Here is a 142,631-nt window from a genome sequence, read left to right on the forward strand (position 1 = left end):
TTTCACCTGGGCTGGCACTTCTCCCAGCTGCCTGGTGATGCTATACCTACCTTGGAAGAACGCTGGGAGAGATCACTGGGGTCCAGCTGTGAATGCTCCAGTGCGCCCCGCTGAACACGGTTCCAGGAACAATGCCCCCTTCCCACCAGACTGCACTGGCGGACCTCTTCTGCCTGGCTGACCTCCAAGCCCCTCTGGGGAATTTAAACCCCTAGCTCTGCTCTTGTGTTTCCTGTGCCACGCTCAGATAAGTGACTTGACGTGCTTTGTTCAGAGTCAGGGACGTGGCCCATTGTCCGGGAGGTGACAAGCCACGCAAGCATGCGTATCAGGATTCCATTAATGAAATACGAACTTCTTTTGTACACAGGATGTACATTCTACATTTTTGTTTTTTGTGTTGTTTTGTTTTACAAATCACTAGCGTTAGCCTCCAAGAGGAGCTGGACTGCAGGAAGGCTGACATTGGACTGTCCAGTTTTCTAAGTTGACAGCAGCCCCGTGGGAGAGCCCAAGCTCCCCACCCACAGAAACCGTGATCACCTGTGTCTTTCTTATGCCCCCCGGTGTGTCGTGATTTGTTACGCAGCAAACACTGGCTAAGTCGCTTCCCCACAGTCTTGTAGCATCCCTGATCAGGTTCACGTTTAAGGCAACAGATGTATCTGTTTTTAGTTCTAAGAGAAGTTTACCCCTTTATTACTTCACTATCATTAATACGCTTTTCAGCTCTCCTTCTCCCCAAAACTCACTACTACATCCCTTCAGGCACAAATGCACAGGAGTTCAAGGAAAATACCTCACTAATGCCCTCCGCCGACTGGTGGCACTGTTCTCGCCCCGAGCGGAAACAGCTGCCTGCCAAGACTGTGGGCTTCCGGAAACATCCCAGTCCCTTTCCCTCTGTTGGAGAAAATGTTCCAGTTCCTCCCATACCATGCATGACAATGGCTTTCCTAATGCTTTTGGGAAGCATTGCCCGCAATGGACATCATCACCAGAAACTATCATTCCCGCTGGCAAACAGGGGCATGAGATGGTCCCGTGGGAGTGGGATTCAGCAAAGCGTGGCTGTTCGTGGTGAATGAGGCTGCAGGGAACATGGCAGGGCCTGTGGGTACATTTTTAGGATGATGGTTTCTTTTCCTGTGGCTAAATGCCCAGAAGTGGAATTATTGGGTCACATGAGATTCCAAGTTTTCAATTTTTTGAGGAGCCTCCATACTGTTTTCCAGAGTGGCTGCACCAGTGTGCATCCCCAGCAACTGGGCACAAGGGGTCTCTTTCTTGGCCCCTTGTGGTGTTGATTTCAGCCATTTTGACAGATGTGAGGTGGTATCTCATGGTGGTCTGATTTGTATTTCCCTAGTGATGAGTGATGTGGAACATCTTCTCATGTGTCTGTTGGCCATCGGCATGTCTACTTTAGAGAAATACCTGTTCACATCTTCTGCCCATGGAAGAACCCATTGGATCATTTGGGTTTTCGCAGAGTTGTATGAATTCCTTGCATGCTTTGGATATTATCCCCTTACTGGATCTGTACTTTGCGAATACTTTGCCCCATTCCATCGGTGGCATTCAACATAAAATCAGCATTCCTTTGAACGTTACCTAGACTGGTAGGGGATTGGCTCAAAGCCAGCGTTGATTAACAGTGTGAATTAATACCTCTTTAAGAGACCCACGAGGACTTCTTTCAAACAACAAGCTGCTAAGTCTGTCAGGTCGTTTTGACACAACAACTTTTCAAGGAGCGTGTGGAGACCAAGACCTTATGATGGCAAGCCTGGGGCTTGGGATCCAGGGGCTTGCGATCAGGGGCTCGAGATCTGGGTGCTCGGGTGTCCACACCCCTGCCTAACTTGCCACGCCCTCTGGACAGGGAACAGCCGCGTCTGCCCACTGCTCTGCTCTTTCATGTTGAGGGTAAATATCAAGATGATTTCACTGACAACATTTTACAGTTTTGTCCTGAAAAAAAAAGGGGGGGGCGTTTTTACCTGGAAACCACTTCTTTTTCATTTCCATCATTAAGACACCACATTTTGCCAATGCTTTCTTTTAAGACCGAAATATAGAACAGGTGATGTGGGTGGGAAGGCAGGCACGGTGGGAGCATGCTCTGGGTGCTCCCAGCTCCCACGGGGGGCAGGACTGGAGGCCCTATGCCCAGGGCAGAGGCTGAGGAGGCGGCGGACGAGGAGGACGAGCTCTGGTGCCCATCCCAAGGCTCCTGCCCAGATCTTCTAGGGAGCGACATCTGTGTTCTGTCTCAGCAGGTTTCCGGGGTGAGCTCCTCCGAGGAAGACGAGGCCCCTTCTTCACCCAGGCGTCAGCAGTCCTTGAGAAAAGTCCTAAAGCACAGGACCCCGCAGGAAGCCTCCCCCAGCCCACGCAGGAGACCAGCAGGCCACGTCCCCTCCCACCCGAGAGAAGCCCCCGAGGCTGGGTCCCCACCGCCCACACCCCTCTCCTGGAAGCGCCTGGTCCCCCGAGCAGGGCTCAGCCCCACGGCTGCTCTCCAGACTCCGCGGCTTCCCAACATCTCAGCCTCTGGGGCGGCCGGCGGGCAACCAGGGCCCAACCCAGAGCCCCCGTCTCCTGAGGAAGATCCACCTGCACCAGCCATGGTCACCTGGCAGCAGCACCAGAGAGCAGAGTCCCACGGAGAAGGGAGCTGGCCTCAATCCTTGGGGTTGCCCGGGATCCCCAACATGGCTGGAAGGAGGAGACGGGACCTGAAGAAGCTGGAGGCTATGGTATGACTGTCTCCAACTTGACCCTGACTGTGTCCCTGACCCAGACCTGTCCCTGACCCAACTCTAACTCCAACCCTGTCCCTGGCTATGTCCCTGACCAATCCCTGACCCCATCCCCATCTGGGGGCTCAGGGTCCCATGGAGGTGGCTGGTGACCCCTGAGAGGAAGGGCAGCTTCCCTTCCCTCACTGCTCAGGCCTTTCTGATGTCCTGGTCCTGCCCCACCTGCTCTGAGGGGTCATGTGACACTTTGTGGAGCTCCTGTGCACTGCCACCTCCCCATTCCCATCTGCTCTCCAAGCTCCTGTGAACCCTCCTGGCCTTCTCAGGGGTGTGCTGGTGGGCCCAGAAAGCTGTTGGCTCTTTCCTTTCAGGGCAGACCCGGGCCTCCCTCCATGTTCCCCTGGCCCCCAGAGGCCCTTTCCTTCTCTGAGCTGTGCGTCCCGGCCCCTCAGCTCGTTCACCCTCTCACACTCTGTAGTTCTAGAAAGTTCTGAGAAGGGTACTGCTAGGGGATTTCCATCTTGCCTCTCACGTGGGGTCCCAGCTGACACCGGCTGTCCAGGTTTGCTCCCCAGAGGTGGAACGTGTGCGGTGGACCGCCTGGCCCGTGGGCTGGGCACCCGTGGGCCTGTCGGTTCCCTCCCTCTGTGGCCTCAGAGGCCCTGACTCGGCTCCACCTGCGGGGACTCCATGAAAGTCAGGTGTGGCACAGCCTGGATGGCTTCTTCCCGTCTCTTCTTTCTTCTCTCACCCCTTGTCTGCCCCTTGGAGGGGCCCTGGGTTGCACTTTCCAAGGTCACTGCAGGGTGTCTCGACTCTGCTGCTGGTTCCTTTTGAGGCTTCCCAAGGCTCTCTGCTCGGCCTCACTCACACTTCTGGGGCATTGCTGGCGGGCAGCTTTCCTGACGCCCCTCCCAGCCTGCCCTCTGTGGCTGTGCCCAGTCAGAGCTTCAAGCCAGGTCTCGCCGAGCTAACCGGCACTCTGCCTGCGTTCCTGGCTGGGGTCTCAGTGCAGGGCCGCCCCCAAGCCCCAGGTGCCTCCGTACTGCCGGGTCCCACGGGCTGATACTCCCACCTGCTGCCAGGAGAGGTGTGAGCGTGGCTGGAATATTCTGGAGCTGATGAAAGGAGGGGCCGGGGGTTCTCACAGTGTTTCAAAGACAGTCCCATAGGTGGGGCAACCCCTGCAGCCGTGGGGTCCCTCACACAGGCCCTGGGCTTCCAGCTGCTGTGCCGGCTCTGGGCTCTGGAAGGGGTTCACATGCTCGCTGGCGGCCCCTCCCCTGGCCCTGCTCTTCCAGCTTTCCCTGCTGCCCACACCCCTGCGGGCAACACCAGCTTCTCCTGGCCCTCGTTCACCTTCTCCCACTGGGGTTTGCTTCTATTCTTTACACTTTCAGGCTATTGGAGGATCTCGATGTGCAGGGGACCCGCCATGGAGCGGCTGAGGACCCTAGTCTTTCCACTGCCAACCCTGTCCTCTGCGATCCTGTCCCTGCACACGCCCCTTGTGGTCTGGTTCAGTCCCCCTGGCCCCCCAACCTCTGTTTCTGTGAGGTCAAGACCTCGTCTCCATCGGAAGCAGGGCTCATCCTGCTCTGTGTCCCCAACCCCGGCCTGGGCCCTTCTCGTGCCGCAGCCTGGGAAGACGGTTGTCTACTCTGCCCTGCGGGCACGTTCCCGGCACGCCCCCAGCTGGCCCTCCCCATCCCTGTCCCCAGCCGTCCCACCGCCACTCTGCCTTGTTAGACTCAGTTCCCTGGGTCCTTAGCCACCCCCTCCGGTGCCCACAGAGACGCAGCCCTCTGGGGCGTTGCCACTCTGTGGTGTAGTTGTGTGCCCGGCCTGCGGAGAGCCGAAGGGCAGGGGTGGGGAGGGGTGTGCAGCCTGGGGGGACCTCTGCTGTCCACGGGCAGCTGCGGCAAGTGTTTCTGCAACATGGGCCTTCTCGGAGATGCCTTTCCTCCCCCAGGTGGAGCGCGAGAGGCAGTGGGAAATCCGCCTACTTCAGGACATCGAGGAGGCCACCCAGCACGAGCTCACCGTGGAGGACGACTGCCCCTCGGTGCTGGGGCCAGGGGCTGAGGGGCTCTGGAGCGCCCACCTCAGCCTCACTGACTTGTCCGGCCCTCCATCCGTCCGGCCTTCTGCAAACCCCAGCCCTCCCCAGGGCTTGCTTAGGTCCCCGCACAGTTAACGAGGCTTTGGGCGGTGCCACCAGAGCGCGGGGCACACAGGGAGCAGGAGCTAGCAGGCGACGTGGATGCCTACCCTAGGGGTGCCCGCCACCCCACCAGCTTCCCCCGAGCGACCCAGGGAACAGGATGACATTTTGCATTAGAGACCAGAGAGCGTGGTGACCCAGCCGCCCACACAGGGCTGGGCTGCACACCCAGCAGGCTCAGGATACCATTCCAGGGGAGTCAGACCTGGGACTCCAAGTGGGAGGCAGTTCTGGCAGCTTCCAGGCGCTGGTTTCGGTGGGGGTGGGGTGAGGAATCCAGCGCCTGGTGCCTGTGCCGCTGGGGCCCCACCGCAAAGCTGGACACACTTCCACGCTGGGGCTGTGGCGGGTCACGGGGCGGTGGGGGAGTGGGCACTCCAGCTTGTGTAGAAAACCCGCAGCAGCCTCCCGGTGCAGATGGGCAGCTCGGGCACTGCATGGACACCGCACGATTATTGGCACAGAGATCAATTTTTGTCTTCCACATGTGTTCATCCCCCACTTTATTTAAAAATGTTTGGTGCTTTGTCTTTAGTCTTTTTTTTTTTTCCTTCTGAAACGAAAAGAGAGTGTTTGTTCCCAGCCCTACCCTGGGCCATCTCCGGGACTGAGCCTCCAGGCTTGGTAGCAGTGGCCTCACCCTCAGACATGAAGATCAAGCTTCCCATGAGACTGAATCAGAAGGCAGCCTGGATGCAGAGCACCCTGGACGCAGGGCACCCCAGACGCAGGGCACCCTGAAAGGAATCACAGGATGGACCCAGGAGGATGTGGTAGAGGCCCAGGATGGGCGAGCTCAAGAACCAGGCTCTCCCTGCGTTTGTATGGAGGTTTCCAGAAAGGAAGGAGGCCAGTCCTCACAGGGTTGGGGGGACAGGTGGGGGGGGGGGCAACGGGCTGCAGTCACGTGGTGAGTCACTTCGAACGCCATGTGCCGCTGTTGTGGATGTGCGGGAAGAGCAGGTTTACTGTCCAGTGGGCTTGCACGGTACTAAGCGTCCTGACCCGGTTCTTCCTTCATTATAACATTATCGGATTATGGAAATGATAAGTTTACTAGTTTTTCAAATACCACAAAGCAGAAAGTGTACCTGGAATTGTGCGCCGGGGGATACATCAGTGCAAACCCTTTGCACCTGTAGTACTGGAAGCAGGTTCACGGTTCTCCTGAGCATCTACATCTGATGCAAAGGGACTCAGATGTGTCATCACGTGGCTTCTCTCACTGTCTCACTAACAGCATTTGACGAATTCAGATGCAGAATGAGGCCAGGGAGGAGGAAGGCATGATGGAGGGACTTCAGGGAGGTTGTCTTTGAAAGCTTGGGAATTATAGGGGCTCAGAAGGAAATGGTTTGTTGGTAAGATACTTTCCTAGATGTTCATGTTGCGTGTTAGCAGAACAGATTCTTACATTTTTGCACATTCTTACATTTGTGCAAAGGAACATGTGCAAACGGGGCATAGGCCCTCTAGCTGGTGTTTGAAATGCAATCCTGCAGGACGTTTCACAAGTAAAACAGCATGGACCGTGAGCGTGTTCTGGCCATGCAAAGATGTGGCGGGGAAGCAGGCCAAGGAAGGAGCGACTCCACCATCTGAAGCCCAGAACGTGGTGCATGGGGAGGGTGTCCTGTCCACGCCGACCACCTCTGTGACCTCCGTGTCCCCAGGACCCGCGCTGTGCATGGGCAGGAGGGCAGCCTCAGACCAGCACTCAGGACGTGGGCACTGCCGGCTCAGGCTGCACAGACAGGGACCTCAAGGGGTCTCTGAGCAGGGGTCATCTTCAGGACCATGCCCGCACCGCAGCCAGTGACCCTGTAAGATGCCTCTCCTTGTGTAGTTTCTGTTTAACCTGAAATGAGAAGGGATCCCCTTCAAATCTAATCTCTATCTAAATGGTACATTTTCTTCCTAAAATAAGCTATTTACCCAGGGTGTCTGTATTTGATGTTCATGGCCCTTGTCACTGTGTCAGAGATCTGGTTTGAGGGGCTGCCGACGTCCGGGGCTCAGGTGGCCTCACTGCAGACATCTAGTTTATGCAACATTTTTCACTTAAGTCTTAGCACTTGGTGTTTTAATTTTCTGCTGCAAAACAAAGGCTGAAAACAACCTATGCTCACCTCCGACTGGGCTCTCTGAGCGGACACCAAGCAGATGCTTACCCTGTGCATCTGGGCAAGAAAGAAGAACCTGGGGCCCCGTTCCTTTGCCGGTTGCCGCTGGGCTACATGAGGGCCCTCGGCCCACCCATGTATGCGTGGCTGCCTTGGTGGGACCCCACCTGTCCATGCTGCGGATCCCCTGCTTGAGGGCTGGCTGGGCCCCAGTATGCCCAGTCACCTCACCGAGTTTACAAACAGAGTATGGCTGCACCCCACACACAGGGTTGGGGATGGCGGTGTGGGATCTTGGGATCCACTTGTGCAAGTCTGCATGAGAGCCCGCTCAACACAGAGCACTTTGTACAAATGTCTACCAATTTTGTTAGCCTCCTACAAGTCATTTTGTGGGTTCAAGGGTGTTGGTGCTGTGCAGTCCCCCAGCAAGGGGCGGAGGCCCATGAGCGGTGTCTGAGAGAGCCCTCAGATTTGCTAGTTTGATGATGGCTTTTAAAACATGTACCAAATCATAAAAAATAAACAGGTACCAACCAGGAAGGTGACACGGCTCCTCCATATTCTCACCGTGCATTGTCTCATGGATGGTTTTGTTGGACAAGCGCCCACCTGTTTCCTGTAGCCCTTTCTCAGAGGAGTCCGTGCATGCCCGGCTTCTCCAGTGATGTTATGCCTTTCTAGTAAGGGTTTTTTAAATTCCTTTACTCTGGATTGCTTTTATTTGAACCTAAAGATACAGGCTTCTGATTATTTATGTGTCAGCTTGGCTGGGCTGCTGTGCCCAGTTTGGTCAAACACCAGTCTGGCTGTCAGGGTGAAGTATGGTTTAGATGAAATCAACACTTCCAGCAGTGGACTTTGATTAAAAGCAGATTGCCCTCCATAATGTGGGTGGGCCTCATCTAATCAGTTGAAGGCCTTAAGAAAAAAACGCCTGAGGTCCTCCCAGGGTAGGAGGGGATTCTTCCTCCAGGTGGCCGTCAGACTCAGGATGCAACATCAGCTCCTCCCTGTCTCCAGCTGCCGCCCATCCTGCAGACTGGACTTGACAGCCCTGTGACTGGGGGAGCCATTCCTTGAAATTACGGTTGGTCTCTTTCAGACACACACCCCTCGGGGCGGTGCATTCCCTGTAATGCATCTGCCAGATCTCTAAGGGAAGATGCCCAGTGAGTAGGGGCTGGAAATTCGCCCTGGGGCTCAGGGTGTCCTCAGAAGAGGCAGAGCCCGGCAGCTCTTCCACCCCACTCCCCGCCAGCCCTCCCCTGCTGAGTCAGCCTGCCCCTGCTGATGGGGTCTTGGGCTCTACCGGATGTGCTGAGCCTGGGCCACATTATCATGTTCCCCAGAGTCTGGCCCAGTCCCTCCCCTCCCCACCACCTACAGGTCCCTGTGATCCCTGCACCAAACCTGCTTCTCTTGCCCCCTCTTGGGGGTAGGAGGGGACTTCTCTGGATGGTGGCATTAGGTGCATCCTGGTTGAGGTTGGCCCGTGGCAAACCCTCCCTGACATTCTGGTCTGGTGCCTCATGGCCTCTTCTCTGCTGGACCCCGAACTTCACCTGACCTTGGCCTGTGGAGCCCAGTTTTAGGAACCATCCTGGCTCAGCCTCCTGATGGCCTGCCCCCACCCTTGCTATCCACCCTCGGTCTGCTTTCAACAACAGTCCCTGACCAGTTAGTCCAAGACCAGTCTGAGAACCCCAAGGAGTACGAATCATATTCCACAGAGTCTCTGGCTGGGAGCAGAAGCCAAGCCCCCACACCCCCCACCCGCAGTCACAAGAAGAGCAGAGCCCAGCCCAGAGGACAGCACCGACTCTGGAGGACACCACAGTCTCCCCTGAGGAAGGCACGTCTTCACACAGGCCACACGACCCTGTGGTTTGCAAGTAAAACAGCCACAGGGTTTAGTCAAGCAATTTTTTTCCTTTATTTTTGTTAAATAAGGTTCCAGAAAGTATAGTGCAAACACTCAGTAGAAAAGTCGCAATTAAGAAATGTACATTCACGTTAACATTTCAGTCCATTCACTGGTTTGTTAATAAAAATAGGACCCATTATTCAGTGACTTGTCTCGGTCGAACAATCTTGGAAAAGACTGGAAGGTACAGTGTGGGCTGGCGTAAAAATAGACCCGTATTGATTATACAAATCTATCGACAGAAGCTACCTGGTGACCGTGAGCTGCCGTCGTTCTGACCCCGTCCCAGGGTTCTGGGTCTGCAGAACCATTCTCGAGCAAGCTCCGCAGGCGGTGAGCGTGTCCCCCTGCCCACCCCCTGCCCCTGCATTCCACCGAGTGGCGCGGCCATCCCCCAGCTGGACAGGAAGGGTGCAGGGGCGAATACAGCCTTTCTCGGCGAGGCAAGAAAATCAGAGGTGGGCCGTGGGTTGACCTTCGGTGAGAATCAAGCTACTTTAAGGTGTTTGTGATCGATATGTCACCTTCTTTGTGCAAGATGGTATGCAATTGTGCGGCCGGGGGAGGGGGGACGGGGGCGGGGGCCTCTGGGCTGGGAGACGCTGCGTGGCCAGTGCAGACACCACCACACGGGTTGGAGCCCCAGGCTGCGTTGGGTCGCGGGGACGCTCTGCGGCCAGCCGGCAGATGGCCCAAGGCGGGCCCGTCCCTCCGCGCATGCTGCGTGTTTCCGAGTTCAAAGTGGGTCTCACACACGTGGGGATCTCAGGGCATGCAATTCGGGGTGCACATGCGTGCGAGCCCAGTTTGTACAGGGGGAAGGCAAGCCCGCGTGCCCCTCTGGGATGGGCATTTGGGAGTGCGGGTGCTCCCATGTGTGCAAGAGGTGGTGGCAGACCTCCTCGGGATTCCCACAACGGGGGGCCAGTCCCCGGAGACGTGTGCTTCTGGGCCCAGGGGGCTTGGGGGTGCTGCTGGTGGGAGGCAAGAAACAGTTCTGGCTGCTGGTGGGCCCGTAGCCCGCGCCGTGGGGAGCGCGAGCCCACAGACATGGCGCTCTGCGTGGTTGTTCCTGCACACACCCCCACACACCCCCACACACGTTCAGGGAGCCCCGGAGTCGCCCAGCAATCTCGCGCGTTAGTCTAGGACAACCTCTCTGTTTAAACATCAGCTCTCAGGGCGGGATGCGAGCTGTTTGCAAATTGAGCTTCTGAACGGAGTCTGAGCTGCCCAGAGTTGAAGCAGTCGGGGCCGAGGAGCCCCCTTTCCTACTAGCCTCCGCGACCCCCGTCTTGCCTTCCACACATTCTCCAGGAAACCTGCCCATGGCCATCCGACCCGCAAGAAGGGGCGCTGACCAGCCACCTCGTGCCTGTGGCGTGAGACGCTGGATAGCTCGACCACCAGGGGAGACAGAGCAGAGACGGCCAGCTCGACCCACGGCCTCCCAGGGCTCAGGTGCTTGCAGACCAGCACTTGGGGGCCACCAGGCTTCATGCACATGGGTAGGCGTGTGTGGTTTGGGAGCTTCCGGGGCCCCCTTCCCCTGTTTGATGCCAGAGAGGCAATGCATAAAGACATGGGCAGCCATCCTTCCTGCTGAAGGAGGGTCTGTGTGTTCTCAGACAGGATAGGCTGTGGGCATGACACAGATTTAGGATTTAGGATAGAAAGCGACACAAGGTGGGACTTCTCAGGCTAGCTCTGAGTGTCCTTGGGGGGTCCACTGCTGAGGACAGCGTTCTGAGCACCCAGGACACACCTGGGGGCAAGCAGTGGGGCCAACACTCCAAACCGGCCTGCCAGGGTCCCCACCACAGTGGGCACTTTGGTGCAGACCAGCTGGGGGGTTCCATCAAACCCAGTACGGTGTCAGCAAAGAGCCACTGAGTAGGACGGAAAACCAAGGGCTTGGGACAGGCTGGCATGGGTCTCGGTCCTGTGACTAGTGCTGTGTGACTTTGCTCAAGTCAATAACCTCTCTGAGCCCCAGATTCCTCACGACACCATGGGGGCCGTAAGCGACCAATGGGTGACAGGTGGAGAAGGTGCTCAGGGGCTGCCAAGTAGATGTGGGTCTTGGTCATGGTGGTTCCCTTAGTTTGCGGCCACATGGAGAATTCCAGAAGAGAGAGATTTTCATTACACACGCCAATGACTACTGGCCTCTCCTGCGGCTTTAGCACGGAACCTACACAATCCGGTGTAGGAAGGAATGCATGGATTTCATAAAGGGATAAAGAGTTGTGTCTAGAACACCCTCCCCTGCCAGGTGTGGCATATACTCATGCATGCACACACCCACATGTGCACACACACACACGTGTGCACACATACACACATACACGCACTGTACAATCACACAAGCATGCGGGCACGCGTACACACATGTGCACACGCACACACATGCACATGTCCAGTCACATGCTCGTAAACATGTGTGCCCACGTGTGAACGTGGGCACACATGCACACAGATGTGATCGCAGCATGGCTCCAGCAGAAGAGTTACTGTTTCTCTCCATGAGCAGATCTGACAGGGAGGAGATAGATGACCATTTTCAGGGAAATTTAAGAAATGCAAATGTATGAGTCATTACCATGAGGTTGTTTAGGGAGGTCTAGTCCCGAAACGTGGCCTCTGAAATCAGGCTTACTTCGCTGAACTGGACACGGAGGTGACCCACGCGCCCCAGCATCCCAGGACCGGCTTCCAGTGCGCGCACACAGGAGCTGGTGTCTGGAGCCGGGGTGTCCCCGGGAGCGCCCTGAGGGTGTGGAGTCTGGCCCCGGGCACAGGGAGGAGCTAAGGGGCCCTGCCTCATGCTCCTAGCCACAGCAGGCCGTCCCTCCCACTCTGGCGCCCCTGCACACCCACCCCTGCACCCCTACATTCACAGTTGTGGGGCCCACACCGTCTCCGGGCGCCGGGACTGTCTTTGGCTCGTCGCCACCCACCACCCAGAATCAGGGACTCTGTCTCACGACCCGGGCGGCTGCCTGTCAGCACCAATCCCCCACCTCCTCAGTCCATCTTGACAAAATTCACAGCTGGAGTTTCTTCCTCAGGCTGAGCCAAACAGCCTTCCTGACCGTCTACCTCATCCCCACCCCGCCCTCCGGCGGGGGGGGGGTCCTCAGGCCACCCCTAGCAACCCAATCCCTGAACCAGACTTCAACCCAGCCCAGTCTAAGACTCACGGGCGGAAATGCAAACCCAGATACTGTGAGAAGAGGTCCCATCCCCACGTGGTCTCCGCATCCCCTCGGAGAGTGCTGGGGCTCCAATTCCCCACCAGGGCTCCAACTCCCCACCAGGCTTTCCAAGCACACTGCAGGGGTGGGGAGGACATGACGCGGTGCAGGGGCGCAGCTGTGCCCTCCGGCTTCCAGCCGGCCCCTCCCCGCCCCTTAGTCATCCCCCAAACCAAACATTTTGAAACCAACTTCCTGTAAGGAGGTTGATTTGTTGCTTTTTAAGTTTTGTTGTTTTTAAAACTGAAGTCGCTACAAAATCAGGTCAAGTTGGTTTCCAGGGGCAACTTTCTATGGACCCAACAGGCCCGTATGCTTCAGAATCACAAGTGTTGTCAGTGCTCTGGGACCCGCTGAGTCAGAGAGCTGCTTGGTGTGCAGCGGGGCACCCCCAACCCCCGAGACCCGACTCCCACGCTGCAGGGTGCCCCCCATCTTGGAGACCCGGCTCCCACATGGCTGGGCGCCTCCCTACCCCCCACGTCCGGCTCCCACGCAGTGGCAGGTACACACTTAGGGAGCCCCTGCCTCGTGGGCTGCACATGCATGTCATGGGTGGAGATGGCCACACAGGGAGGGGCCTGCAGGACCCCAGACTTGGGGAATCCCGGGAACACATGCTGAAATGAAGCTAGGTCCACCTGTCCAGGGCACACAAGCGTGAGGCCCACAGGACCCTTCCTTCTTCAAAAGCAGGACAAAGGAGGGGTTCACACTACTTCTGGGTACTGATGGGACGGGAGCAGGCATTCGTATCATCTGGATCCCGTTGGGGCCCAGACCCAACACACAGAGCAGGCTCATCAGGCAGGACAGGTGTCCCAGCCCGGAGGCTCCCTGCACCCAGTGCACGCGCTGAGATGGGTTAGAAGGGTCGCAGGTGGGCACAGACGTGCATTAGCCCCTAGGGTGACTTCACTGACAGGGCTGAGGCTGGCCCTCTGCTCCCTGTGCCTGGGACACCGACGACAAACCCCACAGAACTCAGGGCCTGAGCTGAGTCTGCAGGAGGGGTTGGGCGGCCACAGGGGTGTCGCCCCCCCGCCCCATGACGTGGTTGAATGTGGGCAAACTCGTGTGCATGGCTTGTGCTGGAATCACCATTGGCTTTGGACTGGCCTTGTCTCCACAGGTTAGTTATTGCCTCTGGAGACAGGAAGTGTCTGGAAGCGCTGTGGCTCTGGGGTCTGACTAACGTGCAGCCTGGGAGGGAGGGCCTGCTGTGGTGGTGGTGGGGGTGCTCCACGCTGTAGCTTACACGTACCGTGCAGCGGACCCCCCAGGCCCAGCGGTCCGTGGAAGTGCCTGGAAGTTTGGTGCTGCCTTCTGCACTACGGAGGTTGGGCCTAAGTGGTGCACGAGGGACACGCGGGTCCCCCCATAGTGCTGAGGCGCCCCCAAGCGGGGGCGTGGTGCCTTAGGGACGTCACACATCTGGATAAAGAGTGCCATGCGCACAGGAGTTGGGGGGGCTGTTCTCATTTTTGGTGGGAGTGAACAGGTGTCCCCTGAAACAGTGCACTATTTACAGAGCGTCTTAAATAATTTAGAGAGAACCCTACTCGAAAGGCTAACTTTGCCCATGAATACGGTACAAGATTAAAAATAAATAAGGCAAGATCATACAGTCTCATCACAAATAAAGAGGAAGACATCGTGCACCCGCCTCCGAGGATCGCTGCGGTGGCTCCCGCGCCCTCGGGAACGGTAGAGTCTGGACTGCTGATGACCGACGTGTCGCGTGCTCCTGGGAGCTGGGCCTTGGCGCCGTGGGTGGTCCCACGGCCTCCCGCCACGGCCACGCACAAGTCAGGGCTCCAGAGCTCCTGGTCCTGTGGACCCCCGGTCCGGGACCAGCAGGGCTGGGGGCCACGGAGACTCTCGCTGGCGTCCACCTGCCCCCGGGTCACTTGGGTGGACAAGGAGTCCACGGCATGTCTCTGCAGGGGCAGCCAGCTCCTCTCCCCGATGGCTGATGGTTGGGTCCCTGCATCTTTAAACAGCAACCTCATCCTTGGGCCATCCTGACCACCCTGCCTCTGAGTCCACTTCGAGGAGGCAGGCGGCCCACCCAGAGAGCTCAGGATCCTGCCCCTGGCCTAAGGCCCAACCTTCAGTTCTGTCTGTGAAGTCCCTTTGCCATGCAATCGAGCACGGGGTCAGGACCTCAGTGTGATCCGCTGCCCCCCAGACTGCCCTGATGGAAGCCTGGCAGCCACCGGCAGGCAGGCTCCAGGACCCTAGCCAGGTCCTCAGTCCCGCAGCCTGGCACAGACAGGCACACCACATGGGCCACATGCTCATGGGACTCCCAAGATGACTCGGTTTCCCCTGAAGGAATCATGCCACGTCTCTCTAAAGGCTGAACGGGGACGGCTGGGCCACAGAGTCCTTCTCAGTAGTGATGGTAGCAATGGCCTTCGGTGGCCCTGCGCAGAGCTGGTTCTCAGGAGGGAGGCCGTCCACCCACCCACCTCCGTCCTGAGTCCCACATCGCTGGCTATCCACGCACGGCCTGGCAGCCGACCATGCTGCCCCACGGCCGGGCAGGGCTGAGGCCTCACGAAGGACATCACGTCTCGCGGGTCCACCACAGGAACAGCCCGGGGACATGCACAGGGGCTCAGCCAGAGTAAGCCGAGCCCCTGCCCACCAGTGCCAAGCTGCCTTCCGCCTACGGTCGGAGCTGCCACCCAGCGCCCCTAGCAACACATCCCACGCGTCCTTGGTCCGCACCTGGGCGCGTGGGAGACCCCCAGGCCTCCCCAGAGTCCCCTGCAGCCCTCTCCCTGCAGGTGTCCCCCAAACTCACTCTGAAATCCCACATCCGGGGTACAGCTTTCTCCGCAGGGGGCTTTCTCTGTGTTGAGGTATGGTTCGCTTGTTTCAAAATCCATGCAGGTTTGTGCTGTTGTGAGGAGAGCGGGAGCCCCAGACGCGGGCGCAGCAAGGACCCAGCGGCCCCGATCTTGGTTCCTTCCCTGACGAGTGAGGCCAGGGTTTGTAGGGCCGAGGCCATCGGGGGGCTGAGGGACATCTCGGGACTCGCAGGCAGAGCAGGGATGATGCTGGTCGCAACACAGAGACGTGGCTCGGGGCCCCAAGAATTCCAGAAGACCCGCCTCTGGCCCTCGAGAAAGGGCTCCCAAAGGAAGCCAGCAGCCCCCCTCTGGGTGCGTGGCTTCTCCCCAAACCGCGCGCTGCAGGCCGGCCCCATCTGGGCTCGGGGGCCCAGACACACACGCATGAGGCCTGGCTCCCAGCCCGGACTGCTGCAGGCCTTCTCAGGGCATGCTCCCGCTCTGCCGTCCACAGCTCCACGGCTCCCGCTGAACCGAAGCCTGGGGCCATGGAGGATGTTCCCAAGTCCCGACGCTGGACGCTGAGCTGGCCAACCCCAGGCAGCCGCTCCTCGGCCACCGAGGAGAGGACCGAGGTGGGCAGCATCCAGGTGGCCAGGGCTCGCCCGGCCCGTCACTGCCCAGCTGCTTTGGGTCACGCCGGGACGGCACCCCTTCTGCAGCCCAACCTCTGGCTGCAGGCTCTGATCTGTGGGCCGGGCTGGTCCCTGCTGGAGCCCCCAGCAGCCAGCGTGGGCTCCACTAAGCCTCCTTCCCAGCTGCTCCGGGGGGCGGGTGCTGGCCATGAGGGCCCGGCGGGAGCCCCGAGCCCTGCAGAGCCCCCAGCCCAGCTCTGACTGGGGGACCGGCCATTGGGGCCATTGGGGGCGGGCCTGTGCCCAGTCTGGTCTGGAGGCCAGGTCGCCCGTAAGCACACATTTTCCGCTCTGCGTTCAGGGACCTGGCCTGGGAGCCATTTCTATTGGTCCGGCCTTCCAGGAAGTACGTTAGCATCTCACCCTTGCCCTTGACGCTGACCTTCCCACGGCACACGAAGCGGTAGGTGCCCTTTCGCAGCAGCCGGTGAACCTCCTCGGTCACCTGCAGCAGAGGAAAGCAGGTGAGCGTCACAGGGGGTCAGCAGGGGAGGATCCCGGGGGCAGGGCTGCCAGAGTGCTCCCTCCTCCACCCCTGTGACCTGTCCCCAACATCAGAGAGCGCCAGGGGACGCGAGAGGCCCAGCACCCCACTAGGCCTGGGCAGGCTCTGGAAAGCAGCGCTCTTGGCGGGGGGAGGGCCCAGGGTGTGCGGCAGGCTGGACAGGACACAGAGAAGCAGCACCTGAACGGGGTGTGAGCCCCAGGACACCCCAGGCACACGCCAGCGGCCCGGACACAGAGGAGCGGGACAAGCAAAGCTAGATGGGTAACATCGGCGTCCCGCGCGCCCTTCAAGGAAAGGACCAGAGGCAGAGGAAGGACTCCTAAAAGGAGCAGTGGTGTGGGGGCGTGCTCCTTGTCAACGCAGGAGGAGGCACGTGTACGGGGCCACTGGCGGGAGTGGTGCCTTGGGCAGAGAGGGTGTAGGCAGCACCTGTGGCCCGACGGACAGACCGCGTCCTCCCCGCACGGACAATGGTCCCACCGGGGCGCAGGCATCCGGGACACTGACACCGGGCCTGATGGAAAGGAGGGGTCCCGTCTGCACAGAGCTCCCCTATCACAGGGCCTCTGGGGCACGGGGCGTTAAAGGGGCAGCTGAGTGCTCTGTGCCTTGGGGAGTCCAGACACAGACACGCAGGGTGGCAGCAGGGGGGGGCGTGGGAAGACCACCCCAGCACGCAGGGTGGCAGCAGGGGGGGGTGTGGGAAGACCACCCCAGCACGCAGAGTGGCCACCCGGGGGGTCACAGGGCTTGTCGGACCCACGGGACCCCGTGTGGCAGGTGCCTGGGTCAGAACGGGGGCACGTGGGGTTGTGGTCATCCAAGGTACCCCCGGGGATCTGCCCTCACTCTTAATCCACAGGGGACCTGCGAGCAGGCAGGGGGCGGGGCGGTGTACGGGGCCACTGGCGGGAGTGGTGCCTTGGGCAGAGAGGGTGTAGGGGGTGCTCCGCGTGCAGCCGGGGACACAGACTGGAGAGGCACATGTCCGCAGCCAGGCAGCCAGGGGAGGCCAGGCCTTGAGCGGCAGCCACGTCACAGAGAATGGCCCTGGGGGCCCACCGGGGACAGGCCTGGTGCTACGCCCAGGAGGGGCTCACCACAGTGTGATTGTGGAAACTGCGAACTTGCATGTGAGCAGCTGGAGAGTGGATGGGGCTTTGGCAAGTCCCCCCCAGGGGTGACCTGGCCCAGGGAGGCCTGGTGTCCCGGGATGGGCTGTGGGACGGCAGCGTGACTTAGCACCTCCAAGCAGCACGCTCACGCATGGTGAACTTGGTAAAAACGTAGTGTGTGTTTCACAATAACACAAAAAACTCGAAGGAAGGACTACAGTGGGGGCCACTGTGAGCAGAGCCTCCTGACAGTTAAACTTTAACGAGACCCTAAGGGCCCACCAGGCACCCGACAGGGAGGCAGCGCCCTCCAGCGACCAGGCGGGGGACTGAACACACGGCCCTGGGAGAGCGGGCTGGCGCCTGGGTACACCCAGGTCTCGGAGGACCTCATCAGGGATCTGGCCAGAGGGAGAGGCCAGCACTGGACCCAGTGTTGCTCAGAGTGCCCAGCGGGAGCCCAGAGGCCAGCCGCTGCTACACTAGGAGACAGGCTCTGCCTCCCCTGAGGCCCCCCGGGGGTTGCTGTGCAGGCCCCGGCAGACCTGGGTTTGCACGGTTGGAAGGGGGATCCTGAGAGCCGCTCATACCTGTGCGTGCCTGGGAAGGGCAGGCACCGTCCTAGAACCTTTCGGGGGAGCGGAGGAGAGGGGGCTGCTACAGAATGTCAGAGCTGCCCACAGCCTCCCAGCCAGGCAGCCCCACAGCACCCACCCTCGAAACCCAAGGAAGCCCCTCCATGTAAGGCAGCTGGGCAGGTGGGCAGAGTCCTGGATGCTGGACGGGCCAGCACTCACCATGCCCCTGACTCAGCACGCGGCCACAAGGGAGCCGACCCCCAGGGCCACGAGACAAACCAAACCAAGACTACCCCGGGCTCGGGTCCTGCCTTGCAGGGCACAGACACAATGCACTAGGCAGCTTCGGCTTTGTGTCCCTACCCGGAAGAGGCAGGCGGGGGAGGGACACTGAGCTGCTCCCCCGCCACCACCTCCCTTCCCCGGCCTCTTGCACCTGCCTCACACCTGCAGGATGGCACCCACGCCCCGGGCAACTCTAGCGGACTGACCTGGATTCTGCCCTGGACACCGGTGCTGTCCATCCGACTGGCCACATTGACCGTGTTTCCCCAAATGTCATACTGTGGCCTTCGAGCCCCAATCACCCCGGCCACCACGGGGCCAACGTTGATGCCTGGAAGACAGCCACGGAGTGCCGTCAGCACCGGCAAGGCTTCGGGGGAAGGAGCTGCCCCTCTCAGAGCCATGGATTCCTGGGGTCACCTAGCCCAGGACCCCTTCCCAAAGTAAGGACCCACCTCATTGGGACGAGGTGGTCCCCAGTCCCAGTGTCTGCTTACACATGAGCCCCGGGGAGCGGAGAGAGTCCCATTTCCTGGACCAGCAACCCCGCTGCCAGGAGGCCTTTCAGACTGCAGAACAGCAGTTTCCCCCCGCAGTCCCCTTCCAGGAGGCACAGTGGCTCCTGACGGTTTCCTAGGCTGCCACCATGCAGGGCGTTCAGGGTGTGGGGCCCACCACTGTTCGGTCTTCCAGGATCCCTGAAGTAGGGAGCAGAGGCCCCCAACTTGCTGGAAGAACGCCAGTCACCCCTGCAGCCATCCCACAACAGGGCTTCCTGGCTCTGCTGACACCACATCACATGTCCCCTGTTCTGCATCCACGCACAGACTTTTCCAGGTTAGGCACAGGTGCTAATGATGTTGGGGCCCCTGGCCTCATCCGTGCCTCAGGCCCGGCAGTGGGATGGCCCTGGGGCTGAGCTGGGGACCCAACAGGGGCCTGAGCGGCTGCTCCCCCCACACCACCCCCCCACCCCGTGGCTGCAGGGGTGTGGGCCAGACAGAGCCCACCTGCTGGGCGGAAGGGCCTGGGCTCGCACCCCACCAGGTCCCCGGGGGCAGGAAGTGTCTGTTCCCGGCACATCGCTGCATGGATGGTGGAGCTCCGGCCTGAGAACAAAGCCAGAATGCGGCTTGCAGGCCAGGCGGGCACCCAGACGGGCACCAGGCCTCAGAGCTGTGCTTGGAGCCTCAGAATGTCTCCAGCTCTGGTAGCCACATTGCCGCCCTCACGTCATCCCGGCTCTTAGATATTTCTCTGGACACTAGATGTCTGAATTCTAGAACCACCTCTGGGGGCATTTTCCTCCAGCTGCATGTGGACGCAGAGGTGTTTCAAGAGCTGGACGGTGCCCCTTGGGGTAGAGGGTCCCTTTGTCCCCAGGCCTGCCCCGGGAGGCCCCACCCTTGCTCCTGGGGCCCTGACGTAGGTGAGGGCGGGCGTCCCCCAGCCCCGGGTGGGGTGGGTGCAGCGTGCTGGCCCGTGTGGCGGCCGCCCACAGCCACGTACCGACGCGGAGCACAAAGTCGTTGTAAGACTGGTAGTTGATCTCGTCCAGGACGTCAAACATCTCGATGGCGAAGTCGGCCAGCGTGCTGAGGTGTGAGGAGATGCACTTCTTTGCCTGTGCATGAGCAGACGGGGGTTACCACGTTTGGGGGAGCGAGGGCAAGGCTGACTGCTGGGGATGCTTGGGAGGGGCCCTGCCATCCCCGCAGGGGGTCAGGGACCGGATCACACAGGCACAACCGTGTCCACCGCGTGCAGGCTGGGTGCTGGCTTAAGGTCGGCCGCTCGACAGGCTGCACAGCCCTGCAGGCAGGGGCAGGGGCTGCCACGGCCCAAGGTGCACAGGGAAGCAGGGCGGTCTCCCCTCACGCAGAGCCCGTGGCTCCACTGCTTTGTGCTGCTACACAACCTCTCTCGTGCCAAATAATGACAACGGTCCATTGCCTTCCTTTGATAAGAGTCCTGTCGGCCACCTCCCTCACATGGTTCCCCTCCCGGTCACCTCCTGCATTAGGACCTTCCTTACCACCGAAGCACCCACAGTGACCCGCGACGGTTACTAACTACAGGTCACACTGGGCTTGGAGGTACGTGTGTACATCCTGTGGGTTTCCACAAATGCAGAATTTCGTGCACCCACAACAGTACCATAACACAGAGCAGCATCACTGTCCCCCACCCCGTCCCCCATGCCCGTGTGTTCATCCCCCTCCTCCAGCCCCCTGGCAACTCCCGATCTTCCCACCATCTCCACAGTTGTGCCTCTTCCAGAACGTTCCATAACTGGGATCCTCTAGCATCAGCATTTCCAGATTGGCTTCTTGCCTCCGGAAAATGCATCCAAGTTTCCTCCACGTGTTGCCATCGTGATGCGTCGTTCCTTTTCAGCGCTGAAGAGCAACTCCTTGTCTGGATGGACCGCGGTGCATTATCCCTTCACCCAATGAAGGACACTCGAGGCTTGCAAGCTTCGGCAGTCCCAAGTACAGCCACGGTGAGCACTCAGGTCACATATTGTGTGGACACACTCTGTCCACTCCTTCGGGTAAATGCCAAAGACTGTGATTGCTGGATCGCAGGGTTGAGAGTATGCTTCATTCTGTAAGAAACGGCCAGACTGTCTTCTAGACACACCGTGCCCCTCTTCATCCCCACCAGCCATGGGGGCGTGTTCCTGTCACTCTGGGTCCTTGCCAGCGCTGGGTGTCCCAGGGTTTGTATGTTGGCCGTTCTGATCCGTGTGTAGTGGGGCCTCGCTGTCTTGATTTACATTTCCTTGATGACACGTGACACAGAGCATCTCCCTACACTTACCTCTCATGGGTGCCTTCTTCGGGAAGAGATCTGTTCAGATCTTTTGACCACTCTTTAATCAGCTTGTTCATTTTCTTACTGCTGAGTTTTAAAAGTTCTTGGTATCTATTTTGGGGCCCAAAGCAGGCCTTGAAATCACAACCCTCAGATCAAAACCTGAGCGGAGATCAGGAGTAGGACACTTGACCGACTGAGCCACCCAGGTGCCCTGGGGGGTTCTTTGTATATTTTAGATCCAAGTCCTTTATCAGAGAGTGGTTTGCAAAGATTTTCCCTCGGTCTGTGGGTTGTCTTTTCATTATAGTATCTCCCACATGGAATTTTAAATTCTTAATTTACATCCAGCAGAATGATGCTTTCTTCTGCGGATCATGCTTTCAGTGTTGTATCTAAAAACTCATCACCAAACCCAAGGTCACCTAGATCTTCTCTTACTCTCTCTTCTCTCTCCGCCTTTTACACGGAGACCCAGGATCCATTATGAGTTAATTCAGCACATCTTGAGTTAACATCCGGCTACACAGACAGATGTGCCGGTGTCCCAGCACTGTGTGTTGCTGGCTACCTCGGCTCCGTCTGCCCTCTCGTCGGGGGTCTGTTGACTCTCCTGATGGGTCTGTCTGGCTCTATTCTGTCCCATCGATCTAGCTGTTTGTTCTCCCCCAGCATCACACTGTGTTGATCACGGCACCCTTTCTGGTTGACCTTGAAGTCAGGAGTGTCGGTCTTCCAACCCCGTTCTGTTCTACTGTACTGTGTTAACTTACTCTGGGGCTTTCACCTCTAGGTAAACTGCAAAGCAGTTGGTCAACATCACAGAACAACCTGTTGGACTTTGGAGTGAAACTGTGTAAATCCGTAAGATCGACGGCCACAACTGACCTCTAGACCATGGGACTTCCAACGCTCAGAGGAACATTACGTCTTCACTTACTTAGATCTTCTTTGATTTATTGCATCAAAGATTGTTTTCCTCCCAGAGATAGCATTGTAGCTACTTTGTTAAACATGACCTAGTATTTAATGGGGGGGGCGACAATCAATGGCACTGTGTTTTTAATTTCAAATTCTACCTGCTTATTGCTGATGTGTAGGGAACTGACTTATCTGATAATCTTTTTTCCTACTACCACCTTACGGTTACTTATCACAAACATTTTGTGGATTCTTTTTCATTTTCTACATAATCATGTCATCTGTGAAAAGTGTTTTATTTCTTCCTCCCCAGTCTACATACACTTATTTCCTCTTCTTGTCTTATTGCACTAGCTAAGACTTCCAATACCAAGGTCACATAGGTGTGATGACAAGGGGCATTCTTACCATGCTCCTGATCTGAGGGGGAAGCTTTGTTTCTCATCAGGTGTGTTGGAAAGCTACCGGGCTTTTGTGGATGTTCCTTGCCAAGTTGACAAGGTTCCTATTCGTAGAGTTTACTCACAGTTGTTTTTTAAAATCAGGAAGGGGAAAAAAAAAATAAAAAAAATAAAATCAGGAAGGGGTGCTGGATGTTGTCAAGTGACTGTTCTGCAGGAATTAAATGACATGGTCACCTGTGATGTCTCTTCTTTATCCAGTTGCTACAGTAAATTTCATGAACTCACTTTGAAACGTTGCTCCAGCTTTGGTATCTGGACATCCAATTCCAACTTCCTCGTGCTCTATGGTTTTTATACAATGTTGGATTCAACCTACTAATGTTTGTTGAGGACGCACACATCCCTACTCATGAGAAATACTGACCTGTGGTCTTCCTTCCTTGTAGTTTCTTTATCTGACTTTCTTATTATTGTAATACTGGACTCATAGAATGAGTTAGAAAGAAATGAGTTACAAGAGATTTTAGAGAACTGGTATAACTTCTTCCTTAAATGTTCAGTGAACCCATCTGGGTCTACCTCTCTTTTGGAAGGTTACTAATTATTGATTCAATTTCTTTAATAGACATGGATCTGTTAAAATTTTTAATTTCCCCTTGTTTGAGTTTTGGCTTTTAGGGAATTTTTAATTTCCCCTTGTTGAGATTTTGGCTTTTAGGGAATTGGTCCATTTGATCGAAATTATGACACTAGTGGACACAGAGTTGTTCATAACATACTTTCTCGTGTTTTGGTTCAGTACAAGTGGCCCATCTTTCATTTCTGATATTAGTAATTGTGTTCTCTTCCTTTATCGGCTAGCATGGCCAGAGGTTATCAACTTTTCATTTTTCAAAAGCCCAGGTTCTAGTTTCATTGATTTTCTTTTTAAAAAATATTTATTTATTTGTTTGTATGTTTTTAGCACGAGCAAGGGGAGGGGCAGAAGAGAAAGAGAGAATCTCAAGAAGACTTCATGCTGAGCAGGGAGCCCAATGCAGAGCTGGACCTCACAGCCCTGATGTCATGACCTGAGCCAAAATCAGGAGTTGGACGCTTCACCGATGGAGGTACCCAGGCGCCCCATCATTGATTTTCTTTAGTGCCTACCTGTTTTCAATTTCATTGATTTGTGCTCTTTTTTCCTCCCCATTCTTACTGGAGGTTTCTATTGTTCTTTCTCTAGTTTCCTACAGCGCGCGCACAGATGACTGGTTTTGGATGGCTCTTGTCTTCTAATATAGTACTTCAGTGACATAAATTTCTAAGGGCTGCTTTTGCTGCATCCCGCAGACCTCAATAAATTGCATTTTCCTTTTTATTTAGTTCAAAACATGTTTAAACCTCTACTGAGATTCCTTCTTTGGCTCGTGTCATTTGGACAAGTGTTGCTTAGCCTCCAAATATTTAGGAATTTTCCAAGTTATCTCCCCACCAATCGACTTCTAGTTCAATTCCATTCTGGTCTGAGAACACACTTTGTAGGATTTCAATGGTTTTACATTTGTTAAGGTGCGTTCTGCGGCCCAGGATGTGCTCTGTCTTGGCGAATGTCCCATCTGAGTTCGGAAAGAACGTGTGTTCTGCTGTTGTCACATGGAGTCGCCGGTAGGTGCGGATTTTATGCAGGTGCTTCGTGATGCTGTTCCCTTTAACCACCTTAAAGGTGCAAGCGGAGCGCAGCCCGCTGGATCTGCCCGTGACTGGGATGGGTGCTGATGTCTGCAACTGTGACAGCAGGTCCGTCTGTCGCTCCTCATGGTCCCATTTGTGCTTTGCCTTGTGTATTTTGATGTGTTGTTATTAGGCATGTACATGCTAAAGACCGTAACGTCCTCCTAGGGCACTGACTCCTTTACTATCTTGCAGTCTCCCTCTTTATCTGATCATTTTCCTTGATCTGAAGTTTGTTTTGTCTTAAGAGTGCCACCTACATTTTGTTTTATGAGTGCTAGAATGCGACCTCCCTCTACATCGTATATTCTTAAGGTATCTGTGTCTTTATATTTATAGTGTGTTTCTTGTAGCAAACCTAGTTGGGTCTTGTGTTTTCGGCCACTCTGTCAGTCTCTTTTTTTTTTTTTTTTTTTTAAGATTTTATTTATTTGACAGAGAGAGATCACAAGTACAGAGAGAGAGAGAGAGGAGGAGGAAGCAGGCTCCCCGCCTAGCAGAAAGCCCGTGCGGGACTCGATCCCAGGACCCTGAGATCATGACCTGAGCTGAAGGCAGAGGCTTAACCCACTGAGCCACCCAGGCAGCCCTCTGTCAGTCTCTTTTAATTGGCATATTTCCTTTCACATTTAAAGTGATCATTGATAGAGCTGAATTAGTATCTCCCATATTTATAACCGTTTTCCATTCATTGCATTTTTTTTTTTTTTTTTACATCTACCTTTCTTTTCTTGCCTTTTTTTTAAGGGCAACCCGAGGGCTTTAGTCACAATTCTGCTTTGGGAAAGGGGAACACTCCATGGTGCTGCACTGGCAGGGCTGGAGTGTGGCTGGTAGGGAGGGGGCAGGGCCAGTGAGGAAGAGGCAGGATTGTTGAGGGAGGGTCAGTGGGGAGGGCAGGGCCAGGGCAAGCCCCTGAGATTGGCCTTGGGGCTGACTCTCCATGCGACACAGTCTGGAGAGAGCTGGCCCCTGAGTGGACAGCCCACAGGCCACTGTCCTGACCCGATGCTAGGACAGACTGGCGTCCAGATCAGGGAATACGCACAGAATCCCAGAGAAGTCTGGGGCAGAGCTGGGACCCAGTCCCTGAGCAGCAAAGCCCCAGACAGCACCCACCTTGGACCCTGTCGTGGGCACTAGCCCCACCGCAGCCATGTAGGTGCTCCCAATGGTCTTGATCTTCTCCAGGTCCTTGTAAAAGTCTTTGTCCATGAGCTTGGTATAAAACACAAAACTGTTAAACATTACGTAACAACCAAGAGAAGCCACTGTGGGTGCAACCCCAGGGCAGATGGCGAGCCTGTTTTGGGAAGCAGCATGTCTCTTATGTTGTGGGCCACTGGACAAGGTCTGGGCCGATCTGAGGGGCTCCGGCAAGGGTGTGGGAAAGAGGAGCCCAGGAGGGACCAAGCAGAGCACCCCGCCCTGCAGCAGCGGCCTGAGACTCAGCCTGAGGAGACGTCCTGGGGCAGGGAGCAGACCCCAGGCTCCTGCCCGCCCCTCCCCTCCATCTTTACTAATTAGGGGACAGGAACCAGCACGCCCCCCCCCGGAACTCAGTGCCTGCGGGCAGCAGAGGCCCCTCCTGCATGGTCAGGGTCGGTTTGGACCCCCCCAGGGGACAGAACACACGCTCCTCCTCTCAGGTCCGTGTGCGGGGGGACGTGCCACTCTGGGGGCCATGGCTCAGTCACCTCGTCAAAGTCAGCGATGATCTCGTTCAGGAGGCGCAGGCACTCCACACCCATGTTGTTGCCGTCCAGCTCGATGTAGAAGTCGTCGAAGTTGGGGATGGAGGCAAACATGACGCCCACCTGCGAGTAGGACTGGTAGTACAGGTCCTGGGGGCAGAGGTGAGGTCAGCCGCGGCACCAGGCGGCAGGTGTAGGCAGGGGAGGGGGGCGGCGGGCGAGGACGCGTGGGCTCTGAGCTGCCCTGGGAGCCCTGGGAGCTTCGGGGTAAAGCCGGTCAGGCTGAGCCCTGGGCCCCGTGCCTTTAGGATCAAAAAGGCTGACCAAGCCTCTTTGTATCTGAGTTGGCGCGTGTGAGCCCTGCTCTGTGGGTGGTTCCAGTCTCCCTCCGCAGCAAGCTCGGACCCCCGGCTGCCCTGAACGCGGGCTCCTGAAGCCCATTCTCCCTCCAGGCAGGGTGGCAGGTGCTCTGCTCTGTCCCGGGACCGAGAGAGCTTCCTGGTGCCCGGGCGGGTGGATGCTGGGGGCCCCGCTCAGCCTCCGGGTGGCCCGGGCTCAGAAGCATTCAAGCTTGGCCATTCCAAGCAGAGATGTGATGGGAGGGTCCCCCCGGGTGGGCGCCTGGCCGCAGGCAGCCCCGCTGGTGGAGCGAGAGGCCATGCCCGCTCACCATGTTCCGGGGGTTGGACATGAGGAAGTGCTGAGCGACGTGGGCCGGCAGGAGGTTGAAGAGGATCCGCTTGTTGTCCAGCTTCACCCTCTCCATGTCGTCCCTCTCCTCCTCCGCCTGCAGGCAGAGCCTCCGTTACCCACGCGGCTTCCTCCCCTTGCTGGGCACCCCCGTGACAGACTGCCCCAGACCAGGCGGACCCCAACCCCAACCCTTGAGCCGAGCGCCGCGTGGGCGTCTAAGAGCCTTGGCATCGCGTTCGGCAGAACCAGGAGTCCAGGAGACCCCCCCCCAAGACGTCAAATGGGGCTCCCCAGCCCCTTACTCCCAGGGGACACCCGACACCGTGCACTGTCCCCAGTCGGAAGCCTCTTAGTTCAGACCCTCAGACCCACACCCCTGACATTTCCCCTTGGCGATTTTCTGTCTGCCGACCCCTACCCGCTCCTTGGAAACAAGCCCTTACTTGCCCGTGCTGCACCTGTGCCGATGGCTTTAAATGACATCTGTCCCACACCAGTCATGGGTGCAGCTTTCCTACGGCACCTGGCTCTTTGCAATCATCCGCTGGCCCATAGTCTACACCGGCTCGTCTCCACACCCCGCCCCAGGCAGAGCCCCTGCATGGACATCCCAGGGGCCCAGAGGAGCCACGAATTTCTGGGTAAGTCCCCACCCCAATCAGTTGTGACTTTCAAAGGACAGTGGGGGGGTTCACCCCATTTCCAGGGTATACTCCCCACTGCCTTCTGGGACCCAGACCCCTGCAGCACCTGAGGCTCCCCCAGGCAGCCTCCAATGTGCCCCAGAACATTCACAGGCATCTGCCACCTGTGTCAGTCACTCGGGACGCCCAAAGCCAGGCAGCCAATCCCATTTCCTCTGGAATTTTCGCACTGCCAGCACCACTGACATCCTGGGCCCTTAGACAGGGAGACCTGCAGGGACCTGGGGTTGGGACAGATACAGCATCAACGGGACTCAGTCAAGCGCACACTCCCCAGAGCAGGTGGTGCGGCCAAAGGGGGCTCTCCCAGGGTATGCTCCTGGGCAGCTGGAGGACCTCTGGACCACAGGGCCTTTGCACAGACTAATGAAGCTGGCAGCAGTGACTCCCGCCCTGCTGCAGCAACCACGCCAGCCCTCGACACCAAAACCACCAGATGGCCATTGGTCATTCACCCGAGCTCCCAAACCTGGCACCAGCCCAATCTGTGAAAGGAACCATTTGGAGAACAGTTCTCGGGCTGCCTCGGGCTTGGGGACACTGGCCTCTGGTGGTGACAACAGTGACACAGGGATGGCTCTTGGGCTTGGAGGCAACCCTCCCCAGTTCCAGTCCTGCTTCATGGCCACGTGACAGGCTCCAGCTTCCTCATTCTAAAATGCAGAGAAAATGCTCCATTTCAGGATCACGCTCTTACTTATCAAGAGTTAGGGAGCGTGTACTACCTACTAAGCCCAGAACTGTCCGTTACTGTTAACTCAGTGCAACATCCACCAGTTAAAGCGAGAAGTGGTGACTCCCGGCGGCAGAGCTGCAGAAGCCAGGCACAAGGACAAGGAAGCCTGGAACACAGGGGATGGTGCGGCCAGGATGAGGGGTGCGGCCAGCAGCCCTGGGCCTCCTCTGGGCGCTGTGCTGGGGAAGGCAACAGGACGGGCTCTGTCCCCCTCGCAGCGCGCCATCGGAAGGGGCACGGGAGAGGGAGCCCAGAAGCTACAAGACTGGGTGGAGACGAGCAGGCCTCTGCAGGAGGGAGGCTGCGGCCGTGGGAGGGAGGTAGGTGCCGGAAGGAAGCCGGAACCTCTCCCAGGACATGTGCAGGTCATTCCCTCTCAACACACGCGCACCGACAGAGGCAAGAGAAGCTTTCTGCAGGGTGAGATGAAGAGGAAGTCCGTATTTTTAAGGGAGCGGTTTTATTTGTTGACGGCACTAAAAATTTTGCTCTCCCCCAAATATCGTTAGTGCTAAGATTCCTTACAGAAAACAACGCAAGTGAAGGCGCTCGAACTTTGCAAAATAAAGAATCTTGGTTTATCGCTTTGTGATCAAAAGCTTTGGTTCTAAATTCAGTGTCTTTCCAATGACCTAGAATTCACTGATATTTATTTCCAGCAGAAGAGCAAAAAATTACTATTTTTTAATGCATCTCCACATGCAAAGGTTTACGTGACGTGTGTTCGAGAAGGGTCCATCTTCTTACAAATTAAGAAGAAAAAGTTGTGTTGCTGTGTTTTTAACAAATATGAGAAAAGCCACTGAAATTCTCTTTTTGTGAGATTTTCCTACCAACCCGGAAACCCTAAGTACGGGGTGATAAAGAGCTAGTGTGGGCGGCACGCACTGTCCCTGTCACCGCGTGAGAGACGCAAGCAACACGCTGTTTTCAAGCTGTCCCCTCCGCAGCGCAGCTCGTTTCCAAAGGCATTTGCCTTCCGTGCAAGGCACAGTTGGGAGGTTTCCACATGATTCTCTCAAAACCCGGCAGGATGGGCAGAAAGTCTGTGAGGGCCTGGGGGACTGAGGAACACTCTCAGCCGGCCTGATACTTAAAAACCCACCACCCAATAGCAACAGAATGGAGCACAGAGCACAGAAGAATTCTCAGGACGTTTAAAGGATTCAAGGCTACAAGGCATAAGGTCTGATCACAATATAACTAAGTAGAAAGTCAAAAACAAGAAGATCGCTGAGAAACCTTCAAAAGATGAATGTATTTCTTTGTAACTTTTGGTCCAAAGAAGACCTTAAACGCACACACATGCACACGTACACACACAAAACCAGAATGTCCTTGAATCAAAGGAAAATGAAATGACATACAATGTCAAAATTGGTGGGATTAAAGCAGCTCTTGGAGGAAAATGGATAACAAAACCCCAGAATCAGAGAAGATACAAATCATCTCGAGAAAGTAGAAGGTAAGAGCCAAGCAAACGCAGAGTCATCAGAAGAACGTAAAGATGAGAGTGGAATCCACTGAAACGGGAAACTCAAAAATAACAGGAAAATCGATAAAACCAAATGCTATTTCTTGAGAAGATCAGTAAAACGTATGAACTTCTGGTCACGCCGATCAAAAAAAAAAAAAAAAAAAAAAAAAGAGTCTATACAATTCTACCTCCGCAGGAGAGAGGGGACGTCACCACAAATCCTATAGATGGCAAGCGGGTAAGGACAGAAGAGTAAAAACAATTTTGTGACAAGAGAATGAAAAATGTTCAGGGAACAATATAAATTTCCAACAATGCCTCGGAAAGAAATGGAAAACCTGATAGTCCTTTACCTTTAGAAACACTGATTTTGGTTAAAACCTTCCCGCCCTGGACACATACAAACAAATCCAAGCCCACGGGCTTCACGGCCCCAAACATCTGAGGAAAAAATGGTACCAACTCTACGGACTCTTCCAGAAACCCAAAAAGGAAGCCACGTGTCCCTCGTGAGGCCTGCTTCACTCGGACCTCAAAGCACTCTCTGCCCTCCAAGACTGCAGAACAACACCACTCATGATCCGGAATGCAAATAATCTTACCCAATTTTGGCCAAGTGAATCCAACAATACGTAGAACCCTTCCTACATCACACGCAAGTCCCTCCTGGGCTGCCCTCCCTCTGAGCACCACCAATATGGCGCCAGGACCCATGGGAACCACCCTCCTGAGTCAAGCATTTTCTGGTACAGACATCCGCTGCCCTATCACCATCAAAATTCCTGGGGAGTCCAAAGAAATCACGGTTCTGGAACAAAAGCACCGTGACGGCCACACAGAGAGAGGCAAGCCCGAGCACGCAGGTTTTTGCGGGCAGCCCAGGGTCGGTCATTCATTAACCCCTCGGCTCTGGCCTGGCCATTTCACAACAGTGTGAGACTCCGTGATGTCTGCAAGACAGGCTTAGGTCCCCAGGGGCAGACAGGCGAAGTGTAGACATGGCCTTGTTTTGCTGGGTTCACGGGAAGGTGAAGTGGCATTTCCTGTTATGCATCCTTGGAAAAACACGTCCATGGGTTGCGTGTAGGTGACCGTTCCCGGTGACACGGGGACGGTCTCTCCAGCACTGAAGTCTCTGGAAAGCTCGCTTGGAGGCGGGGGCCAGGTGTGGCATGGGGTGCTGGAGGACCCCAGGGCAGGGTCAAGCGCCGGTCTTACCGACATTTCAAGGGACGCCGATGCCCAGAAACGCGATTGCGGGACCAGATGAGAGCACACGCCGCTTCAGTCTGGGTTGGGAGGGCAGCCGCGGAGCAGGCGCCTGGTGAACGAGCTGGAGGCCAGACTCACAGGCCCCTAGCCTGTCCCCTTCCCCGGCTCCTCCTGAGGCTGTTTTCCCTGCTCCGAGCAGCGAATCACAACCCAGACCAGAAGCCGGAGGGGCCCGCGGACCGCGGGGTGGGCACCCCTGCACACCAGCCAGCCTGGCCACCCTGGACAGCCAGCCAGAGCCAGACAAGACCGGGTCCCTCGGCAGAGCCCACAACAGGGGCCGTTCTCTCTGACCCAGCGAGACTTTGGCAAACGGCCTCAGTCAGGCCTCCCTCCTGGGAGCCCATGTACGCGGCTGTCGGCGCTGGACGGCCCCTCAGGAGCAGGGTCTCTCCGGTACACGGGGCAGGGAGTGCCTGGAGCGGACACGCACTGAGCACACGGGATGGAGAAGAACCGAAACAGGCACCTCCGCCAGGACAGTAAGGAGATCGGGGTTGGGGTGGCGGAAGTCGGGAGCGACCGCTGATGGGTACAGGTCCTTTCTGGGGCCGTCCTGTGTTCTAACGCTGCCCGCGGTGACGGCCACCCCACCGTCACCGAAGTACACCGAAAACCGCTGAACCGCATACTTCCCAGGAACGAGTCATGTGGAGCGGGAATCCTACCCCGGCGGCCATCACGTAATACAGAGTAATTAAGCCACGTCCTCCCCAGCACACGTGTGTCTATATGTAGACACACGCAGATACACGTATGTCTGCAGAATAGACGTGTGCATACACACGTGCCTGTCTTCTCTCTTTCGTTTGCTCAGAGTAACAGAATCCTCATTCGGGATCTTGGATACACATCCTGCCCTGAGGTCCTTGGCCGAGACCTGTCTTTGCCAGGAAGTATTGGACCGGCCACTGCAGGCGGGGCGTCCCTGGAGGTGAGCAAGGCAGGGTCCCACTCTGCCGCCCGCTCTGCCGCCAGAACCCACCTGCCCCACACCAGGACCGCCGCCAACCCCATCCTCGTGGGAAACTACAGTGACCGTACTCTACCCTGGCCACAGGGTGCCCAGACGGCCTGCGAACATCGTTTCTGGGGGTCTGCGCAGGTCTCAGGAGGGGTCAGCATTTGCACTGCTGCCTGAATGAAGCAGATGGCCTTCCCTGGCGTGGGCGGCCTCACTCCCAGTCCTCTGGGCTTTCCAGTGCCCTGACGACCCCCCCCCCCCGCGTGAGGTCTCTGGCTGCACACGGGGCTCCCAGAGTGAGGAGGCTCCCAGCTGCCCCAGACCCCACTCGGACCCCTGGTCATCCCAGCTCAGCCGTGTCCCAGCCGCCTGGGTGCAGGCCCTGCACCTCCGTGCTCCGCGCCCCACCTACTGGCCCACCCCCGTGAGAACAAACACAATTCCATGCCCCCGACACTGGAAAGCTGCTTCTGGATACATCAGAAGAAGAAAACCCTGGAGGGCTAACACTCCCGGGCCTCCATCCTGCGGCACGCTTCCTCCCCACGCCTAGACGGGGGAGCCAAGCAGAAGCAACCTGCCCAGCGTCAAGAAGTTTGCACGTGGCACAGACGGAGTCTGAACTTGATCCCGAAAGCCGGATGGCCTCCCCATCTGAAGGCTGAGGACGCAGCAGGTGACGAGCGGGTCCCGGAGACACCAGCCCCGCGTCCTAGGAATGGCCCAGAAGTGCCCCAGGTGCTGGTCACTAGGCCGGTGGGCAGAGCGAGCCTCTGGTGGTCGTCGCCTCCCTCCCCAGGGCCAGGGCCCTGGGACAGGTCCCACATCTGCACTCCTCAGCCCCCAGGAAGACTCTGGTGCGGGAATTTGCCAGCGTGCTCAGAAATGACGGAGGTTCCCGCCCTCCCCCACCTGCAGACCCACTAAATCTGGGGTGCATGGTGCAGGCATCAGTGTTTTCCGGAGTCTCCCATGACCCTGAGGAGACCCACTGTCACAGGCAGCCCAGAGAAGGCATGGCCACTGTGCACTGCATCCCCATGGGCCTGAATGCCTCTGGGGATGGGCAGCTCACTGCTTGAAACACCACCACACTCGTGCGCCCGTCAGGCAGGGCCCCTTAGACGGTCACCAGCTGCCCAGCGCTGCCTTCCCCCGGCCCCGTCCTCCTCCTGGGCCCCAGCCCTGCCTCCGCCACCCACACGAGCTCTATCCCCCTCCTGAGGGGCCCCTCTGTCGCACAGCCCCCCACGGGGCAGAGAAGGCGCGTCTTGCCCGAGCCACCCACCCTCCCGCCTCCACGGGGCAGAGAGGGCGTGTCTTGCCTGTGCCGCCCACAGGTAATCCAGCCGCAGCTTTACGTCCACCTGCCGCGCGTGCAGGGCCAGCGTGCAGGAGAACAGCAGGATGGCCACGATCGGCTCGAAGCTGCGCCCAGACACCGCGCCGCCCCTGCAGGGAATGAGGAAGGGAAGCTCGTCAGCACTAAGAGCCCTAGACCTGGCCTGGCCCTGTGTGGCCCAGGACACCAAGCTCACCAGCACCTGCCATGGACCTAGGCCCGAGCCACTCTCGCCCGGAGAGCGGGGCCCAGACAAACACACGGAGAAGCCGCAGAGCCCAGGTGCTTCCTGACCCACGGGTTGGAGCAGGCAGTGCCCGAGGGGGCGCAAACGACCACACCCAGGCATGTCCCGCTGGGGGAGCGCACCTACCCCGAGGCCCGGGTGTACCCGCTGAGCTCCAGGACCAGGATGTAGGACGCTGTGAGCACAAACAGCAGGATCATCTTGGGCAGCGAGGACACCCGCAGGAAGACAGCCAGCGGGAGGGTGCCCACGAGGCCGCACAGCAGGGCGTGGGGGGCCGACTCGCAGGGCGCGGCGGGCAGCAGGGCATTCCGGCCGCCGGGCGCCAGGACCATGAGGGACCCGTTGGGGCTGGAGCTCCAGGCCCAGGGCAGGCAGCCCACCTGGAGAGGACAGAGGGTCGGGGAGACATCTGCTCAGGACCAGCCCGCTACAGACCCTCGCTCAGGACAGGCACCCCAGGTAACCCCCGCCCCCCCAGGGACCTGCCCCCTAGTGACCCGCCCCCCCCATGTGACCCACATCCCTACCCCCACCCCAGGGCCTCAAGAGGGCCTAGGACCCGCCCTCCTACTCTGCCTTCCAAGCTCCTCCCAGCAGGGCGGGCGGGGCCCGGGGCTGGAGACCCCTGCCATCCCCCTCAGACCACCAGCCTCCTCTGGGTGCCCCAGCTCCTCCCTGCTGCCTCCGGCAATGCTCACCACACAGCCTTGGGCCACGGAGTAAATTAGGACCACGATGAAAATACACAAGACGGTGCGGATCTGGATGGTCAGGCATCCTGGAAAACACTGAACCACACAATAGGTTACTGTAAAAACAGGCGTTTACGAACAGGCACGAGGCAGACGGTGCAGAGCGCCCTGTGAGTGGCCGGGACCCCGGCGCAGCTCCCCCTAACCCTAATCCTGGGCTGAGCTCCTGCTTCCCCTCCCAGGTCAACAAACTGCCCACATTAAAAGAAACAAAAACAGGGCGCCTGGGTGGCTCAGTGGTTTAAAGCCTCTGCCTTCGGCTCAGGTCATGGTCCCAGGGTCCTGGGATCAAGCCCCGCATCAGGCTCTCTGCTCTGCAGGGAGCCTGCTTCCTCCTCTCTCTCTGCCTACTTGTGATTTCTCTCTCTCTGTCAAATAAATAAAATCTTAAAAAAAAAAAAAAAGAAACAAAAACAAAGCTCTTTATTAAAATTAACCCCACCTGCCACCACATGCCCCACGCTGTGGCGCTGAAAGGAGCAGAACTGGCCAGTGTGACATTTTTGTCCTAGGAAATCCTTCCATCCAGAAGTAACCAGAAGTTACACTTATTTAGGTCTTCTTTTATCGGCTTCAAGTACATTCTATCATTTTCGTCACAGAGGCTTCAGTCATTTTTGTTACAAGAAATTTTATTTAACCCATTTAGGTACATTTTGCACTATTCAACAGGTGACTTCATGGGTAAAAGAGCAAAGTTCTTTTCAGAGTCACACTCGAAATGTAAAACAAAACCCAAGTAAAGATGGTAGGGAGTCTGCACAGGGTGCTCATGAGACCCGCAGCTGGCCAGGGCACCCAGGGCACCGTGGGGGTACCCCCCCAACCCAATCCTCCTGCAGGATAGTGAGGACCCCACTGTCCCCAGTCTGCAGGTGAGCAGACACGGCCCCGCCAGCCAGCCTCCCTCGTTCCACGGGGCTCACGCAGTGAACCGGGTGATGCGCTGGGACAGGACTCATGCGGACAGGAATACACAAACGCACACACGCACCTGGACGCGAGTGACGTGCAGGTACAGGACACAGGCCACCAGGAAGCAGATGCAGAACACCAGCAGCAGCAGGACAACCACGCTCCTAGGACATAAGCCACAGGGTCACTGCGGGCAGGGCTGAGCATGGCGTGCCCAAGGAGCGCCTGTGATTCCAACCCCTGAGCTCTCTGCCAAGTCCCTTCCTGTCTCCACCCCGACTTCCCTCCACCTGGGTGCACCGTGAAGTCCTCCCTCCCAAAGGATGGGCCACTGGGCACAGCCCTCCCTTTGGATGTCATCTGGGAGCAGCTTTTCTAGAAAAAGCTAGTCCCCACACAGGGCCAGCAGGTGGCTGCTGTGTTCCCAGGGTCTGGGCACAGGGCAGCTTCCTGTGCTTTCTGGAAACTCTGGAAACACAAAAGGGAACGACTCCCCTAGGGATGTCTTGTCAAGAAAGTGGTTTGTCCGGAAGGAGAGTGGGTCTTCCCGCCGAAAACAAGCACTGCCAACCAAGCTCACTTTGACTTCGGAAAACCAAATGTCATTAAATTCCTACACTTTCCTCGTTTTCCAGAAACCACTTTTTCTCTTTTTCACATGTCCGAAATAGATGCACACCCAGAAACCCGTGTGCCTTTTCTCCCTCAACATCGGTCCTGGAGTCGAGGGTACACGTGGTGCGGATGGAAACACCGAGAACGGTGGGTGTCTTACGAGTGTTCGCCTGACAAGGGACAAGCCAGGAGCGAGCGCCCCACACACACACGGGTGGCGGGGCAGCTGGCCAGTGCCATCCCCGTGAATGGGGACCACGGAGGAGCCGGCGGCGGACACAGAGGGGGCTCCCGGCCCGACTCCCCCCACCGCGGGGCCCGCCGCACTTACTGTGGGATGATGAGCAGGTAAACGAGGCCGAACACGGCAGCCAGGACAAGCGCGAGCACCACAGCACAGGTGAAGTAGTCGTCCTGCAGCTGGTGGTACTAGGAGACACCACGCCTGGCCGTCAGCGGCGGCCCGAGCCATGCGGGGGCCGCCCCAAGTTCAGCAGGACAAGCACGGGGGCCGCAGCCAGGGCCCGGTCCCCCGCAAGCACTCCGGCTGGAGCCTACCTTGCGCTCACGCTCCGCGTGCTTGTACTTCAGGGTGAAGAAGTCCAGGTCGGCCATCTCTAGCTCCATCTGGCGCGCCTCCAGGAGGCGGCCGATGTACCTGTTGACCCGCGTGCCCGGAGCGGTGTGCACGACGTTAGCGGAGAAGGACGAGCGGTTTCTGAGTTTCTCCGACGCGGTTCTCAACGCCCTCCGCTGTGGCCACGGAGGAAGAAAAGAACGTCACCCCACCTGCTGCGGAGAAAGCGCCCTCCTGCCCGTGGGCTCACCCGCTGCAGGCTGGGGGGGCCGAGCTCGGGGCTCGGACGCGGTCCGGGCTCCCCCATCTGCTGGCGCTGAGATCCCAGGTCACCGAGCCTGTCCTCCCTGCCAGGACCCCCGCGTCTGCAAATGGGGACACATGACGCTCACGTGGCACCCCGCGTCCCGTGTGAGACGGGACCCAGCAGAGCAATGAAACAGAGGTTGGTCCTTCAAAAATGTCAATAAGATGGACACATGTCTCGCAGGCGTGACAAAGAAGGAAAGAGTACGGTGCTCACAAACGCGGGAATGACATCTGATTCCACCACAGGCCGTGCAGACGTCGGAAAGGCACGGAGGAATCACTGTGAACAGTGACACGTGCTGATTTGACGACTCGATATGAGTTACTCGAGACACACGACCACACCTCACCCGACACGGAAGAGTACACGGTTAGTCCTGTAATTACTAAAGAAATTCAATTCCTAACCAGAAAACTCCTGAACACTCCATCTCCAAGCCCAGAGGGTTTCACTGGAGAATTCTACCAGACATTTAAATAAGAATTAACAGCAATTCTATACAATCTCTTCCGGAAAACAGACGAGGTAACACCTTCCAATGTACTTTATAAATTCAGTGTGATCCTGATACCAACATCAGACAGAGACAGTACAAAAAAAGGAAGAGTATGGGCCATGTCTTTCAATATTGTCAGCAAAACGTCGGCAAACAGAATTCAGTAGTGTATAAATAGCGGCGCACACCACGACCTTTCTTAGAGACACAAGTCTGCTTACACATCCGAACACTGAAGCCTACACCACGATAACACCCTATTAACCACAGATAAAAAAAAAAAATCCCATGGTGTGTCAATCAATACAGAAAAGGCACTTGACAAAATCCGATACTCGTTCTTGATAAACACAATCAGACAGCTAGGGAGGGAGGGAAATTCCCCACCAGATGGAAACCTACTTAGTCCCAACCGCTAACATCCTATGCGCTGGTGAATGATGGAACGCCTTCCCCCTGACTTTTAGCGGCGCTAGAGACCCAGCCACTGCAATAGGGCAAGAAAAGGAAATAAAAGGCAAATACTAGAAAGAAAGAACCAAAACTGGCCCTGTTTGCAGATGACATGATGGTCTACATAGAAATGTCCAAGGGGAGGACAAATGAATTCCACAAGGTCATTGGATGCAAGATAAACATAAAAAGGCTATTTATTGGGGTGCTGGAGTGGCTCAGTCAGTTGGGTGTCTGACTTGGTTTTCGCTCAGGTCGTGATCTCAGGGTTGCAGGATCGAGCCCCACATCAGACTCCACGCTCAGTGGGGTGTCACCTTGAGGTTCTCTCCCTCCCTCTGCCCCTCCCCCGGTCCCACACATGCTCTCTCTCTCTCTCTCTAAAAATAGACAAGTAAATAAAGATATTTGCTAAACTAACAATCAGCACGTGACAACCAAAGTTAAAATCCAGCGCCATTTATAATCACAGGGGAAAATGAAGGACTAGATATGATTCTAACAAAACACATACACAACTCTTATGCTGAAGACGCGATCAGTTTTCTCATCATCTCCATCATTTTCGATCACATACTCTCATCAGTATCAGTGACGCTGATGAAAGACATCCAAGATCTCAGTGCACGGAGGGACACGTGTGCTCATGGATTAGAAGACATTTTTCTTAAAATCACTCAACCCAATGTTAGACTTACTGCATAGCTCATCTGATCAGGAGAGTTTGCTGCTGGAGGAGGAAAAGAACACACGAGACAGCCCAGAAACAGCCTCACACAAGTACAGGGGATGATTCTGGACAAAAGCGCAACAGCAGTTCAATGGCGGGAGGGGTAGTCTTTTCCACAAATGGCTTTGAACCAAATGGACGTCCACACGCAAAGAAGTAAATCTTGACCCAAACCTTGCACCTTATAAAAGATGAACTCAAAACGCACCATAGGTTTAACTATAAAACAGATAAGGATCAACTCTTAGAAGAAACGTGACCATCTTCGGGGTCTGGACTACAGAGAGAGCTCCTACAACACCAAACACAAACACCATTCACAAGGAAAAACATCAGTAAACTGGACATCCTCGCAATTTAAAACGTCTGTCCTGTGAAAGACAAACCACAGGCTGGGTGGAAACACGTACAAACCACACGTACAAAGGAAGAATCGAGAGTTTATCAAGAACTCCCGGAATTCCACAGCACCAAGAAATCACTCGAATGAGAAAGCAAAGCAGACATTTTCCCAAAAACAGAAGAGAAAACGATGCGGACAGAAAATAAGGACTTGGAAACGACAGTCGGCGTCATTAACCACGAGGGACACGCCAAGTAAAATCCTGAGGCGTCACTACACACCTATTGGGACGGCCAAAACGTTCTGGAAACAGTGCCGGCACCTCGGGCTGGTGAGAAAAGCCGGATCTCTCACACGTGGCTGCCGGGAACGTGAAATGGGGCAATCACGCCGCCAACGATTTGGCGGTTTCTTAAAAAAAAATGAAAATAAAATAACGAAGACCCCGCGGCGGCACAGTTGGGCATGTCCCCAGCTAATACGCAGTTATATGCACATGACACTCTGAACGTGAGCGGTTGCTGCTGCTTTATTTGCAACAGTCCAAGTGGGAAACAACCAAAAGGTCCTTCAACAGGCCACGCCAGCGGCGGTTCCCCCCCAACCACCGTGAACACGTCTGGCCACGGCCAGGAGGCAGCTGCGGAGGCGGGAACGGCCTGGACGGACCCCCGGGCTTTGTGCTGAGTCTGAAGAAAGAGCCAGGGTCACAGGGTGTATACGACACTCTCAAGTGTGAGTCACGGCACGGAGAGCTTTGGGGAGGGCGGTGGTGTGACCCCAGCACAAGGGGGACCGTGGCCATGAAGGAAATGCTCCGGATCTGGGGTGCGGCCGCCAAGATGACGCGGGCCAGAGCCACACACACCGGTCACCAGAGCTCATGCCATCATTTTGGTTCGTGTGGACGCTGGGTGAGCTGCGACCCGGGCGGGGGGGGGGGGGCGGCGCACCCTGCCACCTCCCGTAACAGTGGGTCGGGTCCCGTGAGCACCCGGCGTGCAGGGAAAGGCCGGCGGGCACCACGGCCCCTGGATCTCCAGGACGGTGCTAGTTATTCTGGGAGGAGCAGGTGTGGCCTCCGGGTCTGCAGAGGCCAACGAGGGCAGGGCTGATTTCTGGGGGGCTGCGCCGTCCTGGGCATGCAGGGGAGTCTGGGCAGTGAGACAGGAGGACCTGCTGCACCCTGACCTGCAGCCTCTTTGACGGGACAGGACGGGAGCTGTGGCCACCTCCTGCGGGTGGGATCACGGTCTCCCTCTTTTCCATATTTTTCTCAATATTCCACATGTATTTCCAAGGAAACATGTATTTCCTTGGAAAACGATTCAAAATCAAGGTTAAGAGAAAACTGTTGCTCATTTTGCTGTGGAACTTGGCTGCCCGAGTCTTTCTGCACCTGCAAAAGGGAAGGCTGGCGGCTTCAGTGCAGACCTGAACGCTGGGCTCTGTGCACCGTGACTGAGCTGCTTAACCTCTCCGCGCTCCAACCTCCTGGTCTGACACGTGAGAACAAAGGGGGCCCCCGAGGGGCGCTCTCACAGGACCTGAGACATTCGTGCTTCGGAGGAGCTGGAAACACGCTGGCCCAGACCGGGTCCTCGAGCTGGCTCTCCGTATTCTCAGTGGCGACAGCAGGTAGGTTGAAGGCCCCGTCCACATGGAGACCCAGACAAGGCAGACACATCGGGAACTATAAGCTTCTCCTGGGAAGCCGGGAAGAAAGGCCAGGCTGCGGGGTGGGCTCCTGGGAGGCTGACAGCCACCACTCAGCTCACTGACCCAGGGCAGGAGACGTGACCGGCTCTGGTCAAAGGCAAGGCTTGTGGGGACATGGAGGAGCAGGCCTGGGCAGGCTAGGAAAGCTGGTTTGGCGGCTGAAATGTACTCACCTGCTCCCCTTCCTTTCCACCAGCTGGAACATGGATGCAATGACTGGAGCCCTAGCATCTGTTTTGGGCCATGAGGTGACAGCAGACAAGCCATAATAGTATCACAGAAAGCTCTAGTGCAAGATGATTGTGAAACCGCCACATTAGCCCCATCTTGCCTGCTCTCCAGGGATATTTTAACCTAAGAAAGCTAATCTCTCATTCAAGCCACCATGACTGGGGTTTTCTTTGATGCCACGGAGCCCACTGCTCGCTAGCAGGACTTCTGAGCACACCCGTGTGTGAGGTGGTGTCCTTGGGGGCCGGTACCCATCTGCCCCTCCACTCCCAGTTGCCCCCCCCACCATGGGATGTGGGTGCTAGGAGACGCGGGTGGTGAGCTGGTGGACAGGAAGGACAGCACCTCCTGCAGCGCCCAGTGATGGCCTTGTCTGGGTGGGGATGGGCAGGAGGGCACTCCCTGGGGCTTGGCTTAGACACACTGCTCCCTAAGGCAGGAGAGCAGCAGAGACTAGCAAAAGTACCTCCCACCCACGACGCACAAGCTGAGGACGGCACACAGCGATGCATGGCCCTGCCCTCTGGGGTGCAGTCAGCAGGTGGCTGCTCCCTCCCATCCTGTACCCCCGTCTCCCTCCTTCCCTGCTCTCCGTGGTGTGGTCGACCCTCATACTGTAGAAATGCCCCAGGACCCAGGCCCTGACCTGAAGGTATCACTTCACAGGTGACTTTCTAGAAATGACGGTCACCCTGGGAACGGGTGGGCTTCCCCACCCAGGACGGGGCACAGCAGGGGGAGAGCCAGGCCTGGGCACCCAAGGCCTTGGTGAAGCAGCTGCAAAGTTCCCTCAGTGAGAGGAGCAGAACCTCTTGCTGGAACGGGCCGGACACACAGGATGGGAGGGGCACGGAGAGCACTGAGAGACCCCATGCCCATGCTCGAATAGTCCTTGCTGAGGCCTGAGAGGGAAGGATGCCACACTTGGCCTAGCTTTCCCAGCACCGTGCACACTGTCACCAGATGGCAGACCTGGCCTGAGACCCGACCACAGTCAGGGAGCGCCTGCCTGAGTCGGGGTGCCAGGTGGTGAGTGGCTAACAGTTACTGTGCCCTGGGCTGACCCATCTGGGACTGACCTGCCCAGGGCTGCTGGCGGCCACAGGGCTCACCGCGTCCACTCCAGCAACAACTAGAAGCCACACAAGAGGGGCCCACGCGTGACTATGTCTGCAGAGAGGAGAGCCGGCACTTTCCTGGGCAGAGAGCAGATAAGCACAGGCTGGGTGTACAGCTCAGGCTTCCTGACTGTGCAGCTCAGGCTTCCTGACTGTGCGGCTCAGGCAGCGAGAGCAGCTACTCAGCGTCCCGGAGACGCCAGAGGGTCCTGTGCCCCGTCCCTGTGCGAGTCAGGGAGAAAACCACCGGAAGGGTCATCTCCGTAGCTACTAAACGCAGTTTCTGAAATTGCACATCCACTCATTTGCAGAAGTGCCAACACTTGCCCACGTGGGTGGTTGCTTCTGACCAAAAGCGTCACAGTGACAGTCTGCAAAGCCAGAAGGAAAAAGAGTGCCTCTCCCGCTGGAAACAGTACGAGGTGGAGAAGGAGCCAGACACGCTTTGACCGTGCATCGAGAACACCCAAGAGCAGAGGAGGAAGTTAGGATGAGTGTCAGATGAGCTGGACGTTCTCTCTGTTAAGTTCCCACCGAAATGGTAGAAACGATGTTTGCAAAGTTGCTGGCCGGGATGGAGACACAGACGCGGGAGCGCGTGTGCAGACCCGCAGCACTGGGCAGGGCGCAGGGAGCGGTGTGGACATGGACCGTACGCCGCTCTCGCCGAGCCGGGACCCACAGACGTGCGTGTCCCAAGGCGATCATAGACGTCCACGAGCTCCGTGAGAAAAACGCTGTGAGTTATTCACGCCACCCGGGAAACAAAAGATTCACAAATGACCTAAACGTCAATAGACGTAGAATCAACAGAGTCTATCCTCAGTTTGGAGACCCCCACAGTGACATAAACATCGTATTTTGGAGGAACATTTATTAATATGAGAAACGTTTGTGATGCCGTACTGGCAGGTGACAAAACAAGTGACCAAACCACACATAGGTCATGCCGCCGACTTTCGTTAAATTCATACACGTGACACACAGTAGGCAGCGGGACAGACCCGCCCGGCGCTGTCCGGTCAGAACCCCCACCCTGACCACACGCGAGCGCGCCCGCATGGAATTCAGGCCTGGACGCAGAGGATCGGGATGCAGGGCCAGTGAGAGACCATGTCCCGAAGGGGACGCAGGCTCTGGGGGCCGTGCGGACAGTGTCTGCAGGCAGAAAGGCCTGCCCCTCAGGTCACTAGATGGTCACCTCCCCAGGAGCCCTCATTAGTGGGCCGGCCCTGCCTCTGCGCCTCTCTACCCTGTCCAGACCACCAGCCTTGTCACTGCCCTGTCCCAACCACTGGGGGGCCTCCCACGATGTAGACACTGCCATCTTGCACGGTGGGGCTTATTTTCAGTCCTCATGAGTAGATGACGATGAGGGGAAGCCGCAGGCCCCCAACCCACTACCTGCCTGTGCCTCTGTCTTGGCAGGGGAACCACCCGGGCCATGGAGGCCAGGAGTGTGGCTGGTGGGGAGGGACCAGACATGGGGTGAAGCCTGGGGCTCAGAGACCCTCTCAGCTCGGGGAGCTGTGTGCAGATGGGGAGCCCTGAAACCACAGGACGGTTGGGGGGCTTGGCCTTGGACGCTGGGGCACCGGGCATGGTGACAGGGACAATGGCAGGGGCGCACACCTGCACGGTGCATTAGGCACCCGGGAGAGCGTGAGGCAGCAGGAGTCCCCCAAAGAGGGAGGCTGGAGCACACAGAGATGAAGGAGCAGAGTCTCGAGGTGGGCGGAGCCTGACCTGGGAGGCCCCCACGCACTCAGATTCGGGCGTCAGGGGCTGGGCTAGGATCAGGATGCGGGGACAGGAGGAAACCGGCTCTGTGCTCCCAGGAGGGGCAGGAGGAGCAGGATGGGGACGAGGGATCCAGTAGCGACTGCAGGACAACAGGGAGGGAAGGGCCATACACGCATGTGCACGCACACGTTTGTGCATTCATACATGCACACACATACATGCGTGCACCCATACACTCATGTGTACACACTCATACACACACCTACATACATACACAGGTGTGCGTGCACACATGTGCACACTCATGCACACATGCACAACCCACACACAGGCACACTGTGCACCACTCATACATACATTCATGTGGACACTTGCACGCACAAACTCATGCATGCACACTCACACGCACTGGTGCATGCACAGGCATTTGTACACGCAGACATGTACACACATGCATTCACACTCATCACACAGGCACATGTGTGTGCATGCACGTGTGCACTCGTGTGTGCACACACCCATACGTGCAGGCACACGTGTGTGTGTACACTCATACATGCACACACTCACGTGGACACTTCCATGCGCACGCTTATGCGTGCACACTCACATGTCCACATGTGCACACTCATGCATACATCAGTGCCCACATCAGCACATACTTGCATGGACATATTCATGCACACTCACACGTGCATGCATGTGCACAATTCATGTACATGTGCATACATGCACACTCATGTGACACAGTGGTGCACGCACATGTGTGTGCACGTGCCTACCCCAAATACACCCTCATACACGTGCACGCACATACACTTTCAAATGCACGTGAAGCTGGTAAGAAAGTTACTAGAGGACATCCAGATGTGGGAACCCAGGCTGGGCAGGTGGCTGACCTACCGCTGCTGTCTGAGACCCGGGGAGCTTAGAGAGCCCATCATCCCTCACGAGCCAGCTACAGCGACACAGGGCGAGAGCAGGGCAGACAGTGAGGTCAAAGCTCTAAGACGGCCTGCCTCCAGTGGCCCCATCACAAACACCAGTGAGGGGAGCCCTTGCATGGGGAACACTCTTAGACCAGGGTCTGCACAAAGGAGACCCCCAGGAACACATTTGCACACGTCTACCTGCCTGGGACTTCCAAAATCCACCGAGCACACTGGCCGAGGGGAAAGCCAGTCTTGATAGAACCCACGTCAGCGCAGCTCTTCAAGAACTTCCAGCAAAATTCTCGCAAATGTGCGCTCACAGTCAAAACCACAAAAACCTATGCGGCAAGAACCCCCAGGAGTGCCTGGCAGAATCTCGCTTCTTCCCGAACAACCCCAGAACTGCAGGGATGGAGTTCCGTGTCACCGCACAATATCCCGGACGGCAGGGAAAACAGGAGCAGGTGGATAGCCGCGCGTTCTTGGCAAATGGACATGGGTCACGGACGGAGCCACACTGGGCTGGGGGGCCCAGGACATGAGGGCACAGAAGGGAAAGGGACGGCACTCCAGGCTTATCCCAGGCTCCTGGGATGCAACCCCTGCCCCAGATGACCAGGGTCTCTGCCCCTTGAGATACAAGACCAACATGGTTGAAGTGGACTCTGGGACCGCCACGGAGCAGCACTGCCCCCCAAACCCAGCAGAAGACCAGAACACCCAGAGACAGCTATGACCAACCTGAGAGAAAAGGGGGAATATCCTGGCAGCCAGGCCACAAGGCTGGCACCCCCAGGGGAGGCCACCTTCCATGGACTGGACAGCTTTGAACACAAAGAGGGGCGAGCAGGTGCACAGCAGACGACCCGGTGGTGGGGGCAGCCGGAGACAAGCCTGCCCAATGGCGCCCGGGCTCATGGGCCATCTCCAAGGCTCCAGACCTCACGGCAGAGCATCTGACCAGCACGGATAACCTCAGGGACAGCTGCTTGGGGCCCACGCACATGTTTACCCACAAAAACATGGAAGTTCAAGTTGGGAAAAAAAAAAAAAAGGCAAGACGATAGAAAGATTTATCCAGGAACACACAAGCAGCCTGGCTTTGAACAGCATTTACACTTTGGAGAGCACAAGGGGCCAGGCGGCCCTGGGTGGGGAGGTCCCCACAGGGGCAGGAGGCCCCCCTACCTTGTCATCGTCCTCGCAGGTCATGACGTTGGAGAAGGGGATCTCCGCCTTGAACATCTTCCGACAGTGCATAAGCTGCACCAGCAGGTAACACACGGTCTTGAACTTCATCCTCTTGGCAGGCTTGATGTCGGACAGGATCAGCCCTGGAAATATCTGTGCCGGCAGCCGGCACGCAGACACTGGTCAGCAGACCCGCGCTGCGCCCTTGCCCCCGGGCTGGGAGCAGGAACCTGACGGGGACAGGGAGGTCACGGGGACTGTGTGCTCAAGGACAAACAGAGGTGGACAGAACCAGCAAGCCAGGCCCACAGCACATGGCTCTCACCTACACCCAGGGCCTCTGAAAACCAGAGTGAGGCCTCAGTCCTCCAGTGGAGCTGTGGGAAGGTTTGGGGCCAGGCCACGGGGGGACCCTGGAGCCTGGACGTCACTGGCTGGGCCAGCAGCTGGCTGTGGACCGCCACTCACTCACCTCCAGGTTTCCTGCCCCTCAGACCCACCTTCCACACCCACATGGGTGACTCCTGCTATCCTGGGGTCCAGCACCAACGCCTCACCCGGCCCTCCTCCACACCACCAATACCTGCCATACCCTCCTTCCCCTTCTTCCGGAGTGAGCTTACTGAGCCCAGCCTGTCCTGGCCCGGAGCCCCCCCACAGCCACGGTCCCTAGGGCACAAGGGATAGCACAGCCCTGATCCATGGACACAGGACAGCAAAGCTTGAAGCTCTTCCTCCTATCCCACCTGCTTATGTCCTGAAGGAGTACTGGGGCCATCTGTGCCCTGAGACCCTCACCTATACCCTGTGCCCCCCAGTTGATCTCTGAGCCCCTCCCCTGTGCCCTCCATCACTACCCTGAACTCTGGAGGGACTAGCCCTCCCGAGCACGTCCAGGTCAGTTCCCTTACACAGAGCGACCTCGGGTGCCCCACACGACGGTCACAGGCCCTCTGTGTGCCCAGCACCCCGTGTGTGCCCGTGCACCCCCATCCCTGTTCTGTTTTGCAGGAGTAGGGTAAAGGCCCAGGGAGATGAGGGGAGGCAGAGGATGCAGGATGGTTGAGTGCCTGAGCGGACCCCGGGCCCCGACTGGGGGTCCACGAGCTCGCCCAGCCAAAGGCCTGGCCCAGGCCCAGGCGAGTCGGTCCCGGAGCCCACCTTCCGCCGGTGTGACGGCACGATGAAGAAGGTCTCGATGTTGTGAGCCTTTAGGAAACTGTTCCTCTCGTGCCCGTGCCCCGGCTCCACCTCATAGTCCCCGTTCAAGCAAGCCAGGGTCGTCTTCGTGATGTGGACCTTCCTGCAAGACAGCAGCACAGCCGTGCCTGGGGCCTGCGGCGGTGGCGGACACGAGGACCAGGAGGGGCCCTCCCCAGGTCACTGGGCAGCATGGGTCACCTGGGAAGAAGAGGGGGAGGGAGCCCAGCAAGGGGGGGAGTTGCGGGGGGGTGCTCGGAGCCTGTACCGAGTGCAGTGGGCCCAGCGTCAGCAAGAGCAGGAGGCAGAAGGGAGGCAATGGGGGGAGGGGAAAGGATACCACGCTGCCCCTCCCCCATACGAGGTGGGACAGCCCTCATGCTCACCCCAGTGTGTTTCCGGGTGACGGAAGGAGAAACCCTCAGCCCGCATCTCCTGAGCACAGCCACAAGCCCAGGAGCCACAGTGGCCCCCAGGACCCCACAGCTCTGGCTCCTCCCAGACACCTGAGCACGGGGCCTCGGGGCCCAAAGCCACCGCCCACAGAGAGCAAAGCACCTGCGAGCCCAGAGTCCCCACACCACTGTGTCCCCTCCATTTCCTGCAGGAAAACCCGGGCACCAGAGCACAAGAGCCCCTGCCGCCTTGTGGCTCTGGGACAGCCTCCGAGCTCTGGGCTCTGGGACACAGTCACTGCCAGCCTGGCCCTGAACTGCAAAGGGACACCCAGCACCGAGGCTGTCTGCAAGGAGGTGCACGGGCATCTGCCCCTGCACTCAGCGTCCTCCTCCCACAATAGGCATGGGGGGGCGCACCCTGCCACGGAGTCACAGAACTGTCAGCGGCCAGCGTTCCAGGCTCGGGGACGGAGCACGTGTCTCGGGTGTAAGCACACGGTGGGAGCAGACACCACCGGGGGTTCCAGCCGAGGCACAGCCTGGCCAGCCCGGACAGTCAGCCCCGGAAGCACCCTCCCTGGACAGACGGGGAGGAGATGCCCGGCGTCCACTGCCTCTCAGTCCTGTGGGACTGGAGGCCCAGTTACGTGTGTGACAGTCCCAGCTGGCAGGGGGAAGGGGACGCAGGTCTGGAGCTGGGGTGGGGGGGTGATGGTGATGCCCGCCGTGGCTCCCCTGGGACCTCTGGAGCAGGCAGAGTTTGCTCAGGACCCAGGCCCACCTCTTTGCGGCAGCCTGGCCCGTGCACCCAGCACACAAGTTTGGGGAAATCATGGCAGTACGCGGCCACAAGGCGGAGTGTGTGAGATCTTCCATTGCACCCCAGCCTGGCCTTGGTCCCTCCAGGCAGACTGCTCAGCGACTCGAGCCTCAAGGAGGAGCCCAGAAACCTAGCTGCAGAGGTCCCAGCATGAAACTGGGATTGGGGAGTCACTTGGTGAATTCCATCCTTCCATCCGTCTGTCCATCCATCCACCCACCGGAGTCTGGCCACATTCTCTGGACGCCCAGTGGCAGACGGTGGGTGTTTGCAGAATGGATGGGTGGAGGATGACAGACGGCGTGTGGGAGGGACAGGTCTGTGGGTGGCTGTAAGTGTCCAGGGGTCAGGTGCCCAGAGACGGCCAGGCCAGAGGACAGTGGCACGACCTCTGAGCCCACCTTGAAAGGCGTCAGTGTCAGGACAGATGCTGCCTGTTTCAGCCGCGTCCCCCACGGGCCATCCAGGAGGGAGGAGGAAGGAAGCATCCCAGGGACACCCGGCCTCTGGGGCAGGCAGTGGGGGACGGAAGGGACAGAGCCAGGAGCATCCCCGCAGGCGCACACATAACAGACGCACCACGCAGGCCGCCATGGGGGCGAGCGCCACTGATACTCGGTGCTGAGTATCCCAGAGCCCTCCTGCGGCCCCATTCCACTCCCGGCCACCCGGGAGCACCTGGCCTTGGCTCTGGGGACCGTCTGAAGGAGGACGAGGACAGAGGAGCATGGCACGGACCGTGTGGAAACGCACCCAGCCTTCCCGGGGGGAGCACAGGGCAGAGAGAAGCGACAGCACGAGGTGGTCCGATCACTGGGCCTCCTCTCCGTCCGCCACCGGCTTCCCGTGGGGCCTAGGGATCCCAGGGGCCCCGTGCAGGCCCCTCTGGCCCAGAGTGCACCACCTCGTCCCAACTCACCCGGGCAGGCCGGCGGCCTCCATGACATTGGCCAGCGTCACGTCATTGGACCACACGTCATACTGCCACTTGCGCAGGCCGAGGACCCCGCAGAGGACCCGGCCGGTGTGCAGCCCCACACGCATGTTCAGATCCACCTCCGTGGCCTCGGCCACCGACCTGCAACAGACACGTCGTGGGGGTGGGGCTGGGCCCTCGTCTACACCCATGAGCTCGCCCATGCAGGGGAGCCTGGAGAGGCGGGAGCACGGGACCACAATTCCCGAGCATGGCCCCAGGTGGGCAGGGCCCCAGCCCCCGGGGAACTCACAGTGTGTCCAGGCCAACCCTTGTCCCTCCACACCCAGAGCAGCCCCCATGGGACATGAACTGGGACCTCCAATCTGCTCTGTAGCCCCCTGACCCGGTCAGGAGCTCGTGCCTGCTCACTGGCTAGAGGCCGCTGTGACGACCGCCAGCAGCAAGCTGGGAACGGCCAGGGTCTGACCCCAAGCTCCAGACCTGACCCTCGAGTAGACTTTATGGGATGAGAAGTATGTGGATGTCAAAATCAGGCAGCAGGCCCAGGTGGGGAGGTCACCCCCCAGCTGGGGAATACAGGACAGCGTGAGTCCCTGCAGCCTCCGGGGATACTGCCTGCTGCAGGCAGCTCTGTGCAAGCGGTCATGTGGGGTGACCAAGGGGTACCAGGCACGCCTTCCCCAGCTCTAGGACTCGCCACCACGGTCAGAGGCACACAATGCACAAGTCAGAACAAAGGGGACATGCGGCAGCCGTGCCAAGGCCCTCCGATGCTGTCTTCCTGTGTTTTCCACTCTCCCCCAGTGGGCAGAAGTTATGTTATTACAGAAGACACTACAGCATGCTGTTGAGGAAGCAGCGGGCTCTTGGTGGGCTCCAAGGGACAGGAGTGCAACGAGGCCTCGTGGGAGGGAGCGCTGAGCCATGGGACGGCAGCCTGTCCACATGGGGCCCCATGGCAGGTATGTCCAACGGGCCTCCCCCGTCCATGGCAAAGCCCAACCAGAAAGGGCCAGGAGGCTGAGCCGCAGCCTGGGACACAGGAGTCCCATGGAGAGGAGGTCTGTCACGAGGGGAAGAGACCAGGAAACATGATACACACAGGGACGGCCCGGCGGACAAGCTGCCCTCTGTCCCGTCCCAGCATAAGATGCCCTGTGGCCCTGCCACGTGCAGAAGCCCAACCTCACCCCACCTAGGAAAGCAGGAAGCCCGGGAACTCAATGACCAATCTCCCTCCTATTTTAAGACCTGGCACTGATGTGCGTTCGCCTGACTTATTCCTAATACGATGTGGCCCAGCAGAGATGCGGCCTCCAGGAAGCCCTCCCAGATCCTCACCTCCATCCCTAAGGCCCCATCACTGGTGAGGGTTCAACAGGGTCCATCAGAGACTGCTCCCGGCCACACCCTGGCCACCAGGCAGGCTGGCGGCCCAAATGACCAGAGACTCGGGGGTCTCTTAAAACATCTTAATTAGAAATATATACACAATGGAATACTATGCAGCCATCAAAAGAAACGAAATCTTGCCATTTGCGACAACATGGATGGAACTAGAGCATATCATGCTTAGCGAAATAAGTCAAGCGGAGAAAGACAACTATCATATGATCTCTCTGATATGAGGGAGTGGTGATGCAACATGGGGGCTTAAGTGGGTAGGAGAAGAATCCATGAAACAAGATGGGATAGGGAGGGAGACAAACCATAAGTGACTCTTAATCTCACGAAACAAACTGTGGGTTGCTGGGGGGAGGGGGGTTGGGAGAAGGGGGGTAGGGTTATGGACATTGGGGAGGGTATGTGCTTTTGGGTAAATTGGAAGGGGAGATGAACCATGAGAGACTGTAGACTCTGAAAAACAATCTGAGGGGATTGAAGTGGCAGGGGGGTGGGAGGTTGGGGTACCAGGTGGTGGGTATTATAGAGGGCACGGCTTGCATGGAGCACTGGGTGTGGTGAAAAAATAATGAATACTGTTTTTCTGAAAATAAATAAATTGGAAAAAAAAATCTTAATTAGAAACTCTAAAAGAAGACAAGAGGCTTCAATGGTGAAATAAAGACCATGGGGTCTTCTGTCTGGAACACACAGACAGGACATGGACACAGGGCCTGGCAAGGAGGCCATCCAGAGGCTTTGGCTCTCAGACCCTCAAATGGGCCAAGGCGGCCACTCCGCGTGGGGAGCACACATGAGCAGGGAGGCCCCTGATTTCTAGGGACGTCCCATCGGCCCAGCCAACCCCTGCCCTCTCCCGGTCTCTGTTCCCCTGTGTACGATCCAGGACAGGCTGAATGAGCACTGACAGGCTCCGACGGCCGCCCAGCTACCCTGGCACCTCCAGGACCAAGGCCACAGCCCACGAGCCGCTAACCCGCTCCGGCAGACCCAGGTGCAGAAACACCGGGAGACTGTCCGCGAGGAGCCTGGACCACAGCGACCGGGGTGCTTCCCGTCGGGTCCAGGGTCCCCGGTGGGCGTCGTCCGGAAGTCCGCGAGTCGGGGGTTTACAGCAACACTTACTCAGGGGTCTGACGGTGGACGTGTCCTCGACACCTACCAAACCTTGTGCATCTTAAATGCATTTTCTCTTAATTTTAACTTTTCTTAGTCATGGATCAACCTCTAGTGAGAGGTGCAGAAACAAACACAACAGGGTTAAAATTTTGGAATTTTTTTTTTTTTTTAAATTTGCGAAGGAAAGGAACACAGGGAAACGTGAACAAAAAAATAGGAAATGGTGTTTCTGCTCATTTCACAGCATTTCCACTACGGCAGCCAGGAAGGGACGAAGGGCACGGGGACCCAATCCTGCCATCCGCACACCCTCACCTCTTTCAGAAGGCTCTGCCTCACGTCTGGATCCTGGTGCCAGAAGACGCACAGTTACCTGGACACTCACGTCGCAGTAAACCGTGTGTCAGGGACGGTCTCATCGAGACACATGTGCCGCGAACAGAGGAGATGGGAGAGGGGCCTCCAGAGCCACGGAGACGGCCTCCCACCCTGGGCCACCCCTGCTCTAGCCAGCTGCGTCGGGGTCTGCCAGTGGCCACGGCAGCCGCGCCAGCTCAAGGGTGGGTCCTGGAGAACAGAGCCCACACCGTCTATGCCCCCTGATCCAGAGCCACAAACCAAGACACCCGGCCTCTCGCCCTGCACGCCAGCCTGATGTGCAAGTCTGACACTTTGCAGCTGGAGGGGCCCGTGCAGAGGAGCTGCCCACACGCTTCCCGGGGAGTGTGGGCATCGGAGCAACAGAGGCTGGGTGCCCTTGGGAGAGCCCCAGCCCCGCAAGCTGCCCCCACTGCCTGGCTGGGAGCCCTGGGCCTTCACTTCCACACCAGTTCCTGGTGTGGTCCTCAACACAGAAACTGAAACCCTCCCAACACCCGCCGGACCAGGAACACAGGCTGGACCCCTCTCCAGCCTCGGGAGTCGTCAGCACCCAGTCAGGGGGCGGGGCCTGAACGCACCCGCCCTCCAGGAGATCCGTCCCCTCCCTGGTATCATCCTTGGCACCGCCCCGTCCAGTGGCAGGAGACGCCCGCCCCTCGCAAGCCCGTCCTGAGTGCACACATGGGAGAACTGTCATGTTTGCACAGTGAGCAACCCTACTGGATGTGCGGCTGGTGAGCGTCACCCCGGGGCGGAACGAGCAGCGTCCCCCGAACCTGAGCTCCCCGGAATCGCCCCGAGGTCTGCATGAACTGGCCCCAACCACCCCCCTGCTCTGGAGCTCCCGTCCACCCAGAGGACCCCTCAGCTGCAGCAGACCGCTGGCGTCCCTGGGCTGTCTTCCTCCCCCAACCCCAGCACTGGGTGTCTGTCTCTCCACCACAGATCTGCCGCCACCGGCACGGGGACCCCCTCCTGGACGCTCGTGGATGCCCCCACCCTGCCCTGCAGGGCCCCTCTGTGAGGTCAGCCCCACCACGCCTCCTGGTTTGCATTTCTCTCTCTGTTCTTCTGTGTTTCCCATACAACCGTGTGGCCACCACTTCCAGGTTCCGAGTGTGGACCCTGACACCGGTCCCAGTTAACCTCATGCCCCCGGACCACACCCACTGCTCCACACTGCTCAGAGAGGTGGCCCGTCCACCAGCTCAGCCCCCCAGCCCCATGCCTTTCCTGGACAACAGAGGGTCCCTCACTCTTCATCCCGCTCCGACAGGAAGGGGCTGGCTTGAAAGGTCCGGCCGGCCCGCGGTGCTCCCAGGAGACGCCCCTGCTCCCTTGGAGCACCCTCGGCAGAGAGCCCCCGCACACCCCTGCGCGCGAAGACGAGCACGAGCAGCCCCATTCAGTGGGACTCGGCTGGACTGGAGCCGGACCTCCCCGCTGACACCCTGGGTGTCCTGTCCGGCTAAGTGGTGAAGCTGGTACCTTCCTGCACCCCTGATGCATCCCGGACCACGCCCCAGATGGCCACAGACGAGGACACATACCAGCAAACCACAGACGAACGGTCTCAGGGCACCCAGCTCGGGCGGGAGCTCCCCCACCCCGCCTCACCATGCAGCCTGGCTCTCTGCGGCTGGGGGACTGCCGGCCCCTCGGGACAGACCAGCCAGCACAGCGCAGGCCCGCGGGGCCCGTGGAGGCGCGAGGGGGACGAGTCCTCGCACGCACTCACGTGATGGTGTCAATCATGTCCAGCCCCATCTCCACGCAGCAGTGGGCGTGGTCGGTCTTGGGCTGGGTGAGGCCCGACACACAGTAGTAGCAGTCCCCGAGGATCTTGATGCGGCGGCAGTGGTTCTCCTGGGGCCGAGAGGACAGAGCTCATATTAGTGATGCACCTGGGGCCTGGAAACGCCGGCGCACAGGCCTGTTCCCACACAGGGGTCCACCCCACCTGTCCCTCACCCACCTGGCCAAACCTGCACCCCATTCAAGGTTGGGAAGCTGCCCCAAGTCAGAGCCAGCAGCTTTCCCGGGGATGTTCTCTGCCCCCGGTGCCCAGCACAGCGCCCCTCCTGGCCTCCGCTCCGACGGCCTCATGACGGACCCTGTGCGTCGCATCAGACCCCTCACACACACACACACCAGCCACCGTCGGGCAGGTGCACGCCCCCGAGTGTCCCTGAGGTGGAGGTCCAAGGGGCATGTGGGCAGCTGTCACCAAAAAATCACCTGCCAGGGCCCCGAGCCCCAAGGGGACCGTCAGGGTCTGCACCTTGACCTCGCCACCCACAGGGACACCCAGAACGTCCCCCACGGCATTTATCCAACACTAAGAGCGTCGCGCCCACCTCAGTCCCAGGGGGAGGGGCTTTCCGGCGCCTGCCGTGGGCCAGCCCATCGGTCTCGGCTGTGATACAGCTGTGACTGCAGTTTCACATCTCGGACGCCCCCAGAAAGCTCGCATTCACATCCCTAAAATAATGGACGGTCTCACAAAACTCCTTCCCATGAGCGGGTCCTGTCCGTGGATGTCCACCACAATATACAGTGGAGACACTCTATGAAATGCACTAACGTGCAGAAAAGTGACAGCAAATCCACTGCCGTCCACACATCAAATTTCATGAAAACACAGGACATTTCCAAGAACAAACAGGCATTGAGAAGCATGGCTTCTCTCCACGTTGCAGGGGTCCCGTGGCCTTGGACCCATGGGCCTCTGCGAGGGGCTAGTCTCGCCAGCGCGTCCCAGGTGAGGAGAACCTCACAGGTCCCGAGATGTCCTGCATGCCCAAAGCCCCACACCTCCTGCTCTGAGAGCATGTCCCGGCGTCCCTCAGGAAGGCCATGCCGGGGGGCGACCTGTCCCATTGGCGATGTCGGGGAGCCCAGAGGCAGATGGCCAGCGGCAGACATCCCCACTGCAGAGCCGAGGCCTGGACCCTGGGAGTCAGCCCCCCCCCAGGCTTCTCTGGCCACGCTTCCCAAGCCTCCAGGCCAGCGGGCAACACTGGAGCTGGACACGGGAACCCACTGTCCCCATCATCCCTGTCCCCAGCCGTCAAAGCAGGCCAGCAACCGGGAGCTCCTCTCCCCCACTCCCTGGCCCCCCGCCCAGGGCCCAGGCAGGACACCAGGAGCCGCTGCTCATCCCGTTCCTGGCTGTCGGGACGTCCTCCTAGGGATCAGTCTGGGGTTCCAGGCGCCCCCCCACCGAAGAGCCCACGGAGGGGTCGGCACTATTCTTGCTGATGATTTCGGGAGGGGCACCCATCGCCGAAGCTGGTACCTCAAGAGTGACATGTGCCCATCAGCCCCTGCATGGGGCGTCCCTGTGCCCCCCGCGGCCTCCTGCCCTTCTCTGCATGTCCTGTGTCGGGATGGGCAGGTGTGTGTGAGCTGCGTGAAGGTGGGGAGGTGCCCGCGGGGAGCCCCGAGCGTGAACGTTACTGCTCTGCATGGCTGATCCCCACGTGAGGGCCAGGGGCAAAGCCACTTAGCAGGGGGCGTCCGGGGCCACGGCCTCCTGATTGCAGCCTGTCAGCAGCAGACGTGACCTTGGAGACCGTCCCCCAGCACAAAGCCTCGGCTCCTCCTCGCCGGCCGCTGCAGGGCTGGGACAGGACGCGGCCCCCAGCAGATGGGGGCAGTAAGTGGCTAACGTTTCGTCTTGTCCTTCTCTTGTCCGACGTCCTGGCTGTCGCTGGCCAGCTTGAGAGACCAAAGAGGTGTTTTCATTGACCTTGCTGTGTTTTGATTTAAAATCTTCCCCATGGTTCCTGGAGCTGAGCCCAAACCTTTACGACGACAGCACAGCTGTTCCCAAGACCTCTGTCCTCCAATCCAGACAGTCCCTCCACCCAGGCTGGGGGACGGAGTGGCCAACGGAACCCAGACGGCTACAGGGGGATCCAGGTGGGAAGGCCTCATGCTGAGCCCTCCGGGTGGGGACTGTAGGATCACGGACGAGCTCTGACCGGCGGGGCCTGCCATGCAGGCAGCTCGGGGGCCTCGGAGGGCAGGGACCCTATGACGTAAGCAGTGGCGATCGCTGGGAGGGGCACACGTCACCATTTGCTTCCACTTCCGTTCCACTTACGGCATCTACTCTGTTCATCTGCGCGGGCCCCTGGGTCAGATGGGGGCCTGCTGTCCCAGATCCTCCGCCCGCCAGGAGGGACTGTCCAGGAGCAGATGTCTGCCCTGCTGTGGAGCCGTCTCATAGCCCCACATGGGCCCATCATGGGCACCTCCCGGCTGCAGACGGTCACTCGTGAGTACCTGCTCCTGGTGCCTGGAGCGGAGAGAGCCCGAAGGACAGCCCCGCGTGCAGCATGATGTCTGACCAGGCGGGCAGGGTGGTCCTCCCTCGCACCCGTGGTCTCGGGTCTGCACTGAGGAACCGAGCCATGCAAATAGTTCACACACTTTTAAAAATGACATTGAGGGGTGCCTGGGTGGCTCAGTGGGTTAGGCCTCTGCCTTCAGCTCAGGTCATGATCTCAGGGTTGTGGGATCGAGCCCCGCATCAGGCCCTCTGCTCAGCAGGGAGCCTGCTTCCTCCTCTCTGTGTCTGCCTCTCTGCCTACTTGTGATTTCTGTCTGTCAAATAAATAATCTTTAAAAAATAAAAAAAAATTTTAAAAATTAAAAATAAAAGTGACATTGAGGAGCCCCTGGGTGGCTCAATCATTTGAGCGTCTGACTCCTGATTTCAGCTCCAGTCGTGATCTCAGGGCCGTGAGTTCAAGCCCCACATTAGGCTCTGTGCTTCCTGGGGGGGGTCTGCTGGGAGCTCTCTCTCCCTCTGCATCTCTCTCAAATACGTAAATAAATCTCCTTGTAAAAAAATTAAGTTGCAAACAGCAATGCCCAGAAACCAAAATGAAACAAGGGGACCGTGTCCAAATGTGGCCACGCAGGTTATTATTCCAGGGAATGCAACAGCATGGCCAGTGGGATGTCGGCCAAGGACAAAACAAAGAAACAGCTGGCGGAGGCCTAAACCACACGTGGCGGCCCTGTTGTGGGTGTTGGCACTGACAACCTTCTTCTGACCCGATGGTATACAAACCCACGAAATAAGCCAACGACCTCACCGTTGCAGGCTTCTAGCCTCGAGGAAGTGGAGATAGGGAATCAAAAATCGAAGGAGTGAAGGGGCGCCTGGGTGGCTCAGTGGGTCAAGCCTCTGCCTTCGGCTCGGGTCATGGTCTCAGGGTCCTGGGATTGAGCCCCGCATCGGGCTCCCTGCTCAGCAGGGAGTCTGCTTCCTCCTCTCTCTCTCTGCCTGCCTCTCTGCCTACTTGTGATCTCTCTCTGTCAAATAAATAAATAAAATATTTTTAAAAAAATCTTAGGAGTGAAGTTATTTGGTGAGTTGGAAACACCCACACAAACTCAGAATTTGGTGTTATTTTTCAAAAAAATATGCCCATCCCTGTGCCCTGAGAGGCCGAGTACCAGCAGGCCACCTACCCGCTCTGGGAGGAAGCCAGGCTCCCGGAGATGCCGCGTCTGTGTGGCGCTGTCCCTGGACATGGGGGGGGGGAACAGTCCTGTCCAAGGGAGACCGGAGGCGCCAGGATGGGCGCCTACGGGTGGGAGGCGTGAGCGTGCGCAGTGGGAATGGACGGAAGTTGTCCACGCACACCCAGTCCACAGACCCCAGTAACACCCGGAATGGAGCACCAGGAGGAAGAACCTCCCCGCTCAACCCTGGCAGGTTCTAGGGCACGGATCCCTCATCTGGAAAACGGACCCCTGCTGCAAGCCAAGCACGTACAGTTTTGGAGGATCACCCATCAGCGGACGTGAAAACATTCTTCTATTTAGAGAATCACGAGCTAACAAGAGCAGGAAAAATGACAGGAAACACGCACCCCAGTGAATAGCCAGGCAGCCCGCCTTCGGGGCACCTGCCCCAACACCTAGGTGTGACATGACAGGAAGCAGGTGGTAGGGGGGTCACACATGTGGGAGCCACGGGAGCCACGACACATGCTGCACCTGGCCGGGAGCTGGCGATGGACACGCCAGGGGAGGAATGGGGAGACCGCTGGAGGTTCTGGGAGGCTCCTCAACACACAGGAAAAACCCGGGGACCCGAGCCCCAACGCCGGTGGCCTGCGGGCTCAGGGGAGGTGACAGGAGGGGTTCCCAAGGGTCCGATGTGCGTGTTCCCATTTTCTGTGTCCTGACGGGCATCGGGGGAACTTGCTGACTTAGGTCCTGCTTGTTCCTACTCCACCAACCCCAGGGGTCCGGAGCCCACAGCCCCACGTCCTCTCTGCACCCCCCCCACCCAGCCACAAACCCACTCTGTCCCCCAGGCCGGGTTGCCAGGACAGGGGACACCCGGAGCCCAGGGTCCACGTCCCCTCATCGGCCTCACCTCTTCCTCCGTGGAATCCCGGCCTTCGGGATTCCCGTGGAATCCCGCTCTTCCTCCAAGCGATCCCGGCCCCTCAGCCTCCCGCACACCCTGCCGTGCCCGTCCTCCGGGACTGAGGAGCTGTGACACACGGCACCAGCTCTGTGCCGGCGGTCAATGCTCTCCACAAATTACACCCAGACAAGTACCCGGCCTGGAACAAGGTTGCTGAGGGAAGGACGCCTGACGTGACAAGCAGGTGACGGGGCCCAGAGGGAATCAGTCCACTGGGCGGGTGACAAGGCATTGTGTGGCCAGTCGTGCTCAAGAGAAGGGCGAGGGCCAAGGCTATGGGCACAAGGTGAGGTGACATCTAGGACTCGGAGGAAAGGCGTGTCCAAGCAAGACAGGACAGACGTCAGCCAGTGTCGACAGGAGGGAACAGGTGTCCGGCAGAGGCTGCCACGCCCCCTGCCCATAGGGGAGGCCCTGAGGGCAGGGCCGGGTCTGACCTGTGCAGGCTTCTCCCGTCATCTAGGCTAGACTGTTCACAGTAGGCGCACCGTAGAGAGCCCTGCCTCCTCCGTGTCACACAGGGGACTGACCACGTTCCTCCCTTGCATGGCAGGCAAGGCCACCATGCCTCTCCCTGCACCTTCCCTGACCATGTGCCCAGGAGCATCACATGAGCCGGGCTCCCCACACTTTCCTAGGAGGAGCCATGCCACAGCTCTGAGCCGCCATGGACGCGGAGTGGACGTCCCCTCCCTGAGGGACCCCTGAGGCACAGCCCCATGCTACATCTCTGCCCCAAGAAGCAGGCAGAGCAGGAAGGACCCGATGAGTGACCCTGGAGAGAGGGTCCCCAAGCCCCCTGCCAACACCCATGGTCCAGGCAGTAATGGTCACACTCCAGGGGCCACGGAACCTTCTCCCAGAAAGGACATGCCAACGTGGTTCAAGCTGTCTGCTTGGGACTCCACCTTCAGGGGCACGCAAAGGACACGTTCCCTTGGTGGTCCCTGGGCCACCACAACCCCATGCAGCCCATGGGCGTGCTGCCAGCCCTCCAGCGGCAAAGGCAGCGTCTGCCCAAGGAAACAGCGCCGGGAGCAGGACAACCCAATTCCTGGTGCCACTCCCACCTCCCAGGGACCTCGCAGGAGCACCGGAGCGGCCGCCGGCAGGCAGGGTGAGGGCGAGTTTCTGCGGGCGGCCTCCCAGAAACGACAAGTTCCTCGGAAATCCAGACACTACTGGTTTTCTGGGAAATGATGTTGATTTCCTGCTCATTAAGAAATAAGGAAAGGCTCATCCCAAGCGATGCAGGAAGCTCCGAAAAGTAAAACTCGGGGTGCACGACTCTGCGGGAACCACAGTCCTTCTGGGACCGTCCCTCCAGCCTCCCCCGACGGCACGCACCCATGTGTGCACCCACGTTCTGGAAGCAGGGGTCGCGTCCCTCGGGCCATCCTGCACACACGCCGACCACTTCACATACGCCCTGGGGTCAGCCTGAGCGAAGCGTGGACAGGCACGCCGCGTCCTCCTCCTAGCTGGTCCCGGTCCTGACCACGCTCGGCCCCACTCCAGCCTCCCTCCTGCGCTGGACGTTCCAGCCAGAGCCCCTCGCTCCCCCGTCGGTCTGCCGCATGCAAGCCCGATGGCGCGTGCACAGCACGTCTGCGGAAAGAGCACCACCCAGTCGTGACCCCCAGCCCGCAGGTGGGCACGCTCCAGGCAGGCGGCACCGACAACTCGGAGCGGCTCCCGGGACGAGGACGGCGGGGCAGGGAGGGACGGCGGGCCACCGGGCCATCCCGCCTCTCACGTTTCTTGGGCCAGAAAGCGAAGGCACGAGATGCAAGGGTCCCAGTGAGTCCGTGCAGCTGCCCTGTGTGTCCCGGCCTCTGACTCAAGCCCGAGGGAAGCCTGAGGAGGAGGAAGGACGGGGCACAGGAGGGACGGATGTGAACACACTCCCCGGCGAGCTCCGCCCTCAGAACTGGTTTCCACGGGAACACTCGGAGGAACCGAGATAACTAACACCCGCACGGATGTGGGTCACAACAGTCAAGGGCAAGGCGCATCAGGAAAACCCGAGAGCTTCCTCCCAAGATGACGGAACCTGTACCCCGATCGAGGTGGGACCCAAACACCAGGGGGTCCCCAAACACCTTCCTTTCCAGGAAGGAAACCACGCGGAGGCACGTCCAAATCAAATCGCTTAAAGCCACCGGTGAAGGGAAAATCTTGCAAACGGTCAGAGAAAAAAGATATCCTCCGCGTGTTTTGTCCGGAGGACCAGAGCGCCGTCCTTGGCGAGAACGCAGGAAACGCCTGTCAGCCACGCTCTGCACCAGTAACAAGAAATTCCACACGTGAGCACAAAAACGAAGAGTTTTCTCAGAAACAGGGACACTGAGAGGACTCGTGGCCAGCCCGCACGCCCTGTTTTCAGCAGCAGAACCGCGTGGAGACGCGCCCACCCATCCCTCGCGGCCGAGAGCGGCGGAACGAACCCCCACGACCTTGCCCTTGTGCCTCCTCACGTCAAAGGGGAATAAGCAAAAACAGTAACAATGCAGAACGGGGTTTATGACAAAACATACAACGTGCACAACGTCACAAGGGCCGAGCAGGCAGACATGTCCCGTGAGCCTCGCAGACGGAGTCGAGGGCTCTGCTGCGGACCCCCGGGCAGTCCCCGCGGTTACGGCGCCAACACGTCGGCCACCACGGGCACAAGGGCCGCGTCACAGAACACACAGACCTGCAGGAAAAGTAAAAACAACGACAAGGAACAGAGGAGATGAACCACGGTGGGCTGCACAGCCCGGTAAACGCGGACTGTCGGATTCCGGGTAGAAAAGGCAAAACCAGCCCTTTAAAAAGACACAAACCAATGTGGGGGGGGAGGTGGATGTGGAAAAAGATGAAAAAGACACACTGCCTGACAATAATCAAAGAGAAGCTAGACCGGACATAGTAACACAGGACAAAATTAGGTTCCAGGTAAAGAGGAACATTTCTTTTCAAGATCTCATTTATGCAAGAGCGAGCGTGAGTGTTAGCGCACAAGCAGGGGGCACCGGGAAGAACAGACTCCTCTGAGCCCAGAGCCTGATGCGGGGCTCCATTCCAGGGTCCTGAGACCGTGACCTGAGCCAAAGGCAGACGCTTCACCAACTGAGCTCCCCAGGGGTCCCAAGAGGGTCATTTCTTAAAAAAGAACTAATTAGGGGCACCTGGGTGACACAGTCGGTTGAGTGCCCGACATTAGCTTTTGGCTCAGGCCGTGGTCTCAGGGTCCTGGGATCCAGCCCCTCATCCAGCTCCAGGCGCAGCGGGGGTCTGTCATGATTCTGTCTCTCCCTCTGCCCACCCCCCAAAAAAGACAGAGTTAGTCCATCGAGAGGACCTCAGAACCCTAAATGTTTACGAACAGCAGAGCTTGAGAACACAGACAGCAAAGCGGGCAGGACGGAAGGGGACGCCGACAGAGCAGAGCCCTCGCTCAGTACCTGAGAAAACGAGCAGCCGGGACGTGAGTAGAGACGCAGAGTGAGAACACCAGCCGAAGGACACGGGGAGAGTCTACAGACCCCATTGTCCTGGGGGCAGGGGCAGGTGCTCTTGTGAAGACCAGAGTGGGGTGGTGACAGTCCCCTGGGGACAGCGGGGGGCGAGGGGGTCGGCCAGGCGGGTGGTACTGCTCATCACCGAGACACCAAGCAAACACGACCCCACTGCAGCCAGGATGCAGACCTCTGGTCGCTGGGAAGACGGACGGGGACAGTGGGGGTAGGGCACATCCTTCCACCAGCGGCAGGTGCTCCGAAAGCCCGGTGGCCACAGAAGCCTCATCCAGAAGCTTCCTCGGGAGGGCAGGAGGCTGGTGCGGCCCAGGAAAGCTCTGAGCAGCAGCAAGAGAGCCCCGGGTCACCAGGCACCCAGGCACTGAACGAAACACACGTTCAGTCCCGCACACAGGAGGTGCTGAGCTCCCACATGCCAGCGAGCCGCACACACCACACGGCACGTGCTGACCCTGCCCACGCCACATGGGACACGCTCACACTCCTCACTCCCCTGTGTACTTCCCCAAAACCGCAGGTGTCAGGTAGGGAGAAGGCACCGGCGACCTTTCGTGTGGGCAAAGCCCCAGCAGCTCCCAGGGCATGAGCCCAGTGTCCCGACCCCTGAGCACAGGCCGCTGGGACTCTGGGGACAGGCAGCTCCACACCCCGTGGAACGACCTCATGGCCAGAAGCAGCGCCCGCCTGCGGTGCCGAGCTGCCTCCTACCTTCATCCTCGGGAAAGAGGAAGCAGCCTCCCACCAACGGGGTCCCACAGGGCACGGGCACGGGACCTCGCAGGAGTGCCCCAGGAGGAAGGGTTCTAGCGCGACCCATCTGGACATCACAGCTGGACGTCTCTGATTCCTGCCACCCCTCAAGGAAACAGCAGGGAGGAGGCAGGGCCAGCATCCAGGTCCAGCCTGCCATTCGCCCCCTACACCGAGTGTTCTCCCACCTGTGCTCAGTGCCAACACTGCAGCCAGTGTGACGACGTCGTCCACTCTTTCTAGCAAGCCCATTAACGGTGACCTTCCCTCAGAAGAGTCCTGACTCTGAGCAGAGTTTCCCTCCCCTACAACCACCTGCTCAGGACCCCTCTGCATCCACCTCCAGGGAGGCTGGCCGGGCCTGTGGGCGTGGCTCTATGTCCCTGGGTCCCCCCAAGTCCTTATAGGACAGGGAAGTGGTCAAGGTCCAAAGAACACAGACAGGCAGCTGCCTCCACACCAAAGCCCAGGCCAGGCTGGTTAGCGAGGCCTGGGCTTGACCTCTGTGGGGCTGAAGGTGACCCGTCCCAGGAAGGTCTCAGCACACCAGCACTCTCCTGCCACATGCAGGGGGTTCTGTCATCGTCACACATCACCAGCTGACCCCAGACGTGACCTTCAAGGCAGGGCAGCCTGCGCAGGGCCTCATGACCAGCCAGCATCTTCCAGCTCGGACCCACCTAGAGGTACTTGGGGTACATGAGGGTGAGCACTTTCTTTTGTGCAAAGGAATTTCGGGTGGCCAGGCGGGAGCTGTGGTACCCTGGAGCCCACCAGGTACAGCCGGCTGGGCTGCCCCCGCCCCCCTCCCCTGCCACAGCTCCAGGGACCCACGCTTACAGGGGCGGTGCTTACGGGAGCGGTGCTTATGGGGGCTGCGCTTATGGGGGCAGTACTTACCGTAGCCAGTTCGTCAAACTTGCCGAAGAGCTCGTTCAGGAGTTTCACCAGCTCCTGGGCCGTGCACTGCGACGCCAGGCCCGTGAAGCCCACGATGTCCGCGAAGAGGATGCTGCAAGGAAAAGGCACCAGGCTGCCTTCCCGCCAGGCACGCGGGGGCCCAGAGCCGAGCAGAGGGCTGCCCTCACCAGCCCCCAACATGAACCTGCTTACTCCTCAGGGCGGGCTGGAAGGGAAGTGTTTGTGCTCCCGTTAAAGACACGGCTGGGGGAAGCGGGAACGCCCATGCGGCCACAGGGCTCCTGCTGACCCCCCAGGATACGGGCGGGGCACACTCCATGGCCACCAGACCTGCCCCCAGCCCAAGAAGGCCAGCGGCCAGCAACCAGTGAGCACAAGGCACATGCCTGTAGGATGCAAGTGGACCTTCTCGCCATTTTCCCTCCTGCCGGCTGACAAGGCGACAGAGCCCCGATATTGTCGGAGCCCAACTGTGGAGCCCCGGCTGGGGTGTGCGTCAGGACAGGGCCTTACCTTGCGGGATGGAAGCCTGGTGTGTGGGCGTCCAATACCTACAGAGTGGGGTGGTCGAAACAGTAGGGCCCACCCCCTACCCCCCACCGCACAGCCTCCCTCCGCCTCACGCAGCACAGCAGTGCCCTCACTGTGATTCTGCCCGGTACAGAATTCCGCCCTTGAACGTGCCACCCCAGCCCCTGCTTCTAGCCCTCCCTGTGAAAAATCACACATTGGTCTTATGGGCGGTCACTGCCTGTGACACGCCTTCTCTCCAGCTTTGCTCCTAGTGTCTGGCCCTTAGGACTCGATTACAACATGTCTAATGGTGTCCTCGTTGTGTGTGCCCTAACCAAGCTTCTCCAATGTGTAGGTGAGAGCCTTCCATTAAATCTGAGATATTTTGAGCCATATTCTTTTTCAAATATTCTTTCTGCCCCTTTCCGCTCCCCTGGGACTCATTGTGGGTGTGCTGTTGGACTGGCCAGTGTCCCTGGAGTCTCTGAGCCTCTGTTCTCGCTCCATCACCCTTTGTTCATTCCGTTCATCAGGTTCCACGATTGCAACTGTCTGTCTTCAAGTTCGCCAATTCTTTCTTCAACCTGCTCACATCTGCTCAATGTGGAACCCCTCTCTGACCCCGCAGTGACCTTCTCATTTTAAGTATTGTATTTTTCAAAGTCAGAATTTCTGGAAGTCTTTCTCATGTTCTCCTTTATTTGGACACAGTTTGTTCTTTGAATGTATGTAAAACAGGTGATTTAGGGGCCCCTGGGTGGCTCAGTCAATTAAACATCTGCCTTCAGCTCTGGTCATGATCTCAGGGTCCTGGGATGGAGCCCCATGTCTGGCTTTCTGCTCAGCGGGGAGTCAGCTTCTCCCTCTCCTTCCATGCCTCCCCCACTCATGCGCTCGCGCTCTCTCTCTCTCTCTCTCTCTTTTTCTTTCAAATAAAAACTTTTTTTAAAATGGGGAATTAATTCTATCTAGAAGTCCAATGTGTGGGCTTCCTCTAGGACAGCTTCTATGGACTGCTTTTTTCATTCCTGCGTGAGCCATACCTTTGTGTTTTTTGCATATTGCACATGTTCTTATAAAAAACTGAATAGTATAATGTGGCAAGTCTGAAAATGAGAACACCCCCCACCCTCAGGATTGGGGTTGTTCTTGTTGCTATTTATGTTGTTATCTGTTCAGTGACTTTTTGTTGCTGTTATTCAGTGACTTTTCTAACAAATCCTCATGTGAGACCATTAAAATCTCTGGTTGGTTACCTAATGGTCTGTTAATGGCTAGACAGAAATTTCCTCACATGCCTGCAGCCAGTAAGTCTCTCAGTCCTTGATGATGGGCATGTAGCCAAGCAGATTCCAGCTCTGCTGGACTCTACTCTTCCTGGTTGCACACAGCCTCAAGGTCAGCCTCAAGACCTCAAGGGCAGCCCAGAGTCCTCGTGGTCCTTCCTGAGCAGGCACACAGCCCTACCGTTGGGCATGATCTTCTGATTCCCAGAAACATTCACAGAGCCCTGACAGACATCTCGTTCCCCAGTTTTAAGATTTTAGTGCCCTGCTGCTGGCCTCGGCTGCTATCACTGCCTGTGACAGCTATGATGTTAAAACAATTGTCACTGATTGTTTTTAACAAATGTCCCAGGGCAAAAGCTGTTCACACTGAGTGTTGAGTCAGGTCAAATAAAGACAAGCCTTGAGCAAGGTTTTCCAGGGAATTCCCAGACAGTCAAATAAGGACAGTTCTCTGAGAATTTGTCAAAGCCCTAACCCCATTCTGTCTCCTCAGGTGGCTGTCAGTGGGCAGGTTTTCACTGAGATTGCAGCCAGTGGTTTTCAAAGCCATCGCAGAGCTAAAAAGAGTGAACAGGGTAAGTGAGAACTCTAAAAGCTCGCTGTTTTTGCCAAGATTTAGCTGTTTCTCTTAAATACCATTCCTGGATTCCTCAGGCTTTGGCTCATGTCCGGTGCTCTGACAACGCGGACTCTGACAGTCTTTGTCAGTACTGTCAAGGCTTCTACAGAGGAGAGGATTTACAGATGTCCTTACACCACTGTTCCTAAAGGCATCAGCCTATTACTTGTGAGTGGAGTACTGACTTGGGTCTTTAATCCTGATGGGGTGGGGAACCAGTGAGGGACTCTAACAAGGATGGTGAGGAGGACAGTGAGATGTTCACATTTGGGCTGGAGGAAGGCACCTCTCACCCTGTGCGAGCGTGGCCAGGGAAGCTAGGCTGAGGCTCGTGCCGTCAAGGACAGGGACCCAGTCTCGGCTTCCTCTCTTATCTCAGACCTGTCACACGTGCACCTGCTGGGAAACGTGGCACCTCCCACCCCAGGGCATGTGGAAGGAAATGGTGACTTTGCACAAGGGTGTTTGTTGTCATAGGCCAGAAAAGAGGGAGAGAAAGGCACATGGGCACTGAGCACCAGACTCACCCCCCCTACCTGCCGCCCCAGGAGGCCCTTGACATCTTATGCCTTCCCTGCTGTGTGCAGATGCTCTACGCCCCTCCCCAGGCCCTCCCTGGTTGGTTCTGGTGGTCTTGTCTCAGCAGGGGGCTGGGTCACTGTGCCCTGTCCTTACCCACCATGGAGAGAAAGGGAATGAAGGGGAAGTCTAGGTGAATGTCAGTGCCTTTGGAGACTCAGTCCATAGCACTCAACACAACCAGGAGGGTTTTACTCTGTGGTGTCTGCAGGGCCGCGTGGCAGCCACCAGCGCCTGCCTGAGTGACACCTAAGTAAGGTGCCACACTTAGCTAGTGTAAGTGCTCTCCCGGGGAAGGCACGATGGAATGGAGCACAGTTATTTTTAGTTGGGTCTCTAAAGACAAGCACACAAACACCAGAGTGTGTCTGGGGCAAGGCCGTTTCCTCACCTGTAAAATGGGAACAATCCCTACCTCCCGGGGCCACCGGGAGAGACAGAGCGTGGGCAAAAGGAGGCCTACCCCAGGCCCCGGCGCCGAGCAGAACGCTCAGCTGTCACTCCGGTGTGGGCCAAGTCCCAGCCCAAATTCTACCACTCAAACCACTCAGGGCCAGAGTGCCAACCCTCTCCACTCTCGAGCCCACGCAGGAAACAGGAAATGAGGAGTAGGGGGACAGAGCGGCTGTGACACTGTCAGCCAAGTGTTCTCCTAGCCCGCCCTCCGTGGGACCTGCTTCCCGGCCGGCAGGTGCTCACCTGGGCCTCCTGACCCACACCCAGCCCCTCTTCCCCTCAAACGGGAGACCCTCCACCCCTGTCGGCCCATGGCCTCCCACCTCTGCCATCACCCGCACCCCCACGCTTACCCCTCACCTCCTTCCCCCACCCCCACCATCGCCTCCTGTCTCCGTCACCTTCTCTACCTCCCTCAGCAGCCCGCATCCATCACCTCTGCTTCCCTCACTTCCCACCATCCCCTTGCCCTCACCCTCTCCATCAACGCCCACCCCTGCAATCGCCGCCGCCGCCTCCTCCTCCTCCTCCTCCTCCTCCTCCCACACCGCCCTCACTGGAGCTCCCCGAGGTCCACCACCACCAGCCGGCGTCAGCCCTACCTCACATTGTCGTGCCGCTGGATGTAGATCTTGTGGAAAATCCTCTCGGGGGGCTTCAGGAAGTCCTCCTTCATCTCCATGGCAACATTCCGGGGCAGAAGACTCATAAGCAGCCGCTCCTGGACAGGAGAGACAGGCCCATGTGACACAGCGGAGGCTTCCCCGCCAGTCCTCAATCACCCCAAGGTCGGTGCCGGGGAGCTGCCTGCATGAGGGCCCAGACACCCCCCACTGTGCACCAGTGTGCAGTCTGGTCCTGCAGATCCCTGCCTGGCCCCCGAGCCCTGGCGGGTTGTGCCCAGGCCTGGCCTCTCATTCCCCGGGTGACTCGCTCCCAGAGCACTGGGAAGGGGCCCGCATCTCCATCGGAGCACCCAGGCCACCGTGGCAACCCTCCTCCATTGCCCCCCGACCCATGTGCCCCAGCTGCCCCGTGCAGGGCTGACAGGCAGGAAACACAAGATGGCCCGGCCTCAACTGCCACCCCACTGCCCAGCACAGCGCTGAGATGGACCTCAAGATGGGCTGCAAAAACCTATTCCCCAGGACCGACAGGCTCCCATGATCTCACAGAGACAGACAGACAACACTGCATTTCCCCCTGGTCTTGTCTTCTCATTTCTTCATTCTCTATGGGGGTCAGATTTTCTTCCCCTGCAGAGAGTGGAATAAACATCTAGGCTTTTCCAGAGGAGCACGGATGCCCCGGAGACTCCATCGTTCTTCTGAGGACCCAGTTTCCTCATGCAGACTCTGCCTCTCTTCCTCCCAGGGATCCTTGCCTGACCTCAACCCCACCGGCCTTGACCAGCCAGCCGCACCTGCATCAGAGGCCCCTCCCTCGGTCCCTCTCACGCCCCTTCCCACCCTGCTTCAGAAAGCAAAGGGAGAAAAACCAGCATTGCGATCCCCCGTAGAATTAGGGAGGACAGCCAGCTTAGAACAGCAAACATAGGCAGAGACAGGGCCAGAGAAGCCGCTCCCTCCCTCCCTCCCTCCCTCACTTCATCCCTCCAGCCCAGCTCTGCTCTGGCCCCAAGCCCTCATCGGCAGCCAGTTCCGTTCCCAGAGGAACTCCAGCAAAGCCCTCAGGCACCTGGCATCCGCCAGCCCAGAGCACGCAGCCAGTGACCCTGCAGGACCACAGATCCATTCCCTGAGGCCACATCTCTGCCCGGAACAGGCACAATCCCCTGAGACAACCTCAGGAGGACGGTGGGAGCGGCGGCAGCGACAACAGTCACCCAGAGCCCAGCAGTCCTCTGGGAAGTGGCCACGGAGGCCTGGGGCGGGGTGTGCGGGCTCCGGATTCCACAGAGCCCTTGATGGGCCTGCGACAACATACCCCACACACTTGAGAAGTTTCCGCAGGGATCGTGCTTCCACATAAGCTGACAAGGGGGAAAGCCGGGCCCAGCCCCATGAGATGTGGCTGGAGCCGAGCGTGGGTCGGGGAGGCAGGCCCTAGTCTCGGGCCCAGAGCCTGTGCCCGGAACGAGGCCTGGCTGTACCCCAAGGTCCACCCACACGGCTGCCAAAGGGACAGACTCCGATGCAGAGGGACCTCACAGTGGTGCAATGAATGGCCTATGGCCACTCTGGACATCAGGTCAGCTGTGGGGAGAGGCCTCAGGTCCTGGCCGAGCACATGGAGTCCAGACGTGGGCGTGTCCAGGTTGAGTGTGTGAGGACAGCCCTGGGGGCTAAAAAGCCTCTACAGAGGGTATGGGAGTTGGTGGGTGACTGGGGTCTGGCAGGTGGATGCCAAAACCCCCTTAGCCGGGAGGCCTGGGGGTGAAGACTGAGACAGTCTGTGGGTGGCTGGCAGTGCCCAGAGGCGGAGGGAGCTTGGGCAGGGCTCACACGCGCTACCACGAGAGGCCCAGAGCAGCATTAGCAACGTGCACATACTTGGAAGCTTCTGGAAATGCTGTGAGGCACAAGGCGGGGACACAGATAGAGCTGGACCTTACAGAAGGCCGCCCACGAAGGGCCCAAAGAACACACAGCTTCACGCTCTTTCCTGGGAAGAACCCTGTGTCACGGGGCCCCACACCCCAGGCAACCTACGCCACCGAGTCACGTTTAGGGGCTCGGGGGGTGGCACCTACCTCCTGAGGGAGTGCCCTGCGTGGAGGGTCCCTGGGGAAAAGGACGGCAGCCTGGCCTCGCAACCCAGCTCTGCCTTTTTGGGTCAGTCCAGCACTATCTGAAGGCCATCCCATGAGACGGGGAGACAGGCAGGTGTTGTCTGAGAAGGGGTCGCGGTACCGCGGGGCCCCACGCCCCATCGTGCCTGCCAAACCTCCGAGTCCCACTGTCCTGGGTTTGGCACTGAAATCCCTCATCAGCTCCTATAAAAATGGTGTATCAGATCTAACAAGGGAGGCCGCTTCCCCTGCGTCTATCACACACACCCCCCATTCTCCTAACGCTCTGGAACCGCTCTCTCTCCGGGGATCCGGCTGAGGACACAGCTCTGGGACCTGGTCTGTGCACCACCTCAGCTGCCCTGCACAATCTGGAGTTAGGACAGGGAGACAGAGACAGCTACAGACCAAGGGCTGCACCAGGAGGGAAGGAGGGCCTGAAAAGGCAGACTGAGCCAAAGGGAGAGCAACATGCTGGGCAGTGGCGTCAGGGGCTAGGAGAGAGGTGAAGGCAGAGCTGGCTGCTGTCCTCAGATCCCTTCCCACCTCTAGCACAACCGTCTCTCCCCTTCCTCTCATCTGGGGCTTGGTGACCTAAAATAAACACTTCATGGTCCAGGCTCCCCACATAGCTAGAGGTGGCCCATGAGATGGAGTCTGAAAGGTCATGTGAGAGCTACTGGAATGTTCCTTAAAGAGAGCCTGTTCTTCCTTTTCTCCCTCTGTTGCTGGGAATACAGTCACGATGTCTGGCTCTCTACCCACCATCTTGATTCACGAGGATGAGGGACACACACTGACAACGGCAGACCAGTTAACAGATGGAGACTGGGTTGTCAGGGTCACACGGATCAGCTCTGCCACATCAACCATAAAGGGACTCCCGGGAACCTGTATATGAGAGGGAAAGAGCATGCTTGCCTGCATAAGCCTTTGTCATATGAAATTCCTAAGGGCAGGCTGTCCTTCTGGCCAGAGGCTCAGCATCAGCTCCGTGCACAAGATTAGGGATGGTACCTAAACCCAGCACACACAACCGGGAGTAAAGGCACGCCACATTCCCATAGGGAGCAAAGCGCCATCTGGCAAGATCAAGCGCCCATCCCCGATTAAAAACAGCAAAACCTGGGACAGAGTCATTCTCTGACATCATAAAGACATTACCTGCAATCCATACCCAATCTTGAACTAGCCCTAAACCCCAGGCAGCAGTGAGCACTGCGAACACGGCATCAGGGGGCACAACACGGATGCCTTCTAATCGGCACAATAAAATACAAAGCCAGATATCCAAAGGGCAGGTTTATGAAGATGGACCTACAAAGTATCTGTCAATCATACAAAGCACCCCAGCATCCTGTGAACCTGACGACACTGACCCTGGCTATCAAAATGGAGCTTAAAATAAATGTTCGGTTCCTAAAAAAAATTTGATATTTGAGTCACAGCTTGGAGGACTCTGCTTCTGGGAGACGTTGCCTTCCTCCTCCTGCTACGTGTACTCAAGTCCAAGGTGTTACATGTGAAAGTCACAAGAAGACTCTGGAAGGCAGAGGGAAGGAGGCACAGACGTGGGGACGGAGGAGCAGCCCAGAGGTGAGACCATAGGCAATCTGTTCACCTTGTCTCCCAGATTGGGAGCTGGAGACAGGGCAGACCAGAAATACCCAGAAACACCAGCAGGCACCAAGCTGGCGCCTCCCCTAAACCCAGCTCTCCCTGGCCGAAAGGCCAGGAGAGGGACAGCCTCCTGAGAGGAAAACTCTAGATAACTGTCCCACTCCAGACAAACCACTGAAACTCCTGCACATCACCACACTCCTCCACTGGGAGGAGGCAGCACGCACACCAGGGCACCAGCAGCCTGGCCTTTCTGCATAGTAGCACACACAGCCTGCTGCTCAAGTCAGGGGAGAATAAGGGCTCTTCTGCTCTTCCCTCCAGGCAGGACCTAGACCCCCCTCCAGCGTGGCAGTAAGGAGGAACCACCACAAGCCCCAGCAGAGGCCCCACGAGCCCCAGCAGAGCACAGACTCTCCACCGCACCTGCAAGTGGTGTCCCCTTCCCCTGCCAAATGAAGGAGTCACAGAAAACCAGCCCAAAACAGAAGGTCCAGACAGGACCCAGAGTCTCACTCCTTATACCCCAAAAGTCCTGGTTCCTATTGAAAACCCCTCATCATCTCAGAACCAGAATGGTCTCAGCAAATGAATGAAGATAATCAATAGGCAGTGACACCCGGACAAACACAATAATCAGAGTAACTAACAAGACTTTAAAGCTCAGGTCATCATCTCAGGATCCTGGGATCGAGCCCCGCATCGCATCAGGCTCTCTGCTCAGCAGGGAGCCTACCTCCTCCCTCTCTCTCTCTCTCTCTCTCTCTGCCTGCCTCTCTGCCTACTTGTGATCTCTGTCTGTCAAATAAATAAATCTTAAAAAAAAAAAAGAAAAAGAAGACAACAGAGTAGCCTTCATAGCAATGAGAGAGTAACAATGCCTCTCCCTCAGAGGAAAGGTTGTTTGAATTAAAGCAGATTTCTCATCAGAAATCATAGAGGCCATGAGAAAGTAGCATGTTTTTCCAGTGCTGAGAGAAAAGAGCATGTTTCTCCAGTGCTGAGAGAAAAGAATGGTCCACCCAGAGCCCTTCAGGAATGAAAGAAATCAAGACGCGCTCAGACAAGGGAAGCTATGAGGATTTGTCACAGCAGACCTGCCCCAAAAGAATGGCTGAAGGAAGTCCTTCAAACAGAAAGAAAATGAGAACAGGAAGCATCTCTGGGAATCAGGGAGGAAGAAATAACATGGTACGAGCAAAAATATGCATGATTACAATATATTCCTTTCTCCTTTATGTTCTGGTTGAAGGAAGAATTACACCACCGCCTGATGTGGCTCTAAATGTATGCAGAAGAAAAACTTAAGATGGTTTCTCACAGATGAGGCTGAAAAACAGGAAGGTGGAGTTTCTGCACTTTACTCTATCTGGTAAGATGGCAAGAGCAGTAGAATGTGATGTTATGCACATAGTGTAAAGCCTCGAGCCACACTGAGGAAGACACACGCTCAAGGACACGATGATAAATCAAAACTGAATTCTAAAAATAATATTCAAGTAACTCACAGGAAAAGAGGGAAAAGAAACAGAGAAGAAAACAGAAAACAAAACATAAAATGGAACACTTCTGCTCTAACATAATAATCACATGAAAAATAAATGTTCTAAACACACAGAAGACAGACACTGGCAGACCAGATTAAGAAAGCATGACCCAACTCTATAGGGCTGCCAGGAAACTCACATATAAAATAGTCGGGCTCAACGGAAAAGGATGGGAAAAAAATATCACGCAAACATTAATCAGAAGATAAAAGAAGTGTCTGTATTATTATCAGATAAACTAGACTTCAGGGGAAAATCCTGTAAGTCAGATAGGGACATTACACATGATAAAATACAGTCTACCCAAACACAGCAATCCTAAATATGCATGCACCAAACAGCATAGCTGTGAAATACGTGAACCAAAACCTGATAGGACCAAAAGAAGAAAGAGACAAATCTGCAATGTTAGCTGAGGGCTTCTGAGAGAAATAAAGTGATATAAAAGCTGGACAAAGACCACCAATAATACAAAAGCACTCAGGAGGACCATCGTACAACAGTATATAATCAACAGTTATAAAACACCTCACCCAAGAAGTGCAGAACACACATCCTTTTCAAGCACCCCCAGAACACACACCAGAACAAGCCATATCCTGCCTGGATCATGACAAAAATTTTAGCCTATTTAGAAGAAATCAAATAATAGAGTATGGCCTTGGAAACTCATGGACTCCAACTAGAAACCAATAGCAGAAAACAAAAGAAAAAAACCCAAATATTGAGAAATTAAACAAAATAATTCTAAGCAATCCAGGAGCCGAAAGGATATCCCAAAAGAAACTTTTAAAAATACACAGAACTGAATGAAAGTGAAAATACAACACACTAGTATCTGTAGCATGCAGCTCCGAATGGGAAATTTAGGAGACTATAGGCTTGCATTAAAAAAGAGAAAATTATCAAATAAATAATCTAAGTTTCCATCTAAAGAAAACAGGAATAGTAAACACAAGAAGAAATCAGTGAAACTGAAAAGAGGAAAAAAAAATCAATGAAACAAAAATGTGATATTTTAAATATATCAATAAAATATACAAACGTCTAAAAAATAATAAAAAAATAAAAATAAAAAATATATATACAAACCTCTAACAAAACCAGTGAGAGAGAAAGAGAGACAGACGCAACACAAATACACAAAGTCAGGAAAAAATTCTATCACTACAGACCCTACAGACAGCAAAAGGTTAAAGGGAATAGTAGCAACTCTTCACACAAATCTGACAATTTCAAAGAAATGGACAAACTTCTCAAAAAGCATAACCCACTACAACTCATCCAATAAGAAATAAATACTATAGGAGTGGGACAAGACGGCGGGAAAGTAGGAGGAGGCGCCTTTTCAACCTGTACCCTAAAGTGAGCTGGTTACCTACCAAAGAACTCCGATCACCCATGAAATCAGCCTGAGATCAGAATTGTACATGTCTGGATCTCTACAGGGGCAGAAGACGCCAGTGGGCAGGTAAAGCAGAGTGGGAATGTTGGACTGATACTGGAAGATAAACAAAAGGGGAAGGGAGCCACCAGAGGCGACCGGTTGGGAAGTAATACCCCAATACGAGCCAGAGTACCCTGCGTCTGGGGACCAGCATTAACTTGGAGACTGGTTGAAAGCACTCCAAAAGAGCAAAGGATCATGGGGGGGAAACTGTGGGAATCAGGGCGGCTAGGGACAGGGGCTTAAGTCCCTGGTCCCAGGACAGCCTCCTCTGGCGCTGAGCCAGAGAGAGTGCGGCAGAGAAACCAGGTCTTGGTCCCTAAGCCGCCAGCGTGCCCGAGAACGCGTGGGGTCCGGCTCCTGTGAGGGGATGGGAGCCATGCCAGATGGCAGAACCTGCGAGCCCTGCTATAGAGCCTGAGATGCGCGGACCCCTCATCCTCCCCTGAGAGAGGTACAAAGGCCCAGCTGGCGCCCTTTGATACGCGCCATTGTTTCAGAGCCTAAGACACGTGCACCAAACTCTCCCCCCAGAGAGGTGTGCGAAGGCCCAGCCTGGTGCTTTCGGAACTGCACCCAGTTCTCTGAGCCTGAGACCCGTGTGCGACCCACAGCCTCCCCTGAAAGAGGTGTGCGCAAGCGGGGCGCTCTTAGACCCAGAAAGACCAGGCACTCCCAGCCCGGGCCCACGGGAAAATCTGTGTGCGATTGCTGCTTGGAACCTCTCTGGCTGTCCAGAGCTGCCCAGACAGCCACCACTGCCGTGGCTTTGGGTACAAGCAAAAGATCCTGCGTCCCCAGGGACTGTGACTCGGAACCTGCTCTGCCAGTGGCCAAGGGGGAACTTATTTGGGTTCTGCAGCCAGACTGAGGCTTCTCTCTGAGAGGGAGGTCAGGGTGCACTTTGTTTTCCTCTAAAACTACAAACACCATCAAAAGCGGTCAAGGTGAGAGAGAAAAAAAAAAAGAAAGAAAGAAATACTATAAACAAAATATTTGAATAGCTCTGTAATCTATTAAGTAAACTGAATACTTCATTTAAAAAATCAGATTAAAAAATCTCTAGATCCAGATGGTTTTACTGAATATGATACCACATTATGCCAAGAGAACACAACACAATTCATTATATAAAGTTAATATTATCTAACACTAAAATTGGATCAAAATAAAAAGAAAACTACAGACCAATATCCCTGAAGAATACAGATGAAAACACCCTTAACACAATATTAGCGTATCAGCAATACATAATAACACCTGACCCAAGTTTAATCAGGGGATACAATGCAAGTTCAATATGGAAATATCAATCAATGTTACACCATATCAAGAGGATAGAGAATAAAAAACACATATCTACACTTGTGAGCATAGCTAGCATAACTAGAAACTTGTCAAGTCACTATGTTCTACACCTGAAACTAATGTAAGATTGTTGCACATTGTAATTACACTGCAAGTATAACATATATTTAAATAAAAAGGTTTTTTTATCACACAACAATTGATTCAGAAAAAGAACTTGTCAAAATTTAACATCAATTCCTAATGAAATCCTCAGAAAAATAGAAAGAGGGGGTAACTTCCTCATCTTAATAAAGAGCATCCAGAAAAAGCTTAATGTTGAAACACTAAACTTTTTTTTTTTTTTGAAACCAGGAGTAAGCCAAGGATGTCTGCTTTTCCCACCTTTATTCAACATACAGCATTGGAAAGTACAAACAGTGAAATAAGGTAAAAAAAGGAAATGAAAGGCACACATACTGGAAAGAAAGAAATAATACTCTAAATATTTGCAGATAATATGATGATCCATGTAAGAAATATGAAGGACTCTGCACAACCATGCCAAAACAAAACAGTATCAAAAAACAAAAACAGAAACAAAATCTCAGAAGGGTGCAGGATACAAGATCAACATACAAAATCAGCTGTATTTCTACACACTAAGAATGACCACATGGACACTGATACCAAAAATACAATTTGTCATTGGCAATTACTCAAAAAATGAAATTGATAGGGGTAAATATATCAAAACACGTATAGAACTTGCATGCTGAGAACTACAAAACAATGGTTAAAGAACCTGAAGAAGATCCAAATAAATGGGGAGACATACTATGTCCAGGGACTGGGAGACTCAACATGGTAAAGATGTCAATATTCCCCAAATTGACAGACAGGCTTATCACAAGTCCTATCAAAATCCCTGCAAAGATTTTAGTAGACAAAAGCCAGATTATTCTAAAACTTATACAGAAAAGCAAAGAAACAATAATAACTAAAATCATTTTGAAACAGAACAACAAAGTGGGAGGAATCACTCTACTTGATTTTGAAATTATATCGCCAAAATCACCAAGACTGTGTGGAAGGAGAAACACACAAAGCAATGGGACAGAGCACAGGCCTTGGAAAGACTCACACAGGGGCGCCTGGGTGGCTCAGTGGGTTAAGCCGCTGCCTTCGGCTCAGGTCATGATCTCAGGATCCTGGGATCGAGTCCCGCATCGGGCTCTCTACTCAGCGGGGAGCCTGCTTCCTCCTCTCTCTCTCTCTCTCTGCCTGCCTCTCTGCCTACTTGTGATCTCTCTCTGTCAAATAAATAAATAAATAAATAATCTTTAAAAAAAAAAAAGAAAGAAAGACTCACACAAAGGCACCTGATGGATTTTTGACAAAGGTACAAAAGCAATTCAGTAGAGGCAGACAGAACTATGATACAACCCAGCATTACCTGCAACAGCCCAGACGTGGAAACAACCTAAGTGTCCCTGGATGGATGAAAACAAGTACAGGACATACCTACAATGGACTAGTATTCAGTTTTAAAAAAGAAGGCAATTCTGTCATTTGTGACAACATGGATGGACCTATGGGGTATTACACAAAACGGAATAAGACAGAGAAAGACAAATACAGTAGAGTCTCCCTTATATGCAGAATCTTTAAAAACTGAACTCACAGATACAAAGAAGAGATTGGTGGTTCCCGGAGGTTCAGGGGGTGGGAGGGAAAATGGACGTGGTGGGGATCAAAAGGTCTGAACTTCCAATTATAAAATAAGTCAGTTATGGAGATGTGATGTATAGCATGTGATTGTAGCTAATCATACTGAAAACCTGGAAGAGGAGATCTTAAATGTCCCATCAGGGGGGCGGGGTATAACTATGTGAGCTGAAGGAAGCTAGCTAAGTTTATTGTGGTGATCACCTCCCAACACATACATATACCAAATCATGCAGCATGCTTTAAACCTCGATGATGTTTTATGTCCATTATATCTCAATAAAACTGGCAATGGAGGACATATAGCATTTTCAACAGATGGCATTGGAGCACCTGGACACCCACAGACAAAAAAAAAAAAAAAAAAAAGAGCCTGGATGTAAACTTCACACATGATGCAAACATGAACTCAGAGTATATATTTCAACATAAACTATAAAACTTTTAGAAAACTTGTAAGAGAAATCTTTGGGATCTAGGGCCACAGAGTTTTAGACTTGACACCAAAAGCAGGATTCATAAGAGGGCAAACTGACAATTCCAACTTCATCAAAATCAAAACCATTTGCTCTGCAAAAGAACTCGTTAAGAGGATGAAACCACAAGCTACTGACCGGGAGGAAACGTTTGCAAACCACATACATGCCAAAGAACTAGTATCTATAATACATAAAGAACCCTCTCCGCTCCATAATAAGTGCTACATGATGATGATTGTAGAAAGACAGATGATACATATGATAGACAGACAGGCATATAGATAATATGTAGACAAACAGGTAGATCATACACAGACAGACAGATGATACATAGATCGATCCAGTTAGAAAATGGGCAAAGGACATCAAAAGACATTTCTCCAAAGAAGACATAGAGACAGCAAATAACCCCATGAAAAGATGTTCAGTGTCACGGCCACCAGGGAAATGCAAATTCAAGTCGCTCTGATGCTTCGGTGCACACCTATCAGAAGTGTTACAACAGCCACTGGTGACACCAGCCCCCACTGGCGAGGGTGCAGAGAAACGGGATCCCTCGTGCTTTGGTGTTGGGAGTGAAGCCTCATCCAAACGTTTTGGAAAGCAGCTTCATAATTTCTCAGTGAACTGAACGTGCGACCACCACACGGCCCAGCAACTGTACTCCCAGACGTTCACACCGGAGCACTGAAGACTTGAATTCACACAAAAAACTGCGGGAAGGTTCACAGCAACTTTGCTCACGATCGCCGCAAACTGGAAACCACTGAGATGTCCTCCAGCAGGTGAGCGGTCAGGCCAACGGAGGGCCATCCACACCACAGAACACGGCTGGCAAGCAAAGGGGGTGAGCCGCAGACAGCAAGAACCTGATCGACCCTCGGCAGACTGTGGAAGACGCCAACCCCGAGAGTCCGCACGCCTCAGGACTCCACGCGGGTCCACTTCCAAGATGACACATTTACGGACACGGACAACGGCACCAAGCTGGCAGCGGGGAGGAGGCGTGGCGGTCCACGCGGCACAGGCGTGCTCTGTGTCTTGGCCGCCCCTGCTCAGTCCCCTGCTGCTGGGGAAGCGAGATGGAGGGGACATTGGATGCCTCCGTGTTGTGGCTCACAACGTGCACCTGTAATGAGCGTCAACTCAAAGGCTCCATCGAGAGAAAACGACGAATCCGGGTGTGGAGAAAACCCTCACACCTTGCTAGTGGGAAAGGAAACCCTCATACCTTGCTGGTGCAAAATGCTCGCCAGTCCCCACGTGGCCCGCGACTCCACTCTGGGCCATCCACCCGAGGGAAACGAAAACCGCTTTCACCCGACACTCACATGGGTGTGTTCTCGGGAGCCCTGTCGGGGACAGGCACCGAGTGGGGATGACCGGACGTCCACGCAGCTCTGGCTCACGGGCTGCAATGTGGACACATCCCCAGACCCCGTGCTCAGGGAGGGAAGCCAAAGGCCAGAGGCCACACGTGCACCACATGACCCCGTTCCTACAGAGAGCCCGGCACAAGAAAGTCCACGGAGACACAGCACGACAGGGTGTGGCCCAGTCTGGGAGGGCAGCGGGGAGTCACTGCCACATGGCACGAGTCTCTTCCCAGACGACGAAAACATCCCACAGTTAGATCATTGTGAGGATGACCGTAAATATGAGAAACTCAGGCAGTAGTTTCAGCCTTTAAACTGAATTTGACAGTGTGTAAACTATAGATCAATAAGGCTTATTTCTTCTTAATTTAAAAAATAAGTAACAACTGCAGTTCTTGAAGGCTCCAGGAATTGACAGACCCCCTGGAAAACCCATCCCAGATCCCTGACACAGGTCCTCACACAGGTGGATCAAACACGCCCATTTTCCTTGTTACAGTGACAAACCGGGAATGGGCTTTGTAAACAGCCAGACCATGTTCTGGAATCATGACTGGTCAGTGTCTGAAAGAACAGGAGGGCCTGGGGAGGGGAAGCCCCTATGCTCGGGACATGAGACTGAGCTCGCATCGGGGTCTTGTCAGACAGGCGTCCTGGGTGGGGGGTGGGGAGTGTCAGGGGAGGAGGTCACCGGGGAGCTCCGGGGTGACCTTCAGAGGCCTCTCACCCCATCCCCATGCTCTCCAGCTGTGACAGCCTCGGTTCTCAATGTTAGACCCCAGTGCGGAGCCAGGAACATGCTGAGACCTCCAAGCGGTCTCAACAGAGCAGCCATTCCAGCCCTATCATGACCCCCTCCAAGCCAAAGGAACACAGAACTGCAGTCACCACCTGCTGCCCTATGTCATATACAACACTGGTGACCCCCCCAATCTGGCTGCCTGAACACACACTTCCCAGCCTCTACCTGGAAAACTCCTACACATCCTTCAGAGCCCTAGCTAAATGATGCCCTGCTCCTTCTCCACACTATACATCCCATGGATACCCCCACATCCTCCCCATGGCTCACCCTACGGAGACTGGCAAGACCTGTGTCCCACGCAGTTACATCAAGTCTTGCCAAGTGAGGGCTGGCACCAGCCTCCCAGCAGCCCAGTGTCTCCAGAGCCTGCCATGGGCCATGCATTCAGATGTGTGGAGCTATGGATGACAGCCCACAGGGGAATCCCGTAACTGCTTCAGCTCTCGAACTTATGACCCCACAAGTCCAGATGTGGAGCCTCCTCCATCGGCCCAGGCCTGCTTCTCCACCTCCAACTACTCAGTTCTATTTCCCATGGCACCCAGGAAAGAGGCCACGTAGGGAGCCCCGAGGCCGGGGGCCCACCCAGCCCCAGGCACCAGGGGGCCTCTTGACCATGACCCAGCCAGGACGTAAGGCCAGCCTCTCCTCACCTTCCTACCACGCACCTGGCTTCTGCGTGAACTTGGCAGGTGCCATGGACTGAAGGGTGTCCCTTCAGCAGTCCTGGGTTGAAGTCCTAATCCCCAACGTGATTTGCAGAAGGGGCTTTCAGGAGGCAACTAAGGTTTAAAGAGGCCAAAGGGTGGGATCCTAGTCTGACAGGACTAGCGTCCTGAGAGGAAGAGAAAACAACATGGGTCTCTGTGCCCAAGCCCCGAGAAAAGACCACGCGAGGGGCTTTAAGAACCCAGCGGGAGGTACCTGCCTCGTGTGCAGGCAGAAATGAAGTGTCCCGGGGGAAGCTGGGAGGACCCCCTGTTCCCGAGGGACCACCCACTGCAAGCACCCCGCATGCATGGTCGAAGGGACACTGGGCAGGCCCTGCTCTCCAGAGCTGGCTCCGTGCGGGAGGAGGGATGGAGGGAATCCCGTGCCGGCCTCGCCCCACGGCACAAGTCAGAAGGGCCGGTGCCGGCCTGAGCCTGGGGTGCTGTGGGAGCGTGGGGCTGGGCGCTGTGGCCTCAGCTCTGCTTCCGTGGAGTCCGGGCAACCGTGGGGACGACAACCTGGTCATTGCAGCCCCCACAGAGCTCCATACACGGCATCTCAGTGTGCCAAGAAGTCCAGACAAAACCCGCTCCCCGCTCGGCACCAGGAGGCAGGGCCCTGGGAGCAGGGGCCACTGCCCGTGTGTGCTTGTTAGCGATTCTGGAGGATTACCCTGTGCACATGTCCCCAGGACAATGGGGGCGGGGAGGGCATCCTCCCTGGATGCCCACGTGGCTCGCTGGGGAACCCCCGACCCGGAGGTGACCGTGAGCACCGAGTCGACGAGTCAGCGGCCACTGGCTTTCCAAACCCTTCGTCTGCTTCTCGGATCAGTTTCAGGAGTGGACGCCTTGTGGGAATTGGCACCTCTCGTCCAAGTTCTCAAATATTCTGGTGCCGACGCCTCCTGAGAGTATCTGTTTTTAGCCTGGCTCTGTCTGCAGCCGCGTTGCCCATCCCCGAGACCTCTGGGTGCCTGTTATTTCTTCCCAATCGGTTGCTCTAAGGCTTTTCTGTTTCAAAGATGCAATGTTGGACATTTTTGTTCTGAAAGTGAAAGACCCCTGTGAAAAGACCCTGCAGGTCCTCTGGGAGGGTGTGACCTTGGAAATCCGTAAGCCGAGCCTAGCACGGTTCAGGACACCGGGGCTGGGAACAGGGGACGTGGCTGGTCTGGGGGCCCTGGGCCTCCGCTGTGCCCGCGCTGCCACGGGCTACTCTGTCACTCCGGAGTCAGAAACTCTGAGCCAGCCCCAGGTTGGCAAATGGAAGAAACTCCTTACAGACCAGACCACAGCACAGAACCATCGGGGTGTAAACTTGGGTGGCAAGAACATTCTGGATCACACCCCACCCCCCGTGCTCAGCCACAACCCCACACAGGGGCCGTAGCGGCCCGTGTCCACACTGATTTGTGGGAGGGGTGGTCTCCACACGCCAAGTTCCTCCCAGAGAAGTCAGCCTTGGGGACACTGGCAACTCAGGGAGCTTCTCAACGTACAGCAGAGACGCTTCTAGAAGTAGAGTAGGCGTCCGGTGCGGCAGACAGCCCTGCCCACCCTCGCCCAGACCCCACAGCTCTGCCGGCAAGGCAGGAACACTCACTCAAGTCCTGCAAGCAAACCAGCTGTACCGTCCTCAAGATCTGTCTCCCAGACAGAAGGCTGTTAGTTCTAAATGACAATGTGGGGGAAGGGGAGCGACTAGCAGCTCCTCCCAGGGGGCACCAAACACCCTACCTGCCCCAAAGTAGAACAGACCAACGTGGAGAACGTGTTGGCATCAGATCTGCAAATCATAGACGAGAGCCGTCCAGACGATTCGGGAGCAGAGCCGTGCGTCCCACGGTGTCCGGACCCACCGCTGGGACAGACGGGTTCTAACCTCCTGGGTTTGCACCTCAGCGCGGGCCCTGCTCTCCCCTCCCTCTCCCCTCCTGCAAGCCCGCTGTCACCCAAGCCGAGTCAGTCCTGCAGACACAACCCTGGGGAGGAGGGAGCACCTGGTCGCGCTCTGACACGCCGCGTGTCCTGCTCTGGGAAGCCACCCCGGCCTTGCTCAGTGCACACTCACGGCACCCGCCCCTGCTCCATGTCCTCACCTTGGCCTGAACCCTCTTCCTTCCTGCGAGGACCCATCGGAGCTCCCGCACGCGGCCATGTGCACACACCTCCCTGCCCCTTCCCTTGTCTCCCAGGTCCTCACAGCTGAGGCCACACGTGAAGGCCCCCCGTGACCACCATGCACCATGCACACTCCCAGCTCACATCACCCAAGGCCCCGTTCCTAGACGCCCCCTGCCCCAGCATCTGCTGCCGCCTGCAGAAGCCAGTGGGCTCAACAGCCCCCACACAGTGGTCATTCCAGAGGTGGACATCCCAGCCGGCACCTCCTCCCAGAACCAAAGCCTGCCCCCAGGACCCTGTCCCAGAATCAGGTGCGTCCCCCCAGGACTCCCCCCCCAGAACTGGGGCATATCCTCTGAACCCTTCCTCAGAATCAGGGTGTGGCCCCAACAACCCCTCCTGGAATCGGGGTGCATCTGCTAATATCCCCTCACACATCACCAGTGTGCCGCTTTCCGGCCCAGGGTCTAGAAAAGGCCCTAAAAGCGGCTATGAAATTGGATTCTTCGCTAATTGAGTCACATTGTGAAAACATGCACTGACTCTGAGCAGGCTGTATGGTCGCATGTCCCTCACCTGTAACCCACAGCCGCCGTGGCCACCTCCTGCTGCCCTGGTCTGCTTGCTGGGCCGTCCCCAGGCGGAGTGAGGCACCTGCAGGTACCTGAAGCCCCCAAGAGGGGCCAAGCCTATCTGAGCCATCCCAGAGACTGGGCTTTGGGAGCTGAAATCAGCCAGGCCAGCCAGGGGCAGGGAGCGACCCCGAGGAGAGGGGACAGAGCTGCCCAGGGAGCCGCCACCGTGTGACAGACCCAAACCCCAGGCTCCAACAGGAAAGGCATGCAGGTCACGGTCCTGACTCACCCAATCTTGAGAAGGCCAGGGACACGCGGAAGGGACCCATCAGTACTCACCCTCCTGTTCCCAAAGCACCCGATGAAACCACCAAGAGAAATAATAGATAGGTCTGGAACTAGGAACAAGTGCATTCTTACACACAGCAAAGCGAGGCCACAGAAACAGAGCTGGGGACACAGGGATCCCTCCTGAAGAAGCCCAGCCTCTCCACAGTGAGTGGCTCGTTCGCAGCCACGGGGACAGCGAGAGAACAGACCGGGAGGGATGCAAACGCACGCGCCACGGAGAAGCACAAAAGCACACGCGGACAAGCAGCCGTCTGCGTGACCCAGCGGCCAGGAGGCGCTGTCCTAGCAGTGTGGGGCGGGCATCGCCAGTCCGCGCCCCAGAACCCGACCATGGGGCCTGCGTCCGCTCCCCACCCCTGGACTGGCGGGCGCCATCGGGGGTAACGCAGAGATAAAACAGAGCAGGTGTGATTTGGAAAATAGCCCCCAGGCCCAGGGAAAGGAGCGACATCCTATTTGCTCCCTCAGCAACATAACCGAGAGTACGCCCAGCCTCCGTGAGCCACAATGCTCGTGCGGATAACATTTCTAACACGTGGGGCTAAATGTCGCAGCCAAGAGCACAGTCACACGCACGCACACACAGAAGACGGAGCAGCCGCCTCGAGCTATAGCTGAAGCACCGGTGGGTCCATCGGTGGAAAAGGCCGAAAATACCATTATCCGGACGCCAGCGTGATGACAATGTGGGAAAAGATGCTCAATGACCAAACCTGGAGGACACGGAGCACTGCCCGGACTGGCGGGACTGGGGGACGCTCACCGCGGAGCAGACTTCCCGCATAAGAACTGCAGCCCAGAGCCCCCACGCGACCGGGCGCTCTGCTGGGCGGAGCTGCTCAGAATCCGCGTGCAACGGCGCACGCAGAGCACGCGTGCTGGGCCCACACCGCCGCCCTGTGACGCAGGAGCGCACGTGACGGCTGGCTCCCAGGGCTGGGGTGTGTGCAGCGCACTGGCTGGGAGTCCATGCACGCAGGCGTGGTCCACACTGCAGCCATTGCCGGGGCATCGGACGCTGCCAAGCCCAAGTTCGGAGGTACACACAGCCCCGGGAGACACGTTAGGGCCGGAACCTTACGCAGTCTGGGGGACAGGCAGCCCACGTAAGAGAAGAGATGAAAACAGACACACACCCAGCAAGGAAAGACACTGGAAAGGAAGCGCACAGGAGACAGAAGCCAGGAGGGACAGCAAAGGGAGATTCAGAAACACACAGGGGTGGCCCCAAATGGGGCTTCTTCCAGGACGTCGGGGAGGCGCTGAAGGGGGGATGACACCACCACAGTCGAGCGTCTCCAAACCGGTAAAGAGCCTCTCCATCGGTGGGAGTGACGCCGGCAGCAGAAATGCTCGGGGCACAGCCCCCAAGGACTCACAACCACACACACGTGTGTGCATGCATGCACACAGACACACAGTTAGACACACAGCAACACACGTATGTGCACACTTCCACACACTTATGCACAGTTATGTGCACACACCCACATATGCACATGTCCACGTTTATACGCACACACATCCACACACACCTGCACATGTGCATGTACACACGTGCACACACTTATATCAATGCCACATAACACATATGTGTATGTGCCTTGCACATATTTACACACATGTGCACACACATGCACACACAGAGATCCCATATCCGCACGCGTGCACACACACGTGTACAGACACCTCGGCAACCAGAGTCTACATGAATGCAAACCCACACGTGTGGATGCGAACACACAGACACGTATATCTGCACCCATGCCACACACACACACACGTACAGGCACATGCAAATGCACACAGATCCGCATGTGTGCAACAACACAAGCACATGCATGAACATCACACGTGTGCACATACACGTACACACAAATATGTAACTCCCACAGTCAAGTCCATCCACTGATACACACACGCTCCGAACACACACACACACCGTGTGCTTCTCACCATCACACACCCTTGCTGTCAACACTAGGTATTGTTACAGTGTCTATAAATAAACACACGTGTGTGCATTTAAACATGCAGCCCATACTCCACACCCGGCACCTGCAGCCCAGCGGGCTTGTGCATACCCAGCAAGCCCATCTGCCACCCCCACAGACACAAGGCTCGGCCACCGACACTCCGATAAAGCAGAACCAGGAAACCCCCTCCCCCGGTCATGGGCCTTGACTGGAGTTCCCAGACCATCCTTAGGGCCCAGGACAGCAGCGGACCAGGAGACACTGCTGACATGGACAAGTCTGGGGACACACGGCTGACAGTGGCTCTGGGCGGTGGGGGGTGGTCCTGCTCATCCTTTCGACTGGGGGTGGTCCTGCTGCCCCAGCAAGGCTATGGTAGGAGCCAGGCAGGTGTGCCCCAGCTTAACGGCCCAGCTGCTGCTGCAGGGTTGCCACGACGACCACAAGCACAGAGATACCCTCAGGGTCACTGCAGGCTTTGCTTCCCGGTGGGTCACTGTGGCCAGCAGGTCAGGGCTCGGCACACCTGCGCCAGGGCCAGCCAGGACCTGCCTCATCACCCCAACCTCTCAGCTCTGCAGAAGCTGATTCCCATAGAATCCCACCCCAACACCCGCCCCCACAAGCAGAACACCCCCCAAGTCCCTACTCTCAAACAGCTCTTCCCGCCCTGGGGCAACAACCCCCACAGCGAGCTCTGCAGTGCTCTCTGACCTCCTAGTCCTACAGCGTCACCTGAGCACATCTGTCTCACCCATGGGGAAACTGAGGCTGGGGGGGCCTCACAGGATGGCAGACCCTCCATCTCCACATCTAGGGGCCCCCACTGCAGCTGCCCGGTCTCCTCGGACTCGCCAAGGGGGCCAGCCTGGGCCCAAAGCCCGAACCATCCTCTCCCTGTGTTCTGTGCTCCCACACTGTGCTCCCTGCCCCGCACTCCAGACCCGCACTAACCCCTCCCTGCCCTGCACCCCAGGCCCGCACTACCCTCCACGCCCCCCACCCAGCCCCGTGCCCCCAGGTTCATGCCCCAGCCCGTGCCCCTCTCCCCACCCTGTGCTTCCCACCCCGAGCTCCCCACTCCCCCCCTCCCTGACCCGTGCTCCCTACTCCCTGCTTACCCCCCATGCACCTCCCCCCATCCCATGCCCCCCCCGTGTTCCCTCCCCCATCCCTTCTCCCCTCCCCACGCTCCCGACACCCAGCATCCCTGCAGCCAGCAGCCCCGCCGCACTGACCTGCTTCTCGTTCTCATCCTCCAGCCTAAGCCGGTCCTCGATGCAGTTCCGGGCCTGCAGGAAGGCTTTCCTTTGGGAGCGTTCGGCCAGGACCCGCACAAACACCCCGTACATGTTCACACTGAGGAAGAGCAGGGCGTTGGCACCGAGCTGGAAGAGAACAAGAGCACCGTACACGTGGGGCGCTAGCTAGGCAGCGGCTCCCACACCCTCCACCGAGCCTCCCGTGTGACGACCGTGCAGCCTAGGTGGCGGGTATGCCGGTGGGTCCCACCGTGCATGGCCGCTTCCTGCAGTCCCAGAGCGGAAGAGTACGTGGGGAGCGTCCCCCCTGCACCCCAGAGTGTGGCTGCATTTGGACATAAGGTCTTCCAAGGGGTCATTATGTTAAAACAAGGTCAATGGGGAGGCCCGTGTGACTGATGTCCTCCTAACACAAAGGGACCAGAACACAGCCGTGTATGCAGGAACGAGCCTGGGAGGACCCAGAGAGGACACTCTGGGATTCCACACGTCCAGCCTCCAGGCCTGCGAGGGACAGACGTCTGCCGCTCAGGCCGCTGGGCTGGGCTGCACGTGACAGCCGCCCCAGGACAGCATTGGAGAAAACATGACACCAGGAGAGATCCGATGCTCACAAGTGGGGAAGTGTAGGGAAGCAGATCGAAAGTGAAAGAAAGGACCACATCACACGGGAGCATGAAGGGAGCCGTCGGGATGATTGACCGTCCAGGGAACCTAGCGTCCGGAGCCTCCTGCTCGGCCCAAACCTGCTGGACCAGGAAGACGGCCCAGCAGGATGTCGGCTTCCAGCAACCTTAACTCGGCCAGTGCAGACCACCCGGAAGCCCACGACGGCCACGCCGCAGGTCGTGGCAGACCCAGGGAAGATCAGACCTCACATCCCCACCCAGCATCCTCTGGGGTCTGTCCCACCAGTCTCGGGCCATGGCACTGACCCAGGCTCCACACCCACTTCCCCAAGGGGCTGCTATGTGTATGAGCATCGCACAAGCCACTGCCCTCAGTCTCCGTGAAGAGCACGGATTTCGACATCTGATGGGACGTACACACTTCCTTCAGGGTCTGGGTGTCCCTGCTGCTCTCCACCGGGCACTGTGACTTGCACACGATTATGTGGGACAAAACAAACACAGAAACAGGTGGGCAGCGGTCTCTGGCCAGAGAGGCCTGCCCAGGACAAGCAGCAGGACAAGGGAAGGCAGACCACAAGGCCGCGTGGACGGAGAAACTGCAGCACCTGGTGAGGCCAGAGGCTGGAGCCGGGAGCAGGCGGGGGACACAGACTCAGGAGGCAGACTGGCACGGAGGACTGGGGATTGTGACAGCCTGGGTGACATGTCCCTCGGGAGGGACACACAGGGTCGCGGCTGCAAACAGCAGAGCTGTTCAAAAAGGTGACAAGGACAGGAGAAAGCCAGGGACACGAATCCCCAGGGCATCGCACAGAACTATCCTCCCCCCAAACACAGAACAGTCTGCCAGCACGCCGGGAACCCCAGGCTCACATATGCCTGCTGAGTTCAGGTCTCAAAGGACGCAGGAACGTACCACCAGGACAGTGTCTGGCCCACACCGCACAAGTCGGAAAACTGCTGCCCCTGTGAGGCTCCAGGAGTTGCCCGAGTCCTATAACCACAGTGAGCCCATCTCCCCCATGTGACCAGCTCCCCTCCCTATGACCTGACCGTCTCCGTGTGACCCAGCCACCCTCCTGTGTCCCTCTAAACCCGCTGTTCCACCCTCGTGAGAGCACTCCTCACCTGAAGCAGGTGCCAGGCTGGGGGGACCTGCTTCTGCGGTGCCTGTACTAGCCCCTCAGTAGGCCCAGGGTGGTGGGGGCAGGGGGCCGGCGTGGCCGTCCCGGGGCCCATGCCATGTCCCAGTGTCCCCTCAGGCCATCGGCTCTGTCTGCGGATGGGTCATCGGTGCACACTATTCACGAAGCCGCTTGTCGCAGGCGGCAGGACGCCCGGAGCGCATGGAAGGATGGAGGGCAGCTCTGCAGAGTCAATATTTAAACGCACACTGCACGTGGTTAAGACGCCCACAAGCACCGTCACAGGCACTTTTCCAAACATCAAAACAGTCCTGCGTCACCGCACAGAGCACATGGCTCTTCCCGGTCGACACGTGATTGGTCTGGCTCTGCATGCCCCCGCCTGGCCTCGAAGGAACCTTTGGAAGGCAAGGGAACCAGAGAGACACAGGACACCCCCTGGCACCCAGCACCAACCGTCCTGAGACGCCCTCCCGACCCGGCGCCCCCAGCCTCCACACGGAGGGGTCAGCACCGTGGACAGCACCGCACGGGGCCAGACGCCACCAGCCCTGCCTCCCCGGCCAGCAAACAGGGCTTTTCCGAGAGGAAGTCCTCAGCCCGCCAGGAGTGCGAGTGCGGAAATGTGGTGTCCCCAGGGAGGTGGGGCAGAGATAGGACACAGGCCACTGGGCAGACCGTGGGGTCAAGGGAGAAGTGGCCAGGAGAGTGAGGGCAGACAGGGTCACTTCTCTACGCACACCTGTATCACTTCTTCCCCTTCCTCCCACCATGATGATCCACCCAGGGAAACTGAGGCCCAGTGGCTGGTCGCTGAGTGCCTGCTGCCCATCTGCCCTCCCCTTCCTCCTTCACTCACCCCTACCCCCGTGATCAGGCAGTGCAATGGGCCACAGAGAGGTTTCACCACTGGCCATGATGAGGGTAACAACACAGAGAACCGTGCCCAGAGTCACCTGCTGGCAGGTGTGGCCCGGATGTGGTGTGGGTTCACACTGGCAGCCAAACAGACTGCCACGGGCAAAACAGGCCACGGGGGACCCAAGCTCGGCCTTTGGAGGTCCACGCCCTAAGACACCCCTCATCCCTTACCAGACTCCCTCCTCTCTGAGGAAACCTAGACCCCCTTGGACCCCCACCTGTTCCAGCTGTTAACTCTGGAGGTCTCAGGGCTGCCAGGCCCAGCCCCTCCTCATTGCTCTCCAGCCACGTAAGGGCTACGACCCGCACTGCTCTTGACCCCACACCTGACTCAGGACACCAGGTCACACCCTGGGATGCTGCCCCCAGGAACACCAGGCCCCTCTTCGGCCTTCACACACTGCGCTCCTGCCTTGGTTGCTCAGCACTCCTCTGGCGAGAAGTGTGGGAGGAGAGGAGGTCCCAGGAAGCACAGCCCCAGCCAGCACCTCCAGAGTCCATGGCATGTAGCCACATGACCCCTTGGTTTCGGGCCAAGAACTGGTCCTTGCCACTCCCACCAGCATCCACTCCACAGACACACCAGTGCTTAAGTGGGGCCAGCCCCAGGCCAAAGGGACCAGTGTACACACTGCAGCCCCACACACCTGGCCCCCATGCTCCCGCCCCACACACCTGACCTCCATGCACCTGCACCACACACATGGCCTCCATGTACCTGCCCCCAAACACCTGGTCTCCATGTACCCGCCCCACACACCTGGCCTCCATGCACCTGTCCCACACACCTGGCTTCTAGCACCGTGGGCCCTAGCCCTCCTGTCCTCCTCATGTGCTCCTGGCCTGGTCTGCCTTGCTCAGAGCCTCTCCCTGGGCAGGGGCCCTCTTCCCACCATGCTGGTTCATGCCCAGACTCCAGGGGCTCAGCTCAGACGTGACCTTCTCAGAGCAGTAGACTCTGAGCCCTTGTGTATCACAGCGCTTCCCGGGAGCCAGCTCTGTACTCCTTCCTTCTGTTGTTTGCAACAGCTGTTACCAGCTTTCAACACACGAAGGTTCACTCACCTACCACCTTCCCAGCCCCCTTTCTGCCCCTTGAGAGGGTCTTGGCCTGTCGGGCCTGCTGACAGACCCCCAAGCCTAGGATGGAGCCTCTCGTGAACCTGGCACCCTGATGTTTGTTGAATGAATAACTAAGGGGACACGGGTAGTGAGGGGTCAGTCTCGGCCATGCTGCTGATAAGGGGAGATCTGCACTGCCACCTGCTCCGGGCTGTCTGGATGGGACCCTGCGAGATATTTTCCAGTCCCCACATCTGGGGTCAGAAGGGTGGACAGTGACCCCAGCTTTCCCATGACCCTCAGAGGCACACAGAGGCAAGTCCTCGGTGCAGCCTGACATGGGAAGTGACATGCCTTCTTGAGCAGGCTGAGCCTGGGGGGAGCCACCGGTGGCATGGGGACATGGCACGCAGACACGTGCATGTGTGGACCAGATCTCACTGCCCTGGGATCAGTAATCAGCACTGGGGGAGGGGGCAGGTCCTTGTCCTTCCCAGGCCCTCCCTCTCGGCCCCCCTGCAGGCCTACGCAACAGGGAAGACTCTCAATTTTGCTTGCACTCCCACCCTTCCTAGATGGGCTGTGAAGGACACCCCAGGAAGAGCTCCACACACCCAAGCATCCACCCACCCACCTGCCCATCCGTCCTCCTCCCACCCACCCACCCATCCATCTATCCATGCACCCACCTATCCACATCATCCTTCCTTCCATCCATCCATCCATCTGTCCCATCCATGCAACTATCCATCCATATCATCCATCTAGACTTCCAACCACTCATCTAACCACCCATCTATCCAAGTCATCCATCCATCCACCCACCTACCTATCCATCCATCCATCCATCCATCCATTCTATCATCCATCCATGCACCCATCATCCATCCATCCATTCTATCATCCATCCATGCATCCATCTATCCATCCATCCATGCATCCATCTATCGATCCATCCATCCATCCATCCATCCATTCTATCATCCATCCATGCACCCATCATCCATCCATCCATTCTATCATCCATCCATGCACCCATCATCCATCCATCTATCTATCCATCCATCCATCCATCGATTCTATCAACCATCAATGCACCATCATCCATCCATCCATTCTATCATCCATCCATGCATCCATCTATCCATCCATCCATGCATCCACCCATCCATTCTATCATCCATCCATGCATCATCTATCCATCCATCCATCCATCCATCCATCTATCTAAATCATCCATCCATCCCCACGCACCCATCCATCCATCCGTGCACCAACCTATCCATCCATGCATCCATCTACCCACCGCCCATCCACCCATGCACCCATCCATCCATCCATCGATACGTACATACTCCCATTCAACCACCCACTCAAAGAAAACATGAGCTGGGCTTCAGGCCTCTGTGTGCCCCAGGCTGTTCAGGCCCGCTTGCTCTGCAGGCATCACAGTGACCCCTCTGGGAACTACCAAGGACATGTCTGAAGCAGTAATGGCCGTGGCTCATGGGCAAGCAGACTCTGGTCAGGGAACCAGCATCACTGTGAATGAACAAACCTCTAGAAACTGTCAACCAGGGTGCCTGCTTGTGGCAGGAAAAGCAGCCCACAGCATTTCAGCGTCTTTTGTCCTCCTCCCACCTGACTGCAGAGCACGGGGACCACGGGACTGGAAAGCGTGGTCTTCCGCTGCCTCAGCAGGAAGTCCTGCTCCCGTCAGCTCCGCTGCATGCTGACCGAGAGGCACAGCCTTGGATCGTCAGCGGGGCACATGGGCTGCAGGGGCCACGTGCAGCAGGGCTAGCTGCTCAGGGTCCCTCCTGTGTTGCCAGGAGGGGCAGGAATGAATCAAAGTAGACCCCTGCCTTGTGGACCTGGGCAGACTGCCAGGGAGACAGGCACTGCGGGGGAAAGGATGGGATCAGCTGGAGACAGGTGTGCATGGCCAAACGGGCTCATCAGCCCTCTGCCCTCAGGTGAGCAGCCCAGCCCCACCCCGCAGTGGGCACCTCGGTCCCTCAGATGGTCGGGAGAGCCAGTGCAGAGATGGGAGAAGCTGACGTGTGCCTGGGGCCCCGGTCACGGACCACCATGAACTCTCCCGACGTCCACCGTGGCAGGCAGATCCCTTCCACGTAGACAATGGCCATGTCGGAAGACATGAGCTCTGAGTAGAGCCCGAGGGAGATGAAAACTGAATAGGACTGGGTCTGGCACATGGAAATTATTCCACTCCCACCATAACCCCAGAGCTAGACCCGGCCAAGAGGTTAAGGGCCACCACCTGAAGGCCAAGGTGGGAAAGCAGGAGACCACCTTGCTTTGTGTCTGGGGTTCCTGCCCCAAGCAGCCTGGCTGGGGCTTCCGGGGCACCTGCGCTACCCATCAGGGATGGCACCAGAAGCCCGGCTTCGATCGCCGCAGGACACAGCAGCCCAGAGTGTGCCCCGCACCCGCGATCTTTCCACGGTACTCCTAGCACTTTATGCTGCTTCATCACTCTCAGGGTGCGGGGCAGCAATCCAGGCAGGTGCACCCGCGACCCTGTCCTTCACACCCCCTCGGTCGGCCAGCAGAGCAGAGCCTCTGCCATCACTCAGGAGCGCACGGAGCTGCCCTCCGGAGCCCTCACCTGCCGCCCCCACACCAGAGCCGGGGTCAGATGCCAGCTCCTGGCCAAGTTCTCCGGCATGGCTGGGAGCCCCGGTCACATGAGCACTCGTGCACACGAGGAATTCTGAACACTGGCCTGCACTTCATCGTCCGGCGTCCCTGCCAGGCCTCCCCGGCCCCCCACCCCAGCCTCTCTGAGCTCACGCAGGAGACATGTCTTCTCCAGCAGCCTCTCGGGGTGCAGGGACGGGTGCCTTCCCCTCCATGCCCCAAAATCCCCCCCAGTTAGCGCTCAAACCTCTCCCCTGAACTCACTCCAGTTTCAAGCTGCCGCCCACCACTGCCCAGCACAGGGGGACAGCCTCTCCTGCGGGCAGCACAGGCAGGCAGGTGGGCTCAACCTCACTCGGGGCAGCTCGTACCCAGGACAAAAAGGGGGGAGCTCCGCCCGCACTGCAGGGCCCCCACCTCACACAGAGCATCCCATTTATTAAATCAACACACGGCTCCCTGCCACGCAAGGTCTCGTGCATCTGGTCGGTGGGGTCCCTCTCACCCCGCTGCTCGCGGAGGGACTCCATGGGGTCCTGCCTCCCCGTGCTCCCAGCCAGCTGTCCCACATCGCTCAGAGTGTGTTTCTAAGCTCACATTGCTTGGGAGTGTCTCTGTGGCCCAACTAATAAAAGTGTCCTGAGATTCACATCCTCAGGAAGGGGGGGAAGGACTCGGACAGGTGTCCACGCTGCCACCCACCCCCAGGAAACCGCTCTGTTAACCTTGCTACTCTACTGGGGCATGTGTTGGAAGTTTCCATAATAAAAACAAAACAAGGGACACCTGGGTGGCTCAGTGAGTTAAAGCCTCTGCCTTCAGCTCAGGTCATGATCCCAGGGTCCCAGGATCGAGCCCCACATCGGGCTCTCTGCTCAGCACCCTCTCCCACTGCCCTGCTTGTGTTCCCTCTCTTGCTGTCTCTCTCTGTCAAATAAATAAATAAAATCTTAAAAAAAAAAAAAAGAAAGAAAGAAAGAAAGAACCGCCTCTTTAAAAAAAAAAAAAAGATTCCAATGGGCTCTCGTGAACTCCTGCCCTGGGTCCCACCCCCTGAAGCTGAGGACCATCTGGGCTGTGGCTGCCACACCCAAAGGCAGATTCCCGGGGCGGGGGGGGGGGGGGGGGGGCGCACAGCGAGATCACAGTGGCATCTCCTCTGTGACCCCTGATGGCTTTACCAGTGCGGCTCCTGGTGTGAGGGCCTTCTGGCACCCCAGTCCCAGCTCACCGCCTGCTCAGGCATGGCCCGTCCACACCACGGGACTGCTGGGCCTCTGTGTCCCCAACCTCCTGGCCACAGCCCTGGGACGCTCCGACGTCCTCCTGTACCTTTGGACGCCCACTCGTTCTAGCCACAGAGGGGCTCTCCCTCCACGGCCCATGTCTGAGGCTTGAACACACCGGACTTTGGAAATGAGCCCCGCCCATGGCCCCCCAGGGCACCGTCGATCACGGGGATGCGCGATGTCTGTTAAGTGGAGATCTGTGACAACAAGAATCAGAGATGTTTTGAAGCCCTCAGGCCAAACGGATGATCCCAGAATGGGCTCCACAGCTGGACTCGGGTCTGCGAGCGAGGATTCCAGATCCCTCCGCCTCCCGAAGGCAAAGCGTTCACGGGAATGCTTCCCTCCCATGGGAAACCAGGCAAAGACCCCTGGAGAAGCACGCACTGAGCCCCGCAGAAGGCCATGGAGCGGGGTCGCTGTGGCCAGGGCTGCAGAACCTTCCAGAGCAGACTCCCTCACCCAGATGCCAGCACGGCACAAGGCCCCTGCCCTGAAGAGCGCACGTTCGCATGGGCAGAGGCACCTGGAGGCCTGCGCACGGGGAGCGCCTCCCGAGGACAGGTCAGCACCCGGCAGCAGAGGAGTGCCAGAAGTGCCGGGGTCCTCCCATGGGCGTCCCGTCCCGCTGCACCTGGTCCCCCACATTAGCGTCCAATCCGCCCACACCTGGGTCCCTCCGTGGGCGTCCTTTCCCTCACCCAGGTCACTTCCCTGGGATTCCTCAGCAGCTTGTGAGGACCCCGTGGCCTGTCGCAGCCGCACGGCTCACATGGTCACCGTGGGCTGCTCCTACCTGGTGAGGCTCCCCTCCCAGCCCCATCCTCCACCAAGGGGAGGCCCCCTAACTCCACACACACCTAGACTCCCAACGGCCCTGCTGCGTCCCTGCTCCCAAGCTCTAGGCCCACAGACCCACCACAAAGCTGGGCGGGGGCAAGGTGGGTCCTGGATGCCGCGGGGAGAGTAAGCAGCCTCAAACCCATATATCCAGACCCTACGGGTCTCCGTGGGACTCGGGCCTCAGAACACTACCACACAGGCCCATGTACACGTGTGTGTGAACACATGCATGCACACACTAGGCTACACACACGTGCACGAAACTCATACATGGGCCACCAAGGTGGATATGCATTACACATGTGCTCGGTCGTACCCGCGTGTGCACACACAGAGGCCCCGCACCAACTGCGCTGGGAAGCAGGAAGCCCCCCTCATCGGCTGCGTGCCTTCCTCCCAGGAGGTCTAGAGGCAGCCTGGACCCCAGCACCCCAAAGATCAAAGCAGATCCTAACGCCCCCAGCCCAGAAGCAGAGGGTCCAGAGTCTAGGGAAAAGGGGTGGGTCCAGGGAAGACCCAGGCATGGCAATAAGGGACAGTGTGCCCCCATGCATCAGGGGGCTGGGGGGCCCAGGACGGGAGCCTCCGGGGCAGGGACCCAGGCTGGCCAGAGGGCCTGGCCCTGTCACTCTCCCCATGTTCTAGGCCACTTGCCCAACCCCCCCCACCCGAGGAAGCGCAGCCTCGCTCACTTCCTGGGTGGTCTCTGATGCCACCCAAGGTCACGGACAGGAGGGCCCCACGCACATACCATCACACAAGAACATGATAATGCTAACACACAGGGCTGACGTGCGGTGTGCACCAGCACGGCCTGTGGGTGTGCAAGCGGGTGTGTTTGTGTGTGAAAGTGGACAGGCGTGAGGACGTGTGCATGAAGCCTGCGTGCACGACTGTGTTTGTAGGTGCACATGGGAGTTCGTGTGTCTGTCCATGTGCACACGTGTGTACAAGCACCATACGAGGGCCCGCCCATGACCAGCACTACTGAGTGGGACCCAGGTGCCTGTAGCCGGGAGACCCAGGGTCTGTCTCCATCCAGACAGGATGCCCGCCACCTGAGTCCCGGCCGTCTCTTCCAACCTCCGAACAAGACCAAACACCAAACACAGGCTCAGGGAGTCACAAAACTCAAGGGTCACCAAAGGCTTGTGCCAAGCACTGGCCCCATACTCAAGGGACAGGACGGCGCCTGAAAAGGTACCTGCTCCCACAAAGCCATGGAGCCCCCAGAAGAAACACGGGCATGGGGCAAGTACCCCACCCAAGGTCCCACAATCAGGGGCTCCACCGACCCTCCACATGAGCCCACCATCCCACCGGAGTCAGGAGACTCGATGAGGACATTTCTGGGCTCGGAGACTGCAGAAACACAGCCCAGATTGTCCGTCCACCTGGGAGCTGACCCTGGCCCTCCCGACCTCAGAGAGGGCACAGGAAAAGGAGGGACATCACCCAAGAAGCCTCGGCTCCCAGGAAGGGCAGGTGGACAGTTCTCACAGCAGGAGGGACCGTGGCAAGCAGACACCTCCCCAAGGACACTGCTCCGGTCTGAGCCAGGCAGCAGCACCCACGCCCACTCATGGGACCCCTGCTCCCCACTGCATCCCAGGGGCCCCCCAGACAGAAACCTGAGCAGACCTATCTGCTGACAAGGCTTACAGGGCCCGGTGCCATTTTCCAAAGAAACAGGAAACACTCCATGTGCCCCGCACCTGCCCTTTCTTGCACGCCCACCTCCCTGGCTGAGCCCCAGCCCTCCTCTGTCCAGGGCCTTGGCTGGAGCACACCGGCCTCAGGAAGCCACCCGGAGTCCTCTGTCTGCCCTATCACCTTCACTCACCTCCGGAGGTCACACGGACTCCCCCTGGCCCGGCACAGACTGCAGTCCCAGGTGTCCACCAGTGTCCCCACAGACAGTAAATTCCTGGAGTGCAGGGGGTCTCGTTTCCACAGGGCGCCCAGCCCCTAGCCCGGGGCCTGGCCCCCAAGTGTGGATCACAGCATGGTCCAGAGAAGACACCCCCACCGGCTCCACCAGTGGGGCCGGATTCCAGCCCACACACAGTCCCTGGGTCTTGGGGGGCACCTGGGGGGCAGCAGACAACAGTCCCCAGGACTCTGCCCCGAGCAGGTGCCAGCCCTCGCCTGAAGCCGGGATGTGTCCCCATGTCCAGATCCCATTTCCCATCAGCCCAATTCCTCTGCCCTGGCCTGACCCATTCCAGGGACTTCAAGTTTAGGGCCAGCTGCTCAGAGGGAGGCTAACCCGACTCTCCAGGGAAACAGACCAGGTTATGGGGAGGGGAACTGCAGATGCAGGGGTGGGAATCGGGCATCCCAGGAGGGTGCCCACTGGACACAGACCTGGAGGCCTGGAGGGGACACCCACCACCACCTGCTGCTCAGGGAATAGCAGAGGGACAGGAAGCCCAAGGTGGAAAGAGCTGAGCCCTGCCCAGCGACCAGAGGCCTGGGGAAGGGGGGTCCAGCCTAGGCCACAGAGGCTGTCTTTGGAGTCACTGCCAACCAAGGCAGAGAAACCCCCTCCTCGTCTTCACAGGGCCCCAGGGTGAGCCAGGAGGTCCCACCTGTCTCCCTCCCCTTTCCAGCCTCCTCCTAGCAGCACGGGGTCAGCAGAGGCAGGTGGATGCACCAGCAGGTGAGCAAACAAAGCCAGAGGACCCAGCCAAGATGGGGGAGGACGTGGGAGGTACCAGCGGGGAAGAGCCTCCAGCCTGGGTAAAGGGCCTGGCCGCCTGGTGGAGAGCAGGAAGGGCAGGAGGTCCCCGAGAGGGGGTCCAGCAGGGGCGGAGTCCAGCTGAAGGAGGGGTCCTGCTGTGTAAGGGTCCCGCCAGGAAGAAAGGGGAGCAGGGGCAAGGCCTGTGGGGGGAAGATCCAGGGGAAAGGGGAAATGCTGGGGCGACTTAGAGGAGCAGGGGGAGGGGCCAGGGGGTGTTGGGTGGGGCGGGGGCGGGGCCGGCGGGGCGGGGCGGGGCTTAGGTCTGGTTGGCGACTCAGAGGAGGAGGAGTCCTAGCGCAGGGAGTTGGCACTACCGAGGCGGGAAGCAGACAATCCACACCCGGGGGCTTGTGAGCGGCCTGGCCACCTGTGTACCTGGGAAGCAGACAATCCACACCCGGGGGCTGTGAGCGGCCTGGCCATCTGTGTACCTGGGCTCTGAGGGCGGTGACATCGCTCCACCTGCCAGCAGCGAGCTCTCCCCAGAGCTCAGACGACCTGGAGGGGCACAGGGACTCCTGCCAACACCCACTTGCCCGATGGTGCTTTCTGTTTTCCTGCCTGGGGCTTAGAAGAGGGGAGGGAGGAGTTGGAAATACATGCCCCTTCCACTGACAGGCAGCTATTCTGACCACAGCAGTGGCCCCGGATGAGCCCAGGAAGATACAGCAATTTTGCCCCACCCTGGCCAAGAAGTGGGCATTTGGGGCCATGGGGGGAGGCGCCCAGGAGGAAGGAAGCTGGAGCAGGCAGATGCGCACACCCACAGCTGTGAGGGGCAGGGCTGCGGGGGTCTCCACTGGGGGCACCTGAGCCCGCTGCTCCTCTCCAGGCAAACCCTGCTGCCCCCCTCCACCACTCCAAGGCCATGACCTTCGCATGCACAATTCTGTCTGCTACCACTGCCAGCAACCCCGCTCCGTGCCCGGTCCCCAAGCACAGTCACTCCCTCCTCAAGCCGTACTCTTCAAGTCCCCCAGTGCCACCACTGGGGAGCAGGGGTAACACATGTGGCATCTCCCCCTTTCCTCCTCCTCACCGCCCCCATGTCCCCCTACCCCACCCCAGGTCTCCAGCCCAGTCCAGCCTGGCTTGCCACCCCACTGTCCCTGAGCAGACTTTAAGGGTTCCCCAACATGATGCCTTCGGTTCTGACTTGTTGCTCAGTTAAATAAGAATGAGTTTCTGTGCTTTGCATGTACATACAACCGTGGGCAGGAGGGAACGGGCAGGAAGAAGGTCCCAGCCTGGTCAATATTTACGCCCTCCTGGGCCCTGGGCTGGGGGGAATGAGTCTGTCTCCCCAAACTCCTTGTGCCCTGGCTGACAGCAGCAGCACGGGCCTGGCGTGAGCCAGCAGGTCCCGCCGCCTCCCGGGGAAGGGCAGCGGAGCAGCATCTAAATCCCAACCGTGCGGTCACCCACCTCCTGGGCGCTCTCAGCCTGCCGGCCTGGGCCAGCCTGGGTGCCACAGGGTCCCCAAAGTGCCTACCAGGGCAGGGCAGGATGGCTGTGGGAACTTCCCAGAGCCTGCTTGTGGAGGGGCAGAGGCTCTGAGACACCCCGAACCCCCTGTGACCACCCCCCCGCCTCAGTGCCCTGAGCAGGAGCAGTTCTCTCCCTCCCTCGGCACAGATACTCGGCCCAGAAAGTCCAGCGAAGACAACCGCCCTGCACAGACTGCTCCGCTCATCCGTCGCCCTGTCCTTCTGGGCCTCCACCTCTCGTCCTGCCCCAAACCAGCTCCCGAGGAACATGGGGCTCTAGGCACGTGGCTGCACTGCAGGGCAGCCGGAGGCCGTGGGGCAGCGGGCAGCAGAGGCCCCACTGGATACGTGAGCCTCCCACCTTCCCCACCGGCCGCCCGGCCCATGGCAAACTCCGGCCCCAGGGCAGCACACAGGCCCCTCACGGTATTTGTCGGCACCCACCCCATCCATCTGTCCACCTCGCGCCACCACCGGCAGCAACGTGTGGATCTGAACAGGAACGTTCTGGAAGCCAAAGCAACTTGGAGGTGACAGGACACAGAATAAGGGCTTTTCCCACAGGCTTTCACCTGCACGCCAGCTCTGCAGTAGGGAAACTGAGGCCCTGGGCGGGAAGGCTGTGTGTCGCCCAGGGAGCCAGCAGCAGCAAACGCCAGACGCCTGCTCCCTAAGAATCCAGGCTTACAGGACCGGCTCCCTGCCCCCCGGGAGTACAGGGGCTCATCTTATCCTGGAGCTCCCTGGGCCCAAGACCTTTACAGACCTTTTCCTCTCCCTCAGTTCTCTAGAAGGGATGACCAGAAACTGTACACAAAATTGTTTTGGAAAATTGTTTTGGAAACGTTTTGGAAAATTGTTTTGGAAAAAGACAATAGCACCGCCTTTCGCTGAACCAGCCGAACCCCTCATACGCCAGATCTCAGACCTCCCCTCCCCACCCGGAGCTGACCTGGCCTCGGGGCCTCCCTTCTGGTCCTGGTGGGGAGGTGGTCTGGCTGGGGGGGTGCCCCACACCATGGGGGCAAAACACATAACAGAAGGGAATGTTATGGGGGGAGGGTCCAACAGCACCTCCTAAGGACAGACGACAGGCAAGGCCACAAGCCAGGGGCCTGCTGGGAACCACCCAGAACGGAGGCCCCCTCCCCTCCCTGGGTGCAGGGAGCCCTCTACCCTCCTCCCTTTTCTCCGCCTCACCTCTGTTTCTGGCGGTCCCCCTATTTTGTCCCTCTCTTCTCCCCACCTCCAGGCCCCTTCCCCCATTCCTTCCTCCTCCCCTCCCAGCCCCCAGCACATGCTGACCTCTCTGGGCCCCAAAATACACTTCCAGTGTCTACCCTGTGCATCCATGATCCCTCTGACCATGGGCATCCCTGACATCTCTGTCTGAGAGCACCTCCCTGGGTCCTCGTCGGGGGGCCCTCGGTCCCCCCGGGCCACAGTAGGATTTCCCGCATCCCCTTCTTCTTCCCAGAGCTTGTTCCATGCAGCCTCCCCTCCTCACCCCATCTCCCCCATCTCCCCCACCTCCTCCATCTGCCACATTCTCTCCCTAGATGGGCTTGCCCACCACCTTGGATTTCCCCCATCCTCCTGCCAAAATGCTGCCAAAGGCAGAAACAAAACCCTCCTTCTGGGCCCTCCAAGCCCCGCTGGGTGGGTGGGTTTCACTGCTGGGTCAGGCTAGGAGAGCCCCACACAGCAAGGACAACTGCCTCCAGTCTCCTGGGTCTCCAGCTGGGGAGAAGCCCGTGGGAGCAGGCAACGTCCTTGTCCCCCGCTACCGTCTCGCTGGCCCTCCTGGAAGGCAGTGGCAAAGTTCGATGCTCCCAGCCTTGGTCAGACCCCAGCAGGGCGGCGGCGGCAAGGACTGGAGCCCTGTTCGACCTTGGCAAACCTGTCTTTCTAGACCAGAAACGAGTCCACAACGGGCGCCAGGGAGGCTGGAGGAGACCCAAGCCCCAGTCCCCTCCCAACCTCCCCAGGGTGCCGCAGGCTGGGAGAGAGACTCTGCCAGCCCCGCACGAGGTCCAGGCACACTGGAGAGGAGCCCAGAGCCCTGCACAGCCAGCAGGAACCCTGCCCGCCAGGGGCCCATCCCGCGCCCACTTTCCGTTCCTCTTCTGGGATGTGTGCAGCCAAAGAGCGCCAGCCAGGGCTCTGGCCGGGCTTGGCCGCTCACCAGCTGCCTGACCTTGGGCCAATCCTTGCCCTCTCCACGCTCCCCTCTCCACAGCCCACACCCAGGAGAGTTTTGTGGATGGCCACTTGGAAAAGAGTCCGGCCCTAGCAGCCTCCACCGCGTCCTCGGCTCGCCGAGTGACCTTGAACGCCCCCCACACTCGCGGCCTCAGTTTCCCCACCCGCCCAATCCGTAGACTCACACCCGGCTCCCCGGGTGTTCCTGGTCCCTCCCAGGCAGATGTGTATCCCAGACCCGACGGAGGGCGCGCAGCGGCACTTACCGTCCTCCAGAGACGCGGGCGCTTGGCGGGCACCAAGGTGGCCGTGACCAGCAAGTGTGAGGCGGCCACCACGAGCCCGAAGCCGACAGCCAGCAGGCTGCGCACGGGCAGCAGGGCATAGGACACGAAGGTGACCAAAAGGAGCTGCCAGACGCCGTGGTCGGCGGCCGCCGTCCCCGAAGCCGCGCCGGCGTGGGTGCCCGCGGGCCCGCCGAGCGCGAAGGGGCAGCAGAGCAGCGCGAAGGTGAGGCTGAACAGCAGCGCCAACTGGCCGACCTGCTGCAGCTGCGGCGCCTGCAGCGAGCGCACGTTGGTGACCACGAGCAGCGCCAGGAAAAGCACGCAGTGCGCGGGGTGCGAGCCCCTGGCCAGGCCGGCCGCGGGCCCCGGCGCGCCCAGCAGCTCCGCCAGCGCCAGCGCGCCCGCCAGCCCGCTGAGCACGGCCAGCGCCTTCAGCGTGGCCGCCTGCTCCAACCGCAGCGTGTAGCCGCGGAACAGCGCCTCCAGCTCGGGGCACGCGAACTCCTCACCGCACGGCCGCAGCCCGCGCCGGCCGCCCGGCCCCGCCGCCCGCTCGGCGCCCCCGGGCTCGCCCGCGCCGCCGCCTCCGCCTCCGCCGCCGCCGCCTCCGCCTCGGCCGCGCGGCGCCCCCGCCATCTCAGCGCCATGCGGCGGCGGCCGGGGCGCCGGGGCGGGCGGGCGCGGGCGGGAGGCGCGGGGCGCGGCGGGCAGACTCGGGGCGCCGGCTGCCCCGCGCGCGCGCCCCGAGCGCGTCCCCTCCCGCCGCCGCGCCTGCGCAGTGCGCCGCCCGCCCGCCCGGCCGCGGTCCTCCGGCAGCCCAGCTGCGCCCGCCCCGCCGAACGCCGAGCCGCGGGGCGGCGTGACTCCGGCGCCCGCCGCGCCCCGGGCCTTAGTTTCCCCGCCGGCGCGCGGTGCGGCCCGCGGGGCCGTCTCTCGGGGCGCGGGAAACGCACGAATCCTGCGCTATGCCCTGGGGTGAGGCGGGGGGGGGGCTCCATCCTGCCGAGCGGGTGACACCCCTCCACTCTAGAGGAGCTCGCGGTGGGACCCCGGGGCCTGCAGCTCGCCCTCCCACCCCCGGCGCCGCCGCAGGGGACCCAGGCGCCCTGGTCCTGCTAACCCCGCGAGCGAACACCAGGACGCGTGGCGTGGGGCCGCGCCTCCCGGCCATACAGACACAGAGTTAGGCCAGAGTTCTGGCTGGGGGCGCGGCTCTGGGTGCAGGGATGGGGTGGGAAACACAGGGAGAAGGGACACACCTGGGGGAGGTGGAGAGACTGGAAACCCAGGTGAGAGGGGGCTGTATGCTTCTGGCAGGGGACAACTATAGGTGCGGTGGTGTCCACGCGTGTCTGGGCCCCACCCAGCGCCTCCTATCCCGCGGCTTGTGCTCGGGAAGGGGCTTTGCGCCTCACTTCAACCGCATTGCCTTCTTTGGCGCTAACAGAGGCCCCTGGGGGCGGGCATCTGTCCCCCCGACACACCAGGAGAGGTGAACGGCTGGCCCCGGGAGTCTTACAGAGAGATAAGGACTCTGGGCAAAACCGCTGACCCCTCCAGGAGCCCACGCGGCTTCTTGTCCACCCCTCCATACACATGGAGCTGGACCTGGGGGTCCCACAAAATCACAGACAGCAGAGACCAGGAGCCTAGCCCCTCTGCAGGAGGTCCTTTCCAGGTGACCTCCAGACACCAGGATTTAGTTGGTGTGGCAGGCGTGCATCTGTTTTTCAGACACTGTGGGGATTTCAAGTAGACTCCCAGGTGAGAGCCATTGGCCATGTGCTGGCCAATATATGGGCTCAAGGTCTAGAAGGTGAGGAACTGGGTATTAGGCCACAAGAAGTGGCTGTTTTTGTACAAGACACAACGTGTCACCCATCAGAAGTGGCACCTCATGGTCACCCTGGCCAGGAGCTCTCACTGTTCCATCCCCAACAGCTCACATCAGTGCGCTCTTGGTGGCCACCTGGTCCCCCCCTCCTGGACAGGCCTCCCCATGCAAGGCACCTCCTCTGTGAAGCCTTCCTGACTTCCCATCCACCAGTTCCCAGTGCCCCTAGGACCTGGCGCTCTGTCTGGTCACCTGGTAACTTGTCCCCATCCCCTCTTAGAACTGGCAGCCCCTTGGGCCGAGGGGGAACTGGAAGTTACCTGCCCCACCTCTGTTTTTGACTGACTTCCCCGAGGTTCCATCTCCCTCACCTTGTCCCCCACCTGTCCCCAGTGGTAGCAAGTCTGCATGATCCTTCAAGCATCAAGGATCATGTGTAGACTCTCTTGTTAAATAGGTATTTTTATGTCCTAGTGGTACTAGAGAAGGAAAGCTGAGTACTGTCCAAAAATTGGGCAAGCCACCTCGGAACGAAGGGATGAAGAAGTATCCTGGGGTCAAGGTCACAAGGCGACAGCACCCTCCCAGCCCACTAGCACATTCACGGGAAGGGATCAGCACCCACCTCTCTCACTGAGACGGGAGGTGCCAGACCTCCGTGGGAGCTTCCCACTGCACCGCTGTGGGGCAGAGTGGGGGGCTGCTTCCCCTTCACCTTCTCTGCCCCCGTCTGCTGGGTTGAAAGGACAAGGCAACTACCGGGCGGGTTGCATCCAAGGATGATGGGCAAGCCGGCTGAGAAACTGTGCACACGCCCCCTGCTCTCATGAGTGTCGTTGGTTGAACCATGTCCCCCCATATGCTGCACCTGACCCCCCATACCTTGGAATGTGACCGTCTGTGGGAGTAAGGTCACTGCGGACATTGTTAAGCTGAGCACCCTAGACTAGAGTGGGCCCTGATGCAGTATAACCAGTGTCCTTATACAAAGGGGACCTTGGGAGGAGAGCAGGCCTGAAGACGCATCAGCCTGTGAGCCACGGAGTTACAGGAAGGCGGGAGACTCCTCCCCCAGCGCCCCCCTGCCCAGGGATCTCAGCCCTACCACCCCGAGATCCTAGCCTTCCGGCCTCCACAGCTGTGAGAATGTATGTGTGTTGTCCATGCTGGGGCTCCGGCACCTCGGGAGGGGGCCCTGGCCAGCTAGCGCTCAGGCCTAGGGTCCACCCTGAAGAACATTGACTGTTACCGAGCGTCAATATTGACCAGGCGCAAAGGGGCCACACAGAGCGCAGACCCAGATGGGAAATTCTGCCCTTCCTGGAAGCAGCCCCTCCGTGTGGGAAGTGAGCAGAGGGAGGGGAGCATCATGGTCACTGTGTGTCCTGCTGGCCCAGGAGGACACCACCAAGAATCGCAGGCACCTCGTCTGAGACAGGAGTGCAGGCCTCAAGCGGTAACAGCGCCAGGACTCCCTCGGACTTTTTGGACTTTTTGCGGATTGCAAATCTCCGTCTCTTTGCATTCGAGGCTCCCAGCTGCTGAAGCCTTGTCCTTCCAAGAACCTGAAGCGCCCTGGACCGGGGGTGTGGCGCGGTGTGGCAGCGGCCCAGCGTGGAGCACAGTCCAGCATCGCACAGTGTCCCGGCTAAGAGCGCAGACGCATGCCACCCCTCCTGGCTGTGTGACTTGGGGCAGGCTGCTCACCCTCTCTGGGCCTCGTCTCCTCCACAAACAGGGGCTGTCACGGCTCCCGGCCCACAAGGTTACCTTGGACACAAGGACAACCACTGCTGTGCGTGTTCTGCGCACACAGGATCAGGTGAGCGTCATGCTAACCCCGTGAGCTGGGTGAGTCGGGCCCTCCGGACACAGCAGTCCACAACAGCTGGAGAAGTCGCCGTAATCCAGGTTCCGCCTGGGGACACTCACCGAGCTCCTGGGACTTCTGCCAGAGACACAGCTTCCAGATGAGTGTTCCTCGCAGGCTCCCACTTTGTGTTCGGGATGGAATTTCCCCTGTGGGTCTGTTGGAAACTCTGTGGAAATGCAAGCTGTCTCCAGGAATCAAAAGGTGTGAGGAGAACCCCTGTGGGGGCTCAGCCTCCTCCTCTCCCCTGGCGGCTGGATGGCTGGATGCAGCATTTGCCCCACAAACGCGTCTCTTGGATACATCCTGCTGGGCTGGTTGTTGGGGGTGGGGGATGTACAGTGTAGACAGTGGTGGAAACGGCCCCAGGGCTCTGTTCAGGATTCCTCTGGCGAGAACGGGACAGGACTCCAGCTCAGCTCCCTTAACCCAAAAGTTGGAGGCCACATCTGCTTACCTCGCTGGAGGCTGGGATGGCTGACTGAGGGCCACACTGGGCAGTAAGTGGTCACACCCTCCCCCTACAGCAGGATGCTGACCAGTCTGGCTGAGGCCACTGGGGCGCATGGCCCAGGTGGCCAAAACAGAGGGTGAGTGTCAAACCAGGGGCTGGAGTTGCATGGGCAGGTGGTGATTCCTGAGCCACACAGCCGAAGCGGCAGGACAGGGCCCACACATCTGTTCCTTTACACCTTGCTGTCCCCACACCTTGATGGCCAGGAAGACCAACTGGGGCTTCACGGCCAGCTCTGCCACCTTCCTGCACCTGGACCCAGGCTCAGGGGTCCCCAGAGACTTGGCATCCTTGCCTCAGTGCCAGGGTCTCAGGCCAGCCCAGAGCAATAAGCACCAGATAACACCGGACTGCATACCTGGTCTGCGGGGAGACCTGGCTGGCAGGAGGAGGTTTGCGTGATGGGCACCAGGGTTCGGCCGGAGAGGAGCAGGACCCCTGGGCAGTGGGAGAGGCCAGCCTCCAGGCTGGGGCCAGCCCAGGAATCCCACCGATAAATATGTGTTCAAAACTGTGCCCAGTGCTCCCACAGAAAGGCATGCCCTCTGAGGGGGCACAGAGGGGCACTCAAGCCCCCAGAAAGGTGTACTTTTGGAGGCAGTGGGCAGAAATGGAACCCTGAGCTTTGGAGACCCAGACACAGAGCCATGGGTCCTGAGCTCTTCTGCCCAGAGCCCAGGGTCCTGGGAGGTCTGTGTCCTCCTCCCTCCGCCGCCCCTCCCTCCCCCACCCCCTCCCTTTGAGTGGCCTCAAAGGAGCAGATGCTGGCTGTGCCTGGCAGGAGAGACCAAGGAGCCCGGGGGCAAGGCTGTGGTGGAGGTCAGCAGGGGCAGGCGGAAGGTTCTTGGTGACCCCAAGAACGGTGGCCACTCGCCATGGGCTCGGTGGAGGGGTCTGATGACCCCCGGAGGGAGGCCAGCATGACCATGACGGCTCTCAGGTGGCCACGCCCCTCATCCGAGCCCACTTGCTGCACTCGGGGCTTCTAAGGAAGAGTCTTCCTCCGGGTGTAACCATACCTCCCTCAAGAGGCTGAATGTAGCGTATCCCCAGAGAGTCCTCTAAACCACTACCGCCTTCTACTAAATCCAAAAGACACTGCATTCCGGGCAGGCATTTTCCGAGAAGGAGGGGACCCTCTGCCGGATGAGGGATGTGCAGGGACTTGTGCCCTCATCAGGCAGTGGCTCTATCCTTGCCGGGCTCCGGGGCCCAGATCGGTTTTCGCTTGTCCCTGGTCACCCTGAGCATGACAAAGGACTCCGCAAAGGCTGCCGGTATTTGCCACGTGTGCCTTGACGTCTGAGTACGGCTTCGAGGGACAGCGAGCCTTGGCTGCTGGGGCAGGAGTGCTGGAAGATGCCAGGCAGGTGCAGTCAGGGAGTTGGCCCGGCCCTGAGCATCGTCCAAGAGCCCCTGCTGGCTGGTGTAGAACCGCATCCCCGCTGCTCTCTCAAGAAGGACTCTGTGTGGTCCTACTAGCGCCCAGTGGGCATGGGGCCTGGACCAGAAAGCCTGCTCTGTTCCTGGACCAAAGCCTGGAGGGGACGGGGCAGTCAGCGAGGACGAGGGCCTCCCACCCTGGAGACAAGGTGGCGTGCCCCTGAACGGAGCAGGGTCCCCTGGCTGAATGAGGACAAGGACAGGATTCTCTATGAATTCCATTTAGTGCCGGTCAACGTGGTCCCTGGGGACGTTCCGGGTGCTTGCGGTTCACGAAACAATGCCGTAGTGCTCGCTCTCCTGGGGGACGGTGCCAGGCGGGGACAAAAGGCCAGGGAACGGGAAGCCTTGGCCTTGCCCAAAGCCTCCCGACTGCGCTGTTTATAGTGGCACGAGACCAGGCGCGAGCCTTAAGTGGATTTGTGTCCCTGGTCTTGGGGGGGTTAGGGCTGAAGGTGGGGAGGCCAGAGGCAGGCGGGCAGGCTCCTCAGCAGACACTGAGAATGAGGCCTGCTCGGGGAGCCCAGAGCAGAGTCGGCTCTGACAGCTGCAGCCGAAAGGCAGGGAAGCTTCAGCGGGAGGATTTGTGCTAAAAATAGCATCGCTGGCTTGTGGGTAGAGAATTTGACCCAATTAGAGATTACCAGTTTCAGGAATTACTGGAAAAGAAATCTCATTAAATAGGTTAAATATAGGAGCCAGAGGCTGAGAAGGCCATCTGGGATTCGCAGGAAAACCAAAACCGACGCAGGGGTGCGGTGCGCTCTGAGGCTAGCGCGGGGAGGGTGCTCGGCACCAACACCAACAGCCTCGGGCGGGCGCGCAGGGCTGGGGCGGGGGCGGGGCCGAGACGCCAACCCTGCAGCCCGGGGCGGGGGCGGGGGGGAATTGCTCCCCATTCCTCCGCATCCCCGCACCGCTGCCTGGGACCCTCCATCGCCCCGGGCCAGGGCGCGTCCTGGGCGCAAGGAGCCGCCTCCTCCTCCTGCACGGTGCAGGCGGTCCTCCATCCACGCCCGCGGTTTCCTGCTAGGACGGGGAACCGCCCTCCCTCCCGCCACCCAGTTGCCTGCTCGATTTCCCTAAAACGTAGAGGAAGGGAGGGTCTTATCCATTCCTTGCTCTAAAAAGAAAGAGGCTTCCTTCTGCCTCAGAGCTTTCCCGAGCCTGTTTCCGCAGCAGAGGTGTCCTCGGGAGAACTTTCAGGAAAGCTGCTGTGTCCCACCCACTCGGGAGATGCCCTGGGCAAGACCCCACTGACCTCGGTTTCACACAGCCTGGCAGTGACTTGACCAGGACACCTGCTGGCACTGGTTAGCATGAGGGCGCTCTAGGCAAGGCTGGGCAGGCCAGCACCCCTGCCCTGTACCACCCCCCATCCTACACCTCCACCCAGCACCCCTGCCCAGCACACTTGCCCAGTTCCCTTGCCCTGCACCCCTGCCTGCTGCCCCCAGCCCTCCTGGTGATTTTTTAACTGTTCTGGACATCCCTGCGTGGCCAGGGATCAAACCTCCCCTGTCTCCCCTGCCCTTTGCAGCAGCCGGAGGGTTGGAAACCAGAGCCGCTGGGCTCATTCACCCTCGTCTGTGACAGGTACTGGCCCAAGTTGTGTTTCATGTTGCAGCCGCAGGGACACAGCACAGGGAAGTGCACCCCGTGCCCTGGGTCATTCCAGGTCAGCTCTGTCCACATTCCTGAGAAGACAGCCCAGCAGCTCCAGCCTCCTGCTCGGGGTCAACACCTGAATGGGAAAGTGCCCTCTGCACATGCACTTGGGGTCTCGGCCAAGAGCCTTCCAGCCCTGCCAGGGCTGCAAGCTCACCCTGGGGCAGTCGCTGTACCAGAGCCCCAGCCCAAGACCCTGCATCCACCCTGAGGTAAAGGGGTGTTGCAGAAATGTCCATCTTTGCAGTGTGGGTGAGTGGGATCCCCCAGAATTCATGTCTGCCTGGAGCCCCAGAACGTAATTACTTGAAATAGGTCTTTGTAGGTAAAAGTAGTTAAGGGTCTGAGATGCCGGCATCCTGCATTCAGGGCGGGCCCCAAGTCGTGGGACAGGGGTCCTTGGAGGAGGAGCAGAGGATGCAGAGGGAAGCAGCCCTGAGGGGAGGGGAAAGAGGCTGCAGCTACCCTGCCACAAGCCTGGGGCCACCAGCAGCTCCCACGAGGCCAGGGTGGGGAGGGACCGGGACCTCTGGCCGCCAGGTGGTGGGAAAAGGGACTTGCGTTGTTGAACAGTCACACTTCCACAGCAGCCCAGGACACTGGTAAGGTCTCCAGGGACAATTCCTTGGCTTCATCCATGTCCCTCCCTTGTGAGCTCCTGAGCGCAGAGACGGTTTCTTACTCACATTATACAGGTCGCACTCCTGGGGCCCCGGGGCTCACCTCCAAGCACCAGGACCAGGCAGATGTTCACAGATTAAGGTGCATCGAGTCTCACAATGTCGAGGGTCCAGCGTTTCGAGGGTGCAGGGCCACTGAGTCAGGGCGGGTCACTGAGTCAGGGCGGGTCACTGAATCCCCTGTGTCCTTGGAGACTCGCCCTCGTCAACGTGCTGCACACCCGGGAATGGTGGGGCAAGGCTCCCCGGACGGCCACAGCGTGTGAAGCCATGTGCCTCTGGTGAGAGAGCACGTGGGTGTTTTCCCTCCTTCTCTACGAGTACCTGGTTTACAAAAGCACTACGACAAATTTTTATAATCAGAAAAATGAAGTTTAATACGAGGAGGTCCAGTCGATGTCTAGAACGTTGCAGGTTTGTCGTGAGACCGGTGAAAAAATCAACGTGCAGGGAGGGACCCTGCCTCCGGCAAAGTGTAGGCAAACACATGTACGACTGCAAGAATATTTCTTTTGAGGTCGAGACGAACTACAAACAGAGAGGAAAGCAGGCCCGTGCTGGCGTTTCCGGGTACACATTATAGAACGCTGCTCCCGGCGAGTGGGGGGGGGGGTCTGGTCGATGCTCCTTTCATTGGGTGAGAGGTTGTCAGATGAGACGCAGGTGAGCCTTCCTTCTCCCCCCGACGGTCACGTGATCTCCCACTGGCGGGAATAACCAGTTCGCCACCAGGCTCGAACTGAAGTCCCCAAGGAGGGACTTGGGATGCCAAGAAGTCATCATGGACGGGGATCAAAGCCCCAAGGAGGCACCACTGTCCCCGGGGTGGGGGGGGTCACATCAGGATGCAGGCACAGGTGTGCGTCACATCTCCCTAACACGGCTCTGGGGGCAGCAAGGGTAACAGCATGCCGTCCCCAGCCCCTGGCATGGGCACCTGCGCCGGAAGTATGCCCTGCCCCCCGGCACACCTTGATCTGGGTAGCGGTTCCCAGGGCAGGGGCACGGTTCACATGGCAAAAGCCCACAGAGCTCAGGGTCTGGCCTGGTACAATGCACGGGTTTGGTTCTGCCGTGGACCGTTCCAGAGCAAGCCCTTCCCCTGCGCAGGGGAGCACTCTGCCACCCCCTTACATCTGGCCTCCACAGGATCATCTGAAAAAAGGAGATGTCCCTACTGATCCCTCCCTGCTGTGAAGACAGGCACCCGACTGCTGTTGCCGTCCCTGAGAGCCTTCCTCCATGTCCCCGGCTTCCCTCCTGCGGGTGGGAGAGAAGGGACGTCCAGCCAGGACTCCCCAGGGTGGGGGGGCTTTCCCTCCATGCGGGTGCTGGAGCCAGCCCTGGCCACCCCCTTCAGGAAATTCTGTGTGAAGGGAAATAAAGCCCTTCTTTTGTACAGGAAGGCTTGGGGATTGTTCTGGAATAACAGGCACCAGGATCAATTGTGACACAGAGGCCCCACTGGGTCCTCCTGTTCACAGTCCACGGGAGATCCCGAGGGCACAGTGAGGGGTGGCTGTGGGGATAGCTGGCCTTCGATGACACCAGGCCCTCAGTAAGTGCCCGCCAGCCTGCCCTTCCTCATGGAGGATGACACAGTAAAGGCATGCCCCGATCCCGGGCCGTGGATGCCACGTGCTCAAGACGTGGTGCCTACGGCTTTCCCTGAATGGCTTCCATCAGGGAAGACATCCCTCTGCTTTTCTGCATGTTTGACACTGGCAGTCGGGAAGGGACATGAGAGGGAGACTCCTGGGGGGCTGGCTTCTCGGGCGGCCCTGGTCCTCAGAGGGACCCAAGCGAGCCTGCGTCCTCACGAATGACGGAAGGAAGCCCATGACTGAGTCCGACGCAGCAGGAGACACAAGCGTGGACTCTGGGCCTGAGGACCTGAGACTCTGTGAGGATGGCACATGGAGCACGAGCTGGCTGCGCGTTGTTTTACAGGACGTTTTACAGGACATGGAGGTGTTGCCACAAAGTGACAGAGTTCACAAGCGGCCGAGCTCTTGAATCTTAGGGGGACCGGACACAAGCATAGGCCACGGACGGCGGACAGAGGTGGACCGGGAGCGGACCTGTTGGAGGATGACGTCAAGAAGCCCCACAGAGACGACCTTCCATAGGACAAGCCCCACAGAGGCTGGACACGCCCACACACGGGGACTGCCGCTTCGACTCCCTGGGGAGATCCAGGTCCGGGTGGGCTCAGCTCAGACCCCCACCAAGAAGGCAGAGGCTGATCCTCACCAACCCGCACACCACAGCCCCCAACCAGGGTGCCGGCAGATGTGGGGTCTACTGAGGACCCCTTCCAGGCTGCCATTCCCTCCCTGGGGGCAGCAGGGGACACGGGCTCTCAGGGGCTCCTCCTGCCAGGGCACTGACCCACCGAGGGGGCCCCACCTCCTGACTCCGGCTCGCTGTCGATGTTTGGGGCAGGGATACAAGCATTCAGTCCACACGATAAAATCCCCCTAAACTTACCCACAGAAAGGGGGTAGGAATCTGAGTTAAGAGTTGACGGAACTGCCCGGAGAAATCGAGAAGCAGATCATCAGGGCGGGTGATGTAATGCGCCTGTTTTCCACTAGAAGCGATGACGCGGATGGGCAGTCGGCAAAGACGGAGGAGAGCTGAACAACACCGTGAACCCGCCAGTTTGATCCCTTACACGTGCTTCTGGGCACACATGCAGCATCAGCAAAAGTCCAACACAGAGGAAACCTCAACAATCCCATACCGGTCATCCGGCCCCAGGAAAATGAGAACAGACGTAAATAGAAGAATGTTGTTAAGATCCCCGTATGTCTGAGTATCTCACGACTCAAAACGAAATAACAGAAACAACTAAAATACTTAAAATAACAATAAATACAGGGGCACCTGGGTGGCTCAGTCGTTAAGCGTCTGCCTTCGGCTCAGGTCATGATCCCCAGGTCCTGGAATCGAACCCCACATCCGGCTCTCTGCTCAGTGGGGAGCCTGCTTCTCCCTCTCCATCTGCCCCTTCTTGTGTTCCCTCTCTCACTGTCACTCTGTCTGTCAAATAAATAAAAAATCTTTTAAAACAATAATAATAAATACATAAATAATAAAAACTACTGCCTACCGACCCCTCAGAAGTACAGTGGGTATGGCATTTAATGGAAAACTGAGTTTGAAAATAAAAAGCTGAGAACCACACTTGAGAGTCTGGGTACAGAACGAAAGCATAGGGTTCCTGGGGCTCAGGTGGTCAAGCGTCCGATCTCAGTTCAGCTCAGGTCTTGATCCCCGGGTCACGAGATCGAGCCCTGTGTCAGGCTCTGTGGTCAATGTGGCGTCGGCTTTGGATTCTCTCTCTCCCTACCCTCCCCCCACAAGATAAATAAAACTTTTTTTTTTTTAATAAAGAACTATAGAACAAATTCAATATCACACGAGGACGGGGTTAGTAAAAAATAAAGTCTAAAATGAATTAGAAAACAAGTATTCGATCTTGAGACCTCAACAAAGCCAAGTGGGTTCTTTGAAAAGACCGCTAAACACGGGGAGTCCTCTGCAGAGATGCACGGCCTTTAAGGGGGGGGGGGCGTCGGGAATGTAGAAAAGACCTTACTCAGAGAAACCACAGCTCAGAGAAAATGAAGACGTCACCAGGAGTAAATCTGTGCCAATAGATTCGAAAGCACACCAAACCAGTCCTGGAAAGATGTGATCTACAGACGTCTCCAGGAAACAGAAGCTTCGGTCGCGTTAGAGCCACTGGGAGGGCTGGGTCGGTAGCTCGGAGGACAGGAGGCCACGGACATGGCGGTGAGTGCCCCCCCCACCGACTCACACAGGCTTCCAGACCACAAGGAGGACACGCCAGTTTCTTTTGTGGGCTCTTCTGCCTGCCAGCATGAGCAAAATCTGCAAATATCATTCTCCAAATAAACAGATTAATAAGGGGAAAACCGTATGATCATCTTCATTAAAACAGTAAAAGCCTTGGATAAAACTCATCCCACATTCATGATCAACCTAATTAAACACAAATGGGAGGAAACGTCCTAACCCGGTAATGTGTGCCTAGCAAAAATGTTCAGAAACCGTTTTTTCTTAGGTTAAAATCTTAGAAACACTTTCTTTGAAAATCAGGAATGCTGGGCCCCTGGGTGGCTCAGATGGTTGGCTGTCTGCCTTCGGCTCAGATCGTGATCCCGGGGTTCTGGGATCGAGTCCTGCCTCGGACTCCCCACTCAGCGGGGAGCCTGCTTCTCTCTCTCTCTCTCTCTCTCTCTCTCCCTGTCTCTAATGAAAAAATGGAGAGAATCTTGGGGGCAGGGAAAAGATAAAGAAAATTGGGAATGCTGTCTCGTAGCTTATATTCAGGATTTACTGGAGGTTCTTGCAAAGGGTAATGAATAGAAAAAACAATTCTGAAAAACAAAGAGAGCACAGGAAAATTGTAAGGGACCAGACTGTCCTTCTTTGAATGGTACATGATACTCCACAAAGAAAATGTGGTAATTTCTAGACCTAAATTATTGGAAGTGATCAGCCTGTAACAATATAACTTGGTAAATGATCAACCTAAAAATGTAGCAGTATATTTACTCATCTCTGAAACAGAGAGACGGAGGTTTCCAAATGATCCCATTTACAATAGAACCAAAAATCAAAAAGGAAGAAGTCTAACAAAAGAGGCATGAGTCACGTAAGGAAACATTATGAAACTTTAAGGGAATTTCTGAGAACCAAAAGAATGGAAATTCTACGTGCGTGGCTGAGAAAACCCAACACCCAGTGTCCATTCTCCCCAAATTAGCCTATAAACCTATCACAATGGCATCAAAAGCCCCAAAGAGTTTTTAAAAATAAATTGGCAAGCTGATTCTAAACTTGTGTGAGGGCAGAGCACGGCGGGGAGCTAGGATGCTGTGGCTGAAGAAGGGGCAATGGGCATGGGACAGAACAGGGCGACCTAGAAACAGACCCATGTGACTATGGAGGCCAGTTATGTGACAAAGGCAGGTGACGGACCCCTAGGAGAATGGCAGATATTCAGTAACTAACACATTCTGTATCAATAACTCAGATATTCAGTAGCTAGGACATGAAAAATAGGTTCTGGGACTGTCTGCGGCACCCTAAATCTCAGCCTCCTTAGAACAAAAATGAACACGAGACGCAATGCTTAGCCCTTTTTAAAGAGCTGATGAGGGCACCTAGGGGCTCAATCGGTGAAGCCTCTGCCTTCGACTCAGGTCATGGTCCCAGGGTCCTGGGATCGAGCCCCACATCAGGCTCTCTGCTCAGCAGGGAGCCTGCTTCCCCCTCTCCCTCTGCCTCTCTTGCTGTCTCTATCTCAAATAAATAAATAAAATCTTAAAAAAAAAAATAAAGAACATCGACAAGAGGCATTTTGACTTTGGGGCCGGAAAGGATGGTTTCAGCAAGAACCCAGCAAGATGCTGGCTGAGTGAATTTGATGACATTACAATGCAAAGTTTCTGCTCATCAGGCCACCAGCCCGGGAAAAGGCGTGCACCACCCACACATCTCAGACTGAGTTCTCACCAACTTACCCACAGGACTCTTGACCCTTGGGAAGACCAACGACCCATACTCTGAAAATGGGGAGCAGACGGGCAACAAAATATTCAAAGGGCGAAGAACTGTAATTGGCAAATAAACGTAAAGGAAAAGACACTCCAGCTCCTTAGTTCCAAGGGAGACGCCCATGGAGGTCATGGCAAAAAGCCCGCCTCCACAGGAAGGAAAAACCTGAGCTCTGAGGACGGTACCCAAGCAGGAGGGTCCGCAGAGCCACGCCTCTCGGGGAAACGATATGATGTCATCTTGCCAATGTCCGTGTCTGTGTGCCGGGTCGCCTGGAACTCACTCTCTTACACGGTCTTACACGGGCACAACAAAAGCCAGGTGCAGAAGATGCCATGACAGGACCCTGGAAACAACCCCAACACCCAGACCCAGGAAAGGTAGCTCAGGACCCAGCCACCCACTACAGAGCAGCAGGAAAATCATGGGGCACCTGGAAGGCTCAATCCCTGAAGCATCTGCCTTCGGCTCAGGTCCTGATGCCAGGGTCCTGGGATCAGGCTCCCTGCTCCGTGAGAAACAGACAAAACAAATCTATTTTACAAGTTTGGGGGGTGGGGGGACCAAGGGACAGCCAAGTTCAAGCTATCCCTCATTCACAGATGACCTGCTCAGTCCTTTATCTGAGATCATACAGAGAGCCTTCAAATACGTGTGTGTGCGTGTGCGTGTGTGTGCACGTTGCCAAATGATGCAAGCAGGAGTTTCACCCCCACTCCCGTGCTGTAAGCCTGTGGCTGGGAAACCAGGCCTGCACCGCGTGCCCTGGAGGGCTGCCCCCCTGCCAGCCCACTTTCTGGTTTAGCTGGTCTGGGCTGGGGCTCGAGGCAGCGCTTTTTAACCAATTTCCCAGAGCCACCTGCAAATGTGTCTTTCTGCCTGAGGACCCCGGGCTTCTCTCCTTCCTCAACCAGCCTATGAAATGAAAGGACAGGACTGTGCACCGTTGGGAAACTATTTTCCATCCTTAAAATATGCATTTGCTGTGATCTGGACAGGAGCAGACATTAAGCATTGTGCATGCCGGGGCGCCTGGGGTGTTCAGTGGGTTAAAGCCTCTGCCTTTGGCTCAGGTCATGATCTCAGGGTCCTGGGATTGAGCCCCACATCAGGCTCTCTGCTCCACAGGGAGCCTGCTTCCTCCTCTCTGTCTGTCTCTCTACCTACTTGCAATCTCTGTCTGTCAAATAAGTAAATAAAATCTTTTTTAAAAAAATTTTTAAAAAGCATCGCACCTGCCAGGCACGGTGTGTTCTACATTTAACTGCACGGCAACAGAAGCCTCGTGGTCTCGCAGGGTCGCGCACTTCCTGTCCACTGACCCGCACGCAGCGTGGACACCAGGGCACAGTGGACCCAGCTGACCCCAGGGCACTCGGCACAGTGGGGCGGAAGCGGAGCAAAAATCTCCGTGTTGCCTGAACCCGCTTCCTCACCTGGAAGGCTCCTGGAGGAGGCGCAGGAGGAGACGCGGCCCCACTGTTTCTAGGTCAGACCTTCCGACAATAGGAATAAGAGTCTCCCGGTGTGTGCATGGCCAGGCAGCTTTTAACGGCCCGACGGGCTCTCGTGAACTCGTGCTCAGTGGGGAAGTAAAGGTCAGACATGTGCGTTTGGGGCGACTCTGGGCGTGCAGCTACATTCCCTGTGCGGAGAATACAGCTCCCTGCACGCAGGCGCACACGCACACACAGACACACTGTCACGCTTTCTACGGTGAATGTAGAACAGTGGCTGGATTCTGAGCCCCACCTCCTGCCATCCTCCCCGCAATCCCCGAGTGAGGACAGGAGAGGACACTGAGGTGCGGGAGGGTTTGCCTTCAGTCCCACAGCAGCAATCAAGGCCCCCTCCTGATTTAGGGAACTGGGAAGAAGCCAGCACAGAGGGAGAACCCAGTACGCGCACAGGGAGAGACCCGGGATCCCAGCAAGTGTCGGCGGCAACATGCGCAACATGCACACCCGCATTATGACGGGTTCATGTGTGCACACCTGCAGGAACACCCCAGCCCAGGTGCATCTCTGGCAGGCACACACACAGGCACAGGGATACACACATCCTCAAGCACGTGCGATGGTACACACACACACACGAACACGCACAGGCATGTGCACACTCACTCGCGCACACGTGCACTCACAGGTGCGGAGACACGCATGTTCACACAGGCACCCATACACACCCAAGGATGCCCCTTAATGCACGCACACCCAAGCACAAATGCACATGCACACGCGTGCACACACACGCTCCAGAAGCCATACCCCCCCCGCTTGTGCCCTCATTCCCCAGAGCGCCCCCTCACCCCGCCACATGGCCCCTTAATAATCCAGTCCTTGCCGGGACTCGGATGATTGCCATGGTTCTGTCCCAGCCCCCACCTGGAGTTGGGTGTTCCAGTGGTCACCTCTCTGTGGCTCAGCCCCCCACCCGGTTGTGAGGGGAACCCGTCCCTGAGGCTGCCTGGGCTCTCCTGACCCCATGGCCACTGCCTCCCTGTGATACTGTCTGTCCTGTGTCTAGACAGGTGTCTGTCTGCCTTTGCTCCTGTGAGGCACTGTGTGGTCTCCCTCTCCGTGAAGGGCAGCTTCCCTCTGCCTGATGCCGTCCTGCACCTGCCCGGGCACCTGCCCCTCCCCAAAGCTCCGAGGCCCCTGGGACGGCCAATTCAGGGGGTGGCAGATGACAGGAGTCTCCATATCTGGGCAGACGGGAACAGGGATCCACTCTCCCACACAGACGTGGCCGTGTGGCCAAGGTGAGTCATGTCTGTGAGCGTGGGGCCTCAGCTTCCCCCACCGAACCCCTCGGGCATGAGGGTGGCCATGCAGCCACCTGCGGAGAGCACCTGGCAGGCAGGTGTCCTCCAGAAGCGGGCGGTCCCACGCCCCTCCCTCCCGCGGCTGCTTCGGCTCCCACCACGGCCCCCAAGGCCAGATTTAATGGCACATCTTAAAAGATTCATTTTCCAGATTCTAAAATAGAAAACTAACTCACACAGCAGAAGATGTAAAAAAGAAAAAATACAGGGAACTATGAGAACGAATCAATGATGTGTATCTCTTTTTCCTTTTCTGGGGAAACAGAATCTCTCCATCTCTGTCCTACCTTTGAAATCTGCTTCACCTCACATGAGGCTGTCTCCTTGCATCCTTTGTTGATGTTTCCACGTTGTTGAAGAAAACGGATGTCAACAGTCCTTTATGGACACTGAGGACAAGGACTCTTTATGGTCAACGTGGTAAATAATTTCTGGCTAGTCTTCTTTTCATTTTACGTTGTGTTTCCTCTTTTGAGATATGCTTCACCTACCATAAAATTCACATTTTTAAATATTTATTTATTTATTTATTTGAGAGAGAGAAAGAGAGACAGCGAGTGCAGGTGGGGAGGCACAGAGGCAGCGGGAGAATGTCGAGCAGACCCCCAGCTGAGCTGAACACGACGTGGGACTCGATCCCATGACCCCGAATCGTGACCTGAGATGAAACCAAGAGTTGACGCTCAAACACTGAGCCAGCCCCGCCCCTCCCCCTCTCATGTGTTAGGAAGTTGTTCGCAGGCTGGAGCAGCGTCCACGTCCCCGAGAGCAAGAACTGTGTTGACCACCCCTCCGGGCCCCTCGAGGGGACGACATATGAGGTCACGGTAAAGGGTTCCACTGTGTTCACCCCACTGTTGCCCGAGCTGGGGCTCCGGGCTGTGTCCCACACACCACAGAGACTGAGGAAGGAAAGTGACGGGGGTCTCGGGGGTGACCCGCCAACTTCTGCACCACGCAGCCCCGCGGGCTCTCACCCCAAGCTGCACCAGGGAATCCCGTAGAAGCTTGGACGTCGGGAATTGTCACTTAGAGCCAGCGGTCCGGGAGCGCCAGAGCTGGTGCCGGTCTGAACCTCTTGGTTACGGCCCAGACTAGAGTTGCGGTTCCGACCTTCCGGCTCCGACGCCCCGACTGGTCTGTCATCCAGACCCTCTGCTCCTCTCCCTCGGCTGCCAAACGCAGGAATAGTGACGCCTGCCCGAGGCGGGACCTTATGCAGAAGTTACATTGTTCCCACCACAAAGGGAAAACCACTCGGGGCACAGTAGTGGCCCCACAGGAGTTGGCTCGAGAACTGTCCCTGGAGGCTACAACCAAGAGGGCTACTACCTAGAGCGGACCCCAAACAGCTTCTGCAGTCCTGTCGAGGTTCCCGGAAGAACCCAGAAGGCAGCACCCCGAGAGCTGGCCGACATCCTCCTGCGCTTGGCCCAGCAGCCCCCGCAGCCCCCTTCCAGGGCCGGAGCTGCAGGGGTGGAGAGGGTCCCCCGCACCTGTAACAGCCCTGCTCCCTGGAACCCTTGACAATGAGCGAAGCCAGCCCTGTCTCCACGGGTGAGCATCCAGCACCTCCTCTGCTGGGAGGGTCCCCTTCACCTGTCCCCACTCAGGGTGACCTGATGACCAAGCCCTCGCCCCCCAGCATGGCCTTTCCGCCTTCCCTGAACCAGACACAGGGCCCAGTGGCATGTTTGGGTTCCAGTCCGGGCCCGGCCGCTTTCCAGGCTGTGATGGAGTGCGTATTTGCTGTCCTGGACAGTCCAAAGCTTATCTACTTGCCTCGAAGTCTTGGGGCTGGGGCTGTGCTGGGGGAACGGCTCAGCGTCGAAAGGGGGGGCATTCTTATGGGGAACCACTGCAGGCGAGGACGTGACAGTTGGGAGCCCGAGGACACGACAGTGGGTGTGGGCTTTGAAGAGCAAGTGGAGCGCGCTCTGCCCGGTTCCCCCCGCACAGCCAGATCTCCCTGAAAACGGTCAGACGAGCACTCGCCCAGAGACAAGGACATAAACCAGCTTCCCTCATGGGCATAGATGCAAAACCCACAACAAACCAGAAGCAAACACAAGTCACCAAGAGCGGTGAGTGTTTTTTCTGTTCTTAAAGGTGCACACCCTGACCGAGGGGGGCTCAGTCCGGCTTCCGGGGGCGGCTTGTACTTAAAGGAGCAGCCGAGGTAACAACCACGTTAATGAGCGAAGGAAGGAACACCACAGGGTCACGTCAGCCGACACAGAAAAAGGCACCTGACAACTTTCAAAATTCAGAAACAAGTCTCGGGCGCCTGGGTGGCTCAGTGGGTTAAAGCCTCTGCCTTCAGCTCAGGTCATGATCTCAGGGTCCTGGGATCGAGCCCCACATCGGGATCTCTGCTTGGCGGGGAGCCTGCTTCTCCCTCTCTCTCTCTGCCTGCCTCTCTGTCTACTTGTGATCTCTCTCTCTCTCTGTGTCAAATAAATAAATAAAATCGTTAAAAAAAAAAAAAAACCTCTCAAGAAACTGAAAAAAAAAACCCTCAAAAAAACAGGAATAACAGGAAAAGTTCTCCACTTGATAACCAGGACTTACAAAAACCTAAACTGTCGTTCACAGGGAAACCAGGAGCGCTTTCCCCTGACCTGGAAACAAGCCGGAGATCCGAGGACCCCCACTCGGTCTCTACGAGGCATGGCTGCTCTGGGGCCATACGGTGAGAGAGGAAGGAGACAGCACAGACATCGAACGCAGGGACAAGGGTGTCCTTCTCTGCAGATGACAAGACTACGCGGAAAACCCAAGTAATCTATGGGAAGAATTCCTAGAACCAGGGACTGGGTTCAGTAAGGTCACGGGATGCAAGACCAGCATGGAAAATCACTAAGGGGACATCTGGGGGGCTCAGTCGGTTAAGCGTCCTACTGGACCTCAGCTCAGGTCATGGTCCCGGGCTCATAGGATTGAGCCCCACGTCGGGCTCCAGGCTCAGCTCTGGTCCTCCTCCTACTTCTCTCGCTGTGCACACTCCCACTCTCTCTCAAATAAATAAATAAAATCTTTGAAGAAGTCAGTACACTTAAGAAAAGCATGTGTGTTTATGTTGGTTTTTTTTTGTAGTTGGAAACCTCATCTTGGCTTGTTTTATGAACTTTTGAGCGGCCAGAGCGGACTGTACCTGAGGGCAGCTCATTCTCACATGGTCACAGGTCCTGGCCCCGTTCTGCGTCAGGACCATGGTGTCAGCACAGAGCAATGACTTTCTTCTCTCTGCCCTCCCGGAGTGTCCTCTGCTCCAGACTGCGTCTCTGGGCTCATTGTCTGTGTTGCTGTATTTGAACGGGAAGCGTCATCGTGTTTACTGAGAGCTGTGGATCTCCGATGTGGTTCCCAGGCCAGCAGCATCAGCATTTTCGGGGATCTTACCAGAAACGCCGTGTCCGGACCCGCTGATTCAAACACGTGGAGCTGGGCCTAGCCACACGCCGTCTGGGCGGCTCTGTGATGTCTGGGGCCTCTGATCCAGGTTCTGCTTCTTACATGATGCAGGGCCAGGCAGGACCCGTCCGCCCAGAGCAAACATGTCCCTCTGCAAGCTCGCTGCCTGGCTGCATGGCTTCTCCTTGCCTCTCCTCGCTCCGCCCCGCAGAGAAACCAGATTTCAGTCTGTCAGGCGTCCCTCTGTGTCCGACGGCAGCCAGCTGGGGGTCAGGAAGCAAAGGGGCCAGCCCTGAGACGGCTCCTGGAGAAGAAGGCCTGGCTGGCCCGCTGACATTCACTGCGCATCCCAGGAAGATGTTTGCAAATTGGCCTCGAGGGTCCTATGGCTTTCAAGTGCAATGCTTTGTCCTCATTAGACACGATGGAATCAATTTTCCTCACTGGCTCTCTGTGATGCCTGGTTTATTTTGAAAGGAGCAAGACCATTATTCAGTTTCGGGGGCTTAGTGTGAAGGGCAGATTAAATCATGGGGCAGACATGGCGGTGGCGGCGTGTCCTTCCCGAGGCTCCCGGAAACCGCCGTCCTCTCCAGTCCTTACAGATCACTTTAAATTATCTTGAAAAGAAAAACACCGTTCTAACAACCACAAATGGCTTATATTGTAGCTCTCGACCTTTTAAGAGATGTTATATTTCATAAAAATTAAATTGTGCCGAACTCAGAAAGTCTGGAGACTGAGCGGGCGCCCTCCCCCCCCCCCCCCCCCCCGTTAAGCCGTTCCCTCCGGCATCTGCTCCAATATTTTGCCAATAAGCCCTTCCAATCCAGATATAGATCTGATGCTCGCAGCACTTTCTGGAGCAATTAAGTGTGTGGTTTTTCACGTCGCCACCCGGTACCATCACCCACTTCCCGCGGGGCTCCTGCTCCGGGACCACCTGCTCGCGTGGGGTCTGATTCCGGCGGCGACCCGCCTCGGAGCTGCAAAGCCGCACACAGAGGAAGTAGAGGAGGGCTTCCTTTCCACACGGAGCTGAGCGGGGGACCCCCCAGCCCGCCTCAGCTAATGAGGGGGGATCTCGCCTCACTCCCTGGCCCCCCACTCAAAATCTACCTGCCTCCCCTCGAGCTGCCCTGGAAGACAACCTGCGGGGCGGGGGGGTTTCATATCCGGCAATGCCCGGCTTCGGTCCTCACGGCAACCCCCTCCCAAGACACTATCATGGCCAGGCCCTGCCATAGGCTGGGAGGCCCGGAGTGGACTCTGGGGTGGGGATTTGTGTGCACAGAGAGGGGAGCAGGGGAGCTTAGCCTGCAGGTGTCTCAGCTGGGGAGGGACGCAGCTGGGAGCCACCTACTGAGGCCAAGGGGACAGGCCTCGCACCCGGTACAGCAGCCAGCACAGCTCCCCTGCTGTTCTGGGTGGGACGTGGGAGCCGCACCCAGCAGTCTGCTCCCATCCCCCCTTCACCAGCACCTCCCGCTTCCTAGTCGTGGCCACGTGGACTCTTCCCAGACGTGGCTTCACCACACCAGGCTGGCCTTGCTGACCCGCTCTCCCGGGGCCCGTGGTCCTCTGCTCACCCTTCTGTTCCTGGAGGAGTTAGGCTAGGAGACAGAAAGACAGACGAGGAAGAGAACAGGGAGGTCACTTGGAGGGAGGAGAGGGACGCTCGCGAAAACTGGATTGCAAAGGCAAGACCCAACCTCATAGCCCCTTGTTCAGTGTGGAGGTAAACGGCGGTGGAGCCCAAGGACACCAGCGGAAGGAAAGACGTCCGCACATCCGTGGGCCGGTGTCGCCCCACGTTCACGTCCCCCTCGAACCTCAGAACAGGGCCGTATCCCAAAATAGGCGTACTTGCTTCAGGACCTGGAGACAGGCTCATTCTGCACTTAGGAAGGTCCCCAGTCCAGATGGGCGTCCTTATGAGGAGGACATGGGGACACCTGGATCTGTGGCCCCCCAGACAGTGAGGGGACACATGTCTGTTGCTTCCAAATCTGTGTTCCTTCGTCCTCACAGCCCCAGGAAGGAGAACTGTGCCTGTCCCACCATGGACTCAAAATCAGTCGCTCCCAGGTCTGGATTTGACCTAACATCCTGCCAAGCACAGCTCAGCCCCCACAGCCACATTGCGGGCGGATAGGGGGCCTACAGGGGATGGAGACCAGCACTTAGATCAGCAGCTGGCCCATAGCAAGGACTGAGGCTCCTCCGGTGCTCAGGGCTCGGCAGCGCTGGACACGCCGCCTGAAGCAGGGGTCAGCCATGCTGAGCCCCGCGAACACCAGATTTGGGCTCGCACAGAGTCCTGGTGGTCATTCATGCAGTTAACCCTAACCCCCAGGAGATGGGGTGGGAGGTGGTCTGAATTAGAAGAGGTCATGAGAGTGGGGCCCCCGTGGTGGGCCACAAAAAGGCCCTCGCCAGGCCACCGACAGGCCAGCAGCTGGTCAGGGACGTCCAGCCTCCAGAGCCACAAGAAAGCCCAGCCCGTGGCTGCCCCAGCCGACGACGGCCCACCACAGCCCCTGGAGGCAGAGGCCCCGTGCCAGCACCCAGCAGCCTGGCACTCTGTTGTCCCCCAGGCTGACCTGAAGGAGTCCCACAGCGGGGGGACAGCACAGCTCCACTGTCCCCGGTCTAGAGGCTGGACGCCCCTGATACAGGCGCGGCAGGGCCGGTCCCCCTGAGTCCCCTCCTGGTCATACAGTTGGCCATCTCCTCGCTGGGCCTCACAGGGTCGTCCCTCCATGCGTGTCTGTGTCCTGGTCCCTCTTCTTACGGGACCGCAGCCAGAGAGCAGCAGGGCCCGTCCTGGTGGCCTCCTTCACCTTGATCACCTCTAGGTGAGAATCCAGGTCCAGATACAGGCCCGGCCAAGATCCTGGGGTGGGGGCCTCACCACGTGGACTGGGGGTACACGGTCCAGCCCGTACCACTGAGGCAGGCTGCTATGGCCTCATGTATGGGCACGGAGCAGATGGCGTGCCTCTCTCACGCTGCTGGAAGCTTCTCCCACATCCAGGCCATCGAACGCGTTCAGTTTCCTCCGATGCTGAATTAAACCAGTGGCCGCCCAAGAGCCCCGTGGAGCAAGGAAGCGGGAGGGAAGGGGCGTCGGGGGAGGGAATCAAGTACATGTGAGATTCGTTTGCACCTTGCCTCTCTTTCCAGCCTGTAAAGTAAGTGAAGGCCGCCTTGGTCTCTGTCCCTGGGTGGGGCCCCATGAGCTTCAGGCACCTCAGGAATTTCCTTTGTCATGGGAATGAGGTGCCCCACAGATGGCACTGCTGGCGGGAAGGGCCAGGCCCTGGCCAGGGGGGCCAAGGACAATGCTCTGAGCCTCAGACCACCCACACGGAAGAGGCTGGGAGCTCGGGGCTTGGTGAGGACACACGTGCCCCCGACAGCGGATCCCATTCACGGGACCTTCCCCGACCTCGCTGTGTGGGCTCCCCACCCTCCTGCTGCCCCTCTGTGGCCTTCGTGGTAAAGCTGTGATCACAAGTATGGTGCCTTCCAAGTTCTGTGAGTTGTTTCAGCAAATCACCAAGCCTGGGCAGGGGTTGCGGGAGCCCCGAATTCATAGCCGGCGGGCAAAGGTGGGGCCCGCATTGGTGGCTGCCGTCAGGCCTGGGGGCCTCGCCCCTAACCTGTGGGATCTGTGCCAACTTGGGGAGGTCCTGTCAGGTCAAACCAGAAATGCGGGACCCCCGCTGCGGCCGGAGAATCCTGTCTGCCAGGCATCCGCTTCCCCCGGCGGAGGGAGGGGGGCCACAGCAGAAGGAGCTGCCAGCACCCCCAGACAGTGGGGCCGGTTCTGACTGCAGGAGCATCGTGATCAGAGAGACCCCAGCGGGCCTTTGCCACATTCATTCACCTTAGAAAACAAAACTAAAATAGTCACTAAAAATAGATCACTCCGGGACCCAAGAGGCAGAACGGGGTTCCCAGGGAGCCAGTTAAAACTCTGCTGGGCTCAACCCAATTTGATGAAAAGTGCTGTATTCCTCCTGTGAGCAGGGGGCTCTGTGAGGCCGTGGGACGGAGAAGGGGCCCGACCCCTTGGAGGCCTCTCCTTGGGGAGACCCCAGGAGACGGGTCGCTTCAGCCCCTCTATCCTGAGGGTCGGGGTCTTCCTGGAGGAGGTGGGTCTGCCAGGCGAAGGGGTGCCTCCCTACCCCCCCCCACAAGAGAAGGAGCCAAGCACTGTCAGCAGGACACTCCCTTTCCCTCCCAGCCTGGCCTCTTGCAGATGCCTGACTTACATATACTCTCCACTCCGTTTAAATACGGCGCATGTCCTGCAGGCCCCTCTGGACCAACGAGGGTGGACCAGCCTCACACTGATGTAAGGATGCAGAGGGAGGCATGAGACCCCCTGGGTTAAACCCTGAAAACACGTGCCCAAGGATCTATCACCTGTCCACCCATACCTCGCCCCACCCTGAGCACACCACGCCTGCACTCCATGGCCACCTTTCCCAGAAGATGTTCCCAAAAACGTAAAAGGGGATGGAGTCTCTTCCCTGCTGGCAAGCCTCTGGTGGTGGGTGGATGGAAGGCTTTCCCTCCATCGCTGCAGGACTGGGCCCCACGTCCACCTGGAGCCTCCTCCTTTCCCCGCCCGGTCGGGGGACGGGAGCACAAGGCAGTCGGAACTCCTGGATTTTGCACACTATATTTAATTTGCTTGACAGCCCAACAGAAGGGTGGTAGGCGCTTCATTTTGGGAGGGTTTGGTCCCTGGCAAAGGCTCGTGGTCCCCGCCGCCCACACAGCTCATGGCTCAGGGACACCGAAGCTTCTCCCAGCACAGAAAACCTGCTCTCAGAGGCAGTAAGGAAAATGCTTTATTTTTGAAGAATCAGTAACAGGAATGTGATGTGTACCCCAGGAGCCCGCTAGGGAGCATCCCCAGGAGCTCCAGCGAGGAGCTGGAAAGAAAGCCCACCCCTGAGAGGTCAGCAGACGTCCCCCATTCCACGTGCGTTCTCAAGACACACAGAACCGTGCTCCGGTGGGGACCCTGCGCTGGCTGGTCTTAGAAGGAGAAGAGTAAACGCCTCCTGTTGTCCAACCGGACGGAGACAGCAACACGGAGATCGCACGGCGCCCACCGGGGTCAGCCTCCCGCGGACACTGAGCGGGATGGGGGTGCGGTATCTCTTGGGTGCTTCCATCCCACAGAGGTTGCTCCAGGTCCTTGAGAAGGACACCCCTGGTTTGTGACGTTGGCAAGAAGCTGATCATGCTTGCGAACGGATTTCCACGCATTTCCAAGGGCAGAGAATGAACTTATAGCCGCAAGTTTTGTGAAGCAGAAGCTCTGGGGATTGGGAGGCGGTGTCTCTCCCTCGTTTTTACAGGGAGGATGAATTCTCCTCTGAAGAATTCAGTTAGTTCTTGGTTGCGGTGCCCACCAGACAGCGTCCTCCAGGGTGGGGATGACAGTCCCTGCCCCCGGGGCTCCCTGGGCTGCGGCCCTCCGCCCTTTGCTTCTGCTGGTTTGCAGGAACGGACAGCAGTCCAGCGGTGCACCGGCTTCGGGCCAGCATTGAGCACCACCTGCATCCTTCCCCCCACTTCTACGCGATGCTTAAACTGGCTTGAAAGATTCAAAGAAGCTCTCATTTGTCTGTTAAGAAACCCTAAAGCAGGGGCCCCGTTTATCAGACAGCTGATTACTATGTGTACTTCCCTCTTACAGGACCAAAGAATTCAAACAGAAGAATAACCCGGGAAAAAACAATTTCTTCCCTTTAAGATTCTTCTACAGAGTCACGGTGTTCCCCACAAACAAGTCGGGGACGACTCCACGGGCCACAGAGCCCGAACGTGGCCGTGACCAGGAGCTCTGCTAGTGTCTACACCTAGAGCTTTCTGTCCATCGCCGTGTTCAGAGCCCTCCAGACCCCGCGAATGACGATGACTATCTCACCCTGCAGGGACCCACAATCAGCTTTCCTCCATCCGACTTCAGATCTTTCTAATGATACGCAAGTTTAACATTCTCACGTTAAAAATGTAACTTTTCCTCCGTGATTTCTCTCACTGCTTTGGTGCTGAGGAAACCGTCTTCCATGATGATATAATTTTATGCTTTCTGCTAGTTTTTAAAATCATACTTTTCCATGTACTTCTTTATTCTAAATTTAGCGGAATCTAATTTTGGTGATAGAAGGTGCAGATCCAGGATGCTCCCTCTCAAGGCGGCTATACCCACTTGTTCTGAGAACGCTCATTAACGAGTCCTTCCTTGGAAACTCGATCTTGGAGTCTCCGACCGGGCCTGTTTCCTGGGTCTTCCTCTGCTCGGCGAGCCTACCCCTCTGCCCACGCCTTCTCCTGTAAATTTAATCTGGTGGCACCGTCTTCCAGGACGGGAGCTCCTGATGCTGATTCGTTTCAGAAGCTTTGATAGCCCCGCACGTCTGTCTTCCCTGGGTCTTCAGGTTCTTTTCTCAAGAGCTTCATTCATTCCCAAATCCTTTAAAGACATTGAAAGAGTTGGCTTTGCATTAAAGACGCAGATTAGTTTGGAGCAAGCCATCACAACAGCAATATTCTACGTGCTTGTCAGGGAACCCGCCCCAGGCTCTGTCTCCTCCGATGTGCTGCTCCGGGAGGCGTCCAGGGCCAGGACAGCTCTCATTAATCTTGTTATTTCATGCTTTGTGTGGGTTTATTCCTAGTCCCGACCGGATGCCTTTCCTCACCGAGCCCTGACAGGTGTTCCTGGGGAAGCCAAGACTTCTCATTTTCAGATTTGCCGCGAAGCTGTTCTTTCCGCCCCGCCCGTCCGCGGTCTGATGGTTTTGCAGGAACTGTGGCGTGCACCTGCCACACGGCGTCCTCGGCAGCGGCCAGGGCGGCAGACGGAGCGGCAGAGTACCCTGGGCACGGACGGTCCAGAGGAGTCCTGGTGGCCCAGCCACGAACACAGCAGCCCCGAGGGGTGTGCCGTCCGGGAAAGGAGACCCCAAGTCCGGCTCTGTGGCCTCAGCCACTGCAGGCCCGGGAAGGTCCTCCTTCCATCCTGGGACACCGAGCTGTCCATCGTGTCTGACAAGACCAGGGATCTGATGCACGGCCCCCCTCGTTGTTAAACTTCACGTTTATCTCACAATAGTGAGGGGAAGTGTCATGGCCCACTCAGGCCAGAGAACCCCAACTTGGGGTGTGGATACAAGACACGGCCCTTATACCGTCCCACCCCCCCCCCGTTCTGTCTTTCTCAGGACACCCGAATTGTCCCATAGTCCGTTCTCTCAACCCACGACAGGTACTCTGCAATTAGAGCTTCCAGGAGGAAGGCTGTGGTACGGCCCAAGTCCCAAGCCAGAATCACGGCCTTCCACGAGAGCCAACTTCAGACCAGCCCACATGCTCTGAGCTGCCCCCGCGCCCCCAGGACCCACCTCTGGAAGCAAGCAGGTCGCTGCTGCTGGAGGCTCCTGCCCTGGCCGTCCTCCCCGGCCCTGTCCTGGGGCCAGTCCCAAACCTGGGGCTGCTCTGGACCCCGGTCCCAGGCAGCATGTGATGACCCATGCGGTCTTTTCCGTTCTCGCTGTGCTGTTGTCCGTATTGAGCATGTGTGTTAGAGCCTCAGGCTCCAGAATGCCAGTAGCAAGTACCGTGACAAGACAGTCGAGCAGCGGACACTTACTAAGCAGGAAAAAAGTCCTTTGAAGCCCCTCTGTTCAGGACACAGTGGCCCATCCCATGTGGAAACGGTGACGAGCCAGACGTAACCCGCTGTCGGCCAGCATCGGAGTCAAGACGTAGTACGAGCTCCTCCACCAGTAGCAACTAAAGTCAGAAAGTAACTTTGGGGTTTTTCTTAACAGAAAGTCACATGAAGACCAAATGTCCACAGCAGACGTTGAACTGTCTTCTGCCGCGTGACGCCGTTGGTCTTCCTGCCCCGGTGACCGCCCAGCCCGGCCGCCGCTGCCCTAGTGTCTTCCAAATCCCACCTCGAGGCAGATTCTCAGGCACCGCTCCAGCGACGGCGAAAGCATGACGCTCCATGAACCGTCACAGAGAGCACGGCCAGTCACCCCGACTCACCGTTCACGCCAGCCACGGACACAAGCACGATGAGGAAACAGCTCCCCTTTGTGCCTGCAAGACTTTTCTCCCGAAAACGCTTTGCTTAAAAGGCTGTTGTGAGTAAACTCTTTCCCAGAGGCGACCCGAGTCATCACCGTGAGTTTTTGCAGACTATTTCATTGAGTTAGGAGTGAATGGGGAAAATTGACCTGCTTTCAGTGAAGAGAATACCGATAGAAGTTTGGTGGGAATTTGTATAAAGGTGCAAAAGACAGGTGTCCACGCATGGACGGCTGCTGGAGGGACCTGGCGGCCCTGCCTCCTGGATTCCGTGGGATCCTGCTCGGAGGGCATCTGTGGGGATTCCCGCTGACATCAAAGTCATCGTCATGCCATGGTGCTCTTCTGGCCAAGCGACGGAGGGACCTTGGTGACCTTTGTAGGCATTTCGTGTTCCCGTCTCACGTTCGGAAACGGCGGGTTCTCTGGGTGCCGTCGAAAACACGCTCCCTTTATTTGAGGCCCCGAAATCATGTTGATTTTATAAATAATTTACTGAGCGAAGCCTACTTATTTCTAGCGCCGTTTTCAATATCCCGTTGGCAACGGGATTATGCAAATTGACAGAAACACCAAGAGCACTACTGAAACGCTCCGCCGCTTAAAGGAACGCGCTGAATACATTAGAGAAATAATGGAAGAAATATTTAGTCCTCTAAGTGTCAAGGCTGTTCTTTGAAGAAACAACATTAATTATGAGCAGAAAAGGAAATTCTGACTTGAAATGGATCATTATTGAATTTGAATCCATTTGAAATGGATCTCACCCCTTTGATGATTCTTTCCTTGTGCGTGAATGTCACTAAACACCCCTCCCGCCCGGGACGCTTGGAGCATCAGTGCAGGGCTAAGGGGAAGGAGGTAAAAATGACTGTAGGGCTCACTCTCTGTGCGTTTCTATGAGCAGCACGTTAAGAAGTCGTTGAGGGGTGCCTGGGTGGCTCGGTGGTTAAGCATCTGCCTTCGGTTCAGGTCGTGGTCTCAGGTCCTGGGATCAAGCCCCGCATCGGTCTCCCTGCTCAGCGGGAAGTCTGCTTCTCTCTCTGCCCCTCCCCTGCCATCAGTGTGCTCTCTCACTCATGTTCTCTTTCTCAAATTAATAAGTAAAATCTTAAAAAATAATAAAAAACAAATATTATGGAACAGGAGATGCAATATAATCCTGAAAAATGGGGAAGGGAGTTACTCCGTAGAAGGGGGGAGTGTGAAGCTGCAGGATCCCAATCCTGGGGCAACCCCTGCCCACGTGAGGCCAGGACGTAGGCAGTAGACCAGCTTCTGGTGCTGATGCTGAGCATGTTTTCTCATCAATGCAAGGTCGACGGGCACGGGAAGGAAGCCGGGAGCTTGTTGCCCTGCTGCAGGTGCACGACCCCGGACGTGGAAGGCGCGATACAGCTGAAAGGAGTTCCACAGCCTCAAAGCGCGTCCTGGTGGAGGTGTAATTGAGAAGGAACGAAACAGACATTTGCAATTCATGTCAGATAAGCCACAAATAATTTGAGTCTAGGTACATCCCTGGCAGCGTTCTTTGATCTCAGGGGCACAGGCACCCGGCTAGACACTCAGGCACGGCCCCCTCCACCCCCAAGCAACAGGACGGGCGAAGCACTCCGGCCTCAGAATCAGGCCTGGAAGGACTTTCGTCTTTCTCTAGTTTCCGATTTTCATTTTTATGGTGGTAAGAGCCCTCCACGTGCCTCTCAACTGACGTAGTGCTGACCGTGGGCACGGCTGTGTGCAGCAGAGCCCAGCATCTTGTTCGCCTCACTCAGCCCTTCACTCTGTGTCTATGGTTTAAACGCAGGGGCCTCGCAGAGTGGAACCGTGTGGGACCTGTCCTTTGGTGACAGCTCATCTTGTGAGTGCCACGCCCTCCGGGTCCGGAAACCCCTTCCTTCTGCGGATACAATCCACTGTGCACAGAGCATATTTCCTAGTGTGGGGGTGGGGAGCCGAGCTTCCCATCCTTACAGACACACCTGGCCCGCAGTGACCGTGGCTCTGATGCTCCGTGTAGACACGGCCGCTATTAGGTAAAATCTTTTTGGTCTGTTACTTTTGCCCAGATTTTACTCAAAAAAGTGGTCATGTCTTTTCTGAGATCTGCACATTCTCCATAAGCCCCGGCTTCACTAAAGCCCTAGGATGTGTGCAGGAGTGCCAGAACCTTCCGGAACTTCCTTCCCGGTTCCTGATTGATTGTCGGGGGCCCCGGGGTGACAACTGCCCAGAGCTGGTGCTCCCTGATTCTACTTATCGGCTGACCCCGTATGCCCTAGAGGCAGGATGCCCCCGATACGGACATAAAATAGTAGCTAAATCTTTCCTTAAGTAGGACCTGTTGACAAACGTCATAAATTATTCTTGAGGTCTCCAATTTAGGAAAAATGAATAAAAGATTTGACAGTCAGACTGTTCCCTGAGATGTATGTGCAGAGCTTTTCCCTTCTCTATTTTTTCCTTCAGAATATTTCAGAAGGGTTTTGAAAATTATATATATATAATATGACATATATATATAATTTTTTCCAAAACAATTAAAAAGTCAAATGGTTTACTGCCTTTTCCTAAACTACCCCCCTCCCTGAAGAGCACTGAGAGGCAAGCAGAAGTCAGCCATGCATTCCTGCCCGGAAGGTGATGTGATGGCTGGAGTCAAAGCATCCCCCCTGAGGCTATGAGGAGCAGGACCGACGCTCGCTAGGACAAGCCAACGCAGTGCCACTGTGCATGCTCTCGCTCGCCGCCTGCTGAAGCGAGGGGGCATATTTTGGCACATCATGGGAAATGAGGAACCTCCAGGTTGGAATAAATGGTCGGCCCTGGGCTGAACCTGGGCCGAAAATGCTACCATAACAGCCTTGAACATAGATCACGTCTAATTGGAATAAACGCAGCCTTGAGATTTGCTCCCCAAAAGTGTGTGATGTGACCAACCCCAAGTGAGGAGTAATGATGCAGAAGTAAGCTTCGCAGGGCTCCCACCAAGCCGAGTGGGGAAGACCAGGAGACAGCAAGAAAAATGACTGGTTGACTCAGACACGTGCCGTCTGTAAAAAAATCCATGAGTCCATAATAACTCTCCGAGAGGGAGAAGAGAACAAAAGCGGCCCTAATTTGTCTCTGTTGGAAACAAGAGTTATACCCACTCCTTCCTCTGGAAGCCACGGCTCAGCCGGAACAATGAAGCACCTCCCCACCTGTCCAGGAGACAAAAAATCCCGCCCTTCAGAATTCGGCCAGACCATAACCACAGGCAGCTGCCAAGAAGCTCGCCCTTCCCGTCCCCTGGTGAGCATCTGACCCAGGCAAGGCTCAGCCAGGGGCACTGAGGCAGGGGACGCCCAGGGGGAGCAGTGGGAGGGCAGCGTGTGGAGCGGTGTGGGTTGTGTGCGCCTGTGCGGGGAGCAGTGCAGGGTGTGGGTATATGCATGTCAGTGTAGTGCGGTATGGGTGTGTACACGTGCACATGTGTGCATGTGTGGGTGCGGTTGTGGGGGGTACACATGTGTGCGCATGTGTGTGGGTGTGGGGGGTGTACAAGTGTGTATGTGGTTGTGGAGTATGCATGTGCGTGCATGTGGCTGAGGGTGTGCACATGTGTGTGTATGTATGTAGTTATGGGTGTGGGTGCGTGTGTGCATGCAAGTGTGTGGTTGTGAGTGTGCAAGTGCTTATGTGGTTGTGGGATATGTGCATGTGTGTATGTGGTTGTGGGGTGTGCATACGCATGCACATGTGTATGTGGGTGTGGGTGTGTGCATGAGTGTGCACACGTGTGTGTGGTTGTGGGGTGTGTGTGCACGTGTGTGTGTGCAGTGTGGGTGTGGATGCGTGTAGCTATGGGTGTGTGGGGGTGTGCACGTTATTATATGGTTGTGGGGTATGTGCATGTGTGTATGTGGGTGTGGGTGTGCACGTGTGTATGTGGTTGTGAGGTGTACGTGGGGGTGTGCAAGTGTGAGTGTGTGTGTGAGGGGTGTCTTCCCTGTTGCTTTTGTAGTTTTAATTTCACTGATTTTCTGTTCTTGCCTTTTCCACCTCCTTCCGTCTGCTCGCTCTCCGTTCATTTGGTCTTTCGTAGGTTCTTGAATTTGGTTCTCGTAGCCCAGATTATTCACTTAAGGCTTCTCTTCTGTATGAAAAATGTCGTAGGAAGCAATGTTCGTGCTGCTCCCAGCAAATTTTCATAATTTTCATTTTCATTTGGTTTGAAATATTCTGCAGTTTCTCTGGAGTCTTCTTTGACTTATGGATTATTTAGACGTGTGTTCCTAACTCTACATATATTTGGGGATTTTCCATTCATCGTCCTGCTATTCATGCCAAGTTTAAGTCCCCTGTCGTCTGAGTACATCCTCTGTACGATTTCTATTCTCTTAAATCAGCTGAGGCATGTTGTATGGCCCAGAACATGGTCTGCGGCCGGGAATGCACAGCAAGTTCTGCTGCTGCGGGGAGAGCTCCACAGGTGTCCATCAGACCCAGGTGACCACTACTGTTCTGCGGGTCGTCTGCACTGAATGCACCTTGCTCTGCCTGGTGCATCACCTACTGACAAAGGGAATTGAGTCTCCAACTGCAGGTGTAGGTGTGTGTGCCTCTCCATGCAGTTCTATTGCCTTCTGTGTTTTGGTGTACTTTTCACAGGTGCATATGTGTTTAGTGCTAACCTGGTTAAAGGAGAATCAGCCCTTTTATTGTTATGGTGCTTTTCATCCCTGAACATCCTTCATGTTCTGAAGTCAATATTGCCTGAAATTAATACAGTTCCTCCAGCTTTTTTTTTTTATTAGTCTCTGATTAGCAGCATGGCAGTTCTTTCTCCATGCCTTTCTTTAAATCTACCTAAATATCTACATTTAATATGGGTTTCTTGAAGACAACATACAGCTGGGTTCTGGCAGTTCGCTCTGTGAGTCTGTGTTTTAATTATCTCAGTCAAAGTGATTAGTGACATGGTTGCATGGACGTCTACTATCTTTGTGGCAGTCTTCTATTCATATTATTTGCTTATTTGCTCTTCTTTCCCCTTCTTTTGGTGGTTTTTGTGGTTTTGATTGAGCATTTATATGACTGGGTATTATATTTTCTCAGCACATATACTTTTTAGAATTTTATTTATTTTATTTTTTTTATTTGACAGAGAGAGAGATCACAAGTAGGCAGAGAGGCAGGCAGAGAGAGAGGGGGAAGCAGGCTCCCCGCTGAGCAGAGAGCCCGACACGGGGCTCGATCCCAGGACCCTGGGATCTTGACCTAAGCCAAAGGCAGAGGCCTTAACCCACTGAACCACCCAGGTGCCCCACTTTTTAGAATTTTAGTTGTTGCCTTAGAGATTACACTGTATAGTTTTAACTAATCCTAGTTCACCTTCAAAGTGATACCTACCACTCCATGTGCACAGAGGTGCTGCCTGTCCCCAAATTGTCCCTTTGCCTTGCTATCATTTCCTTCACTTAGTCACCCTACACTTTGTTCCTATTCATTTGGAAAACAATTATGCTTCAGATAAACTAAGGGCAAGACCAATAAAAGCTGTGTCCCTCCTTTGGACGCACCCTGTCCAGGAGCTGTCCCATCACCACATGGGGGTGTCTGATCTACGTCACTTCCCTTCTACCTGGAGCATCCCTCCTAACATAACATTCTGCTGTGACATGGCTGCTGGCAATGAGTTCCCTCAGCTGTGTCTTAGAAATTACTTACTTCTCCTTCCTGCTATGGAATTCTTTGTTCTTGATATTCCAGGTCCACACACATCACACATCTGACGCTGCCCAGCAATTCTACCTCTTCCTTCCTTCATCTTTTTCTCTGTGTTTCAGCTCAGTGATCTCTGCTTGATGTATCTGTCAGGGTTCTCCAGAAAAGGTGAACTAACAGGATGTTGGCAGCAAGAGAGAGATTTTAAAGAACTGGCTCATGTGATGGTGGGGCCACCAGAGTGTGCAGAGCGGGTCAGCGAGCTGGAACCTCAGGCAGGACTTCTTCTGTGGGAACCTCAGTCTGTACTCTGAGCACCTTCACCTGACCAGACAAGGCCCACCCACACTGCAGACGGTTAGCTGCTTTACTCGAGGTCAGAGCGCATGATGTATGTGTTACCCACCTCTAAAACATACCTTCACAGTAACATTCATTTGACAAAAAAACTGGGCCTCATAGCCTAGCCCACTGACATGAAGGTACCCCTCGCCATGTGACACTTGTACACATCTCCTTAATATCCAACTTAGACTGCACTTGGGCACTTAGCCCTTGAGTAGGGGGTCAAGGCTGGATGTTATCATCAGTCAGAGCTTCATGGGGCTGGAATGAATGTATTCCTGGAGTAGAAAACAGGGATGGTAGCAGAGGGCAAGAAGTTAGGGCCAGTGGAGACCAATTCCTGGAGACCCACCGAGATTAAAGTCACCCCTCTTAGCAGGGAAAGGCCAAGGACAATTCCCAAGCAAGAAAGCGACCTAAGGTGTTTTAAGAGCATAATCAGTCGTGTGCTCACAAAAGCTTAACAATCACCTCTTGGGAAAAAACACAGCAATAAAGGAATGCGCGTCGTGTGCCCTTACAGAGTCTGTCCACCACAGAGAGGCAATCGACGCAGAAATAACCCTGAGAAGACAGTAAGACATAACAAAATCACTAGAAGTAATGAAGTCTGAGTGTCTGTTGACTTTGCTGTTTTTTCCAGCTTTATTGAGGTGTGTTTGACAAAATTGTCATGTATGCAAAGTGTGCACTGTGACAATTTAATAGACGCACACACGGAAATAATTAATTAACACATCCCCTCTCATAGTAACCTTTTCTTTTCTTTCCATGCAAACGTCTCAGATGGAGTCTGTTCGCCATTTCCAGTATGTGCTGAGTGTGGCTAGCCATGGCCGCCGGCTGCAGGGTGGCTCCCTACGCTTACCTTGTGACTGGAGGTCAGTTTCCTTGGCCAGCACCCTCCCACCCCCACCATCCCCACGCCCAGGCAACCGCAATTACACTCTGCTTCTGTGAGCTCCGCCATCGTACTTAGAGTTCACCTGAGTGACACCACGCAGGGTTTACCCTTCTCTGTCTAACTTCTTGCACTCAGGGTAACGCCCCCAGGCTCACCCACGATGGTGCGAATGGCACTAGTTCCTTCTTTTTCTGGACAAATACATCCCATCATACGTGTATCTTCTACCGCATTTACTCTGCAGATCACATTTCCTTACCTAGCCATCCGTCCACGGACACTCAGGCTGTTTCCCTAACTTGGCAATTGTGGAGGACGCTACAACAAACACGGGGGTGCATTACACACAAAATCAATTCAGAATCCATTAAAGACTTGAATGGGAAACCTGAAACCAAAAAACTCCTAGAAGAACATATCAGGAAAAACTCCTTGCCATCGGTCTTGGCCATGATTTCTTGGCTCCGACACCAAAAGCAAAGGCAGCAAAAGCAAAAATAAACAAGTGGGACGACATCACACGGAAAAGCTGCTGCACAGCGGAGGGAACAGAACATAAAGGCAGCCTGCAGAAGGGAGAGAATATTTGCAAACTGTACAACTAATAAGGGAACAATATCCAGAATATATAAGGAAATTATATAATTCAATAACAAACAAACAAACCAAAAAACCCACTTAAAAATGGGCAAAGTACATAAAAAGACATTTCTTCCAAAGAAGGCATCCAGACAGCCAACAGACTCATGAAAAGACGCTCAACATCGCTCATCATCAGGGAAATGACAATCAAAACGTACAGTCCAACATCTCCTCACACCTGTCAGAACGGCTAGTCTCTAAGAAGTCACAAGACTTGTGCTGGCAAAAATGTGGAGAAAAGGGATGCCTCATGCACTGTTGGTGGGAATGCACGCTGGTGCAGCCACCGTGGCAAACGGTGTGGAGGGTCCTCCAAAAGTTAGCAATGGAACAGTCACATGACCCAGCGATCCCGCTCTTGTCCTGTGAGGTACAGAGCACTGCTTTGCTAGGAGAAATCAGGATTTCCTGTTTGCAGGTTGAGCAGACAGACCCTTCTAAACCAAGTTTTAGATGCATAAGAAAAGTCTTCCCTTCCCACCAATTAACATTGGAAAGGAAGTCAAGCCATTCATTCCAGAGGAGTTTGCTCAATGATTTCCAAGTTTTGGCCCTTGAGGCAAGTGCCAACCTCCTGAAGGAAGGGGAGCGATAGGAACTCCCTGTGGTGAGACCCAGCATCACCCCCAGCCCTGCTTCTGTGTGCTGGGGAGGGGCAGGGATGTGGGTAGGAAGGACAGACAGAGGACACAGAGGCTGGTGCAAACACCTCTCTTCTGACACAGGAAACCCAAAAGCTCTCCGAGCCCAACATCCCATTTTCCAGATGGGAACACCAGGTCTGATGCTGGAGGGGACTCCCCCGAGGTCACACAGCAAGATGACGGGGAGTCGAGGCCAGAATTCCTTCCTGAGCGTGGTCATGTTCTGAGGCTCACTGTGGCCAAGGCAGTAAGAGTTCCCCACGATGCAGAGACCAGACGTGCGAGGCTTTGGGGAGCCGGAGGGGTGAGCGGGGTGCACGGAAGGGCCTGCTCCGTGTAAGCGTGTGGACCAATACTTCGGGTCACCTCCCACCTCAAGCTGGCTTTAAGTCCTGAGTCCTCTCCAGACCGTCCTGTTAGAAAATTTCATGGGTCAATGGCATCATCCTCCGTGGTCACTAGCTTGCTGCTGTTTTAGGGGAGACTGGGGAAATCTGGTTCAAAGGGCACCGTTGCCACCCTGACCATTTATCATTGGGAAATAGTGATGCCAAGCATTACGGGGGGCGAGGGGACCTTGTTCCCAGATGCCACAGGCCTGGCTCCTGGACCATGAGCTGACTCCAGCTGCAGCCCTTGCCCTGGTGACCACTAGCTCTTGGCGAGGGACTCGGATCTTCTATGTCCCTTACATCACTCCTTTAGGGACTCTTTCCAAATATCTGTAGACTTGTAGGGTGTACACGTAGCACACAAGTCCCTGTGGGCTGGACTGTGTCGCCTCCCAAATCCCAGGACCTCAGAACAGCTCTGTACTTGGAGAAGGGTCTTAAAGAGGTGATTGAGATGACACGTGGTCCCTACGGTGGACTTTACTCCAGTGTGACTGGGGTCCTCATCAGTAGAGGACACAAGGACGTAGACACACATGCAGGGTCGACCCTGTGAGGACCCGGGGAGGAGACGGCCGTCTGCACGCCCTGGAGAGGTCTGGGGAGGGACCAGCCCTGCCGCGGGTGGATCGGGGACGTCCAGCCTCCAGAGCGTGCGGAGTGACTGTGTGTTGTTTAAGCCGCGCATGCGTGGGGCTTTGTCGTGGACGCCCAGGCTGACAGGGGCAGAGGTCACCTCGTTGGAGCCGCCTGGGAACTCGGGGAGGGGGTGGGACAAACCCGCCTGACAGGACGGCGACACGGGGTGGACTCCTAGGGCAGACAGCCCACCATCACGGCGTGGTGACCTCTGCTTATTTTCGGCCATTTGGCTTCCTGGGCGTGACTCTGTGGGCTCGTAGGGAGCTGGTGATGGACTCAGAACAGCTTTCAAACCTCAATTTGGAGCACAAATAGCTGATTTATGTAATTAGGCCATATGCACTCACACGGAATGCTGTCAAGTGGCTTTTTCTTGAGCCAGATTGGTACCACCGGGTTCTGACAAATGTAAAAACAAGTTCTCAAGTCACAGGTAATTACGGGGAGCACGTGACGTTGTCCCTTGGCAAGCCAGACTCCCAGGATCCACCGGCTTCCCTCCTACTCTGCAGAGGAGGTGGCAGTGGTGTGGGGGACTCTCAAAATGGTGTGCAGGAGATGTTTGGGTTAAGTTCAAGGGGAGCCGTGAACGGCTTTGGGATCCCAGGTGAGGCACAAAAAAGGCAGGAACTGGTCAGGACGCAGTTTTCGCTGTGGCTTTCCTCTCCTTCACGTTCCCGAGCTGCCCTGTGAGCAGATATAATAGCGGTGAGCAACTTCTTATCTACAAAGAGCTCGGATCAGTCAAAAAAACACGAAGCCTAGATTATTGTCAAGGATGCAGAGAGTCATGTCCCAAGAGAAGACAAGTGACTAGGACAACTCAGAGGAAAATCCAGCCAAGAAATGAAAATTAAGACCCCGACGAGACGCCTTCTTGTCACCTGAACTTGAGGCAGTAAAAGCTGATCTTGTCTTCGCTTCGCCCCTGCAGAGACCACGCTGAATGGCCCCTTCAGTATATGTGCTGCCGAAGCGAGCACTGAATGGCCCCTTCAAAGCACAGAAAAGAACACACGCACAGCGCACAGAAGGAAGACAAGGTGTGCCTAGGCGAGTGGGTGACCAGAGGCAGGGAGTCAGGTGTGTGTGGACGTGGGAACAGAGCGAGGGAAGTCACAGGCAGGAGCCCCTGGAGGTCCGCCCAAGAACGCTGAGCTCAAGGTCCACGAAATAAGGTCAAGATCAGTGTGCGAGGACAAGTTTGGTGCACTGAGGTCAAGGTCAGTGCACTAAAGTCAAAGTTGTCAGACTGACCACAAGGTCAGCACAAATAATGAGACCGGGCATGGGGGGCAGAGACACCCAGCACCAGCACCAGTGCCACCTCCAGTGTGCAGTCAGGCCCTCAACGTCCCCCTTCCTGCCACGCGGTCACTCTGGCAGGACGGGCCTGCATAAGCCACTCACGGAGAGGCAGAACCCAGAGGGCTCCGCCCCAAAGAGTGGACTGGCGGGAGCTCCAGGGCTCCTGGGAGGTGGGCCCACACCATTAAGGTCCGAAAGAGGCCACTCCGAGCCCAGGAGGCAACCCAGGGAGAGCCCAGAGCACGAGGGCAAAGCCGAGAGAGCCCACCCATGCCCACCTTGGAAGAAAATCAATGGCTCCGCCCAGAAGGGCTCTTTCCAGAGTGTCTGAGTTTGGGTTTTCAGAGCTATTCAAGAAGACGGAGAAAACGTAAAACTCAGATACCACAAGAAAGGGACACTCAGAGAGCGAGGGCGACCTTTCAGAAACCATACTGACTAATGATACTAACCTTTCGGGTAAAAATGGGGCCGAGAGCCAGGACAGAAAGCAGCTGAGGCTGAAGCCAGACAGAACGTCGGAGCAGGACGGCCGTGGCTGGACGGGAGGGGTTTCAGGTCCGCCCCTGAAGTAACACGGAGAAGCTGCAGTCCAGGAGGCCACCAGGAGGTGACGGCGCTGATGGCAACGGACCCACCGGGCTGGTCCCTTGTTAGACTGGGAGGATGCCGAGGATAAAGGCAGGATTCTAGGAGCTTTCACAGAAAACCAGCAGGTCGCCCACAGAGGGAACAGAACCCAGCAGGGTCCGAGGGGTCGCCAGAAATTCCAGACTCCCAGGCTGGCCCAGCCTGAGCTGTGCACCCAGGCAGGAGCCATGCCAAGAGCCTGCCAGACGCACAGAAGCTTCCAGAAGCATCTGGGTTTGCACCTTTCTTGGAAGTTACTTGAAAATATGCTGCAGTAACAGAAGAAAAGCCAAGAAGAGAAAGCAAGAACCCAAGGTTCTGGGCTGTCCCTGGCGGTGTCCCCACGTGTCCTAGGCCCCCTCTCCCGGTTCCTGGGGTGGGTGGGGCAGGCAGGCTCTTGGGATGTGTGCGTGGCAAGTACAGAAAGCACACCACTCTGCTTCCAACATGAGCCAATTCTCCAGGGGTGACGTCCGGACCACAGCAGTCAGCGGGGCCGCAGTAATGGCCCCAGAGACGAGCTCGATCCCAGACCTTCAGTCCTCACTCCTGGAGGTGGACACCCGAGGTCTAGACCAGACAGGGCTGCTCTCCCGAGGCCTCTTCCAGCCCCGTCTCCTCCGTGTCCTCACGTGGCTCTGTCCTCTGTGCAGGTCTGTGTCCTGATGTCCCCATGAGGACACCCGTCCTGTGGGAGGACAGCCCACCCCAGTGACCTCATTTTATCTCAGTCACTGACCCCATTTCCAAACACAGTCACACTCTGAGGTCCGGGGGGCCTGGGGCTTCCACATAACAGTCCCGGGGGGCACAGTTGAGCCCTAACATGTTCCCGAGTGTCGCCACTGGAAAGAACGGAGTATACAGCGAGCCTGCAGCCTGGCCTGATTTTTCACAACCCGGTGGAGGGCGAGGAGAGGGAGCCCACCTAGCCACCAGACACCCGTGAGGCCTGTATTTTAAAGTGCCACATTTGTGACGCTTGGTCCCTTCACGTGGTTTGGAATTTGGATTTTCAGGCACAGGTGGCGCGGGCGGGGGTTGTTCTCTGGCTCTCCTTCTGCCCTCGGCCTCTCCACCAGCCCAAGTGGGGATCTAGTTGTTCTGGCCTCCAGCCGGTCCCTCCGTCCCCATGGCCCATGACTTCTGGTAATAACATGGCCCCAGTGGGCAGGCGGTGCCACGTCCCCGACACAGGCCCCGGGAGCTTGGCGCAGCCCCTTCTGACCCCCGATCAGAGGGAGGCTGAGCCCCAGCCAGCGCTTCTCCTGCCGGACTGGGCCCCGGGGACCCATGGATTCAGCATCCACTAGAAGCCCCTCCGTCCTCTCTTCTTGTCGACAGAGATACGACGTGCTGTGTTTCGGTTCTT

At 57.2% G+C, this 142,631-nt stretch overlaps 1 protein-coding gene across 1 annotated transcript; it reads right to left on the reverse strand.

Annotated features, from left to right (window-relative positions):
• Positions 1 to 12,304: 12,304 nt before the first annotated feature.
• ADCY1 (adenylate cyclase 1) lies at positions 12,305 to 102,713 on the reverse strand. The gene is made up of 20 exons (XM_044245717.1): positions 102,057 to 102,713; positions 86,779 to 86,928; positions 67,363 to 67,481; positions 63,284 to 63,395; positions 53,391 to 53,518; positions 48,728 to 48,886; positions 46,552 to 46,693; positions 45,388 to 45,543; positions 36,106 to 36,300; positions 35,879 to 35,976; positions 35,012 to 35,096; positions 33,964 to 34,053; positions 33,389 to 33,645; positions 32,999 to 33,125; positions 26,498 to 26,614; positions 25,831 to 25,977; positions 25,253 to 25,351; positions 19,788 to 19,902; positions 18,485 to 18,609; positions 12,305 to 16,237 (listed from the first exon to the last, which is right to left on the reverse strand). Exons 1-20 carry the CDS (start codon positions 102,711 to 102,713, stop codon positions 15,899 to 15,901), a joined length of 3,417 nt encoding a protein of 1,138 aa, XP_044101652.1. The 3' UTR covers positions 12,305 to 15,898.
• Between the last annotated feature and the right edge of the window lie 39,918 nt (positions 102,714 to 142,631).

Source organism: Neovison vison, chromosome 4 (assembly GCF_020171115.1).
Source record: "Neovison vison isolate M4711 chromosome 4, ASM_NN_V1, whole genome shotgun sequence".
Classification (NCBI taxonomy): Eukaryota; Metazoa; Chordata; class Mammalia; order Carnivora; family Mustelidae; genus Neogale; species Neogale vison.

Excerpts from the sequence above, each read along its gene's own strand:
- ADCY1 (XM_044245717.1), bottom strand. The coding sequence starts at position 102,713 with ATGGCGGGGGCGCCGCGCGGCCGAGGCGGAGGCGGCGGCGGCGGAGGC. Across the intron at positions 46,694-48,727 it reads GAGGCCGCCGGCCTGCCCGG|GAAGGTCCACATCACGAAGA; the intron begins GTGAGTTGGGAC and ends GCTGTCTTGCAG. Across the intron at positions 45,544-46,551 it reads TGCCGTCACACCGGCGGAAG|ATATTTCCAGGGCTGATCCT; the intron begins GTGGGCTCCGGG and ends CTGCCGGCACAG.